This window comes from Manis javanica, chromosome 3 (genome assembly GCF_040802235.1).
Source record: "Manis javanica isolate MJ-LG chromosome 3, MJ_LKY, whole genome shotgun sequence".
Classification (NCBI taxonomy): Eukaryota; Metazoa; Chordata; class Mammalia; order Pholidota; family Manidae; genus Manis; species Manis javanica.
The window spans coordinates 194833623-194951350 of record NC_133158.1 but is presented as its reverse complement, the minus strand read 5'-3'; the positions used below and the strand labels follow the sequence as shown (position 1 = coordinate 194951350).

The 117728-nt window shown below is 41.5% G+C and overlaps 1 protein-coding gene, 1 long non-coding RNA gene, 1 other non-coding gene and 1 pseudogene across 7 annotated transcripts; all 4 read right to left on the bottom strand.

Moving 5' to 3' along the window:
• Window positions 1–2268: 2268 nt before the first annotated feature.
• On the bottom strand, window positions 2269–21824 carry LOC140848541 (dynein axonemal assembly factor 4-like; annotated as a pseudogene).
• A 27367-nt stretch (window positions 21825–49191) lies between these two features.
• TMEM154 (transmembrane protein 154) lies at window positions 49192–95495 on the bottom strand. Of its 3 annotated transcripts, XR_012129613.1 has the most exons (8): window positions 95295–95495; window positions 76753–77010; window positions 76626–76664; window positions 71454–71481; window positions 70263–70348; window positions 68336–68393; window positions 51276–51524; window positions 49192–49273 (listed from the first exon to the last, which is right to left on the bottom strand). XR_012129613.1 is itself a non-coding variant. In XM_036998667.2 (7 exons), the coding sequence occupies exons 1-7, from the start codon at window positions 95398–95400 to the stop codon at window positions 51482–51484; spliced, it is 618 nt and encodes a 205-aa protein (XP_036854562.2). In that variant the 5' UTR covers window positions 95401–95495; the 3' UTR covers window positions 51240–51481. The 3 variants fall into 3 exon arrangements, 2 of the variants coding, with proteins under 2 accessions (XP_036854562.2, XP_017529294.2); XM_036998667.2 differs by lacking the exon at window positions 49192–49273 and having other exon boundaries at window positions 51240–51524; XM_017673805.3 differs by lacking the exons at window positions 49192–49273; window positions 51276–51524 and adding an exon at window positions 54470–58733 and having other exon boundaries at window positions 95295–95494.
• On the bottom strand, window positions 53974–54137 carry LOC118968554 (U1 spliceosomal RNA). Its single transcript, XR_005056285.1, has one exon. It is a non-coding gene; the product is annotated as a U1 spliceosomal RNA (small nuclear RNA).
• Window positions 95496–99876: 4381 nt separating the features above from the next.
• LOC118968440 (uncharacterized) lies at window positions 99877–117218 on the bottom strand. 3 transcript variants are annotated; one of them, XR_012129610.1, is made up of 4 exons: window positions 117030–117218; window positions 116330–116435; window positions 115829–115909; window positions 99877–100358 (listed from the first exon to the last, which is right to left on the bottom strand). It is a non-coding gene; the product is annotated as an uncharacterized lncRNA (long non-coding RNA). The 3 variants fall into 3 exon arrangements; XR_005056094.2 differs by having other exon boundaries at window positions 117133–117188; XR_012129611.1 differs by lacking the exon at window positions 99877–100358 and adding an exon at window positions 112232–114005.
• Between the last annotated feature and the right edge of the window lie 510 nt (window positions 117219–117728).

Genomic DNA, 117728 nt, shown 5'->3' with positions numbered 1-117728 from the left:
CCTGCCCCAGTGTTGGAAGTGGACATTTCTCCAAGGAATAAAGTTACCAAATAAAATATAAGTTAATCAATTAAATTTGGATTTCAGGTAATTAATATGTAGTGTAGTCAAGCCCCCCTTCATAATTTATTTGCTAAATTTTTTCTATATTTTTATATGCCTAATATGGCCCCCTACCAAGGATCCCTGGTTCCTTTAAGTGGCAAATGGTATTTAGATGACAAAATCTGGTAGGTTACCTGGCTGCAATTTGACTTCACAGCTCTCAAGCTCTCTTGATGATTAGAGCTAGGGAACATGTACACACACACACACACACATTTACATATATATTTACATATGTCAATATCAATGTCATATAGATACAGATAGGTTGCAATTTATGAGTTCACACTGATGACTTCTAATCCCACACCTGAGAGTTTATTATCATTTTCTCCCTCTCCATATTTGTGACTTCATTCTCCTAGAGTGAGAAATCTAGCTGATCTTACCTTAATATATTTACTTACTGAACATTCCCTTGGTATATAACTAAACTTGCATTACTGCCACTGCCCCCTTGCCCACCAGGATGCCCTCCTCAGTATGATGTGCTTGGCCCCCTGTGCCAGGTCATTTCCACAGGTAGATACCCCCTTCACCCAACTTGGGCTCTGACACCTCACCACGGGCCACCTCACAGCATGGACACCCTCTTCCCCTTGCCTGGGGTCTGGCCCCTTGTAGCGCGTGACCCGTCTGCATGGATCCTCTCCTTTCCTTTCTCAGGCTTTGCCATCACACACCAGGCTCTCCTCTGTATGCAAGGCCTCCTCAGCCTGCTCAGACTCCGACCACACACCAGTCCTTCCCCTGTGTATACACCCTCCTCAACTTGCTCTGAGCATGAAAGTCTTCGGACAAAAATGATACTTCAGTATGAAATATTAAATTACTCATTGCTCATAACACAAGCTTGAGGTTATCAATGTAAAAGAGGTTTTGATGGAGGCAACTGGAAAAAACGTTAGGAATATTTTTACTCATTTACATTGACTTGATACTAATCATTACTTAGAGACTAATAATAAAAACCCAAGAAAAGTCAAAATTAGAAATGTAGACTATTATTTAAAAGTCTGTGTTTGTCTCTACTTCCTCTCCAAACCCCCTAAGATGAACAGAAAGACATAAAAAGCACAAAGAACAGGAGATGAAATGACAGCAGGGAAGGAATGTCAGGACATACTAGAAGGCAGAAAGTAGAAGGATAAGGAATAACTACCTTAAAGAAAAGGGAGTCAACCTAAGTTCCTACAGCAGAGGGTCCAACAAAATCCAGCCAACCTGTAACGTGGAACTCTAGAAAAATGCCAAAAATTGAAGTTACTAGTTGCCTCTGAAGGCATTAAGTGCAGGGCCAAGCAGGAAACAGGCTTTTTCTGAAATATGAATGGACAGCCAAAGATCACCAGACATTTGAGAAAAGCCTAATATAAAAGCAAAAAAATAAAATTAGCTTGGAAAAAACTGAGGCAACACAGAATAAGAAAAGTATCAGAGACTGCAATAAAATTTATGAAGATGAAGGGTATGGGACAGTGCGTGTGCACGTGTGTGTGAAAGACTTATCTTTAATAATAAGAACTTAACAGATGATGTCTTGGTTTGAAAAATCATGACATATCTCTGTCAGCATGTTCTTTAGGTGCACATACTAAGTAGAAAAAATACCTGAAGAGTTGAAAGTGATTGCCTCTGAGGAAGCCACATTAGATGAGAGGAAGGACAGGTGACACTTGTTTTTGTTTTTTTACAAGCCTATATATTACTTTGATAAAAATAAGGATTTAATTTTAAAATAAAAGTTTGTTCAGATTGAAACATCTGAATATAGCACAATGTGAGAAGAAGCAGGCTACAGCAGAAAGAACCAGAATTTGACAATGTGCATTCAATTCAACACGCAGTTCTGCCCTTTCATTGCTTATGTAAGTCTGTACAAGTCTTTACCTTTGAGACTCAGCTTACACATTCATAATCTAAGGATAATAATACTTGCCCTACCGTAATTCGCTAAGGCTACAATAACCAAAGACCCCAGACCAAGTGGCTTAAACAACAGAAATTTATTTCTCACAGATCTGGAGACTGGAAGTCCAAGGTCCAGGTGTTGACAGGGTTTGTTTCTCTTGAGGTTGCTCTCCTTGTCTGACAGCTGTATTCTCACTTTGTCTTCAAATGGTCTTTCCTCTATAGGCATTCATCTGCAGGGTCTCTGCCTCTTCATCTAAGAACACTAGCCTTATTGGATTAGGGCCTCATTTTAACTTAATCACCTCCTTAAGGACCTTATCCCCAAATACAATTACATTCTGAGGTACTAGAGATGGGGATTTTAACAAATGAATTTGGGAAGGACACAATTCAGCCCATTATGCCTGCCTACGACATTCATTCATTTGTTAAGATTTTAGGGGCTTTTTCCATGTTCCAACCTGTGCTAGGCACTGCAGATTGGAAGAAAGGTAGGGTAATAAGATAATGGTGTTTTGAAACTAATTTGAAGTATTAAAAAGGATTAAGGCATAACCCATCCAACATAATGCTTTGCTTGCAGGAAATAATTAAGTTGAATGAAGTCAAATAAGAAAGATAGAAAATTTTTAAAAGAGGGAAAAAAGGGGAACCATGGACAAATTAATGGAATAACAACTAATTCCAACACCTCCATCTCATTGTATTCAGATTTCAAGGACCCATTTCTACAATGTACTCGGTATAGTTCTAGGCATTCCACCATGGTATTAAAAGCCTTGAGTCACTGAATAATGCACCCATGTTAATAAACTCTCTCCTGTCAGCCTTAGAGTCTGTCCTCCCTGATCCAGCACCTTTAAGATCCATTTCCAAATTCATTCTCCAAGTTCTGGCAGTGCTTTTAATGGCTAATCCTTTTCTTCACATAACAGTATTTCTCTGCTTGGCTCATCATAAAACTTCTAATTATTGGTCTAGAAGCAGTTAACAGGGACAAGGGAAGATCTATAGATGAACATCATCTTGCAAGGCATCTGCCCTTGGTAAGGCCTTTATACAATGACCAGAAGATTGAAGCCTGGTTTCCTAGAAAGAAGGGCTCAGATAATTCTGGCTCAGTATATTTGGAGGAATCTGGGGAGTTAAGTCCTCAATTCCATCCACTCAAACATCCCCATTAGAGGTCTCAGGGCTCCTGTCTTTCCTTTTCAGGTCCCTGTCTTTAGCAGAAGAAACATTTTGAGCAGTAAATTCAACTCTTTTTAGCTCTACTACCCAGTTAGTCCATAGTAGATCAGACTCCCTTTAAAAGTTGCCATGGAAGATGTCTGACTTTCTTTCAAACCATGTTCTAATTTAATGGTTACCTGTGCTGCCTCTGTTATTTTCTTCCCTCATGTCTCCTCTAGCAGTTAACAAAAACAAACCAATTCCAAAATTCTATTAATTACCATTGGCCCCCATATCTTTCAGTCCTATAGGAGTAAAAATGCCAGGGCATTTTCCTATACTTGTACCCCATCCCATTTCAACACAGGTAAGACTTTTAGAAATCGTGAGGCTACAACATGCCTGAGATTCTCGCAGCCCCACTTACCAACAGGATCTGGGTCTTTGTTGCCATCTGACCAGCATGTGATCTGCTTTTAGAATCCCATTTTGAGGGGCTCCTTCCTTATATCACTTTCAGGACCTACTAACCTAGGTTCAGTTCTTCCAAAACTAAGGATCTGAGTGTGAGTGGTATGTTGGAAATGTAGAATGGAATACCAGGAAGTACTAACAAAGGAGCAGAGAGGTAAAACAGCCAAGGAAAGGAAACAAGACAGAGCGCTCTAACAAGCAGGGCACTCCTGGGGGCAGCTGGGCCCTTTGGGAAGCATGTGAACACACACCACAGTTGTCTTACCCAAGAAGGCAGGGAAGCTGGGGTGTTAGTCCTTGAATTCCCATTTGCTACTGGCTGAGAGGGGCATTCCCCAAGCATGGGCTTCACCACAGACCAAGCCCTCAGGCCACAGGCAGGGGGTCAAAGTGCTTCCAGTAAGGTTGACTTGTACTGGATCATTCCCAAGTGTCTAGAGAAGGGGGGCAGGCACCAATGACTGTCAGCTATACCTTCCTTGACTTCCTATCTAAAATAATACACACTTCCCCAAGGATATTACTCAGTCATAAAAAAGAAGGAAATCCTGCCATTTGAGACAACATGGATGGACCTAGAGGGTACTATGCTGACTGAAATAAGTCAGAGAAACACAAATATGGTATGATTTCACTTAAATGTGGAATCTAAAATCAAAACAAAGAAACAAAACAGAAACAAAGACTAGTAGATACAGAGAACAATCTGGCAGCTGCCAGAGGGGAGCAGGCTGGGGAGGTAGGTAGAACAGGGGAAAGGATTAAAAGGTACAAACATCCAGTTATAAAATAAAAGTCACAGGGATATAATGTACAGCATAGGGAACATAATAAATAATATTGTAATAACATTATATGGTATCTTGGCGCTCACTTCATAATGTGCACAAATGTTGCAGCGCTGTTGTACACCCAAACCCAAATATATTTCATGTCAACCGCACTTCAAATAAATAAAGTGATATACATTCTGTCAACACCCTTTCCTCTTCCATTACTTTCTTCTTCTTCACAGTAGTATTTCTACTTGGAATTCTATTATATTTATATTTAGTCACTTATTTATAGTCGCCTCTCTACACATATACTAAAATATAGACCAGAGATTTCATTTGATTGGTTAGTTACTATGTGCCCCATGCTTTAAACATGGCATGGACATAATAAATATTTTTGAATGAGTGAGTGAATGGAAAATACTATTTGCAATATGGCTTGAAAACATTTAGCCTCTAGCTAGGAAGGACAAGGAGATTGGGTTTCAGCAGTTGGGCTTGCTGAGCAGAAACACGAAGGATGAGAGTAATTTGTCAAGGGAAACAAACATGGGAGAGTTGTTTTTTGCAAAAACTTTTCAGTCTCAGCTAAGAAGAAAGCCAGCTAATACACTGAGAAAGAATGATAGAATTAAAAAGTCAATGCTTTTAAAAACCTAGTGACACAATCAATTCAGGCAAGGATTATCAATAGACCCTAAAACTGTTAAGAGTATGTTAATGGCAGGCAAGCAACATGTTATACATGTTGCTAATGTATAGCCCACAGATCACTTGCTAATTGCAAAGGAAAAAATTATACCTTCATAGAGGACAAATCTGGCATTTACCCCCTTAACCCAATGATCAAATTTAGCATCACACAATGGAGCAGTCATATTTTCCTCCTGTTGTGATGTGTTATCTAGTACACAGCATGACCTATGAAGTATTTTTGCCAAAAATAAATCAAGCCTCTAGACTTAACTTCCAAAACATTGAGCTGTAAGTTAAACACCACCACAAGGAAATAGAAGAGAAGTCCATTTTGTCTGGCTTCTTTCTACTTGGCAAAATTTTTTAATAGACTCTATTTTTAGAGCAGTTTTAGGTTCACAACAAAATTCAGAGGAAGGTACAGAAATTTCCCATATACCCCCGCCTCCACACATACACAGCCTCCCCCCGTTATCAACATCACCCACCAGAATGGTACATTTGTTTCAACTTGATGGATCTACATTGATTACATTAGGGTTCACTCTTGGTATTATATCTTCTATGGGTATGGACAAATTTGTAATGGCATGTATATACACCATTATAATATACACTCATTTCACTGCACAAAAAATCTTCTGTGCTCTATATATTCCTATCTTCTCACTAAACAATGGCAACCATGGATCTTGTTACTGTCTCTGTAGTTTGTGCCTTTCCCAGAATGTCATGTAAGTGGAATCATATGGTATGTAGCCTATTCAGGGTGGCTTCTTTCACTTGGTAATATGCATTTAAGATTCCTCCATCTGCTTTCATGGCTTGATAGCTCATTTCTTTTTAGCACTGAATAATATTCCATTGTCTGGATGTACTGCAGTTTATGTATCTATTCACCTACTGAAGGACATCTTGGTTATTTTCAGGTTTTAGCAATTATGAATAAAGCTGCTATAATTTTCTGTGTGCAGGTTATTGTGTGAACATATTTTCAACTTTGGGTAAATACCAAGGAACACAACTGCTAGACCATATGGTAAGAGATGGTTTCATTTTGTAAGAAGCCACCAAATTGTCTTCCAAAGTGACTGTACCATTTGCACTCCCACTAGCAATAAATGTGAGTTCCTGTTGCTCCATACCTCATCAGCATGTGTTGTTCTCAATGTTCCAGATTTTGGCCATTCCAATAAGTGTATAGTAGTATCTCTCTGTTGTTTTAATTTGCATTTTCCTGATGATATAAGGTGCAGTTGCCATCTGTACATCTTTTTGGTGAGGTGTCTATTAAGACCTTTGGACCATTTTTTAATCAGGTTGTTTTCTTATTGTTGAAATTTATGAGTTCTTTGTATATTTTGGGCAAGAGCCCTTTTTTCTTTTCTTTTCTACAGATTTACCTTTTACAGAAATAGAGACCTTAAAGAGAAAGGGATTCTGCAGTCTGCCATAATACGTACAAAGATTTATAATGTCTCCAATTACTTGTAAAAAACTTAAAATAATACCTAGTAGTCACTAAGATTTTAGTTCTTTTCCTTGAATTATATACCAAATCTTCTCAGTACCATTTTGTACAATTTTGTTGGATGGATCAATCTTAAGTGCAGCTTCATAATCTTGTAGATCTTCTATATACAATTCTAGTTGGCAGAATGCTGTTCCACATTCGTATATGTGCCTTCACTCTTGCAATAGCATTTTCTGCAACAGGTGGTGTCAGTAATTCTAGTGCCTTAGAAGAATCTTCGATGGCCTTGTGTAAGTTTTTTAGTTTTAGGTGGCAAGCAGCCCAATTCAAATACAATAGTGGCATCTTATTATTTAGTCTTATGGCTAAGTTGTATGCATTAATAGCTGCCAAATAGTTTTCTGTTGCAGACAAGTTGTTTCCTTTGTCCTTCAGCCATTCTGGATTCTTTTCTTCTTCTTTTAAATCAGAAAGTTCAGGAATATCAATATTCATTGCCTCTCATCCCTCTTCTTATTGGTGTAGCCACTCTTCTTCTGCTGCTACTTGTGATTCCTGGAGAGCAGTTGGGAATACTCGAGGTGTGAAGTTGATTTTATTACTACTAGCAGAACAAGGAGCAGGAATACTGTCTTCCTTTAACTTTTCAAAAAACATGTTTTCTGAATTTCTCCCTTTTGTGGCAAGATTTCTAGGTGCTGAATTTCTAGTATGACTTTTCTGTTTTAATTTTTTTTCTCTTCTTCAGTTAGCTTCTCTTGTTGATGTAATTTCTCATTTCTCTGAATTCTTTTTTGTTCTTCAGCTCTTCTTCGATGTTCTTTCCAGGCTTCCAATTCTTCAGTTGCTTTTGTCTGTTCACTTTCTCTCATATCTTCTATTTTTTTCCTCTCTTTTTCTTCAATCTTCATCATGACATTTAATGTGTATGATCTTCCTGCCTTGCTGCAACTTTTGCTTCCATAGCTTCCTTTGCTCTTTCTTGTGCTTATAAAATAGTTTCTCCCTTATTCTTTGCATCATTTCTTTGTCAACACCTGACACAGAAAGGGTCTCTCACACGGCCGCTTCTATTTTATGTAATGTGAAAACAATTACATAAACAATCTTGGCTTTGCTGTTCTCATCGTCTATGGGAGCATAGAGAAACACTTCAAATAGAAATGGAGGACAGTTGACCTCCAGAAGTATTTCTGTGCAGAAAACATTGGTGCTTCTGACACAGTTGCCACGGAGGGGCAGAGGTAAAGACCACAGCATCCGTCCGCTTCCAGCTGTAATCGCTAACCTGCAGAGGCATGGGCAAGAGTCCTTTGTCAGATGTACCTTTTGCAAATATTTACTCCCAGTCTGACTTCTTATTCTCTTGATGATGTCTTTTGCAGAGCAGTTTTCAATTTTGATGAAGTCCTGCTTATCATTTATTTCTTTTATCAGTTGTACCTTTGGTGTTATATCTAAAAAATCATCACCACACCCAAGGTTTTTCCTGCAAAATTATTTTGAGGATTTTTTTCTCCTCCTGTATCAATGATTTGTTCTTTTTCATTGCTAAGTTTTATTACGTGGGTATACCACAATTTATCTATTCACCTGTTGATGTGTATTTGAATTGTTTCCACTTTTAGGCCATTAAAAGTAAAGCTACTGTGAACATCTGTGGACAAGCTTTTGTTCAGACTTACAATTTCATTTATCTTGGGTCACTGTCTAAGGGTTGAATGGCTGGGCCACTTTGTGGTATATAGTTAACTTTTTAAGAAGTGGTTCAACTGTTTTCCAAAGTGGCAATATCATTTAGAATTCCCACTATTGGTACCTGAAAGTTCCAGTTGCTCCACATTCTCCAACACTTGGTATCATCAGTCTTTTTAATCTTATTCATTCTATCAGATGGTTAGTGGTATCATATTGTGGTTTTAATTTGTATTTTAATTTTTATGAAGCCCGATTGTTTGATATTTTTCTTTTATAGTTTATGCTTTTTGTATTTAAGAAATCTTTGCCAAACCCAAGGTCACTACAATTTTTTCTTCTATTTTCTTCTAGAAATATTATAGTTTTAGGTCTTACATTTAGGCCTATGATCAAATTTAAGTTAATTTTTACATATGATGTGAGGTCAAGTTCATGATTTGCTGTTGCTCTTAGTCAAGTGTATGCTTATTCTGAATTAGATGTGCAGTGATGAAGAAAAGATATCAGTTAGAGATTTAGAAGTCAGAAAAAAAGTTGGTTGTTGATTATGGCCTAGATTTTCCAGGACAGTCTGCAGTTTTAATTTTCTGTCATTTCCCCTCTGTCAACTTTTATTATAAAAAATATTTATAATTTCAGACATACAAAGAAGTTGAAAAGAAACTTTATGAACACCCATATAACAATCAGGTAGATTCAACAGTTTTCAAAGTGCTTCCACATTACTTACTTAATTATGTTTCTGAACCATTTAAATGTAAATTGCAGAAACCAGACATTTTACAATCAAATGCCTCGTGTTAGGATATTTTCCTACATAAATTACCATTTCACAGCCAAGATAATTAATAGTTATTCCCTATTCCCTCCCTTGTATTGTCTAATGTTTTCAAACTAGCATCCGGTCAAGTTTCAGCCATTGCATTTGGTTATCTCTTTGGTCTCTTTTAATCCAGAACATTCTTCTACATTTTTAGAAGGTGTCTCATAGAAAGTAGCCTATTCACTACAGATTGCATAATTCCATTTATATCAAATTGTGAAACATGTAAACAAATCTATGCTAATAGAGAACAGATCAGTGGTTACCTGGGAATGGGGATAGAGGGAGAAAGAATGGGTTACAAAGGGTCCTGAGAAAACTTTTGGGGTGATAAATGCATTACCTGATTGCGGTGATGGTTCTGCAGTTGTATACATATGTCAAAACTGATAAACAGTACATTTTAAATATGTGCTATTTATTGCACATCAATTACAATTTTACAAAGCTGTAAAAATTTGAAGGGGGAAATAATGTACTAAGAAAATAATAGGATGAAAAATTTTAAATTGGTACTGTCCTGGAAAATCCAGGCTGCATAGGAATTGTGCTTATTATCAATCACCAAGTCTTTATCCTACTTGTTCAAAATTTTTCTTTGATAGCCTATTTTTCACTCATATCCCTTTACAGTGGATTTAGAAAGGGCATATATCCTAAATAGCAAGCATACATTTTAAATTTTAAACTACTTCTATGAAAGTGCTTCAAAATAATTTAAGAAAACATTGAAAATGGGTTTCAATTTAAAAAACAAAATAAATAATTTTTCAGTAGCTCCCCATTGCCTCCTGAATGAAGCACAGAGGCAGTTCACAGAAGGATCTAAATGTCTGTCTTCAAGTCTTTCTCCCATCAGTTCCTTCTACATATCCCATCCCCAGATTAATTGGCCTGCCTGCTATTTGCAGCCCTCATGTCTGCATAGCTCACACCCTTGTCCTGTTATTTCTGCTTGAGGTGCCTGTTTTGCACATGTGTTCCCCTCTCTCTTCAACTGCCTCTGACAGGTACAAATCCTATTCATCCTGTCAAGCTTCTTCTGGAAACTTTACTGACTACTCTTGCCCTAACCAGATGTCTCTTCCTCCCCGTTAGAATTCTTAGCGCAGGATTTATACCACCCGGTTGTCCTTTCCAGTAGGGAAGGGGGTGAGACAAGGGAGACATGCATCTGAGCCAGATTTTAAGGAGCACCCAATAGCTCAGTAATCAGGTATTTTCAAATCTGTACCCAGTCAAGTGTTATCCTTTGCATTTGGTTGTTAACCCATTAGTCTTTTTTTAACCTAAAACATCCTACCATCTTTTAAAAAATATATTTTACAAACTAAGTGAAATAAGCCAGGCAGAGAAAGACAATTTCCATATGATTTCACTTATATGTGGAATCTAAAAAACAAACAAAAAAAGAAATACACCCACAAATGTAGACAATAGACTGTTGGTTACCATAGGAAAGGCAGTGGGGGGATGGGTGAAATAGGTGAAGGAGATAATGAGGTACAAGCTGCAAATTGTAAAATAAGTTAGACATAGGAATGAAAGTACAACATAGAGAATTCAACCAATAATACTATAATATCTTGGTATGATAATGGGGTAACTACACTTATTGTGGCAAGCATCTGGTAAGGTATACAATTATTGAGTCACTATGTTGTACATCTGAAACCAACATAATGTATACCCACTTTATTGCAAAAAAAAAAAAAGAACAATTACTTACATGAACCCTGGGAAAATTTAAAAATAAAAAATAAAAAAAATATATCTTTCAGAATGTATCATATCTAATACATATTGAAAGCTACATTTTGTATTTTATATAAACAATTTTTTTAATGTAAGTTAATACAAAATATAGATAATTATGTTTGATGATACCGAAATGTTACATAAAAAGAGGATCAATATGACTAATTTTTCCTGAACCTCTGGCTTCGATATGGCTCCAGGCAGCACTGGCTGATCCCCTCACTGCCTGAATGAAAGGACTCACTCACCCTGAGTCCCCCGCAGCACCTATCCTAGGGCCTGGCAAGCCCTGCATACCCATTCACCAGACCACAATTTTCCACTTCTTCCATATATTACTTCCCTCCTTGAAGAAAGGAAACAGCAGCCGTGATTAAGACATCTAAGGATAGAAGGCTCATGACAGGAAAAAATATGTAACGGGCTTGTAATCAAAGAGAGTACAGATTGTCTCTAAGACAAAAACTTCAGCTGCATTCTGCATTGTGCAGAAAGGCCACAAGGGAAAAAACAAGCTATTATCTTAAATAGTTCTCATTTTAAAATTCTCTTCTTTATACCAATAGTTATCATCCTGAATAATTGAAATCATCATGCCCCCTTCCTATCCTTGCTGTAGAAATTTTTTTTGTCATAAACAGATGCACATACTCGATATAAAATGAATATATTATATAAAGCCTTTTTCCAGATTTTCTTATCTTTCATTATAGATTTCTTTCTTGTAGTCGGGATGAAAAGAATTGTCTTTTTGTGAGTGTTCACATTCTTTGCAATTCAATAACTATTTTGACAGTCCTCTTTTGTGGGCCTAAGGCTTTAAAATAAAATCTATGGAAGTATTCAGTGACAAGTAGGGTATCCCAGTATTACCATTGTGTTCATGTATTTATCAAACTTAATTATCCAATTCATTTCTTAAGGCATCATGATATCATCATATGTAGTCTATAGACTCTTTTAATCTGGTTAAAACTGGTTTGGTTTTCATGACTCTGTAAATATACCTGTTAGTACAGAAAACCCAAAGGCTTAAAGATAAAAAAAACCCTTATGGAATTTATTGATCCAAAGTACATTTTCATGTTCTTTGCAGTATAGTTTCTAATTATATATATATATACTGCTTTGTTTGATAGTATATTTCTATTTTCAACATTATCCAATCTTATCAAAAGATAAGTACCTTAAATTAGGGTACATTATGTTCTACATTCACTGAAAACTTGAAACTACTACTACAATGGAGACCCATCTCTTTAGTTCCATCTTAAGAGTGAACAATAATAAGCAAACAAACAAAACTTTAAAATGTGAAATATTTTTAAGTGAAACAAGATGCATCTTACCTATCTTGAGGTAGAAACCAACTAATGACTTGGAGGATACCTTAATTTTTATTTACATCAATATTACTGGTGACTCATAAATTACCTTTTGAAATTTTAACTACAGTTTTAGATTTTATTACTAACTACAGGCAGAAATAAATTGATGTATGTTAGTCATTTAGTAGGAAGGAAGATCCAGTTCTGCTCCAGGCTGAGAGAAGAGGTAAAGACCACCTTTGGGGGCAGTTGCCTTTCTCTCGCTGCATCAGATTTTGCAGTCAAGAGTTAGATCAGGATCTACACTATCAACCAGACTGGCTAATTCCAGTTACAGTGAGAAGAGGGAACCGGTCAGTAGGGAATATGGTGTATCTTGTGGTTACCATTGATCTTCTCACAGTTGATGATATAAGCAAATGATTTCCTCAGGGAAAACAGAGAAGACCTTTAACATAACAGGTTCAGGACTTGTTGCCTTGGAACTTCTGTTGTTGCTGGATACTACATATCTGACTATGTCAAAGCTTAGGTCAAGGACAGATCTTGCTTGTCTTGTCTACTTCAGCGTACTCAGCACCTGCCACTCCACCTGGCCCATAGTAGGTGTTTAGTACACATTGTTGGTGAATTTTAAAAAGTCTATAGCCCTGAAAATACATGGAAGAAACTCAAATGCATATTGCTAGGTGAAAGGAACTGGTTTGAAAGAGTACATACTGTATGATAATCCATTCTGGAGTCATACATGACAATTGTAGATGACATTCTGGAAGAAGCAAAATTACAGAGACAGTAAAAGACGGGTAGTTGCCAGGGGGCTCAGCAGGGAAGGAAGAGGGAGGGATGAATAAGTGCAACACAGAGAATTTTTAGGGCAGTGAGACTGCCCAGTTTGATAATCAAATAGTGGACATATGTCATTACATATCTGCTAAAACCCATAGAATGTACAACAGAAAGACTGAACCCTAATATAGACTATGGCCTTTAGTTAATATTGGCTCATCAATTGTTAACACATGTGTCCCACTACAGCAAGCTGTTAATAATAAGAGGGACTGGGGAGAGTGAATGGGTATGTGGGGACTCTGTCCTTTCTGCTTATTTTTCTGTAAATCTAAAACTGCTCAAAGAATTAAATCTGTTAATTAAAAAAATCTCTATGTAGCTTTATTGTGCCCCTGCCCTCTACTTCAGCACAATATAAAAGTTGCTACCGGAAACTAGATAGATGAATGAATATAATATTTGAGGTACTGTTTCTTAGAATCTATATTATTTTTAGTAAATAAATATCTGTTGAGTGCCCACTAAAGCACTGGTAGACAGAGCACAACATAGAAAGAAAAGAAACTGCTCCTCATTCTGAGAACTACAAAGAAGAGCTTTTTTATTCTCTTGACCACAAGATTCTTCAGGAGAAAAAATGTTTACCTCCTAAAGGGAGAAAAAAGAAAACCTTTAGAGAGTGTCACAAGTAGGAATTGAAATAAAATTGATTGGGACAAAACAAAGGTTCAAAAACTAGGTAAACGTATGGAGACAGGGAAATCATCTCAATAAAAGTGAAGATAAAGCCACGCATGTTACATAGAAATGGATGCAAGAATTACAATCTCCTGAAGCAGTCAGAAAGCTTGTGTATAATTTTGAAAGTCATTGGAGAAATGCTATCATCACCCCTACACGGGCGTGCGCACACGCACACACACACACCAGCTTTGTTTTCTCTAAGGATCTCCAAGCTATAGATGATTGAATGCAGATGTGGGAGGTAGAGGAGTAGGAGGTGTCTCATTGATGCTTAACCAAAAACAAAGCAGAACAGGCTTATACAATTAGGATATCTTTCTCACCACAAAAAGGCAGAGGTCGTATTGCCCCTTGCTGCTTCCACACCTCCTCCTCTGGCTGACCTTTTGTGACTTCTTTACTCTGCCAATCTGGCCTATGTGTATAGTTTAAGCTGGTTTTATCTGTACACTAACTGCAATGCATCAAGTGGTAAAGACAGATGGCAAAAGTAGCGCAATATAATTTTCCCTAAGTCCTACCCCACATGAAGAGAGACCCCAAGCTTGAATATAGCAGTTGGGAGCTATAACCTACTCAACATAGATTTTTAAAAGAAAAACCTACACACAACTGCCCAAGATTCCAAGTATTGAAAAGAATCTTTAAGGGTTGGATGACAGCCGACTGGGGGCGTTCTTTGACTATACCTAAAGGGGAGAGGTGATGGGAAGACAAGGCTTTATGGTCAGAAGGCTCGGTCCCACTACTTACTAGCCTGGACGGTCATTTAGTCTGTCTGAACCTCATTTTCCACAGCTGTACTACAGGGGTTTAATAACAGTCATCCTTCACAACAGATAGTTAGAATGAAGCAAAAGTTATTGGTACCTATTGCCATCAACATCACTCTGGAAAAATAAAGGTTCTCCATGAGGAACCCAGGAAAGTGCCTAAATGATTTTAAGGTATAACTCAACACTTGGTGTGACCTTGCAAGACTGGAAATACATAGATAGGCTTTCAAGTGCAGCAGACCATTGTCACCAAGGCTGTAGCATAATAAATGATTAAGTAAGCCAGGTGGCTAGCTATCCAAACAAGTGGCACATAACCCTCATGTATTCAAATAAATCTGAGAAGTGCAATAAATCTAATGACTAAAAAGAATTCCATCCAAAGCTCCAAGTCTTTTCTTTCTTAAGTGCAAAAAAGATATACACAAATACTAAAACTGAAAGGGGGACAACACAGAGCGTAGGAATTTTAGTCAAAAAACCAACTGATTATATAAATCCTACCTTCAGTTCTGAGATCAGCCACAACAGAAGTGTCTACTAAAATACAAATTTTAAATAATAATTCCATGAGAATGGATGTTTCTTCCTCATACAAATGAATTTTGCTTCCAAAAAGAGAGTGAAGTAGACAGAGAACAAGGTACCACAACCCTGACCTACTTGGTGGCAGGGAATTCGGATCCTAGTCTGTGGATATTTTCCAGAAGTTTTCTCTCTTAAAGTTTATGCAGTTCCAATCAACTGCTCAAAAGGATATTTTTTTAATTTGGAAGTTATCCTAGCCTTCATCTGAAATAATGAACAAACAAAAGCAACATGGTTATTCTAAAAAGAAATTAGATAGAGAGCTAAGTATTTCTTTCAGTCTTAATGTAAATGGCACTGTGTTTTTAATTTCAAATTCATTGTATATACAAAAGCGATTGGCTTTTGCTTGCTAACCTTATATCATGTAATTTTGCTATCATCACTAATTAGTTTCAGGAATTTTTTTTAAAAACTATTCTTTGGGATTTTTTACCTAGAAAATCATTTGGTTTCCTTCAAAGTTTCTTAAAAAATGAATTTTTTAATGAATTATCACTATGAATTCATGGATTTAAGCACCTTAATCTGTTCCAATCTTTTACAATCATTATTTTTTTATCAATATTCCATAGGGCCAGTGAGAGTCTCTTCAAGTTGATTCTTGAGTCCTTTTGACATGACCCCAGTAGTCTTAGATTGCTGCATGTCTGTCTGGTATGGCAAGGGGTTCCAGGCTAGTCTTTTACATTTTTTGCCCCAGACCTGTAATCAACTTTTTCTCCAAAGATTCCTGGTTCCTTTTATTGGAAGTCCAGGTGAACTACCACACCACCACCTAACCATTTCCTCCAATTCCTATCAACTCACTTTTATTCCATTCTCCATATAAAAGCAAGGATAATTTTTAAATCACACCCATGATTGTGACTTCTAAATACCATTTTCTAATAAAAGGCTCCTTGGAGAAAAGAAAGACTCAAGAACAACCTCCAAGTCCTATTAGGGTGAAGACTGACAGGGAACACCAATATCAGAATAATGAATATTCTGGGAGAGATTTGAAGTGGGATATTAAACAACTATATCAGAATATCAGAATGCCAGTGAATCTAAGTTTTATGTTAAAGATATTATAAAAGCAATGTTTCCCCAAATTCCATACACTTAGTAACTGTTCCATTACTCTGTATACTCTTCCAGTCCTTATTGACTAAATCTACAATTTAAAAGTTGCAAGCAATATGTTGATTCTGCTTTACAGCCTGCAAGTTTCCATATAGACAGTTTGAAACCACCTCACTTTAAAAGATACTTAATTGCACTACCATGTCTGATTTATTTAATCATTTTCTTATTTTGGGTTGAGTTGCTTCTGATTTTTCATTATTGTGTCTCAGTTAAGACTCTAGTTATAAGCAACAAAAAATGATCAAGTTACTTTAAGTTAAAAGGGTAATTTATTATAAAGACAGATGGGTGTATCATGAAGTCAAAGGCTAGGAGTACAGTTTGGGCACCGGAAACAGACAGAAAGTTGTCAATTCATTATTGCTTATTTGTTTTCTTGGTAAATCTGCCCTATTCTTCTTTCCTCTGCCCTGTCTCTGCTTGTTGGGAATAAAGTTACCCCACAGCCTGAGTTTATTTTACCAACCTGACCATATACAGAGACTAACCTGCCATTCTCTGTCTCAGTTCCACATCCTAGCTTGCATTAGACCCATTCCTGGTTTAGTGGTGGATCAGGAGGTGGGATTATCCAATACAGACTTAGATGCCAAGGCCCCATCCCTGTGGACAGGGCTTGGGAGGGATTCCTAGAGAAGAGGGGAATGGCTCATGGGCTGGGCTGACCCCTAAAAAATGTCACCACATTTTGAATAATGCTATTATGAACAAGTTCATGGAAGTTGTTTCTTTTCTTTATCCTTGGAGTATGTTCTTCAAAGTGGGTCTCAGAGTGGGAACAGTTCATGACTTATCCTTAGACAATGTGAGCTGGGCCATGCTGACAACAGGAGAGGAAAGAAGGGTGTTGGGAGAATACCCAAGACACTCTTGCTCATTTCCTCTTTTGATAGAGGGGCTCGTAACTGTTCTGGGAACACTCTACCAGTGTGTTAGAGAGACGGTTGGCCATTTGTTTTGAAAAATCTGAAGAAGAGCGAAAGCCACTCTAGCAATTTTTAGGGGATGCTGTGGGCAAAAATTACAGAAGGAGCGGGGCGCATGAGAGCCATTAAGCATCTGTCTGTTGGAGAACATTTAATTTAAAATAAGATAAACATCCATTGTACAGTAGAACAAATATTTTTGCAACATTTCCATCCCTTCCTGTTACAATGCTGTTTTCAGACTTGGCTATAATATAGGATAGAAAACCAGTGTGAAATTCTGATAGAATATGGCTTGTCCCATGCATCAGAGTTAAGGAAAGTATTTGGTGTGTATTTTCAATACAATATAATTCCCCAAAATTGCCTCTTTTCTTCACTGTGTGTTGTAATCTTCCCCCATATTGCTTTATTTAAAACTGTACAATTCAGACAAGATTAAGGCTTGCTCCAAAGAAAATGCCCAAATTTCTCATTTGACATAGAATTGCATGTGCTTTTGTCTTTGTTAGTGCTCTGAGTACTTAATTCTTTATAAATATTAAGTGGTGTATTTGCTTTTATATTCTTGGCTGGAAATTACATGACCGGGCATACTCTCAAATTCTGACCCTTTTTCGATAAAGTGCTTTTTGTAAAAATGAATCCAAATAGATTTATATCCAAATGCTTCCTTGAATTCAAAATAGAAAGGGATTCTAGGATATTCAAAACGCATGGGAAATGTGACTCTGAAGTGGAATGTGTCAAATGAAACCTCCAGGATAAACTGAAGAATGTTCTTCTTACCATAAACTCCAGAAGTAGAGGGAGAACTTTGAGAGGAATACCTTAAAATATTGCAACAATCATTTCGATTATCAGGTTATACTTATTAACCTGAATCCATCAAAATGAACATAATGGGCTCTGACTTAACTAGGTGGGCCTACAATTTTTCAAAGCAGTGAATGCACCCTTGTGTTTAGTAGGATATTTTGACTAAGCTGCTAACCTACTTTCAGAAGTAGACTCACAAATCCCAGGCCCCTAGGAGAGTATAAAGAAAAGTTACTTGCTGATATTCTGCAATTTATTACACTAATTTATGGTCCTTCAAGTCTGGGCAGGGGATGGGCTGTTCTTGTTTTATAGAAGAACCTTTTTGTCCTTTGTTGGGGATGTTCCCAGCAATTTAACAATTGACTCTAATAGAATCTTATGAATAAAACGAATGAAAACATGAAGAAATGAACTCTGGAGACCAAACATACAGTAGCTTATTGTTCCCTCTCTGGAGACTAGAAATACCTTCTTTAACCAGGTACAATGGCGCAAACAGGAACTAACACTCGGATTTCACTGAACAAGGCACTCAGGGTCAGGAGAAGGCCAATATTGCTGACCTTAATCTGGTCAGTAAGAGTAAACTCCCAAAACGTATACGCAAATAAGTAACTATGTTTCAGCATTTAGCTGTGCTCAGATTATTATTCATTCTTAAAATTGTTTTAAGAATGAAACAAAAAAAAAATCTAGTTCCTTGTTCTTTGACCCTTTGCAATATTGTTTTAAGGGGTCATCTGTGATAAGTAGGGGTTTCTCCTTCACGAAGCTAATCCTTATTTTGCCTCTTCTCTTGGATCTTGGGGAGAACATGGGAAACATGGAAGGGAAGAGTTGGCACAATTGAAATACCTAGTGGTTTTTAATGATCAAATTCTTCAATATATCAAGGCTGTATGGGAGTTGCAATCAGAGAGAGACTCAGGGCAAATCACTTCATCTGTTTGGGTCTCTGTACTCAGCTATAAATGATGAGTGCGTGTGATCAGTGTGCACTCATGTGTGTTACCCATGCCACAGGTGGTGCATGAAAAGATTTTAGGTGGTATGTGGATAATTGCTTTAAGTTATGTATTATTTTATTAGCCTATCAAGCCTGTGATATTTATTAATATTACTGTGTGTTTTTTCTTAATCACAGCAATAGTACACACAGCAGTGTAACTCCCTCAGGTTCCCAGACCCAGTTCCAATGCCTGTGTGTGTGCGTGTGTGTGTGTGTGTGTGTGTGTGTGTGTGTGGTGGTGGTGGTGGTGGGAGGTCTTCCCACACACAACACCAAGGAATTCTGGAACACCAGCAGGGTGTCTGAGAACTCGACTCAGTTCTGATGCTGTTTTCCCAGAGACAGCACCAGATTCCCTAGGTTAAGGGCTCTGTCCTACAAGACTCTCTGTACCCACCACTCTACAGGCCAGTCGCCAGCCCCAGGCAGTTCCCAGTGCTTCTGATCAATGAGCTACAGATTGGAGATTCCCACAACCTCCCCTCTAGGTTCCTTCAATTAATTTGCTAGAGCAGCTCACCGAACTCAGGAAAACACTTATATTTGCCAGTTTAATAAAGGATATCATGAAAAATACAAGCTAACAGCCAGGAGAAGAGACACAGAGGGCAAGGTCCCAAGTAAAGGAGTTTCTCTCCTCATGGAGCTGGGGGCCTGGCTCTGTGGCACGTGGACACATTCTGGTTTCCCAAACATGGAAGTTGTCCCCAACAGAGAAGCAGGATGCTAGAGAGAGAGGCTCTTCTCAGGGGTTTCTGTGAGGGCTTCATTGCATAGTTAGGATTGACTAAATCACCGGCCATTGTCTGATTCAACCTCCAGCCCCCCACCATGGGTGGGGTCCAAAGGTCTCTCAGTAACATGACAAGATACCCATTTCACCTTTAAGGCTCTGCAGTGTTTTCAGGAACTGTGGATGAAGACCTAATATACCTGGGAAATAGATATTTGGTCATCTGGATGACCAAATATGTATTTCTTAAGACTCAGTATATGACATACTGCTTACAAGTAAAATGGGTATTAAGTTTTTTTTAAGCCAGTCAACATAAAGAAAAATATTAAATGATGAGGATATGATAAAATTATTTATGTCAAAACACATTATTTCTGAACAAGTAACATCTGGAAAACACTAGACTGGATAATCCCTAAGGCATACTTTAGCTGTAAGTCTAGAATGTCAGTAATTTTTAAGCCTTTGTTCCAAACCTTGCTCACATTAACCAGAATAAGATGCCAAAATTAAATAAAACAGCAGAAGTGGAGAGGAAGAAAACTAACATGCTTGGTTAATTCTTAGATCTGATAACCAGCTAAAATCTCTTAAAACTGGATGTATTTCCATTAATTCAGATGAAGAGTTTTCACACAGCTGTCAAAGCAACATCATGCACACTTTCATAAAAGCCTTTAAAAAGACCCCATCTTCAATTATAAATCCCCTAAATGTGCCCCAAACGTTTATATTGTTCCACATTGCTGTTCAAAGAGTTGCAAATTCTGTTGTGCCGGTCTTTTAACTGCTTGTTGGAAGGGATCAATAGTAACATACATACTACCTTCATTTATTGAGTGCCCAGCAATGGTCTTGCACTTTATAAACCTGATCTTATGTAATCCTCACAACAGCCCTACAAAAGAGGTATTATTTCCCCTACTTCCAGGTTTAGAAACTGCAGCTCTTTGAGTTTCCTAACTTGTTGACTATCTTACCCAAGGGCTCACAGCTAGTCTGTGGTGAGCATTTTAAAAAGTGTTTCCCAAGTCTTTCTCATGTCTAAGCACAAGCTTTTTCTAAAACAGAGTAAGTTTCATGTAAGAGTTTCAAACAAAGATCTCTCTCTCTCTCTCTCTCTCTCTCTCTCTCTCTCTCTCTCTCTCTCTCTCTCTCTCTCTCTCTCCCTCTCTCTCTGCCTCTCCATTTGAAATGAAGACGACTTTGAACTTGATCAAAAGAAGCTTTTGGAAGAACTCAAATTTTGGAAGAGTAGGTCAGAGACTTAGACTGAAGTTGTAACTACAGGGTGGGTCCTTCCAAAGAAATAAGTGGTTATCCCAGATCTGCCATCTCTGTCTTGACGATTTACACCACACTCTGGGGTTCCTGGAGGGAGACTTCCTCCAGTCTCTGCAGATGATCACCCCTTTCCCTCACCACACATGCCCAGAGTAAAAACTGGCCTCTTTTTTTCATTATTGCAGTAGTTTTTCTTCCCCTACAGCTCATCTGTTCATATTCCTGGCTACGAGCCTATTATTTTCCTTGCTCCCTCCACCAACTGTTGACTTCCAGCAAAAAGTGACCATGCAGTATGCCGAACTTGTACAAAGTCACCCTTGACCTTCCCTCCCCTTTTATCATCAAGGTGTCCTCTTGGGAATGCTCTAAGAACGGCAGGGAAGACCACCTAGCCATTCCTTTTCCCTTGACAATTCTCTCTGGCATCCAGAAACAATGTGTGAGGATCTGAAGTTAGAAACTACATCTGCAAATAAAATCATCACCCCCTTGATCCCTCTGAAAGAAGTTCTTATATAAATTAATTTTTTAAAACTCCAGTAAAAGAAATGTCTTATCAAGTGGGGAAATAAAACTGAAATCATTGACAGTACTTGGAAAGCAAAATCATAAAGGTGCTATGGAAAGAAGGAAGCAACCTCTAAGCATTCCTTGTTTAAAACACGACGGCTTCAGTTACAGACAGCTGACAGGTGCCAGAGCAGCGGCGCAAGGGCAAAGAGCCCAGCAAAGAAAACAGGGATGTAAGCCTTTGGTTTAATCCCACCCGCAACTGTCTCTGTTATCAGTGCCTTTCCCACTCACAGGTAAAATCCTAAAGGAGGCCGCATCCTCAGGAGACCTGTCCGAGACTGGGCCAACCCATCTATTAGTGTCAACATATGAGAAGGCCATTTTTGCAGGTAAAAAATAGCCAAATATCAACAATTCCAGCCTATCCACCTGCTTCCCATTGAAGGTGACACCTCTGCCCTTGGTCTCTCCCTTATTCTTGGTCTCCACCATCATTAGCTCTGACTGGTCCCTGAACTTCAGCTTGGGTAGGAGCTCTGCTCTGTGGCCCCTGCCCTTGCCCAGCTTCTTGAGAGAGGATTTTAACTTTAGAAGGACCAAATCCTGAGAAAAGTAAAAGACAGGATAGTCCTCAGGAAATTCCCACCCCTGAACAGGTTCTGGGCTCCAGAGCCACTTAGTACACACCTACACCCTGAAACACAGTCAACCTCACCCCTACTGCACATGCACACAGACATTTTATATTTTAATTTTTTCTATTTCATTAAAAATAAATGTCATTGGGTACCCACGAACTTTAGTTTGTGACCCACAGATGGGTCATGAGCTACTGTTTGATAAATACTTCTCAGAGAAGGCCTTCTGATAAATTCTTTGAATAGAGATGAATACAACTTTAAAAACAGTCCCCCCCAGACGCTTGTTTTCCTGGGTGCCCTGACCTAGTTCTTCTGGCCTGCCTCACTCCTTTTGTCCTGAATTGGGATTTGGTGGCTTACGGGACTCAGCATCTGCTTTGGGAACCTTGTCCCTGCCTTCCTCAGGCCTCCAACCCCAGCTCCACCTCCGGCCTCCGGCCCAGGCACTTTTGCCCCTTGAAAACGTGTGCGTGGCTGGGATAGGAAGTTGCAACTTGGGACATTCATCAGTTTGCCAGCTGAATGATTCCATGTTTTAATCCAATTGTGAAAATTTCAGGATATGTGTGGTACAGTTTATCTTAACAAATAACACCGTACACAAGCAAGTGAGCCCAAGTACTAACATTGTAAATACCAATTAGGAAAGAGATTGACATGGAAAAATAGCAAAATTACATTTCCCAAGTATATTTTCCAACGTCTATTTTATTCTCCAAGATTTTTAAAAAGTCAGAGTTTTCCTTCATAGCTTTTACTATAGATTGTATCAACTATTTGTGGTTATTTGACGAATCACAGCCTCCTGCATCAGATCCAAGTTCAGTGAGATCAGAACTGTATAGCTCACTCCCCAGCATCTAGCACAGTGCTTAGTATATATTTCAGTAAATATTTGCTGAGGGATAATCAATGATTGTTCTTTAAGAAGTCTTCAGTGAGATTTCTTTTTTCCATAAAGGCTTTGAGCCTTCTCTCTTGTTTTATAAACTAGAATACTGAATGTAAATTTGTCACTGAATCAAAAAAAAAAAGGAAAAAACACATGTATGACCCTTTGGGTTTGAATTATCTTCATAATTGGGATGCAATTCTCCCAAAACAAAGACATCTGCAACCAATCCCAAATGCAGTTTTCTAATAAAAATAGCTACCATCTATTGCATACCTTACAATAACTCTCAGAGATGGCCCCCTTTATATAGAAGAAGAAATCAGGGCTCAGAAAGTAATCGAAGTCTCTAGATCCTATGCCATTTTGTCTTTATGCTAACCTTTTAGAACATCTTGTTATCTTTTTAAAAAAAACAAGTGTTTTTTCTCTCCATCCTTCAGAGAATCTTTTGTGCAAAGAGAACATTAAAAATTGTCATGGAAGGGGTGCTTTAAAATCAGGTTATTCCAAATAGAATGTGTAATGTCATACGGAGTGGCTCCTTAAAGATGTTTACACACATTTTGAACGTGCCTTTTAAAAATTTTGCCTTTCCTCAATGCAAATAAATAACCAACCTTTCAAATGACATCACTACTGCCTGATCTTGGATTATATTCTTCCAAATATAAATGGAGGTCACAGTGACTGAGAGGAGAAGCAGCTGGTTCTAGTAAAACAAATTTTAAAATGAGAAATAAGAAATTACAATGTGACTATAGGGAAAAAAAACAGTATTGTAAACAGTTTTTCAAGTTAAAAGAATGAGATTTTGTTCATCTATAGTTCTATGAGTAATTTCTACCTTGGAGCATGGAAAGGGTGGTTGAGGTATATTTTGTTCTGAAAGCTCTATGCCTCTCATCTTGTGAATTTCCTCTAATTGAGTGGGTAGAGTGTACAAAAGGTGTTAAATGGGGCCCAGGTGAGCATGGTCTGAGTTTTTCAGATTTTACAAAAGCAGTGGCCATTTTTATTACTTTCCTCAGAGTTCTTTGCATTTCAAAAGGACACATGCCGTGATACTGTTTTGTCTCTCATAATTAACATAAATAGCAAGCGCATTTAAGAATCTGACCAGCAACAAACACAGTAACTGCCCAAAGCACTTAATAAATGCTTACTAAGTAAACACTGATGTTAAGACTGATCTCAGTAGGCACCCGGCTGAGATGAGAGTTCAGAGACTGATCCACATTCCTTCTGCCCCTTCTCTTCCATTGCTTAATCCGTCCTTTGACCTCAGGAACTGAGGTTTTTTCTGCTGGCTCATGGTGGGAAGGTGCCAATAATTAAGTAACAAAGTATTAGCTGATAACATTAAGGCAACTGCCCCCTTTGATTTCCTCCTGCAGCCAGTACAGCTGGGGCTTGAACAGCTGACGGGGAAGCCATGGTGGTCCACCACGTAGAGAAACAAACCTAAGGAATCATGTTTAGGTGTGAAATTGGAAGTGGGAAATTATGCAGATAAATAATGGTTGCTTTGACAGCCATCTCTGACCTTGTCACAGAGAAAAAGTGAGTAAGAGGAGAAATAGATACTAGAGTTATGGGCATTGATTATTGTCTAATTGTATAAAAACAGAATTATACAGAATTTTGTTCTATAGAAAAAGATTAAAATTAGTCGATATAAAAAGAATTATACACACTAATGAGGAAGCCCTAATATTGGCCCCACCTCACTATGTGGCCTGGGGTAATTTCACACTTATCTGCTCTGCGAATTCTCATCTACAAAAATGTATACCTGTTGAGCAGAAACTACAGACACCTAGGTTTCTTTCTTTCTTTCTTTCTTTGAAGCAGAAAAAACATTGGTACACTCAGAGAAAGATTTCAGTGTAAATAAATTTTTCTCATTATTTTCAAAAGAGTATAGCATTAATATAAACATTATAATTTTTGAAAACCACGTAAATATCATAAGTCTAGCAGAACTTCACTTCTCTGTGTTACCTCCCACATGCATGGTTCAAATATAGTTGTACTCACAGTGTACATACATTTTATGCAGAAATACTTAACAGTAAACAAATCCACCCACTTGAACAAAAACTTGTTCTTTGATCTGTTTACTGAAATGTACTCTATTACTCTGCCAAATCCTTTATGTTACCAGTTCTGCATAAATTCTTTTATTCCTCTTTCCTCCCAGGAATGAGGGATTTTGCAGGACATTTGACATTTTGCTTGACTTTTGGATCCATGCTGTCAGAGGGATATTAGTTTGTAAACTAAACTTTATACACAGCTGGACTAAACAGAGCCTTTAAAACCACCATGACCTTGGGGTTCTCCCAAGTTTCCATCTGGCTTCAGCTTCTATCACTCGATTGAAATTTTTCCTCTTGAAATGAATGACCATCTCCGCGTTCTTTAACACTCACCTGTCTGCTTTCCTGACTTCACATTCTGCTGGTGGACACCTACTTCTTCAGCCACTCATTCTCAGGCTTTGCTGATTTCTCCTCCGTAGCACAGCCTTTAAAAGTTAGAGTTGTCCAGGGTTTAGTCTGGAGCCACAATTTCTTCTCTTACAATATCCTCTCTAGGGCAGTTCATCTATTCCCATGGTTTTAAATATTCCCCCAAGCCCTCCATTTAGTTCATATATTCACCTTACTTGTCAAACTGTCTCCTTGCCATTTACCCCAAGTGAAGATTGAAGAGACTGGTGGAAATACTCATTGAAGAGTGTCAGAATATGACCATCGTTAAAATTTCATAACTTTTCTAACAGGTACCTCAAACTCAGTATCTCCAAAATAAAGCTCTTGATCCAACCCGATGCCCACCTGAGAATTCCCTCTCCAGGTTTCCTCCATCTCACTGAGTAGTACCATCCTCTCTCCCGTTGCTAAATCTAAAAGACTCTATCATACTTCATTCCTCCCTCCTCCCTCTTTTCTCTCACTTTCAGTGAATCCTGCCATTTCTACTTCCTCAATATTTCTCATCTTCAGCATTTCCTCTCCAGCTGCGAGCCATACTCCACTGTTTCCTGGATCACTGCAGTCATGGCCTGACTTCTCTTCCCATTCTTGCTTCCTGCAAAAGACAGCCAGAGTGATTTTTTTTAAATGCAAATTGTACTGTGACACACAACTGTTTGACAACTGTACGTGGATTATACTCCCAATAAAATCTTAACTTGGTTCGTTTCGTTCATGATCCGGCTTCCCCTTTTGCCACCTTGTCCATCTGCTCTTTCATCTCATCCACACTGAAATCCTTTCTCTGAGTGTACCAATGTTTTTTCTGCTTCAAGACTCTTAATTACTATTTTTTCTGACTGGGACCCTCCTCCCCTTCCCTCTGCTTGCCTACCTTCTGTTCCTCCTTCAGGCTTCAGCTTCAATGTGTCTTCCTTTGAGGGGTTTCCCTCTACCTAACTGCACACAGGTACACATACACACACACATGAACACATGCACATGCACACACACCGTTAATATCCCACTGCATCCTTTCATTTATAGCATTTGTCACATATTTAATTGTGCATATTTTCTTCATCTGTTTACTGACCATCAACTGCTTCTGCCACTTATCTTTTCACTAGTTAACAGTATATTAAAATTTGCTGAATAAATAATTTACAAAATGTGAACACAAGATAACTGGCTTGAAACTTAGGAGACAACTATTTAAACTTTGAAGAATTTAAAAACCTTTCCTTTACTTGGAAGTCACTAGATTTATAATCATTTGAGACTATAAACCAATAAAATAACTTTAAGTAACAACTGCTCTCCACAAGAGAGGTGTTAATTTGTATATTTTGGGGGAATGTTTAACTAAAGATTGAAGATGCTGGTGGGAATAATTACAGAAGAGTCACAGAACATGACCATCTTTAAGAATTCAGAACTTTACTGTTGTTAATAGAAAGAGATCATGTCAATAATGGTGTTAGCCAAGACTGTTCTTACAATAAAGAATTCATTTGATCTGACAAAATGAGTGACAAGAGGGTTTTATGAAACTAGGTCAGATAAATTTTTGTTCAAACATCCAGGATTCTCTCAGAGTCTGGGATCCTTCTCTGGTTTATGGAGAGTGTGCATTTTTTAAAACACATCTAGTTTGAATTCCTTTCATTTTCTTAATTTGGTAAGAAGTTTAAAACATAGTTTGCATTAGCTAGTCTCACATATTTTGAAGGAAAGAGTCTTCAGTGAGTGACATTATAGATAGAAAAATAGCCCTATTGAATATAGAAAGCAACTTAATTTTATGCTTTTTAATAAGTGTACAAAGTTTTGATTACCCACCATGATGGTAGAGATGGACTAGCTTGAATTAATTAGGTGTCTATGCTTAGCATTAGCATGTATCTATTGATCAAGTAAAGTAGTTCAGATGCAAAATCAGAGCTAAGGAGAGCTGGACTGAGATGTCAAGTGGGCCTTCCCAGGGCCTGTCAGTTTTTCCTTTAAATGGAATAATCCCCTCAGCAGAAGTGGCTTTTGTGCCTGCATGGACATGTGCATGTAAGGCTACCACCCCAGGGAGCCAAGATGCCTGTACTAAGAACAAAAGCTGAGCAGAGCATGCACAGAGAAGGCTGAACAACAAAACCAGGTTGTTTATATCAGCCAATGACTTCCCAGTGGGATGGATTTTTTTTAAAGGTGGTACTAAAACTGGAAGTTATAAACACCCTCTCTACTCGTCTGAGAGCTTACAGGGACAGTCCAACACAGAGCAAAGAAGCCACTGAGAGAGAGGAGGCGGAGGAAGAATTTCCTGGACAACAGGTGGTCACAGTGCGTGTGCTGAGGAAACCCTTGCCTTCTGCTCTGCATGCGTATATTAACTGGCCCGTAACAGCAGAAACACAGTTGATGAAAATTCTGTTCTTAAGGAGAGCATTTTGGGTAACTGCAGATTGAGAAAGAAAATTAATGCAAAGCCTTTGTGGAAGAAAATAACCATTTTGATGACAACAAGCATGGATGAGAAACAGCATGAGGAATAGCAGGGGATGACTTACTGAAAATATCCAGGGAAAGAAAAAGAGAAGATCCTGATAGACCAGCACAGACACAGTGACCCTCAGGTCTGGCTAAGGATCCCATTAAAATGCTCTGTGAGGAGGGTAGAAAAGTTAACATGTTCTGCATGTTTTACCATGTGTAGTACATTTTGATTGGGTTAACTATTTGGTTAACTCTCTATTGTTAGTTGCCAGGCTATGGATTCAATCAATCTCAACTTATTTATGAAGACCTAAATCTTTTTAATAATCTAGGAGCTTCATTACAGAAAGAAAGCTGTTGTCCATGAATCCAACTGCAGATGGCACTTGCGTTTCCTGAGTGGGCAGACCTGGTCAGCAGCATCCCTTGGAGAGCAGGAGTGAGGAGTTCATTCCTGCAAAGGTGACTTTATTCTACACTATGGACTATGAGTGATTCTGATCCTATAGTGAGAGGTTGAAGAAATAAGGAAAAGGACTAAATGTAGGTTCTTACTTTATCATCTCTCTGACTTTTACCTTTCATCCTTCCAAAGACTGTTTTGTCCACCAGGCCGCTGTCTCCCAAGACCACTGGCGGCTGTGGCTGGGATGGCACAGAACGCTTTGTGACATCCATTCTTGAGGAGCGATACCTGAGCTGAGAACTAGGAAAACTGGATGAGAGCAACAAGCTGAGAGGCCCTGTCCAAGTCTCCTGGTCCTTCCGCATCGCTTCATGGCCTAGTCCTGCTAACACTCCCCACGTCAGATCCAGAGCCTTGTCTGGCTGGACTCCACCTGCCCTCACTCTCTGTGGCTCATCAGTTCCTAAACTCTGCCCTCAGTGGCGTGGCCCCATAAACTCACCTGGACTGGGCACGCTTTCCAAGAAAGCTTCTCTCAGCTTGCAAGTGATTCAAGATATTTATTCCACTTATATCCCTTCTCCCTTGCCCCAATGCCTACCTACCAAAATCCAGTGCCTCCAAGGCCACATCATATCCTGAGTTCACTGGGAAACATCCTCACAGCCTCTCAGAACATTTCCTCTGTCCTCCAGTTATTCACATACATGCCTCTCTTTCCTGCTCTCCAGGATTGTGTGTTCCTCAAAGGAGGGATCAACTCTTTTGCCATAGCCCCTAGCATCTTGCTTTGTTGAGTCTGTTGAATTCTTTGAACAAAGTAATTGTAAGTTTTTAGTAAATAAATATCACTGGGGTAAGCATGAAAGAACTTCTGTTTAGGTTTCTCAATACATACACCACACATTCTTAGTTTTCTAAAAACTCCTTTGTTGAGATATAATACACATGCTACCCAATTTGCTCATTTAAAGCATACACGTCAATATTTTTCGTATATTCACAGGGTTGTGCAATGATCACAACAGTCTAATCTTAGAACAGTTTCGTCTCTCCAAAAAGCAACCTCATCCCCGTACCAGTCACTGCCACTCCCCCTCCCTTCAGCCCCTGGCAGCTACTAATCTACTTTCTATCTCTATACATCTACCTAGTCTGGGCATTTTATGTGAATAGAATCATGCCATACATGGCTTTTTGTGATTTAAGCTTTATACTATTGAAACTTTCAGAGATTGTTCTTTTTGAAAGCCTGGCTCCTTTAAATAAACCTCTGGCAAAATACACTCTAAAAGAGAAATCATTCATTAGGAATAAGGAACACTGAGTGACCTTTTAAGGGTATTTGTATTTTAACAGCAAATAACAATGCCATCACACAAATAAATGACTCTTATTTTAGGGGAGGACACTTTGGGCGAATGTAAAACCCCACAGGAGCAGCTGTCCTCGCCCAAAGCTGGCTCTCCTCACTGGCACTGTCTGGTGCTCCTGCATGCCTGACTGGAGGGATTGTCAGGTTCTAAGGAAAAGCCAAAAAATCCCTGAGTATCTTCCCATGGATACGATGAGATGCAGTTCTCCAATAATCTTTGAAAAGTTTCCTGAGAATTAAACCCATTCTCTTAAAGAAACAAATGTAGACTCTTATGATCAATTTCATAGATACTAAGGGGCACGGTTTTTTCCACATTGTTGCCTCAGATAGGATGCATCTTACACTTGCTGCTGGCCTGGTGGCAGCCCTGAAGGTACTGTCGTTCTTCTACCTGCTGTAGTGGTCCATGGGGGCTTTCGATTTACACATGTGCATGAAGGGCACCACCTGAGCTGAGTCCCCAGGCCATTTACAATGTCTTCAGAAATTTACATTATGACTTGACCTTGACATCCTACATACCCATAGCTCCTGACGGCATAAAGGATGCTATTATGTGAAGAAACAGATACTACTGACTGAGGGTTAAAAAGTGATTCAGAAGGCTCAGACTGCATGCATAAACATTTTAGGGATACCCTAACCTGATATTTTCTTTTTAATGCATGCACAAGATATGTGATTTTTAAAAATCTGTGTCCAAGTATGAAGGAGAATTTTCAAACTGATTTTTTAAAGAAGCTTGCGGTAGAGTTTAATTACCAGGTATTTCTTTCTTTCTTAGTGGTACATAAAAAAGGTGTATTTTACCATTTCAACCATCTTAAACCTGGTATGTCCCTGGTGTGATATCTCACTCAACGTCCTTTATGAATTAAAGAAAAGGTTGAGAAATGGGGCTGAATTCTTAGATTCAAGCCAGCGTGTAAGGAAGTCATTCCCCAGTGCTTGCACAGCATCCACCACCAAAATCATAACAGAGAGAAGCAGGTTGGGATACACAATATTCAAGTAGGATTCAGTTTTCAGAGTGCTGGCCAGCAGCCTGGAGATGCTCTATAAGCTTGAATCCTCAGGAGGGTTGCAGAACTCCATAAACTATATGCTGACATCATCCCTGTCTGGGCAAAGACAGGACCAGCAGCCACCCACGAATGGCCTTGCAGAATCCCTAATGAATTAATCACCATAAACCAGAGCAGGAGAGGGAGAACGTGTTCATACCGTCAGCCTGTCTTTGCCCAGGAGTTCCACCTCCCATTCACCAATTAACTTTACAGTCGCATCTGCCTTTCCTGCCAAGCTCTCCCATAAAGGAATTTATCACCTTCTGTTCTGCTTTTCTTCCCAAATGTGAATCAGAAAGCAACAGTACCATTTAAAAGGGCACTTTCAGCAAATCCAATTATGCTCGCAGGCACCTTTACATGGAATGAGTGAGCTCTTCTGTATGGCCTTTGTGGCTTAATTAATGATGCTGGCCCAGGAGCTTGCTGCTAGCTGTGGCCAATAATAATAAGAAACACTTGTTTATGTGCCAGGCACTGTTCTGAGGGCTTTGTATACGTTGTCGCATCTTTTCCTCACAAGAATCCTATGAGGCAAGTACTCTTATAGCACTCATGTTACAGATGAGGAAACTAAGGCATAGAGAAGTCAAGAAACTTGTCCGAGATTCACACAGCTCAAGGCATAGGAGATGGGGCCGAACCCTGAGGTGCCCTTGGGGAATCCTGGGATCCCCGGGGCTTCTGAAAGACTTCTACCTAAAATATCTCTTCTTACTGACAAGTCACCTGAGATCTCAAAGAAGCAATCATTTCCCCACGCTGCAGTTTGTCACTGGCAGACAGCAGCAAAGCCCAGCTCTCCGGGCCAGTTCCTGGCTCCCTGGCCCTGCTCCAGCACGCTGCCTCTACATGTTGGTTAGCGCTGCTACATTGCACTTCATGAAGACAAACAAATGTGCTCATCGCATTGAGTTCAAGTGTGAATGATGTGATCATTCTGCTCCTGCCTTAGCGATCTTTTCTCTGGAAAGATCTAGGGCAGATGCTGAAGAGCTTTAAACAAAAACTCCCAGATAACAGTGGCATGCTTAGCAGGAAGTCCTCAGAATCGGGAGCTGCAGGGTAGTTCTGTTCATGAATTAATCTCAATTAGTTTCATCTTCAAGGGAATTTCTTGTCCAGCTATTACTATCATTTCATCCCAGATATTGTTTGGAAGTCTGTCCTTCTAGCCTATCCTTAGTAAGATAGGAGACAGAAATCCTAAACCACCTGAGAAATTTTAAAAGGTTCATTCAGGTTGGCAATATCTCTTTTTCTGGGAATGTAAGTCCCCAACTTCTTCTGTATGGATCACTTTGTATTTGCAGATTGCCCACAAAGAGTCATTGTTTGGGTAAAGCGCTGCTGCTTGAAAATGAATCTGTGTCCTTTCCTTCACAGCAGACGCTATCAAGACCTTTTCTGAGGGCTCAAACCAGACAGATGGAATAATTGGCCATGAAGTAATAGTAACATACAATTACCACTCTGTATTTTTAAGTTAATAAAGAAATGATTCTTTGATTGCAACACTTTCCTTTGTGTTAACTGAATGTTTACTACCTGGCATGGTAGTTTAACAACTTTTTCAGAACTCCGGTCACATGCATAGAAATTCTAGGCAGCCTTACCTCTCTCTCTGGTTTTCCCTGACATGTTTTGTTCATTTCAACAGTGTGATACATTTATGTGGAAAAGAAGAGAAAAAAAAAGAAAGAGTTCACTTTTTGCCCAGTAGTAATTTTTTAAAAAATCTGTCTTCCTCTGTGTGAATAGATGCATCATACCTAGAGTCAAATGCAAACACAGTATTGTGTTCTGCATCCCTGGGCATCTTTAGAAATGTCCGCCTTCATCTTTGGTACATTTGGTCAATTTATTTATGCTCATACTTAATTTCTTTCAAGAAATAATGCCATGAGAGTCATGAAGAAGTATGAATTCCCTCTTGCTCTGGCGTGAGATCAGGGAGCTTTCAGCCATAACTTGGAAAATTGTGGGGTAGCTGAGCTGCTCAGTTATGAAAGATGCTATTAATATAGGAGGATAATCCTTCTGCTTTATGTTAAGGTGGCTGTGGTTTTCATACCTTTAAAATCAGTCTTACTTGGTATTCAATATTTCTGGATCTCATCCAGATCTTATATCAGTAGTCTGGGGCAAGAATAAGAAGCGGGTAAACAAACATCTTCTTGCCTGGATGCAATCAAGAATAAAAGAAAAAAGTATACCGTCCTTCAAAAGATACTCAAGTAAGAATAAGTGCTGTTAAAATTGCCTCCTTTCTTCTGGTAATTTTTCTAATACAATTACTCTTAAATGGAGTATTTTCAATATACAGATGTGCATTCTTCACCCAAGGCCTGTTAGGTCAGAATATTTTGGGATGTGACCCAAGCAGCATGTAGAAAAAGCTTCGCAAGTTTTTTGCTGTGTCTACCCTAGTTGGCTAAGAATGATTTCTCTCAATGGTTCATTTTCATACTCTAATTAACAGATTTAAAGAGCTCTTGTACCTTTTTGTAATGTTTTATTGATTTCACTGACATCAAAATTCATTTCCCCAGTTAAAATATCACAACTGCAGAAGATGATTTGAAAGGTAGAGTTGACAGCAAATGATATAGGAGGGAAGGCAGGCAGGATGAAAGATTTGGCAACTTCACCAAGTTTCAGTGTGAAGAAGGCACGGTCTTTGTGGGTTAAAAACTCCTACTGTCTACTAATTCTGTGCAATGACTTGGTGTCAAGCTAGCAACAGACAGGTGCCACCAAACACTGGCTTGGCCTTGTCACTAATAGGCAGCCTTAAGTGTAGAGGCCCAGCCCTGAGCAGACCCAACAGAGCCACTGACCTGTGTAGGTGTCCCGTCCCTGGGGAGGACCCTGAAGTCTTGGGGGAAACTGCCCCAAACATGCATGGAGTGGGCCTTCCAAAGCCATCACTCCCAAGCAGCACTGAGTTCCTTCTGGTAACATCCATCCTGCACACACCTGGCATGACTAAGGAGTAGGTCGCTGTTCCAGAGTATGAGTGTGCAAGGGGGAGAAGTGGTAAAATAAAGTATAAAAGGTAGGCTAGACTGGGCCAAGTTTAGGTTAAGATATTGTAGCTTCATAGGTCTATGAAATCATTTTACACAAAGCATTTTCTCTTGGGTAAAACAACACCCTTCCAAAATGGCAAAATATGAACTAAGAAGGAATCACAATAGGTTAAACCTACTTTGAGCCTTAGTTTTCTCTGTGCCGATGCCCATCGTGAGTAGCTTGTAAAATCAACCACTGTGACCATTCATGCATAGATAGGCTCTGCTGATTTTATAAATACATAGTAATGCAGCCGCCTCTCTAAGGGCAGGCTCCAGCCTGACGTTTGCACAGCCAGCAGAAATAATTTCTTACAGGAGATAGAATTTCATCGTTTAGCAATATTTCATCAAAGGAAGCTGCACCCTCAGCCACACACGCTGTCTATTTAGGAGGAGGTGGCTGCCCAGCCCTGACTGCTTTCCTTCAAATTCATAGGCAGCCAGCAGGTAATCAATGCCTTTTATGCAGGATGGCAGGGAAAATTCTGTAGGTCTTAACAGTGGGAATATTTATCTGTAAAGCAGACATGAGGTTTTAAAAAAATAACGTGTTGTTTTTTCTTAATTATCAAAGTAAATCATGTTTAACACAGAAATGTTGAAAAATAAGAAGGCTTGAAAATAAAAAAAAATCATTCTTACTTTAGTCATTCAAAGATCACCACTCTAATGTTTTAGTGTACTTTTCAGCCTCTTACACAAATGGCATATAAGCAGTTTGCAGCCTACCTTCTCACTTAGCATTATAGGTGAGATGTTTGCTTGCTTCTTTTCTGTGATTATAGTCATGTTTCAGTGAATCTCCTTGTAAATAATTTTTAGTCTCCATTTCTGATTATCTCCTTAAGGTAGATTCCTATAAGTAGGATTTCTAGATCAAAAGATGTAACCGAACATCATGGCATTTAAACAAAGATTTCCTAGGTTAACTGGAAAACACACTGCTGTGTTTACTGGTTGTGTAAGGCTGTTTCTGCATAAGGAAAAAAATACCTTCCACCAGCTTTTCTCATTCCAGCACTGATGTGATGTTGTTGTGGTAGGTTTGAGGCTTCCTCCAGAGAACAGATGATTGAATGATGCTGTTCAGCTTCCTTATGTCCTTTCAGATCTTCTCTTCTCCCACACTGTTCTGTGCCCTGCATGGCTGGTCTTCATGAACTACATCAATGTGCTGCCTTGCTCTGGGCATTCCAGTTGGGTTCAACCAATGACAGACTCTGGCCAAAACAAAGATTGGAGGGTGGAAGAACAAAGCAGTTGGACCTGCTCCCTGAAGAATTGCTGTGGGTTGGCTGCATCTGGTTTTTTGTTCTTATCTGCATTTTTCTTCATTATGGTGAAATATACATAACATTTACCATTTTAATCACTTTAAAGTGTGCAATTCAGTGGTGTTAAGTGCATTTACAGTATTGTGCAACCATCACTACTAGTCCATTTCAAGAACTTTTTATCATCCCAATAGAAATTCTATATATCTATACCCATAAAGAATAACTCTTCATTACTTCCTCCCCTACCCTTGGTAATCTTTATTCCGCTTTCTGCTTCTATGAATTTGCCTATTCCAGGGGCCTCATATGAGGGGAATCATACCAAATTTGTCTTTCTGTGTCTGGCTTGTTTTACTTAGCATAATGTCTGCAAGTTCATCCATGCTGTAACATGTCTGAATTTCCTTCCTTTTTAATGCTGACTAATATACTATTGTACATATATCCTGCATTTTGTTTATCCATTCATCTGTTGATACATATTTGGGTTGTTACCATTTTTCGGTTATTGTGAATAATGCTTCTGTGAACATTGGCATACAATGGCTACATCCTTTTACAAGGCCATAAATCTTGTCAGGTGGCCCTTTCCATGTGGCTACCCTCTGTTTGTTCTAATAATCATCCCCTCTCCTTAGCCCTTTAGACTTAGTGTGGTAGTAGCTCCCTACTGTTGCTACTCCTGCAGTACTGCACCATCCCCTGTGGGTTTCCTACATCTACCCATGCCTTTGAATTCTTCTCTTTAGTCATCTTTCTTCAAATTACCCAGCTTGAGTGTGCCATCTACTCCCTTCCAGGTTTCTGACTTTCACCAAAATTTTGCTATAAACCCTCTCCACTTTAGGCCTGAAATAACTGAGTATCTCTCAAAGAGTGCTTAGGCATATGGCCAATGCATCCCACCAGTAGATACTGACAGATACCTGGAAATTTAAAATAATCTGTATGCTCAGGCCCCATTCCACTTCAACTGATTCAACATCTAGTGCTAGGACCTGAAAGATGTTCATTTTAAAAAAGTTTCCAGGGACTCTAATGCTATTAGTCTAAGGTCTACCATGAGCCCCTGGCCCTGGGACGTTTGTTTATAGCCCTGAACTAAAGTGTGGCTCTTGGTCTGCTTTAAGAATTTAAGCCAACATTTTAAACTAAACTAGCCAAAGTATTCTGAAATGAAGATACTGAAAATTAATCACATGTCATTCACATGCTCTTTCCAAGTTAACTTTGTTTCATATTGAGTTGCCTTCCAAATGGTGGAGCTTTTAGCAAGGAAGAGAAGAGCATGGTTTTCATAGCTGGAGATTATCTTCTAAACTGCCAACATCTTGTCCATTTTCCTGCAGACACTGTCTCATTGCATGTTAACCTTATGTTCAAGATTCAGTAGTACTAGTAAAAGACTGAGTTTGAGAAGCTAGCAGCATACAAACTTCATACTTCTCAAAGGTGTTTAATTACCCATACTTCTTGTAGTATAATTCCTAACATATATGAACACAGCTATCCTTAAGTGAAATGTCAAAAGCCACACTAGACATGCTATGGTTGTATTACCTACCAGTCTCTCTGGCAAACAATGGCTACAAATTTAAATGGTGCTCAGAGGCTGAAAGGCAAAATGATATAAGAGGCTGCATCTACCTTAATAGTTTGCTGAAGACAACAATGAATTTAGAGTATTAAGTAAGTTATTATAATGCCCTTTGCTAATTACCTCATTTTTATTCTCAATCCTGTGAGGTGGCAGTTTCAGGCAATTCATATAACTTCCCTGATCTTCAATTTCTTTACCTGCAAAAAAAAAGGGGAGAGAGAAAGTATTTTGCTATGCTAAAAAGCATCTAAGGGCTAATCAGATTAAAAATTCTTTGGTTCATAAATTCCATATTACAAATGAGGAAATGAATACAGAGACATTTAAATGACAACTCTGTGTTCAAACCACTTTATCATAGCAGGATTAAACTTTAAACTCAAAAAATAAAAAATAAGAAAATAAAATTCCTGAGTAGCACAAAAATAAATAAGTAAATAAGTAAGTAAGCTTGAAATTCAGCCCTGCTGGTTCTTAGCTTAGTAGATAGGCCAAAACAAAGCCAGTCAGAAGGGAGAGAGCAATTTAATTAGCAATAAAACAAAACAGAAACAAAGAGAGAAAGTAAGCAAACAAGAATGGATGCTGTGAGTAAATGCTAGACCTTCCCATCACTGGCAAGAGGGAGTGGGAGTGTGGCCGCTGTGGCTAATGCAACCAGTCAGCCTGAGGTTTAAAAAACATGACAAAAAATGTGAAATATCTTCAGCCCGAAGTGAGCTGGATGGCAGCTAAGTGCAAAGGAAGTGTTAAAAATGACGAAGAGGCCCTTGTCTGGTTCACTGTGACATGCATTCAGGTCAGGTTAACCACTAGAAATAAGCTGTGGTTCTGCATACAGCATGGGCAGCTCAGAGGCCACATGTGAACACTTTACCAAGTTAAAAAGTGTCCCTTCTTGGGGCTGATACATTTGTCCAAAGTTAACCACAAATCTCTTTGTCCCCCTCATCTTTCAGATAAGAAGTTGAAGCACTGTTTCCTTCCTGCTCCCTAACTCAAAAAAAAATCAATAATCTTCATTTTCTAGGCATCTTTCTAGATTCTCCGGGAGGCTGCCCTAGACTTGACTCAATTACTTTCATAATAGCCCAGACTCTGAACTGAATTAAATTGAGCTTTTAATGTTTAATATTTCAACATAACAACATTTGGGACTATCTTATTTGTCTTTTGAAGAACTTGGCCCTAAAACACTATCATAATCATTACAGCAAGTTGCTGGTTTGAACCAGAAACAGTTTTAAAAAATAGGTAATTTCATTTTCAGCACATAGCATACAACTTGTTTACTTCAAAATCAAAAATTGGGTTCTACTAGAGGGAAAAAACAACCACCACCACCACTCATCAGGCAGTGGTTTAAGAAAGCATGCTTGCAGATTGTCCCAAAAGCAAAAATGACACTTTCACTTCTGCAGTGTGTGCTGCCTTTGACCAGCACTGAAATAGTCACTAACTTTAAAATAATGTTCTCACACACCACACCCTAGCCTTAGGTTAACTGTGGGAGCCATTGGCACAGGCAGAAATCAGAAGCCAGGGCCTGCAAATCCCTAACGTTATTGGCAGTAGGCACCAGATGAAATGAAGCATGTGGGCTCAGCAGAGCTTCCCGGAAGCCAGGTGTTACCTTGTATTGCAGTGTTACTGTCAGGCTCCCTGTCCAAGTGTGGGCCCGCTGGGTAACACCATGAACCCACTGGGGCCACCACACCTCCACCTCACGATGAGTACATAACACAAGAAACAAATGTGCCTTATACTCCTCAGCAAATGCAGTTCCTTTTTTCTTATTCCCTTCTTTGGTGGAATGGCTTCTTGATAGCAGCAGTGAGCTACTAGAGATAAAAATGCATCAAGTCGTGTTGACAAATCACAGGACAAGACAAGTGCAGTCAATGTTGAACTGGCCCCTGACTGCAGAGATAGGACAGAAGGGGTGTTACCTTCTTTGGCTCCTGGACCTGGAGGTCTCAGGCTGTGATACCAGGTTTACTATGTTGTGTTAGGGTATGGGGTCCTGTTGAGATCACCCATGGGGATGGAGGGAAGAACTTCCACGGTGGGGTGCGTGTGAGTGTGTGTGTGTGTGTGTGTGTGTGTGTGTGTGTGTGGTCATTCCCCGGGGAAGGAAGCTGGCCCTCAGCAGGAGGCTGAAGGGGGAAAGCGGGGCAGGCAGCCAGGAAGGGCAACCCTCCTCAGGGCCTCAGCCTGCCCTTGGGCCAGGCTTTAGACATAATTTTCCAACCCCATTCCTCTGGGGAAGGGAATAAGATGGCCTGCCCGGTAGAGATGGCCTGGGGGCAAGGTGGTGAGGCCAGTGGATGTCCCATGTTGCTCCTCCCTGCATTTTCCTTTAGGCTTGCTGGAACACCTCAGCTCAGCCTGGTAGTGCTGTGAGGAATTGAAGGGAAGGTTCTGAGTCTTTGTCCAGCAGTTGTGACATGGTGGGGAATGCAATAGTCTTGAGTGGAACAGTCGCAAAGGGATGTGAACAATGGGAAGCAGATGACAGGTGGGTGGGTGAAATAGGGGAAGGGGATAAAGAGACACCAGATCTCAATCACAGTGTAAAATAGTCACATGGATGAAAGTACAATATAGCAAATATAGTCAATAGTTCTGTAAAATGTTTCTGTGTTGACAAATAGTAACTATACTAGTTTGGGTGAGCATTTAATAATGTAGATGACTGTCAAATCACTATGCTGTATACTTGAAGCCAACTGTATATTAACTACACTTCAATTTAAAAAAATCAAAAAAGAGTTGTATATCAACTATATTCAATAAAAAAATCAAAAACAAAGAAAGGGAGAAAGTAACAGATTGCTCATGAGGATTAAGCAAGTTCATTGGGTAACATGTAAATGCTATACAAGCGTTAGCTTTTATTTTAAGATTAAGGATGCTGTTGGATTTTCTTAAAACACGATGCCTGGACCACTGGTGAGAGGGTGAGCAGCTGTACAAGCAAGGGCAAGGAGAAAAGGAAGGATGGAAAGATCAGAGACAAAGACACCATGGCCACTGTTTCAATGAATGTAAAATGCTTAAAAAGGACACCCTGATCTGTCACCTCCACAGGAACCATCACGGCATCCTTGTTTCTGCCCAGAGGGGTAAAGGTAACTGAGCTTTCAGCTTGGACTCAGGCCTCCTTGATGGTAACAAAAGCAGTGGATTCAAATAAATTGATCATTCCATGAAATGAAAACCTATGTTTTACAATATAGTGACTGTCAGCACAGAAACCATGGATATTAAGTGTGGCGACTCACGAAAGAGCTGATAAAAACCTTTAGTCATAAGGAAACTGGCTCTTGTCTGGAGTCTTCCTATGACACATGAAGTCTTCTGGTCTCCCACTAAGTAAATTTCCTAGGGCTGCTGTAACAAACTGCCACAGATTGAGAGGCAGAAAACAAAAGAAATTTATTCTCTCACAGTTCTGAAGGCTGGGAGTCCAAAATCAAGGGTTTGTCTGAGTTGGTTCCCTCTGGAGGCAACAGTTAAGGTTCAGGATGAACTGGTGACCCCCTCGGAGGAGCCAGCTGCTGACGGGAACTTCCACGGGGGTCAGCTGTGACAGTAGTGGGGAGCCTGTGGTGGGGTTAGGGTTTGCATGGGATAGCTCCAGAGCTAATGCCAGAGGGAGGAGGCTGCTTATAAAACCATATCCATATCTGTTTGTGCCGCCTTCTCCACACCAAACTGCTAAGCCGGGATCAGAGAACTGCCCAGCCTCCTCAGGGCACAGCTGGCCACAGAGAGGAAGGCACAGGTCCTCTCTCCGTGGAAACAGCCAGCACTTCTCAAGGCTGGTCTGAGATGCCGGCTCTTAACATGAACAATGGCCTGATATTAGATGGAACCAAGGGTGACATTCCAAGCCACTCGATTTTCAAACAGGCAAAAACAAATCAACAGCCCTTGCTTTTCATCTGGCAGAGTGTTTTCTTCATGCAGCAGCACTTAGCAACGGCTTCATCCCTCCTGATTAGTGCTGCCATTAGAGAAATGATTCCCCAGCACAGTGAGTCATCGCAGATCCTGACAACTGTAACCATTCCAGATGGTGAGAACATCAGCCACCATAATGGCCCTTCCTGTCAGTGTTTGCTGCGGATTGTTCTCGGAACCGCTGGGGACCGACAGAAGCTTGTAGCCTGGAGAGATTTATGAGGTATGGCTGCTGAGCAATGACACCGATTCCACAAGCCACGTGTAGAAATCAGTCACTTTTCTTCAGAGTCACAACTTATACAAGGGGCCAGAGAACAATACCAGTTGGTATTGTCTTTTGGGGGAAGAACAAAAAAGACTCCTGTGCCCCAGCAACACACCAAGCTAGAAATGAGAAACAGGTGCTCAGAATGTCCCTGAAACAAGTGCTGTCAACATGCAGGCTCTCCGTGGGCTTCGTTCACACTGTCACCTAGATAGACTTGCAGGCTTCAGAGGAAAAGGCAGGCATCCAGTGTGTATGTCTTTCAGTGAAGAAGCCATCTGTAATTGCTCATGCAGACAGCAAAAAGCCCAACATCTTGGCATTTTAGATTTTCAGGGAAAGATATGCTAAGTGAAAGAAAAATAGTCAGTGTTCAGAATCTGTGCAAATGATTTCATGAAACCGGTTGAGCTCAGCAGTTCCCCACCCCCACCCACCGCCCAGCCTGAATATCTGCTCGCTTTGGAGAGCTCTTGAGAGTGTACTATGCACAGCTGAATTTATTTTTACCAATATTCAAGCTTACATTATAAAAAATAGTACCAGGCGAAGCCTCATCATCATTATGGCAAAGCGAAGCGCTCATTTCACAATTGGTTGTTTAAAGTTAATAGTAGATCAACTGAGCAACCACTAAAAAGATGATGTATTGGCTTAATTCTGTGTTGTTACAGAGCTCAGCAGCTGAGTTAATATATACATGGAGATGTTGGCAGACGGCTCCTTTTGGTGATAATATTCATTTTTATGAATGGCTCATTTATTTTTTGTATGTTCCTCTTTAGCCCTGCCCTCATTTCTTCCCTCTGTACGGAGCCTGGCTCCCGGGACTCTGAAGGTAGCAGAGGGAGGAGAGCTTTGCATTTTAATGGAGACAATGGGCAGGCTGCTGCTCAGGACAGCTCCAAAGCAGTGAAAAATGAAGAGGAGAAGAAATCAGGAGAACGCATCCGTGGCAGAAATTGGTTTGAGAAGTGCCAGTCGGCTGATTATTTACTGGGTCTACAACCTGTGTATCTTTGTAGGTGTGTTTGTTTCAAATCCAGGCAGTGACTCCACATGACAGTGAATCTCTCCCATTCGCTCACCTCCTGCAGGAGGAAACTATATGCACAAGGCGTTTTATCTGTCTCTCATTAATCACCTGAAGAATAAGAGGAACATACTTACTCGGGCAAAAAAAAGAGAAAGAAAAAAAGTACAGCCCTCAAAGGCAAATGCACTAGACCTTTGTCTTCAAATGTCCTGGGCCCGGTGGGGAGGGCCTTGCAGTTGTTCCAGCTTCTCATGCAATCATGTGCATGTTTGTGGCAGGGCCCAAAAGGGTCTGGTCATCACTGCTGAGCCATTCCTGCATTTTCTCTGCCCACCAAGCTATCTGCTTTCTCCAGATTTCTGAATGTTTTCCATGAAGGGGGGCATCAGGGTTGCCCTCTGTTATTCCCCAGAGTATTTACTCCTCTTTGCTTGGCTTTCCTCTGCACTGCCCTCCTGCAGATCAAAGAGGCAAATGGAAACTTTGGAAAAGGGATGGCTAAGGAGCTCGTTGGGGCTGCAGGCCACAGCCAAGGGAGAGCTGAGACTTCTTAAAACATACGAGAGGCAGGCGAGCCAAGTGGTTTAGAACTTTGGCGGCTGAGTCAGACTGTCCTGCCTGGAATCTGGGTCTCCTGTTTAAGAGATGTGTGACCCTCAACAAGTTGTTTAATCTCTTTGTTCATCAGTTTCTGGAAAACGGATACAATCATAACACCTCTCTCAAAGGTTTGTTGAGAGGTTTAACTGAATTTGTGCAGGTAAATAATTTAGAACCTACGTTGCCTGGCACAAGTTTTAGCCACTAGTGCTATCTCAACTTCCTGTACGAAGCAGTCCCTGATTTAAATGCTAAAAAATGCCCAGTCATGCCCATGACCCTAAACTAGCAATAAGAAGACTTCATCAAGGGAAATTAAGCCTCTCTTCATCTCCCTCTCAGATCCATAATGAAGGGAGCAGGTCTTTGAAAGTTATTACATCTGGGTGTTGAGGGAGGCACACAGGCATGTTCCCACTGGGGGGAAAAAGAAAAGCCTCACTCTTGCAGGACTCAAAGCTGATGGTCCTGCCTCACTTGTACTGGTACCTCATGATGTCTTGGGGGGCTCACTTGGCAGTGAGCAGGAGCTGCTAAAAATGTCCTGTAAGTCAAAGTGGACCCTGCTGCTAGTGGGCTCACACTTGAAACATTCATTCATTCATGGGGAACAGTTAGGTAATATGAAGGCAGCCTGTGATTATGCCTCCCCACTGTGTGGCAAAAATGAAGTGCTTGGGAGCTCAGGGTAGAAAGAGGTCAATGCCAACAGTTCACAGCGCTTATCCTTCAGACCACTTTTCACAGAGACCATAAGGTTCTCTCTCACTCTTTTTCTTCCTCCATCTCTTCCTCCTTCTTTAAGAATTTATCTGTAGTACGTTTCAGAAGAAGACTCAGCATATCGAGGTTGGCTAAGAACTTGCAATGAACATCTCAGTGGGGTCCTCCACTTCCCTGCTTGAGAATTACCAGGGGTGCTCATTAAAACTGCTGATTTCTGGGCCAAATCTCTCTGGGGTAATGACCAACGATTTTGAATTTTAAAGAAGTTGCTCAGGCGCATTTAATGCACATTTGATGTGAGAATTGTTGACTTGGAAATGATTTAATTTAGCTTCCTTATCTTACAGATGGGAAAACTGAGGCCCAGGAAAGTGAAACAACTTCTCCAAAGTCTACCCAGGTAGTTAGCAGTAGAAACACAACCTGGTAGCAGAGGGAATGCATGAGTGTTCTTACTGCAGAGAAGGTTCCAGGCTTTCTGGATGCAAAACTTTCCCAGATGAGCAAATACTGAGTTCTGTTTCCTCTCTGACTGGCATACAGTCCTGGCCAGAGCAATATGGGCCTTATTGCCATATTATATAAAAGACATAAATTCTACATTTCCAAGTAAAACTAGAATCCAGTATATGCTCAATAAAACAAATTAATTTAATAAGACTCTCACAGTGTTTATGGGTTTTGCATGTTTCATTTGGTAACTTAATGTTATTTTACCTTGAGTGTTGATACTGAATTAATGAAGGTGGTTTTTTTTAAGGTATGAAAGAGAAGACCATAAATATAACTATTTCACAGCCTTTTAAGAATTACTAATAATAACACAAAACTATGTAAAATAGCAAAGAGTAGATAATGACAGTTGGGAGAATGTCAGCAATAAAGGGGGGAGGTGGGAAAAATACAGCTGTAACACAGATATCTTTTCTTTTTAATAAAGGTATCACAGACATACAATCTCATGAAGGTTTCGCATGAGCACACTGTGGTTACAACATTCACCCATATTATCAAGACCCCCACACACACACCCCATTGCAGTCACTGTCCATCAGTGTAGTAAGATGCTATAGCGTCACTACTTGTCTTCTCTGTGCTAATCATAATGTTCCTCAATCCCCTTCTCCCTCCCTTCCCACCCCCTTCTCTTTGGTACCCACTAGTCCTTTCTTGGAGTTTGTCACACAGATATCTTAACTCTAATAATGATGTCTTAGAAAACGTCACTATGACTCCTGTATTTGTAGTCGTGGTGAAAGTAATTCAAGGCTGGAGTCTGTGACTCTTCTTTAAACTGTCACACGACACTAACCTCAGTCTTATGTTATCAAAGTGTGTTTGTTGCCTGATGAATGGGAGAGGAGGTGGAGGAGGTGAACTAGTGGAAGAGGGGGTCTGTGAGGGGAGGAGAGGAAAATGAAATCAAGGAGCAGAGGGAGCCTGCATCTAGCTAGCCCCTTGTGGGAGTGGTATGTTTGAAAGGGATCCGGTGTCATAGAGGCAAGTGGCCTGGTTTGACAGGCCACCCACCGTGAGTCCAAAGAAGCAAAGATGATGGCAGGACAAGTGTGGAAAGCTGGAGTGAGAGACTTTAAAGCTAGGACATATAATAAGCCACCTACCCAGCCTTTTATATCTCTCAGCAAACAGCTAAACCATAGAAGATGGCGAGCTGTCTGTTCTGACTTCATTCATTCCTGTTTCATTTGTTTACTGATTCATTCAGTGGTTCCAAAAAGATTTACTGCTTTCTAATGATAACGTTAATAATGACTACCAGTTATGGAGGGTCTACTGTGTGCCATTACCCTGTAACACAGATCAGAGAAGCCAGGTAACACGCCAGGTCCCACAGTGCAGATTTAAATCCAAGCCTGCTCTGTGCCAGCCTCTCCAAATCAGCATAATGTTGCCTAAAGTGAGCCCTTATTCAGGCATGTTCGGATGGAGCTGCTACAAACCCTCCCCACAGTCTGTTCCATCCCCTCATCCAGAGAAGCCACTTCTGGCCCCAGCTCGGCCACCCACTTGCTGTGCCATGTTGGCCAAACCTCTTTGTTTCTGTGCGTCAAGCTCTTCACCAGCCAAATGCAGGGACTGACTGGATTAGGTGATGACTGGAATTCTTTGCTGCTCTTAAATTCCATGTGTCTTTGCTGGATACTTGTTCCTTTCAGCTGGGGGAACATTTATGAAAACTCACTTTTCTCTCATGATCTCTACTGTCTCATTTTAGGCTGTTGCCACCTGTGGTAGAATAAACTATTGCCCACCCGAAAGACACTATTCTTAGTAGAAGAATCCTTGACTTTCTTCAAGGTGGCGATGCACCCATCTAAAAGGCTACATTTTCCAGCTTTACTTTCTTTGCTTTACATCTAAAGCAAGATGCACCCTATTTCTAAGTTGTGGCCAACGAGATGTAAGTAGATCAGGCTTTCAGAAGAGTCCATTTCTCTTTCCTTCTTTTTTCCAGCTGCCAGGAAGGCAGGTTTGATGACTCGAGCTCCAGCAGCCCTCTGGGGCCACATGTGCTGTCTGAGGCTAGAACCTACATGCAGAGAGAGCCGTGGCACATAAAGCCAGAGAAAGCATGGTCTCAGATGTCCACGGAGCCACCAGACCAGCCCTGGACTTCCTACCTCCAAACTTCTTTTAGGCGAGAGAAAAATAAACCCTTACAGATGTAAGCCTCTGTTCTTTCGGACTTTTTGCTATATGCAGGCAAACTAATCCTCACTGATGGACCGACGTACTCTTCACTTTCTTTCTTTAGCTGTAACATTTCTCTTAAACTGCAGTGTTAAATTCACTACATCCTGCTAGACAAATTGATGACCTGCTGGCACCTCTGAATCAAATATGTACAATGCTGGATTCATAGTCCAGAAAACATAACCTGAAAAACGGTTTCTGCTGTGTTCCCTGTTGCAGTCAATGGCAACACCACTTTTCCTGTCACTAGTATTCAAAAGCCTCTTATCCAGTTCTCCATTCATCAGCCTAACATTTTGAGGGCGAATTATCTCAACAGATGATTGGTGCTGAGGGTACAAGGATAAGCCACACAGCTATCTGTTCTCACGATGCTAACAATCAGGACAGGCATGTGTCTGTTCTCATGAAGCTTATAATCGAGACAGGCATTAGGTGAATAATCACACAAACCAACGTGAAGCTGGAACAGCAGCAAATGCTGTAGAGTCAAGGTTCTGAGGCAAACGACAGGGACCGGGGAGAGCTTCCACTGATCTGAAGCCCAAAGGATGAATGGGACCTAAGGTGGCGAGGAGCAGGGGGTGCTGCGGGGCGGCAGGGGCGCGTTTCAGGCAGAGGAAACAGCGCATGAGGAGGCCTGAGGAAGGAAGGGGCAGTGTCTGTTCTGTGCGTTGAAACAAGGCTGAAGCACTAGGGCCCCCAAGGGGTCCCAGAGGCAAGAGCAGGGGTCAGACCTTGGAAAGGGGCTTGGAGCTTCATTCTATGATCAATGGGAAGCCAACTGCAGGGTTGTAAGTGGCCAAGGGCGGGCGGGCAGTGACCTAATCATATTTGCTGTGTCCTTCAATTTCTTTTCTCCTTTTTTCTTAATTCTCTCTGCTACTGCTGCTTAATTCTCATCCCCAGTTACCCTCTTCTCTTTCTGAAACTCTGAGGGTCATTCTTCCAAACCCCACCGCTCATCATTTTGCTCCTATCCCCAAAAGTCTTCAAGAGCTCCTCATTCCTTCTGTATGAAATTCAACTTCCCAAGCCAGAGTTCCAGGCCCTGACCTCCCCGTGCAGCTTCCACCACCTGCCACTGTCCCTCACTGACCACGTGTTCCAGCCGAGCTCTACTGTACTGCGCTTCCCGTCTCCATGTTCCTCGTGTTCTTTCCTCATGTTCTTCCTTAACGAACTGCAATGCCATTTTCATGAATGACCATTCGTCAAACTTTCTGACCTTTGAGACCCTGCTCCAACTCACCTCTCATGCTGAGGGTTTTCCCGGCTCTCCCCAGCCCAGTCATCCTTCCCCCTCTGTGTCTCTGAGCCCCATAGCTGCGCCTCATCGGCAACTTGTCCCTCCCTGCATCTGGGCATGAGCCTTATCTCCTCCAAAAGCTTGACAGGAGGATCCTGGCTTCTTTGCTGCTCCCGACAAGCCCCACTGTGCCCTACTCAGAGCCAGGGGCTCAGGAAATGACAGTTGAAGGAACAAATGAATGATACTCAAATAGGTGGGCAGACAGTACCCAGGATCACACTTTAAACAATTCCTTTGTAGTCAATAAAGATGGCACAGCTGCACAGTGACCCTGGTACCACGCAGGCTGATTTTGGAAACAGACTCTCTGCGTTCAAATCCCAGCTCTACCACATACTGCCTGTGTGTCCGTGAACAAGTTACCCCATCTCTGTGTGCCTGTTTCCTCCTCTGTGTTGGGGGGTGCTACTGCACCAACCTGGGGAGTTGAGTGAGTGCGTTCACATGCAGTACACAGCCCAGTGTCAGCCACAGAGCGTGGACCTTCATCACCATCCTGTCACTCCCACTTTGAGTGACTATCACTATGTGAGACTGCTTTCTGTGACCCAACGACCTACAAAGTGGTACGTGGGCCAGAGTTCTGGGCAGCCAGATTTCCTACAAGCTGTTGGGCTGGGGAGCTTCCCTGCAGGTCGGTGTCTTTACAAAATGAACCTGGCAAGTCCTTCACCATGTTCCGCAGACTTCCAGCCTGTGCTGTTGCAGCCTCTGGACTCTGAACTCCTTCAGGGCGGGGACCATAGGACTAACAGCCAGCGCTACACAGTCCTTAGCGCACACTAGGCACTCACTGCTGAGAGCATTCACATCAGTCACCTCACGTGGTTTTCTACAAATCTTATGAGACAATGAGGGCCCAGAGGGATTAGCTAACCTGCTCAGAGGCACAGAGCCAGCATTAAAACCTTGCCAGTCTGGCTCCAGAGATGTGGGCTTTTCTGCCCCATCCCACCTCCCATCTGCATCTCTAATACCTACATGTCCTAGGCACTCACTAAATGTCTGGTGAATGAATGAACTCCACTGGCATCTTCAGAGAAGACTTCCAGTATTTTGTCTATCCAGGATTTCTGACTGCTCCCGCTCTTCCTGACACTTCTAAACCCCTCAATAGCAGCTGGTAAACTGCTCCTCCCTTTTACAGGAAACCATGCCTCCCACCCCCTGGCTGCTTGAGGAAGTTGCCGTGTGTGACCGCACACTGTGGCCTGCTCCCGGCCCTTTTCTCACTTTCCTTTTCTCAGAGAAAGACAGACTTTATTTTCAATGGTTTTTTACTCTATGGAAGGTGTATGTATGAACTGTAGAAACTTTGGCAACTGCAGAATTGTACAAGGAAGAGAATTTTAAATGGAGGACATTTTTTCTCTTTACTCAAAATATTCTTTAGTGTTTGATGATCCTCACAGAGAAAAAATCCTCACAGTGAAAAAAAGGATTAGACATTTTGCAGTGTGGGGAGAGAGATTGTCCCAGTTCTGGCTTGTTCTCATTTAGTTCCTCGTGGTCTTGACAACTGCCTTAACACCTTCAGACCCTGTTCTATTTGACTTGATTCACAAGGTAAATACAGAGCTCCAAAACTGCCTTGATTCTCCCTTAGTCCCTGAAGAGCGATGGGCAAACTGTGCCCAGATCAGCCAGGGTCACAGGCAAGCATGTGGAAAAAGCTACTGATTCCACACTAAGGAGCAAGTCTTTAAGGGCTTCTTACCTCTCCTTTCGGAACTGTTTCTCCTTCCTGTGGAAATGGTCCTGGTCCCGTACACCTAAATATATCCAATGCAGCTCTGCAACTAAGATTCAAAAGACAGTGATGCTGTAAGAATATCAGACCTAAAATTAGGATTTTTTTTTACTTGGTTCTAAATACTTCTGCCTTGGTTAATGAAATCTTACCCACTCTATTCTTTTTTTTAATATACCTTAGAGAGGTAAAACTTAAAAATGCACAAAGGAAATGAAAAGCATCAGTAAATTCACAGTCCTGAACATTTCAGCCATTCTGGAGTTCTGACTCTGAATGTGGATAAGTAAGAGAAACAGAAAAGAAGAATGGGTGTAGTGGTAGGCATCCGTGGACTGGGCTGGTCCCCAGCGTCCTGCATCTGGTCCTAGCCCTCTGATTCCCTTTAGGAACTGCTTCCCCTGCATCCTCTTCCACACAACCAACCAACCGCCCACCTGCCCACCCACCTCACCAGCCAACACACACAAGCATGCACATGCACCACACATGTGCGCACACACGCATGCACGCACACACACATGCATGCACGCACTTCAGTATCTGGTAGTAGAGGGATGTGTTAATCCCAATACCCATTTTCACAGGGTTAGGCATAAAAACCAGACCATCTAATTCCTTCTGGGATACTTTTCTTAACTGGATGTAGGGAAAGATATTCCCTTCTACTCTGGTGGCAAGATGGGAAAACTGAGCTGCCTGGAGCTACTAGCGGCAATAATTACAGCCCCATGGAGACAAGTTGTCTCAGAGAATGAAGACAGACTAAACTAAAGAAGCCTGTTTGTGCTGGAGTCCCTGGTCTGGCTGTCCCTCATTCTAGCTGGTCCTGGTTCTGATTGTCTCCAAAGCAGACACTTTCTGCCCTTGGCCAGTTTGGTTACTGGAGCCTGTAAGTTTCTTTCAACCTGTGTTAGTTTGAGTTGGACATTCTGGAATCAAGAGTCTCATTTAAACAAACACACCAATATTACAGTTAAGGAGAGAAATTGGGAGAAGTGTATTTTTTTAGGATACATGTATATATACATTTTTTAAATTTATTCAAAGAAAAGTATTGGGCCTTGCCCTGCCCATGCCTCATGTTGCCTGGATCTGGCCAGAGATCTAGGTGATCTGCCCCCCTCCCTCGGGTGGCCCACTTAGCTCCCGCCCCTCCCAGAGCTCCGCTAGAAGTCAGGGTGTGTACCCCATGCTGTGCTGGTGTGAGTCCTAGCCTCAGGTCTGTTATTCATGCTCTCTCTCTGGAACTGGAGAGAGTTAACTAACTCTTTCCAAATTAACAGGAAGGACAAGCAGCTCTGATAAAGAGAAGGAACTTGTTATCTAATGTTCTTTCCACCCTTCCACCATTAGGCCGGGCTGACCACCATCCATGCGCATCCAGGGGCCAATAAAGGCACCTTGAGAGTCCCCCTCCATTGTGGAAATCATCTGGAACCCTCCTCACCTCACTCCTGACCCCTTCTAATCTGCCCCTACCTCCTCTAATTTGTGTTCCAGGTTTTGACTCCTCTCCTTTAGCCCCTGTAGTATTTACAACTAACCTTGATTTCTCTGGTTAGGGGAGCTCCCTAAGAACTTCTCACATTCTCCCTGACTCCACCCCCACCCACTGGGCTCTTGCTCCTGCCCCAGCCCTGCTCAGAACATAGACCTCGACATTAGTTCGTTTGGCTGCTTCCCGGGATTTATCTATCCCAGCTCCCTAAAGGCAGAGGTCAGGCAGTATGAACGAAGAGGGGGCTGGCAGTCATTCTGGAATGGGACAGGGGTGGGTTATGAACAGAAAGGCACATTCACACTTGGTTAAAAAGTCACCAGCCACCAGTGTCACAAGATGGAGTGATTTCTGCATAGATTCAAGGAGGTGAGAAATAAATGAGTCTCATAATTTACTCTGTTGCCCAATTAACTAGCTTGTTTGGCTTCATCTACATTCAGCACTGGTTGGAGAACATTTCAAGAAGAATTTACAGTACTTGTTATTTTGTTAATCTGTCTTGCAGCACAGAGAAGAAACAATACATATCTTATGCTTGTATCATTACCTAAAGAAGTTATTTAGTCTTTTTATTAATAAAACTTTTATTTCTTTTCTCCATGGACCTTCCAGAGGGCAAAGAAGAAAAGCCCAGAGGTGAGGTGAGAGCTCCTGGGAGGGTTTTCACGATCTGCAGGCTCCTCCCCTGCTTTTCTTTCACCTCCAAATTGGGACCATTTTATCTCCTCCACCGCCACTTGCTTGCAAGTTCAATTACGATTGCTCTCTGCCTCCTCTGAGACTGGATTTAAGGTAGCTAAAAAGAAAATACACATACAATAGGAAAATTTCAAATAAAGATAAAAATGATATCAGATCTATTAGATGGAAGATGAGGAAAATATAATTAAAACAGGAAAGTTAGGGAGAAAATGGTGGTGAAAAATGAACGATTCTCTATTTGAGTCCTGATTTTGCTGATGATAAAGACTGGTTAGGTAATGAGTAAGGGTAGTAGAGTGGTTCTTAGGTCAGTAGGTGATTGGTTTTTCTATGATTGTTGAGCACCTACTAGTGTCAAGCACTGTTAGAATACAGATAGGCCTAAGACTTTTTAACCCTATCCTCGAGGCACTCACAATCTAATCTTGTCCCACTATAATCTCACGTACTGAGAGCAGACATAAATTTCTATTTGACCCACCCACAACCTGTTCTGTACCATGGTTTATGCCTCATGTAGTGGGTGAAACCAGTTCTATTACCTACCAAAAATTACTGGACCAGGGATGTGTGTACAAGCTAAAGAGAGCCGCACAGGCACTGGGCTCAAGGGAGGTCAAGTGTCCCTGAGGACACTTGATGTGAGATTGCTTCATTTATTTCCTCTGCGCTGCATGAGGCCACACCAATTTTGGCAGATTGTATTTTCTAAAAATACCTGCAACATCTCACCTACCCAACTTGCTCTTCTCATGATGTGACCTTGATACCCTTCCCATTGAGTGGTGAAGTGTATGTCCTCTCTCCCTTGACCTTGGTGACTGCCTCAAACAACAGAGTATGGCAATAGTGATGGTATGAGATTTGAGTCTAGCGCATCAAAATGCCAGGAACCTCCACTTTGTTCTCTTGGGATACCTCTTTTGGAGCCCACCACCATTCTGTGTGGAGGCCCAAGAAGTCCAGGGAGAGGCCCGTGTCATAGGAATTAAGATCCCTGGCCACATTTCTGATCAGGCTGCAATCCAGCAGCCAGCACCAGCCTGCCAGCTGCATGAGTGAGCCATCCGAAAATGGATCCCCCGGCCCCAGTGAGCCGCCCAGCTGACACCCTGTGGAATGGAGAGGAGCCATTCCCACTGAAACCCACCCAAATTGCAGACTCATAAGCAAAGTAAATGATTGTTGCTGTTTTAAGCTACTAAGCTTTGAGGTGGTTTGTTAGGCAGCAATAGATGGCCAAAACATCGATCCAAGCAGGTTTTCCCTTGGAGAAGTATGAATGCATCCAGAGGAGGGCCTCTCAAAATCAGGCAGAACCTCAAACAATGTTGTTTCCTAATCTACACAAGACCTAGGTTCATGCTGGGCTTGGCTATTCTGCAGGTCAGAATGACTACGGCTGTGAGAGAGGTGATAGCTCAAGCTGCTTTAAATTTTTCCAAATTCTAGCGCTAAGCATCTGTTCTTGAGAAATTCTGAGCATGCTTCTCCAATGCAACCTTATAGGGCACACCTACTATCCTGTTGACTTCAGCTCCAGTAAGTGGAACTCTTATTTTTTCACTCAGTGACTAGTACCTGTGTCCAGAAACAAGATGTTTTCCTTATCACTCCTATTCCAAGCCCTGCCTTTTGCAGGAAATGAAACACCATTTCCACTGGCCCTGGGGTCCTTCCTTCACTGCCATCCTGCAGCTTCTGATATTTCTCACCTTAGGCCGCTTCCACTTTGAGGCCTCCTTGCCCTTTCAAACATTTTCCTGTCACTTATTATAGGGGAGGCAGTTCTGGGTAGTGGCTCAGCACACACGCTGCGGGAGTTGGGGAGAGTTCTCCAAACCTAGCTTGAGAATGTATTATAAGGGTTACAACGAAATGATATGTGTTAAGTTCTTATCCAGGATTGTTTCCTCATTGGGTACCCAGTATTCTTTCACTGCTTTGTGAAACAGAAGCTGTTCTGGTTAAAACCAGAAGGAAATACATACTGCAGCAGACTCTGATGCCATAATTGATCAGGTTTGACTTCAGCTGGGACCTTGAGGAGGAATCGTTCTGCTCTTTGTTTGTCTATGTACTGACTAGTGTTTATGACCTGCGAGAATACATCTTTTTCAAGAAAGTCTTCACACCATCTACATGTTATGAACCCGCCCATCAGCCTTGCTCTAACTGTTATAATGTGAAGGCAAGATTAGAATTAAAAGCAAGAAGAAAAGTAAGTAATCAGGAAAAAGAGAAGGTTTTATCTCCAAGATTTTTCCACAATTACTACAAACATTCTTAAAAATTCTATTACATAGACAATTACAATTTCATTCTTCAGTTTAAAAATATTTTGTAAGGAAGAAAAAAAAATAATGTGTTAGAATATCTTTTAGATACGCAGACAATGCAATTCAGTTTTAGGCTAGACAATTTTGTATAAAGCAGGTTCAGTTCTGTAAGAACTTTTATAATTGGTATTTTTCATTTTTTTAAATAGGTATATGGATCAAAAGAGTACAATTACGCAGGTAACGATCCTTGTTCTTTTTTGGGGGGGGGAAGCAGAAACACAGTGCCCCACCACCGCAAATCATGCAGTTGAGTTCCCCACATTTGAGGAAATAGCAGGGGTCAGCACAATCGGAGGGAAACAGACAAGCCTCCCCTTGAGAAAACCACCTTCGCGATCGTGAGTTCTCTCCTGCCAGATAAGTATAAAATCCTTCCTTTTCATAGTCACAGAAATGAAGATAAAAGAATTCTCCTTTGGAAAGATGCATAATTCACCCCTTTATTCTTAGTCAATAACATTTTAGTAAACAAATATCTTACCTTCAAATAAATATTTATTCTAAATATTGATATATATACTAATTACATAGAAAACTAATGTGGGGAATATTCTTGCCTCCCATTTTATAGTGCTTCATTTTTCAATGAAACTTAGGAATACTTTTCAGTCTATCACTGCTTAGTGAGCAACAGCATGTAAACATGAACTTATTTTTATAAAAAACCTTGGGGCTGGTAATATAATTTATACATATACACATGTATACCTGACATTTATTAAGCCATAAGTTATGAAGGAAAAATACTACATATATATTATTTTCAGCAGGCAAGGTAGGAGAAAAAAACTAAAACCTTCAATCAGTCTTAAAGCTTTGGTAATGTTGCAAATCAGTTCTAATCAGTAGCAATGGTGTCATTTCTTATATGAAGCTTACAGGTCAGAATTTATACACTGAACCCAAGTGATAAATAAATATGACATATGATGATCTCACCAACCTCCTCAGGAAATACTTAAATTGCTTGTAAAATGAGACAAGCTAACACAGTATTTTTTTTAACATAATTTTTACTTAACTTTAAAAACAAGAGACACACATACTAAATTATAACTGATCTATCAGATTATTTTTTCACTTAATTGAATAACTAGAATTCCCACTTTTTTTTGAAAGCTGGCATTTATTAAACATGCCGAGTTTTAATGTGGTCCTGCTATTACTTATAATTTCAGGGGTTTCACCTAAGTCAAGCTAATAGAGTGATTACTCTCAACTATCTTTATACTGGAAAAAAATGTTCCTTACTGCTTGTAGTATCTATGCATCATTCATTTAGTCCTGTCCATGCAGACCAAAGAAGTGAAAAATGCCAAGAATATGCTTTTTGTAAAAAGTCCAATTATTTATTTATAAAGTGCTAAAGGCCAGTGATGATAATGTGATGTGAACTGGGAGGTATGATTAACTGAGCTCCATGCACCTGAAGTCCAACTGTAAAAAGAACCCGTTCACCTTTGGTGGTCATCAATAGCTCAATGTTGTTTTTCCAATCTTGCTTAGCACTGAGATCAAAGTTTTCATGTTATCGTAAGTGCTTCGGTTTAGGAATTTCAGTTAAAATATCAAGAAGAGCTTAGAGTGTCTATAGAGTTGGTGAAAAAGTTTTACTTTACATAATTCTACAGACTGCTATCTCATGAGCATGACATGTTGTTTTGAAAAGGTAATGGAGCAAAAAAAACCAAACCCCTATGACGTAATTATAAATAACCACCCTCAAAAGGCTAAGAGGAAAATAAAATTTTGGTGCCAGACAAGACAGTAAGTATAAAGGCAATGTCAAAGAGCTTCTCAAAAAAAAAAGTCAAGCAACTGGTTGGTTGGGTGTAATTGTTACTAATCAATTTGACTAATTCCACTCCATTCCAATATACAGTGACTAGTCGGTTATTGCAAAACCAAAGAAAGGTAACGTATGTGTGAAGCTACTCTAGACTGCCTATTGTACCTATTAAATGAAAACCCAGAGTTAATCCTGAGTATCTCTTGAGTGTGAGAAAGTAGTGTGTATAAATTTAATTGGGTATAAAATTCCGATGTTTTCCCCACAATGAGAATTTCAGCAGTGTCATCCCTGCATGAAACCATGTCTTATCACTCCACTATATTCAGAATTTGTATTAATTCTGAAAGAAGTTGAAACTAAAGTCTACATTTCATGTGTATGCAACATAAGACCCTTCCAGAGATGGTGCAAACTGATAGCTTAACCAACCAAAAGAATAGACAAAAGTATCTTTTAAAGCATCCATTTCCATTGCTAGAGCTACAGGGTGTTCAGCAGAAGCGTCTATCATCCCCTGCATATCAAAGTTGATCCACATTGAATGCTTGTGTTTGGATAACAATGACCTTCCCAGAGAGAGGACTCACGTCACTGAGTTAAGAATAACAGACTGATGCTTTTACATATTTATTAAAAAGTTTCCTGAGGAGCCTGACAAGGCATTGTTGTTACCCTAGTTTGTGTGAAATGTACAAAAATGCAGTGAAACTTATGGATCTTTAAAATATCCTAAAGTCAGACTTTGCTCTGATTGGCTTCCCAATTAGGGTACATTAATGAAGAACTAACAATAACCTGAAACATAAAATTAAGCTTGGGTTAATTAAAAAGCAACTATTGAAATTATCATAAATATCTGATGTCTATTGACTGAATAGTAATAAGAGATAATAGGGTGCTAGGATTGACCCTTGGCTGTGTTGGCCCATACTAACTTTACCTTGCCAGAATAAATTATCTTTTAAAAAAGTGCCTTGTATACTGTGCAATTACAGAGGTTAGGACATTTTCCAGATATAAATTCAATGACATGCTGCTGAAGCTTGTGTCTTCTGGAATCTGAAGTTATTTTAAATAGTAAATGAGAATATTTTTATCATACCATAAAATATTGCTTCATCAAGACAAGTAGTGACTCTGTAGCATCTTACTATGCTGATGGGCAGTGACTGCAAGGGGGTATGGGAAGAGACTTGATAATATGGGTGAATGTAGTAACCACAATGTTGCTCATGTGTAACCCTCATAAGATTGTATATCAATGATACCTTAATAAAAATATATTGCTTCATCAAAGTACATTTACAAGAACCCTTACTCATTTTTGAACTTCTGAAGTCCGTTATTTGATAGGGTAGAAGTTTACAGGCCTAAATATTTACAGCAAAAATCTGAGATACGTAGAAAGAAGCAGAGACTCTTCTGAGAGTCAAAATGTTGAGAGCAAAAAAACCAAATACAAAATAGAAATCATGCTGCAGGAAATGGCAATTTTGGCGTAAATATCCGAGAGTCACCATGGAACACAAGTTGAACATGAATTTGCAAAACAGCAGTGAAAGCAGAGGTGCCACATTAGGATGTGCTAACGAGACTACGGCAGGCAAATCTGTTGAAGTCATATGCCATGAAGACTGTCTTTTGCCAAAGCTCTATGAAGGTCCCAGATAGCAGAAGAGCAATGGTTAAACAGAACCAAATAGTTCTCTTCCGTTGTGTGTAAAGACCTCCCTAGCTTCAAACACTGCCTGTAAAATTATGGGCATAATTCAAAAGGCAAATACTAATAAAAAGGATTCTGAAAGGGAAAAGAGGGGCAGTTTTTGTTAGGCATTAAGGCACTCTTTCAAACACAAGACCCCAAATTCAGCAGCTAATGTCTGGGAAACCTCATATTCCCTCGGTTTATACGTGGGGAGTAAACTTATCATTCTTTGTTTCTTTCCTGGAATAGAATATCAGGTTTCCGTAGAATACCTGAGGACTTCCAATTTGCTAGATGGCTTTAAAGGTCAGAATTTTAAAATTAAGGATTAAGTGGAGATTGACCTAAAGTGAGTAGGTGTGATAAACAGGCCCTTCTGCATTTTGCACCATTGCTTCTAGCATGAGGGTGTCACCAGATATCATGTAGAATGTCATCCCTGATGGACTGATAGGGACCCCCTGGAGAGCTGTGTTGAGGATGTTGAGGCCTGTCCTGACTGGGCAGGAAAGAACACTGAGTGTGATGAGTAATATCTGCCACCGGGACTGGTAATTCCTACTCCTATTCTGTTTGTAATAACCTTAAAGATCTCAGAGAGGTAGAAGGGTGACAGATGACCCCCTCCCACCCCGCCCTGCACATACTCCCTATCTGCCTGCCTGTCACACACAACCCTGTGTGGTGAGAATGGGCTTTGGGAAAATGTGAACAAGTAAGTGATTTTAGTTGAGAAAAAATATGGTTTGCTTTTTCATCCTAAGATTCCTACTCCTCAGAGAAGTTCCCAAGGGTGACTGGATCTGGCCAATTCAGTCACCAAATGGCATCCCCTCTGGACTGCGGACTCTCTCACTGTGCCCTCTTGGCAGGTAGAAATGAGTTTTCCAACCCCCTGGGATAGTGTATGCTGTGAAACACCTTTGTTCACGGTCTTTTCCATGACATAAGTTGCCTTGAGAAAGTTCCTGCTGAACGCAGTTCACCTATCAGAGGAGCTGACTAATCAGAGGAATTGAAATTATCCAGAGCTAATTAGGTAATAAGGTGACCCCAAAGCAACCATAGATAAAACAGCTTCTGATTTATACCCTGAGGAATGAGGCAGAAAGGTAACGAGGATTTAGCAAGGCCCGAGTGAATACGGTCAGCTAGACCGGCTGAGTGGGGGGAACCGCCACTGATCAGAGGCGGACGCATCCTACGGCTCCTCGCCCTCAAATGGACGTCAGCCAGGCCTTTTCCCAGGACTTTGCAACTGCGCATTCTTCCAAGGACAGGAGATGCCATCGTTAGAAGAGTGGGTGTTGGAAGAAACAGCAAAAAGGTTTCTGTGTCTATGGTGATTTGAAATTAATTAAATTTGAATCCTCTTCATCCTCTGTTGGCAAGCCCAGCAGGCTCCCTCCGGGGCTGCTTCTCTTGGAAAACATTAGCACCATTCAGCTTTAGGATTCATTGTCACTGTAAAAAACAGAACAATAGTGTATTTCCAAGAAGCTACGGAGAGCTGGTCACTCCACCGTGGAGGTGACTCAAGCAGAAACAGTCAGGAAGTTAATGGTGTCCAGCTTATAATTTTTGAAACAAAGGTCAGTTTGGATTTTTCTATTTGATCCCTGAGGAGGAAATCCTTGAAAGCTGAGAAATACTCCCCTGCCCTGGCTCTAATACCCACCCCGGGGCTGAGGTGCAGAGAACCAGATAGACTTGGGGGTTCCCCACTCTAATTAGACCCAGTAAATGCCAAATTGCCTTGTCTTTTCCCCCTTTAAAAAAAATTCCATGTGTTGTTTTCCCTCAAGAGTTTGTAGTCCTGGCTTGTTTTCAAAAGCCCATTTTGTCCATATCCACAAAGGATCTGGAGGTGCCTTCTCAGTGCCTTTTAGAACTCAATTATCAGGTATCTTAGGGTGCGAGTACACGTAAATTATGGACATGGTGTTTGGACATGACAGTGCTGGCTGATTAATTTGTGCCTTTGTTTCTAACTTGGCTATCTCGGCCACGTGTCTGGCTCTACGGCTTTTGCCCAGTGAGACCACATCTCCACCCAAGTCTCCTGGAAAGTAGGCCACTCAATCTCTCAGCTCCACCCCCGCCCCACCCCTGATTCTTTTTTTTAGTTTTGTGCCCCTTCACCCGAATTCTAGCAGGACTCTACTTGAAATGACCTCTGTCCCCAAGAAAGTGCCTGAATGACAACGTTCAATATGACTTCGCATCTCAGCTCGGAGGTGTGTATAGCTTGCCCTAGATTTGCTTCTGATCCTCCTTCAGGGCTCCCCTGCTAAGCCAAACACCCTGCGCTTCCAGGAGGACTTTGAAGCAATTTGACCAAGTCAAACAGACAGATCTATCCCTGAGAGGGGAGGTGAGACACGGGGGTGTGTGCGTGCGTCTGCGTTGTGAAGACAGGGTAAGAGGCTGTGATAAGGAGGAACCGTCGGTAGGAAAGGAGGAGGAGGGAAGACATTAACAAAACTTTTGTAGTAAAGCTTATTTAAAATGGAAACACGATGGAAAAATAAGAAATATTCTATCTGAACAATAGATGTTAACAACCCCCTTCAACTCTTGAACAACTCTTAAACTGGGCAAGGAGGTTTCATTTCTTGGAAATTGGGTGGTAGCAAGATAGTATTTCTAAGATCCTGGAGTTCATCTCTCCAGAACACAAGTTGCTGAATTGCGTGTTTTCCTATTATGGCCTTACTTTGAAATTTCAGCCACTTTAAGCAGAGTTTAATAGAAAGACGAATAGCAATGAGCACAAGCCCTCCTCTGTCTACAACCCTGATCTGTATCCCACTGTTATAACAAAAGTGATTTTTTTAAATTAATTATTATAAAACCAATCCATATTCTTTGTTGAAAAAATAGAAAATGCAAATAAGCAAAACAAAAATACTGACAGTCTTACTACAGTTAACATTTTGGTATTTCTTCTAAGCTTTTTCGGTGATAATGACATACATTCTTTTTGTATAAAAGGGGAATCATATTATACATATTGTGCTATAAACTGCTTTTCTCACTCTCATTCACATATAGACATTGTCCCCTTGCTAATATACAATATCTTTTTAGTGGCTGCTGAGCATTCCATTGTCTCTCTAGGGCAAAAAAAAAAAAAAAATGTTTTTTAGCTGTATCCTTATTGTTAAGCATTTAGGCAATTTCTGATTTTTAGTTTTTATTTTTTGTAAAAATTGCACACTTCCAGTTGTTACCTTTGCATAAATGCCTAGAAGAGGAATTGCTAGGTTAGAAGGTATGAAATTTTAAAGCTCAACTAGTCCATTGTCAAATTAGCCCCCTTCCTAGAAATTCTATTCAATTTACCTTCTCCTGACACTTTCCTTTAGGGAAATATCCTTTTCCCCACATCCTTTTCAGTATTGGACATTATTATTTTTGTTTTTCATAGATCCAATAAGCGAAAATAGTATGATTATTTACCTTCACTTTTTTTGTTGTTGATTACTAGGAAGAAAACATGTTTTTTCCAAGGCTTTATTGGTCATTCTAATTTCTTTTGCTAAGTTTTTATTGATAACCTTTACTCATATTTAAAATGGGACAATTATCTTTTTTACCAGTTTGTCTATTGAGAATAATTTTTGTTCATCTTTTATATATAACAATTACTTTTTCCCAGTGCCATTTTCCTATTTATTTATTTATTTGGTGTAGAGAATTTCTAGGGTTTTTTTTGATGTCATCAAATCTGTACTCTTCTGACATGGTTTCTGATTTGCGTGTCATGTTTACAAACTAATCCCCACCTTAGAGTGATGATAATATTTACCTATACTTTATCTGAAATTTTTTTCTTTCTTTTTACATTTAAACTTAACGCGGAGTCTATTTAAATCTGAAGTGTGGGGTAGGGTTCTAAATTTTCCTTCCAAGTATTAAGTCAGTTGTCCCAAGACTGTTTGGTGAGGAACCTATTTGCCATGTCATGCTATTTTATTGTACGTGATATGGCTTCGCATGCTTCAGGCTGTTTCTGAAGATTCTGTTATAGTCCGTTAATAAATCTCCTTTGGCTCTGGGTGTCCACAGTGTTAATTATTGTCACATGTTCCCTGCACCCCCTCCCTCCTCTTGACTCACAAGAGTTTTTTTTCCTTCTTTAGAGTTGTCCTGGCTGTTTGTGCCAGTTATTCTCCCAGATGAAATGTTCATTGGGATCTTTAAGTGACTGGGTTTAACTTAAAGTGACAATTTTTACATTGTTGAGTGGTTCACCCAGGAACACAGTATGTCTTTCTCTATTTGTTTAAATCTTTTATGTCTCTCAATAAAAAATTGAGCAATTTCTTTCTATATTACCCATGCATTTTTAAGTTTATTCCTGGGTATTTCACACCTTGTGTTGCCTTTGTGGCAATACCAGTGCTGCACAGTGGCTTTTTTTAGCACACTAGATAAGAGCACCAGGTCAGATGGTCACGCTTGAATCAGGGCTCAGCCACTTCCTTGTTGTGGAACGATGGGCAAGTTAGTCTTTCTTAACCTGTTTTCTATTCTCATCTTATGTGCAAAACATACATAATACTATCATGTGCCTTCCAGGCTTGTTGTAAAGAATAAATGAGAAAATGTAGGTAAAGCACTATGCTATAGGCCTGACAGACTATGTATGTTCCTCTTATTTTGTAGATTCCACCTGAGCAAGTGTCTGCCAGTTAAATATAAGCTTAAACATTGCTTCAAATATCCAAAGGCTTTAAGAAATCATTTTCCAAAAGAAACTTTTAATTTCTGAGGAGAAGCTATTTTAAATGGTTTGTTTAGGACACTCGACAAGCAATTTGAAGACTGAGCATGTTACACTGTCCCTGACCAGAACTCATTTACTTAAAGCGCCAGAGAGAGCACAGGAGCTCGAGCATGGCACTATGGTGATAGCTCTGTGGCCTGTGAGCGACGTGACAGGCCCTACCACCCAAAACAGGCCCAGGGTGGGTACAAGTTGCTTCAGCTGTGGGACATGGGTCATTCTTGTGTTGCAACTCTACATGCAAATTGTCCCCGCGGGGTGACGGCCACCAGGCCTGTGAGTATTCAGCAGCCTGAGTGTGGGCCACCCGGGGGCCTGGAGGCATTCTCCCTCTCACTCTCATTCCTGTATTTAGTTAGACGCATTCCCTGCTGTCTCTGTGGCTATTGATCATCTCTGTGACGTGATCAAATAAGCCCAGACGTTTTTTAACTCTGGCAAATTTCCTGTTAAAATATCTTGGCAAACTGCCACATAATTGCAACAAGTAAAGTAAGCGATCCCACTTCAAACCTTTGTTGCTTGCCTCTATGTTAATTCCTGTCGTTTTTGTAACTTTACGACAGTGGCATTAGTGAGTCATTTTTCTCAGGGTGTTATATAGATATTTTAAGAATGTGGGATGGCTCTCTCAAAAGCCTGTATAGTAACAGGCCTGCAAACTGTAAAAACAAACTGAGTTGAGTAAAAAGCATCGTCTTCCTATTTTTAAGAGAGCATTTAATTGGAATGCCACCAGTTAAATGAGGACAGATGCAACTCTGACACCTGGTTTCCTAACAGCGGCTTTGTTGCAGTCAGGGACAGATAAGCCCTCTTTGTTCTCCTGACTAGTTTATCTTGTAACAATCTCTCTTTATGACCACAGCTAATGTTCTCTATCTCTGGAGATGGCAATAAACCCAAGCTAAGCCTTTCTTGAGTTAGGATGCTCTCTACCTCGGTTTTTGGGGAGTGTAGAGTTCATCTCAGCACAAAGGCTTTTAACAATTAGCTCACGCTCACACTCCCATTCTCTTCATCAAAGTGACATACCTTCTTCTTCCCGAAAGACGCCCGGGTGGAATTATAGAGGTCACGCATCTGGCCACCATCAGAGCCAGGCCTCGAACTAGTCCAAGATGCATACATCATGCCCGTAATGTAGACATAATCTGGGCCACGAATCAAGCAATGGTGTGGGTTCTTAGATTTAATGCATGTTCCCGCCCCTCCATTCACCCCCCCAACACCTGCGTTTTAACAATATTATTTTAGGTTATTATCCTGCAGGATTAGAAATTGTTATGTAGCTCAGATTTGATAGAACCTATCTGGCACTTCATACACTTAATACTTAATATTTGTTGACTTTTAAATGACTTGTAAGGGACTAGAGAGGAAAAGGGGGAAGAAACTCATAAAGAACGAACGTTAAGTAGAAGTGGCCACAGAGAATTACTTGAGCAGAGAGGCTAAGAAGTCACACAAAACTGCTGCTTTCTTGCAATTAATGGCTCAGTCTCATCAGTGGCGGCACTCGATGATGGACCTACCACCCAGCAAACACTTTCACACGTTAGCCTCACGGTGGCTGACTTTCTTACAGCTAAGGGTTCTTTTAAAAAAATACCCACATCTGTCTTTTAATTTAAGGAACAGCCCTCTTATTTAACTAATAAAAGAAAATGAAAAATGCTGTTTTCAAAGAAACTCTCCTCTCCACTGAGCTTTGTCATAAACTTGTGTGAACCTGGACAAGTCACTTAATCTCTTCGACTTCCAGGTCTACTCTTATGGGTTATTCCATTTTTAACTGGTTGTCTTGGCATGATGTACACAATATAGTAGGTGTTCAATAAATGTTATAAAAAACCACACTGACGATTGAACTTTCTCCAAAAAAGGGACAAAGAGAAGGGAAGGAACAACAAGAGATTCACAAACTTCTCTCTTAAACTAGCCTGGATTTTCCTGAGAAATATTGAGGTATCCATTTTTATAATGACATTGAGCTCAGGCATAAATCATAAGATAAACTATAGAATTATGACAGAGACAGAATACACATACTGTTACCCTCTCTGACTTTGTTCATGTCCTAGGTAATAGTACCCAAGCATCTGGCACCTAGAAAATGCTATATAAACGTCTTACTGTTCTTGCTATTACTGTACTTGCAAAATTATAAATTTGCTTGGATGGAACCCAATCTAATTTTTTCCCTAATCTTTCCCAATGATGTTGCTTAATGTAAAATCATCACTGTGGCTGGCCAATAGGCATAAAGGGAAAGAAGATGGACACTTAGCTAATATTTGCCATTCCTTTTCTGGGATTATTCACCTAAACTTGCAGAGAGAGAAACACCAAGCTTTCAGGAAAGTGTCTAATTCATCTTTCAATTTATGGAATATCCATTTTATTTTAACTGATTAATAAAACAAAAAATGCAGTTCTAAAAGAAATGCTTCTCTAGAGTGAGCTATGCCATAAACTTATTGTGCGAATTTGGGCAAATCCCTTAACCTCTTTGAATTCCAGGTTTACTCAGATGAATTATTTCATTTTTAAGTGGTTGTCTTGGCATAATGTACACAATGCCATGCACATATTAGGTATTCAGTGAACATTATTTTTAAAACTACATTTACCATTGCCTAAGGAAAAAAGAAGAGGCTGGCTAGACTTTAAGCCGCATGATAAAAGGCACTCTATCTCTCTTGCACTTGCCACTACCTAGCAGCATTCAGGAAGGTGTCGTGAGGGTAGGTGGAGACAATAAGGGAGTACATTCTTTACAGCGAATTTAAACAATAATAAACCAATTCAGTGGATGCTTTTTTGTTATCACCACATGCTGGCAATGCTTAACAACGTCAGTGACTCCAAGGCAGACCTCTCCCACTGCCCTTCCCCACCCCCAGGACACTATTCCCAGTACCTCATTCAATGCCTGGCACTTTAACAGGTATGAATTCTAGGGAAAAATGCTCAGGTGGGAAATGAGAATATAGAACTCCCCTCCCCCACAATTCCTTTGCTGTCTTTTCCAACTGATTTTTTAAAGACATGTAAACTATACTATAAACTTGCTATAGTCCTTTGTACATCTCTGGTCCTAATTAAAATCCTGTGCTAAATTTTAGATTCCACAGCTCAAGAAAAATGTCCATTTAATGAAGACAGCACAAAGGACTGAACAATGGCTGGCCCCTGAGGTATGTGGAAAAAGTTCTGGAAGACCTGAGATCGTGGACCCTAACCAGTGAAGGCTGAAGGACTGAAGTCTTCGCACACAGTGTGGTGCGTGAAGTGGGTAGGACAGTGACGGAGCTGACTCTTCTTTCACAGAAGCACAGTGGACTTTATGTATAACAGAGGTTCTGTGTCAGGGTGTCTATCTATCATAAGGAAGAGGGGAACCCTGTAAATGGATTCCACAAGTCATAGTTTAGCAGGAGGACAGAAAAGTATGTTTTCAACTAAGCTCAATCTTCAGCAACTGCTACATACTTCCTGAAGCATTAGAGTCACCTGTATTCTGCTTAAGTGGTAAAGGAAGGTAAAAGTCAATGGGGAATTTTGGTGGGGGTAATAATGTGTCAAAGCAGGTGAAATGATGACAAGAAATGTACCACTCTGGCAGATGTCAGTACTGGGGGAGGCTGTGCATCTGTAGGGGCAGGCAGCATAAGGGAAAACTCTGTACTTTCCACTCAGTTTTGCTGTGAACCTAAAACTGCTCTAAAATATAATTTAAAAAGGGAGAGGGGAGGAGAACTATTGCCAGAGCAGAAAGGAATTAGTTTCATTTGCATGGTGCTGTAAATCTTACAAAGTGGCCTTTTTCTCTCTTAGGATCCTGGGAAACTAGGACAGATGTCATTATTTCCATTTTTCAAGATTGAGAAACTGAAGCTCTGTGAGTTAGAGTGATTTGTCTGAGTATGAAGAACAAATGACCATCTAGGTCAGGTCTTAAAACTAAGTTTAATGACCAATGCACTCTCCACTCATATCTCTAATGACTCACAAGCTTTTAAAGAAAAAAACAAATCTTATTTCTGTCCTGGATTAGATATTCAATTAGGACAATAGGAGAAAGAAATGTAAATGAAATCATGACAGAAAAGAAAGATTATCCAAACTATATATCCTTTTAAGAACTTCAGACTGCTAAGAGGACTATTCTGAAAGCAACCTTAATGGGCCTATGCTGTTAATGAAGAGGAATCAAAAGTCTCCAGATCATTCCTAGGAGATCAAACAAATTCCTGATTTCTGGATTGGTGAGGTCAGTAAAGAAGTCAATGGGGAAAACGGGCAAAAATAATGCTCACCCACCCATATAAATGTGCCTGGGCCTTGGGATGCAGGCTCATGAGCCCCAAAAGCAATGAGCTTATGCATATCGATTTTAATTCATTATTAATCATAATAACGAATACTTGTTGAGAGTTTACTTTGTGCCAGGCTTTGTTCTGAGGGCTTTGCACTTTGCTGAGATTTTAGTGAATAAAAATCAAATTTGCTTTGCAATTCATGATCCCCTTTGAAGTCCTCAGAAAGTGCCTGTGGGACTTGTCACTCTTGGTTCTGGAGGGCTGGTGCTGGCTTTACAGGTGTCCTGTGAATTAAGGCCAGATAGTTCTGGACCAACAGAGGGATGTAGACATACCCTTTAAAATCAATGACTTAGCATAAAGGCTTTTTGTCTCACAGGCAGAAATGAGATAGAGCTCATTTGAAAGTCCAGCCTCTCAATATTTCAAAAATATGATTTCTAAGAAGCTTTTAGCACCATGCAATTCACTAACATTAGGCTTCTATGCTGCCAGTAATGTCTAAGAACCAGAGGCAGGTAGATAAAAACCACTGACATTTCACATCATTTGAAGATGTCCTCGAGAGATACAATAATAAGATATGTATAGGGTTTTGGTGGTGATCTGAGCCCTATACGGGATATACACAGTGGCTCATTTTCAGGGAAGGTAAACACGGGGCAGGGGGAATTCATTTGTAATGTCTGTTATTATATTCCCCCTAGCATTTCTTTTTCTTTTCTCTGCTTGTTAATATCTGGCATTTCACTTAAATAGGATAGAATCTTTTCTGAACCAGCAATGAGTTTTATCACGCCGATACCTAGAGAGGAAACAATGACTGACATCTACGACAAGATTAGACATCTCCGTCAGAGCTGAGGCTTGTCTTGGCAAGACTGTGGTGGTGCAGTGTGGGGAGAGGTGTAGGATGGCGACTTCTTAGGTAAGGCTTAGGGAGAAGATGAAGAATAAGGCCCAGAGGACAAACATCTAATGCCAATCCCTGTCTGATCTCATCTCTCCCTGCAATGCTCTGGCCTCAGTGACAGCCCAGGGACAAGTGACTGCTCTCTGGAAGCATGTAAGATTGGCACAGGACCTTGGTTAACATGGAGGGGAGACAAGGTGGCTGGGATATATCCGGCCCTGAAAGCTAATTTTATTTATTCTAACCGAAGTATAATATCTCAGTCATGGACTCAGTCAAGTCCTGTGCTTGTTGATCACCTCTGAGTGACCCCTGCCAGCAACCCACTGCCCCCAAAATCACAGCGGTGCTCAGTGAAGCAGGTCACCCACCTGCTGAATCATCAATCCTATTTCCTGCAATGTATCCCATGTCCTGACCAAAGAATTACCTGATCAAAAACACCCCAAAACGGGGTAACTTCTATCCTCGCAAAAGGTGATAAATTTCAATGAGATTGTGGCAGGCCCGGATTCTCTAAAATTTTCTATCAAGCAGAGCCACCTAGTGGTAGAATGAAATGTTTTTTAAAATTCTCATTTGATTTAATCTCGTAACAATCCAATTCAGTGGGGTTTTCTTCTGTTTTGTTTTGTTTTTATAGTCATCTTATGTTATGTTCATCTTACTCTTATTTACAGTCACCCTCTTTGGGACTGTTGCTCCATCTGTTTTTCTTACCAAACATCTATTCCTCCAAGGTAAACAAACCTACAGTAGTTATCATCAGTTTTGCGACTAAAACAACTGACTCAATGGTGTCTCTTTAGCAGGGCAAGAAAATGTCAGTATGAATTTATTTCTAAAGACAAAGAAGATATTTATTTTGTACCTTTCTATTTCCCATTACTCACACTTCCTTTAAGTGTGAGTTTATACTCCCAAGTAAACTGTCACATAAAATTTACAGGCACAGAAAAGCGGAACAAAAGTACACTTCTGTGGTCTCCAATCCCCTCTCCTTACTCGTATAATCTATGGAAAAAATTCAAAGTACCTTGGGTTGTGGTTTGACTCCTTTTCTTCCTTTAAAGTAGGTAAACATTCACTGTCAGCTAGGACAGAGTAAAGCAAACTCATGGTTAGTCACTGAGCTTCCATTTTCTATCTCCAAGATCATACAGCTGAGCTTAGCTTCACATTTCCCTGGTCTGTATGGTACTCGTGCAGCAGTGGCCCCACCAGGGAGTTCCAGAGGTTAACAGATTAATGATGGCAAGGCTTTTGAAATGGAAAAAGCACTAATAGCACAGATACAAGACTTCAGCAAGCTCCTGGCCCTGTAGGAAAGGGCACAATTCATCGCTGCTCAGTTTTTCAGTCCCTGAAGAACCCCACTGTTGCTCCAAAAGCTAAAATCTGCATGTTGCAGGGTAGATCCTGGAATAAAATGGCTTCACCTGAGGACCTGCAGAATGATTCCAGCAGGACACACAATCGGGAAGAAGCAGATAAAGTAGGGAACAGCTAACCTTAGAGTCACAGTTCTCTCCTCTTATCATTATTTTTAAGGAAAACAGAAACCATTGGATCTACCACCTATGTGTCAAAATAACTCTGCTTCAGTGGTCAAGCAGAAGTAACTTTTCCCAGTTTTCTGGTTTTAGTGAGTGTAATACAATCATGATTTTGTACTGGAGTTATCTCAGGCATAAAAGGAATATTAAGTTAATAATATAATATGTTAATATTATCTATAAGTATAATATACTAAAATTTATATTACTATAATAATAAACCAGAATATTGAGAGCTTATCTTTCAGTGGTGGAATTTTTTCTTTTTTCTACTTTTCCTTTTTGTATTTTCCAGTTCTACTGTATATATATATATCGCCTTTATAAACTTAAAACAACAAAATGAAACTAATTTAAGGATTATCTCTAAGACCCACCCCTATTCTCAAATGCTTTACAGAGCCATTACTGCCTCAATATTGGACTATGAGAAACTGTTCAAAATTGTACACATTCACTAAGTGTTTCTAATCCTTCAGAAAGCTCATCTTGATAAGTGTCTGGTTTATTCTAATTATTCAAATAATAGATCTCTGCTTTTGAGAACTTCCATTGCAGATTACTAAAACAGACAGATCTCAGGATATTTTTTAAAGATAAATGTTGAAAGTACAAATGATAGAATAATATAAATAGTGGATTTTGTTAATTTAATCTGAACATTAAAAATAACTTACTGATTGTTAAAGGAATTTAAAAAAAATAGCTGTCATCAGTTTTAAAGGCCAATGTTGACTTAATGAAAAGTAACATATTGCTACCTGATACCAGTTGGAAATCAAGTTATACAGGAATATTTATATTATTATCTATATTAGTGCTGCCCACTAGAACTTTCTACAGTGACAAAAAAATTCTAGATTTGCACTGTATAATATAGTAGCCACAAGTAGTTACTAACACTCAAAATGTGGCCACAGTGACTAATGAACAAAATTTTGTATTTAATCAAAAATGTTTTAATATAAACAGTCACATTATCACAAATGGCTATTGTACTGGACAGTACCAATCTATATCAACTATATTTGATGAAGGTTTATATCCATGTACAGATTAAAAACATGGATCTCTCAATTCTATTATATATAAGGTATTGACAGATCCTCACATTTTCCAGATAATTTGGACTCAGAGATTTCCTTGCCTGAAAAAAGACCATTTTTTCTTCTTGAAAAAGACCATTCGAAAAACTTGTGCAAAAATGAAAACAAGTGGCCACAAGTGATGCAATCATTAAACCAAATATTTAAGGATTGTCAGATCCAAGTTTATTATCTGCATCTATCAGATCTAATGTGGATTGAGCTCACACAGTCATACTCCAGGATTTATGGGGAATTTATGAAACTGAGCCTTCTCTACTACAGAGGATGGAAAAAACAACTTTAGGTTATTATCACATACCATTTCTATTCATGCTGTTCATCCACTTGTCCAGCTCTTCCATTTCTATTTCCATAACAGAAGGTGTGTCTTCCTCAAAAATAGGGCTAGAGAGAGAGCAAAAAGTTTGTTGGGGGGGGGAAAAGTGTGGTGTGCTGAATTCACTCGGGGAGAGCCTAGAACGTTGAGTGTGAGAAAGATAAACTTGACTCAGTGTCTGACACTCCAGGGTAGCCTGGGGGTCTGCCCTGTTCAAGTGAATCAAACTCTAAAGAGGGAAGGAGAGAATCAACAGAAACCTTCCCCTTTCACGGATCCAGAGATGCAGGGCCGAAGGGGACCCAGGGGCGCTGAATGCTTCCCCGAAGGTGTGAGGCGGAGCCCGCAAGGTCTCGACCGTGAGGCTCCCGGGGTGGGTGGGTGGGGTTGCCACATGCAGTATTTTAGCCTTGCTTAATTTCGCTTCCCTTTCTTTGGGGTTCTTGACCAGTGCCCCAGGTCTGGAGGCCACACTGTCAACAGGGCACTTTCATCCCCACTCCCTTCCATTTCCAGACTTTTCTGTCGTGGAGAAACGGAGTCTCGGCTTCCAGGACTCCCCTGCCGCCGCTGGTCAGGGCTCGGGCGCGCCCCCAGGGGAAGGCAGCGCCCCGCGAGCCGAGCTGGGGCGCGGGAGGGCCGCGGAGGCGGCGCCCCAGGTCACTCCCTGGGGAAACCCCTGCTCTCCAGCTCCGGCTCTCGCCCCGGCTCCCCCGCTCCGCCGCCCCTCCGTCCCCACTTCCTCTTCTCCCGCGCCCCTTCTCCCACCCGCTGGGGTTCTGCCTCGAAAACTTTACGCCTGTACCAAGGCTCGCCTCCCCTGATATCCACGGAAGTATCCTTCCTGATAAAAAATTTTTAATCAGAATAAATAAACCGATGTCTTTGAAATACAGCCAGAGTCAGAATAACTACTAGGCAGCAGTCAGAAAAATAATTCTTTTCTGGACAAAGGACCCTGTCATCCTCCCAGCTCCCCCTCCGGATCGAGGTTTGGGGGCCTGGGGACCTCCTCTCAGGGGCCACCAGGGCCATCTAGGGGGGCAGGCGGGAAGCAGGAGGTCCCCGAGAGGGGCGTCAAAACAAAAACCCTAGAAAAGGCAGGCTTTGTGGGCTCCTCTCCCTAACATCCTCGCCCACACTGAGCCGGTTTGGAGGCAATGGGGAACTTACACCTTCACGTTTTCACTTCCCATTTCATCTAAAAGAGAATAAATAGAAAGGTCACGTTAGCTTTTATTGTCTGTACCAGCTTTTTATTTCAACGACAGCTACAATCTCCTTTACAAAAAGAAATGACTTTAAGTAAATTACATTTTTAAAGAAGTAATTAACATTTAAACCAAACAAGTGCAGATTGCCCCCATCCCTGTGAAAATTTTCCTTTAGATAAGATGTTCCTCGGAGAGCACGCACCTCAGCTCAGATGTTTATCCCTCTTTTTACCCATATGCAGGGGAAACAGTGGTAAGGTGAGGAAAGGAAGAGTCAGACACCAAGAGGGAATGTTCCTTCGGCCCCCTGCCCCAAAATGTCCCAGTTCAAAACATGGACACAACAGGCCCAACCCTGTGGCACTGTCCCTTTGTCCTGGAGGCAGATGTGGGATTCTCCAGCAAGGGCTCCTCTCCTCTAACCCCTGCTCTTTGCATGGCTGCATCCCTCTCACCTTCTGGTCTCAGTTTATATACTCTTCCCTCAGGGAGTCCTCCCCCACCTCCTCTACCTAAAGTAGGGCCCATCTTTCCTATTGAACCCCAGCTCAACAGCTTGCTTGCTCCTTCATAGTATTAGCCACAGTTTGTCATTGCTGAAGTCACCCATTTATTCTCTTGTCTGTCTTTCCCCCTAGACCATAGCTCCACAGGGGCAGGGATCATGTCTGTCTTGGTCATGGCATCCCCTGGCCTCCCATCCAGCTAGCTCAGTATCTGGGAACACCCAGTAAACAATGAACAAATTAATTGGTCTTAACCTGGATTGCCAAGCACTGGTTAAATTAATGCCCAATGTTGTGAATTTAGCATTTTCATAATATGGAAACTGAAAAAGCCTGCTTTTTATTACTGTTGGTTGAGGTGAGAGTCAGGTAACAGTTTGTAAAATGGCTCTAATTCAGATCAGACTCCAAATGAACATGTGGCAAGAATTAGAGCCCAATGCCCCAGCTCAGGCTCTGTTTTGTTTGGCAGGCAGACCAATGCACCCAGAGAAATGAGGCAGTGATGTCAAGTATGGGGAGAGCATAGGCCCACTGTACTTTTATGATGTGGAAGCCATTGAGATGCAAACTGCTTTGCAGACATCCACCAAACGGTCAGCTATTCCTGATCCTTGGCAATCAGAGGCCTGCAGAAAGGCAGGTCCCCAAGCGAGGGAACACGACCCGCAGGCACCTGGAGCTGAGCTCCTGGCAGCCCCGAGCGGCTGTAATTTCCTGAGTTGGCAAGCTTTAATGGCATTGCTCATCTGGGAAAGCTGGGCAGATGTCAGCTTCATACCATCCCTGCTTACCTTTGAGGGGCTTCTCCCCGCTAACAGAAATCTGAAACTTCCTCAAATGCCTGACTCCTCAGACACTTAGATTGGGGAAAGGAAAGTATCTTCATTTTATATTTTACATATATACATTTTCATCTAAAATTTACATGCTATTTCCTTAAGGGATTTCACTGTAAATGAAGGCCCTCCACCATTGAACCTCCCCTCTGAGTGACCCATAAAGATCCCACTGTTTTGTCATTCCTTCCTCCTCCCTCCCCTCCTTGTCCTGTTTAATAACCCCCTACTAATTTCTCAGAGCAAGCAGCCCCAGAGCTCCACAGTCCAGGGCATGGATTTATCTTTATAAGCTGAGTGCCTGCAGGCTTCACCGTGAGCAAAAGCTAGCCCTGCATGCAGATGATGGAAAAGTTTAAAACCCATTACGAAAGTGCTCCAGATGCACCAAATATGAAGCTCCTGCAATCAGTATTCAAACAGAGCAAAAAGCCTTTTGTGGCCTCATCTCCCCTGCTCCAGAATCATTACCCCTGCCCCAGCCACCATGGCAACAGAAAAACATCTGGGAGAGCTCACCAGAGGAGAGCATTAAACCCGGAAGGAGACCAATTACTGTTCACAGCAATGGGGCCCTGCCCTCCACTCCACCTGCCCTGTATCTCTTTATTAATAGCCACCTACTCCCTTTGCAACCGAGAGGCAAATGCAGCTCTTACACAGCACCCCACCTGCATTTGATTCCATTTCCCTCCTCTAGTCCCTCCATTTCATACCCTCCCACCCACTCTGTCCTCCTTCTGCCGTTCCTGCATTGCACCCACAAAGCTTGACAGTGCCCCACTCCTGGCTACTCTGTGCACTTGGTGGTGGGATCGCCTTGGGGAGGGCGGGTAGTGGGGGGCAGGATCCCAGCAGGGGACCGGCTTGCTTATCTGGTTTCCCTGCTGAACAAGGAGCACCAGAGTGTCTTTCCGGAGCTTCACTGAGCAGAGCCAGGTGTCATGAAACCGCAGCCTATTTAAAGTGATGGTTTTCTGCCAGCTGTTTTCCCCGCAGCTCTTCCAGAGACCCACAGCGCATAAAGGCACTTAACAAATGTTAAATAATAACAATGGCAAATTTAATGCCTGGAGGTCTAGGAGGAATGACAGTAGAACATGAAGTTAGTACACAGCGCTTCCCTCTTACTGGACACGAACCAGAAAGGGCCAGAGAAAAAAGGTAATGTTCAACCAGATAAATTGTTCTTCCTCAAAATGCTGGCAAGTCCTCCCCAGTTGTCGAATTTAAAGACTTACTTCCCAGTGTAGAGTATACCAGGCACAATTCATGTGAGCAAAGAAACAACGTGTCTATTATTAACTTTCTGAGGGGACATCATCCATACCCTCCCACAAAATGTTCCTTTGGGAACAGTCCAAGCAAACTGCTGGTCTGACCCAGTATGACAGTTTTATTTCTCCTGGGGAAAAAAAAAATTTAAATAGAATGATGTCAATTTAAATATTCTCCTTTTATTGACTTGCATAATAACATTAAATATGAACAGGTGGACTTCAGAGGACAGCGATGGTTGACTATCAGCATTCAGTTTGTCAAGCAGTTAACCACCTCTATAGTAAAGGAGTGGCTAGTAAAAGAAAATATTCAAATAAAGCTCTCTTTATCAAAAGCTTTTGTGATAAACAATTGTTTTGAAATTCAATGTTTTCTATGTTGTTTTCTTAAAATGAGGAATATTCAAACCAAAAAGAATGTGCCAATTAGCATTAAGAATAATGTGCAAATTTGTTTTTATCTCTGAGAATAGGTGTTTTTAAAAAGTTCTAACAGTGTTTCATTAACTCATTCATGCAACAAACATTTATTGAGCAGCTAATACATGTGTTAGGCTAGGCTCTATGTCAGGTAAAGGGGATAAAAATTAGCTAACACAACAAGCCAGGTATTGTTTTTTTCTAATTCACAGAAATGAGTCCATTGAATTTCACAGCTCTACGAGGTAGGCATTGAATTGGTCCATTTCACAGATGAGGAAACTAAATCAGAGAGGTCATAAGCTAGGAACTATAAAAACCAATGAGGCAGTATGGTTCTAGAATCTGTACTTTCAACCTCCAAGGCACTATTAAACAAGATAAACAAGTTCTTGTCTCTCTGGGAACTTAAAGAGAACATGATCTAGCAAGGAGGAAAAATAAAAAAAAAAAACGACAAGTCACCAACTTAAGGCAATGTAAGTACTGTGCACAGTAAGTGTGACCACTGTCTGTGAATCTATGAGGGCACAAAGAAGGTGGTGATAAATTTTGCCTGGGGAGTGATTACTCAAGGCTTCATGAAAATTTTAGACCTGAACATTGAAGAGTGGGGTGACAGTTTGCAAAGAAAGCAACAAGGAAATTCCAGACAGAAAATAGAGCATCAAACCGGGCACAGAGGCACCCAGAAAGTGCAAACCACACTCCTTCAAGCGTGGCTACAGTGTAGGATGCAGGGGCCATAGCTGAGGATGAGGCAGGTTCTCGACTGTGAACTTTGAGATGGTCATAGTAAAGTTCAATGGAATATCTTTTTCTGGATTTAGACCCTAAGAGAATGACCGTTTGATCAGATACCCACAATGTCCCTCCAGCCCTGTAACTCCTTTAGATAAGACTGGCTATGGGACTATGGTTCAGGCAGGAAGTTCTTATATTCCTTGTGGTTAAGAAAATTGGGGTCCAGCCAGCTCTGTTTGCTTTATCTTTTCATTTAGCTTACAAAGGAGCACCAGCGTGACTGTTATTAGGTCACCCTGAAATTTCAAGCAGTGGAGAAACATGTATCTCCTAGTTCCTTGGAAGGTGTTAGCCCTTGTAATGCCCTTTAGTACCTCTTTCCTAGCTGACATTGGCTACACCTGCTGCATAACAGAAAATGACCATTTGAACAGCTCCTGCTGAGAGCTTAAAAGCTCTGCCAGTATAAGGTCAGTGAGAGAGGCCTGCAGGTCAAGGGCATGATCTCAAAGCCAGAGGTGTCCTGTTAGTGGGTGTGCAGGACATAGAAGGAGTTTTGTATGCACATATAAATATGTATTTTATTAGAGAAGGTCTCTAATATGTTTTAGGAATGACCTCTTAAAGGCTTCAACTTAAAAATCTAATTGGAGTCATTTGTACCAGTAGAAGCTTAAAGTACTCTAGTCTGCTTTGGACCTAGAACTACCCTGAAACCTAGTATTTGATGCTCCTCGAATTATAACTGAATACTCTGGGAGTATTTCTCTGACCTGGGGAATTTTCGATCAGATTGGTTTCAGATTGATGATAGTAATCTTTAGCTCATTAGAAATTTCATTATAAAAGTTAGCATAGCTTTAATAAGAATAAGAACACTACTTTGCTGAGGCCTTTTCGAGGTCAAATGGGGCAGTGGCATGGGGGAGAAAACTATACCTGTGACAGAAATATACAGGGAAGAATCCTCTTCTTTTGAGATGACCCCAAGGCCTCCAGCCTTCCCATCCTAATCCCAGTCTGACTCACTGTTTCACCAGTCTTACCTTTTCCTCCAAGAGCAGAGAAATGTTATATTGATCTGTTGGCCAATATTATTCAGGGCCCTCATCTGGATTAGGTACAGAGATGGCAGCTGTATATTTTAATTTTCAATTTAGGCTGACAACACCCTTTTTTTTTTAAAGAAAGAAATATGGCATTTTTAAACTCTGGAAAATTTCATCAAAATAAGTGATTCATCACTTATGATTGTATGTAGTCCTTATTGCTTAACTTGAGAACTTCTCAATTCCTTTTCCTATCCCACCCCAGTCTGGCCAGATGGTAAGATAATACTCACATGTCTGTAGAGCACTCTGGGATCCTTGGCTAGAAGGTTCTGTGTAGAAACAGAAGGTATTTTGTTTTGTTGATTGTTCATTAACACATGAAGCAATTGTCTGGAAATGGGAACATGAAATATTTACCTTCTTTAGTTCTTTTTCTTCTATAGTATATTACAAAGAATACCACTGATAAAAATAGGAAGGCCAGTAAAATCAATGGGATCATCACCATGAATACAAACTCTAACTGATTTGCATCCTCATCATTTGGGGTAGAACTTGTATTTGCAGTTAATGTTTCTGTGGTCACTGCAGCAAAGGTGCTAAGAGTAGTCCCTTCATCTGGGAGCTCTGCTTCCTGGGGCATGTCGGCTGACTGTTCTGGTTCCTCAAAAAAACCTGCAGGAACACACATAAAATTGAGATTGCCATGGAGACAAAGCTAGCATGTTATGTTTTCAATGATTTTTAAATTTATCCTGCACATGCATCCAGTGATAAACCTGATCCACTATATTTGGTCTTCCAGTTCAGTGGGACACAAAGTATTGATTTGACATAAATGGAACTCAACTTGGAAGTATATTAAACATGGAGTCAGAGCCCAGAGATAAGCCTTCCACAGATGCAGGCAGTGAGCTTTGACCAGATACTTTAGACACATTTAAGGCCATTATGAAACTTTGTTGTATTGAGGGTGATATTCCAGGACGTCTCCAACAGGGTATCAGGAGATTATAATAACATTTCTGAATAAATCTAAATTCACATTTACTGAAAGCTAAGTACTTGTCACATAACACTTTTAGGTAGAAAGGAATGTACTGTGTCCTAATTTTTAATCAAAGATTACCTATCAATGGAGCAACTTGGGGTGACTTGAAATTGGGGTGACTGCCCAGATTTCGCTGCCAGGTTTCACTTTCTGCAGAGAACTGAGTGTGTGAGATCATCTGAAGAAATTTTGGATTCCAAATAAAGACACAATGAGTATTTCATTTGTAAAGTGAATTTCTCAAGAGAGGCTCCCTTAGAGACTAAGGAAACTGCACCAATATTTAAATTTATTTAATAAAATGCATCTTTAGGACTTTCCCTATGAATAAGCAAGTTTTCTCTATACTTCAGATTGAGTTGGAAAACTACCCTGTGGCTCATCACAGCTGGATAATTATATGAAAAAATCTTTCTTCATCTGGCTATGTAGTGATTATGGTAAGGTAAGCTGAGAGTTTTCACCCTGTCATGGTATAATGTTACCTATTGCTCAGATGGGACCCACTGAGGAAAATATCATATGAATTTAGGCTATGAGAAATTTGTCAAATGAGATAATTTATGTGAAAGTTCTTTCTCAGGTGAAAGGTGCTATACAAAAGGAGAAGTCAGCTGCTTTAAACCACACCCTGTTACTACAGGTGAGGCCACCGCTCTATAGGATGAGCAAACCGGTCAGGCCGAGCCAAGTCCATACCCTGTCTGTCTTCATGACTATATGACAGTGAGTTCCTCCAACTGGATTTACAAAACTAATTCATTCAATCACAGTCTAATTTTTTTTCTTATACAGATAAACATTTCAGCTCTCCCCAACACTAGGGAATCCACTTGATGACCACCTTGGTAAATGCCACCCGAAACGATCAGAATCAACTACAAACTGCCGAGAATAACTAATTGGTGTTCCTCACGTGTGTATACCAAAGGCAGGGTCAAGAAAAAAAATCTACCATTTACTGACCTCTGTCTTCTAGATTAAATGGCTTTGTCCTATACTTAACATCTTTGAAATAACGTAGGTCAATAATGTATTCCCTCATATGTTAAAAATTTTGATATATTGTGTGCCACTCTGGATCAGGAAAAGATATTTGTTCCCCGAGACAATCTTATTAAAGTTACCCTGTATGCAGAACCACTGGGACTGAACAGCTCAGACTTCACTGGTAGCCCAGGCCAGCGAAAACTGGACATCCAGGGGCTGGGCAAACGTGGGGAGAGGCCTGTACACGGTGCACTTGGAGGTAGTGAACCGATTCCTTGAAGTCACTGTTTGTGCACCTTCGTTGAACACTCGGACCTCCCTTTAATTTTCTTTGCTTCCTCCCACTACCTCCGTGGCTGCTGCTACTATTTCAGGATAACCTTTGCAGAAGACTTACTAAGAGCCACGGCCGGTGCTCCGCCTTTTACTTAGATTATCTCACTTGGTCCTCACCATGCTTTTTAGGTGGTAACTGGAGCAAAGAGATTACACACTTTGCCCGCGATCACGGTGCTGTCATGCAGCAGTGAGGGTTTGAACCCGGGAGGGCGGATTGCAGTACCTGAACTTTGAAACACACCATATTCCTTCCAGTCAGGCAGGAATGTGACAATTACACCTTATGAAATGATGAACGAGAGAGGGAACCTCCTGCTCCTGTCCCTCAGCCTAGAAGGAGGTGGCTTTCCAGGACAGCGGGGAAGGAGGGGGTAGTTCCCCGAAACTCAGCTTTGCGTGAACTCCTGTTCAGCGCCTCAGCGCACATGCGCTGTGTGCAGAGCTGCCCAGCGCAGCAGGACTGTTTCAGGGACTCTCCCGGGAAGGTGAGAGTCTGAGTGTTCACGCTCCCAGAAGAACACTCAGTGCTCTGAGTCGCCACTTGACCTGGGGCCCCAGAAGAAGAGCAAATAGGAAAGGAAATAAGCTAGCAAGAGTAATGAAGGCATTTGGACAACCAGGAATGAAAGAGAAATGGAAAGCAGTACCCCAGGTGGTCCTGGGTTGCGTAACACTTATTTTCCAGCATAAGGGAAAATGCTGGTCACAGGTGGCCCTCAGTGGCATTTTGGAATAAAAAGGGCTGGACATTCTTCCCACAATGTCCCTCACACACACCCTAACATATGTTTTCTGCATTAGGCATCATTTACTTGGTGAGATTCTCTAATGACTATTTTAATAAATAAGAATCAAAGAGTCTGTCTTTCTCTCTATATATTTTATTTTTCTTTACCCTGCAAGCCTTCCTCTCTAGACACTCCTGTGACAACCTTCCTCGCCCCAACCAACTCCATGATAAACTCAAGGTAACAAATAACAGTAACTGGCATTATCAACTGCTTAGCATGCAGTAGGTACTATGTACACGTGCACCATCTACTTTAATCTTCACATGCCTTTATTGTTCACATTTTACAGTTGAGGAAACTGAGTCTCGAATGTCAAGGATAGCCGTCTCATGTATGTTGTTAGTTTCAATGGTAAGAAACTTTTTGAAGCTGCATTCCCTCGAGCATAGGTGCCAACTTGACAGTAGGGCTCTAGTTAGAGCTTTGTCACTTAGCAGTAGTGGAAATTTGGACAAATTATTTACCCCTTAGCGGCTTAATGTTCTCATCTGTACAGGTAAGGAGGGATCCCCAACGTCCCATCTATTTCCACATTTCTATGTTGATGCTACAGTGTTTATCTTGTTTTTAATTAGAATTTTTGAATAGGTACTATACACATACTACTAAACTCAGGAAGGAAATCTCATTTTCCCCCAGTTATTCATCTTCCCTCCCCACAGAGGTAACCAGTTTCACTGCCTTCCAGAGAAACTCTCCACATGTACAAGTAAACATATCATTTCCTGTTTTCTTTTATTAACACAAATGATAGCAAAATGTTTATGCTGTTCTGCCCCTTGCTTTTTTCACTCAAAATTTGATGCTGAAGCTTCTTCCACGTCTGCAGACAGAGAGCTGTCTTTTCCTCCCATTATTTGGACGTCTCATAAGCTATTTCTGGTTATGGAGAGTTAGGTTATTTCTTTTGTATTTCCAACAGTGCATCAGCCAGCACCCCCGTACATCCTTCATTCTGCGCATGGGCACACATAGTCTGCAGTGTGCCTCAGGGTGGGGGAGCTGGGAAGAAGGGGTTGAGTGTAGACCTCTTGGTGGTCTGCTGTCACCACTTCTCCAAGACAACTCTAGTCCACGCCTCACACACTGAGAATTGGCAGAAACTAAATCAGGGAAGGCCTGGGTATAAGGGGGTTTACAATGGGCAAGGGTGGGAGGTTGGAAACACTGGGGATAAGCCCCAAGAGTTTGTGCCAGGAACATCAGAAGTCATCAAAAGGGGGGCTAGGAAACTGGGGTGGGCCATACAATCAAGCCAGTAACCAGGAGTGGTCACCAAGGGAGCAGAGGTGAGAGTCAGGAAGCAAACCAGAGGTGAACAAAGCAATATAGCAGTTCCTCCCTTGGCCTGTAGGCTAACAGCAACCCAATGGATATGGGGCCCTCTAAAACCACTGTGCAGCCTCAGACACCCTTCTAGGCCCAAGCCTTTTCCAAGAAATACTTGTTAAGGCCCATGCTAGTCAACGGTGATTTCCTATAGGCACCCTCTATGCTGGTTGGTAAAAGCAACATTACACTGCTTTAAGGGTCCAGCACTGCTATGGTAGGACACAGAACTGTCTTTCAGGAAATGAATCTTGAGCAAGTACCATGCAGAACATGTAGGACCATTTGTTGCACTGTGTGCAGGTTTTGTGGACATCTCCATGGCATCGTGGAGGGAAGACTGGGTTTGGACTCAGAAGGGCAAGACTTGAGACTTGGTGCTGCCCTCTCCAGCTGTGGGGCCTGGGAAAGTCCACCCATTCTCCAAACCCCCTTCCTGAAGGCTAGAACGGAGACCTCTCTTCTGCCTATCCCACAGCACACAAAGAGCAAAGGAAACGTGCCGTCGAGCCGTAAAGGACGCACACGCGCCAGGTGTGAGGCATGTGCTGTTGCCTTTGCGCTCCACCGATTCTAGTCCCCACCTGTGACGGCTTCTTTTATTGTTGTATCTTCTTATCTAAATTTGGGTAGATTTCAGGGTATGAGGGAGGGTGGCTTGGAGGTAAAACTGAAGCAGCTGCAGAAGGTAAAGATAGAGGATCAAGGGTGAGAGTGAAGAGAGGCACCAGCCAGACACAGTACAGAAGAGAGAAGAGCAACGGAAGAGGAGAGTGTGTTGAAAGCAGCTGGGCTGTGTGCCGGCCTGGCATGGCTCTGTCCCCAGCCTGTGACCAGCCCGTGGCTCACCAGGCGTGCAGGCTCACGGGGGCAGGGCTGGCAGAAGCTCGCTCTTCCTTTCAAGTGGCCCTGCCACCGTCATCTCAAGCGGCCACACACTTACTGTCCCAGGAATTCTCCCTCTCTCTGCTCCGATAACAGAACATTATTAAGAGATAAGGGCAGTGGTCATGTGAATGTTGAAACTCAGCTGCCATAGCTCACTTTACTTTTAATCCTAAAGTCCTAAAATTACCAGATAATAACCTACATAATAACCAGATAATAAACTACCAGATGATTGTAAGTGTACAGAATCACTTACAAATGATTATTGGCAATATCCAGCAAACACATCTGGACACACATTTTGCACACCTGGCGAGGACCCCGGGGGAAGCCTGGTATGTGGGAAAACAGGAAAGTGCTGAAGGCAAGCCCAGGAGCCCCAGCAGCAAGTGAGCAGGCACCCCTTTGTCAGGGCTCCAAGCCTTGCCACCCCCTGGAAATGACTCTGCTTCTCACTGCAGCAAACTAGCTAACTTCTCTTTTTTTTGAAAGGAGAACAAATATGCAACCAAGCTCTAGTTTTAAAGTGAAAAAAAGTAAAGTATTCATACCAGCTGATCTTACAATGTAAAGTAAAACAATGAGAGAATGTTATTAAACTCAGGATATCATAAAGTATGGTAGACCTCAGTCAATGGTCCATGCTTTCATTTGTTAATCTTGTACACTCCACGCCCAAATTGCTCAAGCGGTTTTGTAATTCACCCAGTAAAATGAAAGAAAACCCAAGCCAGGTGCCTGGTGTTCAAACTGTCCTGCCCCGTGGAGTAACTGGAGTATATATGAATTTCAAGAAGTTCAAGAAACCCAAACCAGGAAGTCTGCCATCTTATCACTCCCTCCTGTAGCTCTGTACACAGCAGAGAGCCAGATTCGTTAGTAGGACCAGATAAACCGAACCAAGAAGTCCCCCAGCAGTTCTCAGCCTTGGCTGCACGTTAGGATCACCTGTCACCACTCCTGATGCCCAGACCACCCCCAAACTGTTGCGTCACACTGTCTGGGGTGAACCCAGGCCTCGGTATTTTTCAGTTCTCCAGGTGACTCTGGTGTGTGCCAAAGTTGAGAGCCACTGCTGCAGAACTTACCCTCTGCTGGTCTCCCCTGGGCCACCCCAAGTCACTCTACCCTCTGGTCCTCATGTTTGCCCTTATCAAACTGGAGAAGAGTAAGAGCTCAGGGAGTTGATGCCAGAGGCTTGCCTGGCAGCTGCCAGCTCTATCACCAGAACTCAGTAGCTTACAAATCATCCCTGAAGGCTTGAGCATCTAAAGACTCCAGGAGGGATAAACTCAGAGAACTGGGACAATCATGCCTCCTCAAATAAGTCCAAGTGAGAGAAATGCACGCTGGAGTTCAAAATTGACATCTCCAGTCAAGGTCACTCTAACCGCACCTGAGAGGTTTAACCCAGTGTTCCACAAACCCTAGTGTGCCTCAGAATCACCTGGAGGACTTCTTAAACACCCACACCCACTTAAACTCTGCTGCCAGAGTTTCTGGGTTAGCAGTCTGGGATAGGGCCCAAGAATTTTCATTTCTCACTAAATGCTGATGCGGCTGGTCTGGGAGCCGTACTTCGAGAGCCACTGGTTTATGTTGCCCAGACAATCTCACTTAGTTGTGTTTAATTATTAGTCACACATGTTGTTCTCAACATTTACTGTGCACCAACACCTAGTGGTTTATAAGGTCTACCCAAACCAGTTCCTCGAGGACATCTGAGGCATGGCCTGGGCAACGGTGTGTTTTTAAGCTCCTCAAATGATTGAGTAAGAACCATGCTGGCAAGAGAATTACTGAGTTAAATCATAACTCAGTTGAACTTATTTTAATTTGCTGAATTTAATGAAGACAGTCTTTATTAGCTTTAGAAATGATCAGCAGGCCCTACACTAAAGAAAGAAGCTTTAGGGAGAAAATTAATGGGTGTATGCATACATCATGTAGTCTATTTCTTCACCTCTAATGTCTTTTTAAAAATCAGTTGTTCAGCATCTGTGGAAACTGACGACGATGTAACCAGGGACAAAACGGGAACAAATGACATTCCCAACTCATCAGGCTCCAGCCTGGCTGTGGGAGGGTGACTGTGTTTGACGTGGGGAGATGCTAGCGCCACACAGAGGGACAACGCTCCTCAGTGTGGGCCACACATGTGCCATCCTTCCTGGACCATAGCTGGGGCTCGGAAGTGCTCTGCCCTTTGTCTAGCTTACTGGGTTCCAGAACAGCACTTCCTGTTTATTATCTGGAATTATTTCATCCACGTATATTATTATTGTCTGTCTCCTCCCCTGTTTGGCATTACATAGATCTCCACCCCTTGGAATTTTGTCTGCTGGGCAATAGTCATTTGATAAATGATTGTGTGGGAAATACAAAATCAGCCAGGTTCACCTCCGGTAAACTGTTTGTACACCTCTCGCCTTTTTATCACAAGTCTGATACCCTCCTTCTCTCTCTGTCAACCCCCTTCCAGGAATACACACACACACAGAGTATTCTTAGTCACAGAGAGAAACAGGCGGCTATGGCAGTCTTCTCAAAGAGTCACCTGAATTTTAAAGAAAACACTGGGAAACGAGAGGGATTATTTGACATAAAGCGAAGAACTCCTAATGATGAAATTTCATGTTTCAGCGAGTGTTTTGGTTTTGTTTGTTTTGGTTCTGTTTTGGTAGAGGGACTCTCAGGTGTTCACATGGCTCCCCACACAGGAAGGCCAGCTGACTCAGCTCCCCTGGGAGCAGGGCCCGGGAAGTGGACACATTGCCATTAACATCGTAAACTCTGTTGTACTATGTGTTTGGCAATTTTTATTAAGAGAAAATATTCACCTCATATGTCTTCCTGCCACAGTTACCTGAAGAAGATATGATCAGACTAAAGAGCCAGTTGAACAGATGCATGGCAGAAACCATTAAAGGTTCTGGCAGGTCTTAAGTATCAAAGGTCCTTTAGGTAAAGCAGCCAATGTTGTGCATACCCTTTCTTTTCAACCATCAGGTGACTAAAGGGAACAGTGCCTTACATCCAAAGAACTGGAAAAGCACTTTCATGCAGTGGTCTGCTCTGGGAATTTACTTGTGAAGCTGGGTTGTGTTTTTACCTCATTCTTTAAGAAGCACACCAAAATTGCAACCTACTATCAGATTAAACATGCCCCACAGTAGAGCCACATGTTTTGATGTCCCTTTTGCTTTAACCTTTTTATTTTGATGATTAGAGAAAGTTTGCTCATATTTAATCAGACTTGCCCAGACCCTAAGGCTGTCACTGGTTTGAAATTACTCATCTGGGAAGCTGCATTTCTTTACAATCTGATTGCCTTTTCGTACACTGGGATCCTATTCTGGCCTGTAGTACCTGGTAGTTTAAAGGAATGTGTGTATTTTTAGGGGACAGAATACATACACACTTGCAACATTTAAAAATTTTTCCTACCGTCAGTGGGATAATAGACACAAAAGTGCTTGAAAATGGTGAAAGAAAAGGATTTTAGTAAATGATACTTACTATCTTTATTAACCTGAATACTTTTCTGTTTCTATTACATTTCTAGCTCTCTTTTGAGTAGCCAATTTCAAAATTACAATTTAAAAGAATAACTTGAAAGCAAGCGTTCCCTGCTGAGCCCAAGCCCTATCCTGGGCCTGCTCTGAGAGGGGAAGGAGACCGGCCAGCCCCTGGCTCAAGGAGGGGGGCTCCGGCAGGGTCACACAGGCCCTCCTACCCGCATGGCGCTCCTTGCGTACATCAGCACAAGCCCAGTGTTGACAGAGAGAGCAGTTGCACAGCAGGGACAGACCAGTGAATATGCGGCAGGTGTATGTTTGTGATAAATCCGAGCACAGGAAGCAGGAAAGGGAGATGTGGGCTGCTGCCTCCATGGCTGTGTTGCTTCGCCATGAGCAGCAGGGGGAACGGGAGAGGGTAGCACAGACAGGTAACCAAAGTTCCCCATCACCAGCTTACGGGAGAACAGAGAGCAAGAGTCTGTTGATGCAAGCTTTCTTACAGGAGGATCAAGAAGGGAGCAAGTTCCTGGGGTCTCTGAAGTGTGCCTGAGGGGAGCAAAACAGTGGGTCAGATTTTCTAGGCTCAGCAAAACCCCCTAACAGCTCTTGAAGGCTGGCTTGCTTCTGATCCTATTTTACCTTAACAGTAACCCTGCCCTTCCCTCCCGGACAGTCTCACAGGCCTCAAGTGCTCAGGACTTTTGTACTGTTGCTTGAGCTGCTGATACTGTGCTATTCTGATTCCTTTGCCAACCTCTCTTCGCATTTATTAACATAACCCTATGATTTTTTTTCTCTTTTATGAAAATTTTTAATGTGATGAATCAAAAAAATTGATCCATTTTTGGATCCCTGGTTGTATTTTACTTGATTATTGGGTTTTGTTTTGTTTTTCCAGTGATGGTTCCTTTATTTGTTCTTTGAATGATTGACTCAGGACTCAGCCTAAATATTCTAATATTTGTTAGCTGGCTGCATAGCCACTGGCTGTGGCCTTAGTGATGAACCAATTTAGGGATGGTCTTTGCTTGACAAAAGATAATCATAACTATAAATAAAGTTAGTGGATAAAACATGGAATGCACACTTAAATTTGAATGTCAAATAAACAAATAATTTTTGTCATACATGTATCCCATGCAATATTTGTCTTATACTGAATTGCATGTGATATGCTAAACAAAACATGTTTATTTGAAATTGATATGTAATTGGCTATCCTATATTATTATTTGCTAAATCTGGCAATTTAACTGTAAACAAGCATAATTTTTAGAAAAGAATAAATTAATTTAAAAATTAATAAACAGTGTTGTCAGGGGCAAAAAACTGTCAGCAAATCCTGGAAACCACTGGGCTCCTGTTTCTAAAAATGACAATGGGGTGGGGAAATAGGAAATAATAAAGATGGTTTTAATTTATATAAAACAAAGACACACAGAAGAGACTTCAAAAGCAAACTAGATTAATTGGTTTTGTATTAAGGAAGAGAAACCAAAACACCAACCAGACCCTGATCTAGTAGATAGCTCTCCTTTTAAGCCACTTCTTCAATTTCTCAGGAAGTGACTCTGTGCTGTCCTCACCACCTGATGGAGATTTTTCCATTCATTTTATGTTATGCAAATTTTATTTCAGTTTCAAGTTTCCAAATCAGCTCTTACTGGCTTACAATTTAGGGTCTCTGGAACTTGTATTCCCTTAGTTTTCCTTTAAAGAGTCACTTCAAAATGCTTATAACTACCTAGCCCTTCTGCAAATCATCATGCTACTTAATGCATATTTTCTAGGTCTGAACTTCTATCCATACTTTGAGGGGAAGATGGAGAAGAATGCTTTCTCAGTGCAACTCATAGATGTAGCTACATCGTGTTCTCCACAGGAAGAAGGAATAGTAATCATTGCCTGTTTTGGTTTGAGGAGACAGAAGTGAGCTTCATACATAAAAAGATTTGGCATAGTTAGTTGACATTTTGGAATAAAATAAAACTGGATTAACAAAAAAATCACATTATCTAGACGTTACTATAGTTTCATTTCATTATTTAAATGAGCATAATCTTGTGAATACAAGTAAGTTTTGGGCTACAGAATAAATTGCATGTCATTCATTCAGTCAGTCATTAGTGAGCCTGCTATGTACCAGACAGTGTTCTAGGCCCTGGAATAGAAAGGCAGAGACCAGGCCCCTGCCTCCTGGGGACATGACTATTAAGTAGGGAGAATGGCACACAAATCAACAAGTGTAATACAGTTCAATGAAAGCCAAAACATTTTTGTACACAGAGAAAGGCATCCGTTGCATCTCGGGGAAGATTCAGGAAATCTTCTTGAGGAGGTGATCATGGAATTGAACCTCAGGAGTTCATCAGGCACAGATGGCAGGGCGGGCATTACAGCGAAGCATAGCTAAAGAAGGCTCAGTGGCCCAGAAGAGCTCAGCATATTCAAGTAGTTGTATCATAGAGCACATGGTGACAAGCATCGAGGGTTAAGTGGGAAAGGAACTCAAGACCTGCTCATCAGGGGCCTTATAACAATGCCAAGGGGTTTGGAATCTCTCCCAAGGAAATGAGAAACTACTGAAGGGATGAATACAGGTGGGAAAGGATTACATTTTTTTGTTCCAGAATGATTACCCTGATGGTTATGTGAAAACGGGCTGGCAAGGAGACTAGTTAAGAAGTTCATAGGATTGCCTACGTGAGGGCTAATGAGGGCCTAAACCAGCGGAGAGCAGAGAATGAGCCCTGTTGTGGATGTGCTGAGCCTAAGAGCCCCATGACGGTAGCTACAGTGAAGTGATGATGAAAATGCAGGTCCAGAGTTGGCCGGGTAGGTCTGGCTGGAGGCGATTCTTGGGGAATCATAGGCCAAGGAGTGAGAGGGAGGCCATGGAAGTGGGTGCCATGCCCAGGAATGATGTAAGGAGTGAGGTAAGGCAAGATAAACATGAATATGAAATCAGCAGGTGGAAGAGGAAGATTCATAAGCAAAAACTGGAAAGGAGCAGAGTCACAGGAGACCAAGAAGAAAACATCATTGCTAAGACCCAAGGAAGAGGATAGTTTCAATAATGATCAATTATGTTTAGTGCTACAGAGAAACACATAGAATAAGGACAGAAATGGGTCCTGTGGGTTTAGCTAATAAGCACTGGTAACTCGGATACAGCAAACTGAGTACCATTCCAGACACAGTAGCCAGATTGCAATGCATTGAGAAGTGAATGGAAAGTGAGAAAATGAGGGTGGGTTGACTGTCTTTCAAGAGATTGGGAATTATGAAAAGGAAAGGTTGTCCAAATAACCTAGGTGGGGCTCAGGAGAGCTGGAGAGGAACTCAAAGGCTCTTTCATTATTTTTCATTTTGAATGAATACCTACCGAAGAGAATAGAGAATCATGTAACAACTAACAGGGTACCCACCACTAATTATCTTAAATTCCTCCATATTGACTAGAGCAGGGGCAAACTTTCTCTTAAAGAGTTAGGGAATAAATATTTTAAATTTTGTGGACCAAGAGACAAAATACTGGCTATTTTATAAGTTCTTAACCATTGAAAATTATAAAAACCATTCTTAGCTCAAGGGTAGAAAAACACAGAAAGCTGGCTGAGTTTGAGCCATGGGTCTTATTTTACTAACCTGTTTTTTCCACAAGATCCACAACATTATAGATAGAATAACTGTTATCCTACTTAGTATGTGTCAGTCCCACACTTTTCAAAATAAGTGCCTATGTCCCTAAGCAATATAGGCATAATTTTTAGTGTCTTTAAAACTTGATAAATAAATGTAATTATTCTGTGCATGATAATCTTCAACTGGCTTTTTTGATCAACATTGCATTTGAGACTAATTCACTTTTTTTGAGTAATACATTTTTTTAAATTGAAATACAGTTAATAGAAACTGATTTACCTTGATACATACAGCTCTAACTCATTAATTTTACCTGCTCTACCATATCTCATTCTGTGACTATACTACATTTTGTGTACTTTTCTTCTGTTAATGGATATTTAGGTTATTACCATTTTTTCCATTTTTACAAACAATGCTATAAACAACATTCTTGGCCATGATTCTTTGCTGCACTTTGTGACTTTGTGAGTGATCTGGGGAATGTATCTAGGAGTAAATCACTGGGGTTGTAGAGTATGAACATGTCCAGTTGACTAATAATTTCCAAATGTGCTTCAGAATGAATGTAAAGAAGAATTTACTGTCCCAGTAATCTGGATTAGTTGGTAACCAGAAATGCAATACCTGGAAATACTGAATGAAATATAAGAAGCAACTTTTTAAATACATAAAGAAATCTCAAAAAAGCAAGGAAATCCTTAGGGCCCAGAAAATGTAAAAAAGAAGAAAAAAAAGATTGTAGAGGAAACTTAAATTCTGAGCCATATTTATATATGGGAATTTCCTAGAACAAAATTCTGGGCCTGTGGTGTTATGAGTCTATATAATGTTTTCTGGGGGCTCTGATCATCTGTTGGGTCAAGAGTTAAAGCTAAAACATCAGGCTATGGTTCAAAAAAAGAAAAAGAAAGGAAGGGAGGAAAAAAGAAAAGCAGCTGCAATGCTTTTGGCAAAAAGCAAAGTTCACAGTCAAAGTCAAGGTGCAGCAGCCCAGGCTGACCTCTCCATTACTGTGACGCTGTGGACCCTGGCCCCTCCTCTGATTTTGATCTGGTTTCCTCTGCTTCTACCTCCTTGGCAATCACTTTGGTCTCCTTGGTTACCTGCTTGCTTCTGACTTGCCTCTACTGCTGACTCAGGTGTGCTGGCTTGTACCTTTAATGAACTTCGGCACCTCCTCATTACACTCTGGGAGGCTCGCCCCTGAGGACTACTCTCTCCCCAACCGGAGACCGGGGTTTAAGCCTGAGGTTCAAGCACCAGCTCTTCTCAAGCCCAAAGTGTCCCTGTCTCCATTTCTTCCTATTTTGTGGTGACAGGATTGGGGTTGTAGTGGGAAAGCATTTATAGTAGCTTGGTGATGGAATCAGAAAACTGGGGGTGCTCTTAAATAGGGTGAGCCACCCTCTGAGTGCCAGGCTCTGTCCTCAGTGCCCCTGAGATTTCCATCATGAATGGGAGTTGACAGATATAATAAGCAATAAGATTAGGTCTACATAAACTTGATAATGGTTATCAAATAGATAATATGTTTAAAATGAAGACATAAAAGAAGGAATAAATAGCACAAGAAATAATAAAAACAAGAACTGTGTGTGTGTATGTGTGTGTGTGTGTGTGTGTATATATAAAGATTTTCTAGAAACAAAAAAATAAGATACTAAAATTAAAAGCCCACGGGATGGGTTAAACAGGAGGATAGACTGGGTGATTGCATGAAGCTGCCCTCCCACCAGTGGTGCAGTTCCTGTTTCTCCACATCTTTACCAACATTTGCCAGTGGTGCAAACTACACACCAATTTTTTTTTAACAGAATTGAGCCCATTCCAGCCAAGATCCTCCTCTCTCCTGGTTTCCTGGATCAACCTTTTAGACGTAGTCACTTTAAGCTTCAATAAATCCCTCTCTGCCTATTTGGTCCCTGAGGGGTGGTTGGCACTGGGGGTGGGGGGGGTCACTTCTCAGCAGGGTTCTCCCACAGTGACTCTGCCTGGCAGAGGGCTGTGCTTTCTCTGCCTGGGTCCCACCCCTGAAGCCTCTTAGTCAGTGACTTCATAGGTTTTTCCTGCTCCTCCTCTCAGGTATGCTAATCCCCAGATTCCCTGTCACTCACTCTGCACCTTTCAGCACCTCCCTTCCTCCGCAGCAGGCCAAAGCTTAACCCAACTCTCTCTCTCTCTCTCTATCCCTTTTCCTGTTAGCCAATCTCTGACCCAACCAAATACAGCCCCTTTATTAACATGTGGTAACCTTAGAGCCCACCAGAATTACGTGTTACATCTACAGTGGGGGAAGCACTGGAGACATATTTTTCCAAACCTGAAACTAGGCACGTAGCCTGGCAGAGCCTGAAATTCCGGAGGGGATAGAGTGTATGGTTAGAGCATGGACTCCTGTGGCTGACTCTCAGAGCTACTACTTAGCTGTGTGGCTTAGGAAGTCACTTAACCTCGCTCTGTCTCCGTTTTCTCATATGTAAAACAGGGATGATAGTACCCACTATATAAGGTTGTTATGAGAATTAAATAAATTAGATTATGTCAAGTATTCAGAACAGTGCCGGGCATATAGTGAGCACTGTGTATATTCACCATTATCATCCTTATTACTACTGGAAATTGGGACTGTCCCAGGAAAGCAGGTGGCAGTCCCATTCACTGGAATGGAACTGGTGTCAGAGGTGCCACGTCAGTTCTGCAACTGGTATTTTCTTCTACTCTTTCTGTCCTTCTCAAGGTTCATCCAGTAGTTAGATGGTTCTTGGTCTTCTGAAACAGTCCAGAAAATCCCCTGGTCCCCTCTGTCAAACCACTGGTTGACGGTGGCCGCCAGGACAGTTACAGCGTCCTTGTTTCTGCCTCATGCCCTTTAGCTCTCCTTGCTACAAACCATTCTGCTTGTAGCAGCAATAAATGCCATGCTCTTGGGATCTTGGAAGTGACTTTTAGCTTCCCAGTAGGGTTCCGCTGATACCGACAGGGCACAGAGTCGGGAAAGAAGTCAGGGATGCCTCCCTTTGCTCCATGGGCAGAATGCTGCCCTGTGGCCTAACTTCCTTACCATTCATTCTACACTAGATACCTAGATTGACAGTTTCTCTTTAACCACCCTCATCTGTCTGGCCAAAATCCCAGAAAAGCTGTTTTCTGATTTCTCTCCCGGTGACTTCTAAGTGCATTATTTCATATGGGATAGTAATCAATTCCGCATCAGGTTATCTCTATAAACAGAAAAGATGCTGACTCAGAGGTAATGATGCTGGTCCAGGTAACTGCCAGATAATGTTGTCTGTTTATAGTTAATAAAGGGATGATTTGAGATATACCCTGGAATATGCTTACAAGGGGAGAAGTCAGGCTGCTCAAGTAGAATGGATTCTTCTAAACATCTCCAAGCTGTTTCTTGAAAAATTCACAGAAATACAAGTGTGACACCTAAAAACTAAATCATATCCTGAAGTTTTAGGCACTGTTAGCTCAAAAGGATATATGTTAACTAAAAAAATATATATTCAGTCTTTAATTTAGAATAGCCTTTCCCTTGACTAGTCTCAAAACAATGTTTCATTAATATAGCTCTTCCCAAATGGCCATTTTTGCATTTTTCAGATATTGGGAATCCAGGCAGGGCCCAGTAAGTGTGTTGGGTTATCTATGTAATCTCTGCACCCTATTGAAATGTAGCTTTTCACCACTGACATAAATACAGCTTTTCGTCTTTGTCTTCTGACATTCTAACACTACTTGTTTTAGAGCTCAGTTTTTAGTGATCAACCTCATATCCATTCTAGAACGATTTTATTAGTGATCAGTAATTATTGAGTTCCTAATTTATGCTGACCCCTTACAGGTTTTGGGGAAGTCAAAGATGAAATAAAGAGGATTTCTCCCCAGAAATGCTCACAGCCTGGTGGGAGACAGGACATACACACAATTATGATTCAAAGTGATTTAGGTTTCTAAACAGTTTACTTGTATGGGTTATAACACTGTAAAGGCAGAGCTCCGGGGAAGTGACAGTGAAGGAGATGTCAAGGAGGAGGTGACATTCAGTCTGAGCCCTCAAGGTTATATGGGGCTGCACTTAGACAAAAGACAATTTATCATTCACCTTCATCAAGAGCCCCAGAGAACTGGAGTACAAGCTCCATTCAGTGCGCCTGGCAGGGCTGCAGCTGGGGGGAAGGTGGGCACGTGGAAGGAGATGCCACTGGGAAGGAGGCTGAGGTGAGAGTCTGAGGACCATAAATGTGGAGCAGCCACAGGTCTTCAGGGGCAGAGTCACGTGATCAGATGTGCATCAGAAAAACTTTTACTGAGTCTCTTCCTATTATCCTGTTGTATCTTGTGAATTGCAGGCACTTCCATTCAATCATTTTCAGAAGCTCAAGAAAATACTCAGGCACGATTAAATACTATTCTCAGGCGTGTCTGAGGTACCTGCGGTAGCACTGAGAGTTAAAAGAACTGGACATCTGAAGACGGGAATCCCCTCTCTGGGTGCTGGGGGATGCCTGGCAGGGAAAGGAATTTATCTGGTCCAGAGGGCTTCGCAGGGGGAGTGGTTGGTCCCTGGGGGAAGTGGGGAGACCCCCAGGGTCCAGGCCAGAAGAGCTGACTAGAAGTGGGAACCAGACGTGTCACGTTCCTCCACCCCAGCTTCCTCTCCTGTACCCCCAACACAGCCTGGGCTGCATCACCTTTAAGCTCCCTTCCAGCTCCAAAACGTGCACGAAACAACACATTTCCCCCCACCAAACTCATTTTGAATGCTACCCTCAATTTCAACTGAACATTTTCCCATTTTCCCAGTTCCTGGTTCGCCTTTCCACCTCAGATGCCTGGAGAGACCCCCAGGAGAGCGCCCAGAGAAGAAGAAAGGAGGTGACTGGGGACTCACTACTGACCCCCAGGAAGCTGCCACAACTGTTAAGTCAGTGCCTGGGGCCCGCCTACTCAAAGAGCTGTAGCGTGAGAACTTTCTTTTGCTTGACATACCGCCCTACGCTAGTTAGCAGGTAGTATCCATGGACAAAAACCAGCCAGTGAGTTTATTTACCCAGGGGCAAGTCAACAAACCGTAAGAGAAGTGTGAGGGTAACTGTGCTCGTGGCAGCAACTGTTAAGGGTATAAATCAATCGCTACTCTTTGCTCAGAATAATGAGGTTTAATATTTTGTCTTTTCCAATACCTTTCTTTGATTTGCTACCATCACATTACTTTTTTTTTAAATTCCAACGAATTTTCAACTATATTGAAAGTCATCCAAAATGTCTTCTTGTTCCAACACCTATGGCTTAAACATGCCTTATATGTATTAACCCACTTTCCTGCTGTAGACAGAGCAGACAAAAAGCACAGCTTTTTTTGTTTTTTTTTTTTGAGAGGGCATCTCTCATATTTATTGATCATATGGTTGTTAACAACAATAAAATTCTGTATAGGGGACTCAATGCACAATCATTAATCAACCCCAAGCCTAATTCTCAACAGTCTCCAATCTTCTGAACCATCACATTACTTTTAAAAACAGTTTCATTACTGTTTTTAAGCCATAGGTGTTGGAACAAGAAGACATTTTGGATGACTTTCAATATAGTTGAAAATTCGTTGGAATTTAAAAAAAAAGTAATGTGATGGTAGCAAATCAAAGAAAGGTATTGGAAAAGACAAAATATTAAACCTCATTATTCTGAGCAAAGAGTAGCGATTGATTTATACCCTTGACAGTTGCTGCTACGAGCACAGTTACCCTCACACTCCTCTTACGGTTTGTTGACTTCATTAGTAACATCAATGCAAAGAAAATATTCCCCAGAGTAACAAGATCAAAGAAAAACAGAAAGACCTTTCTTGGTAAGTTAGAGTGGATGTCTGGTAACTCCTCAGATGATTTCCTGTTAACATTTTTTTTAATTTTAACTTAATTGTTTTTCTTTAGTATATACTCTCCAGTAGTAAATTTCCATACCCCCCATTATTCCAGAAGTTTTTTGCAACTAGCAGACTTCTCAGCCCATGCTATTAAAAGCAAATTCATTATTTCTCTGTTTCAGCTGATTGAAATGTTCTTTTACACCAACTGCCAAAGTGTTTATGGTTTTCTTAATATGCCATTAAAGTTGGTAAATTACAGGGACCCACACATCTTAGAAGACAACGATTGCAGGAGGTTAAATGAAGCCAGCAAGCTGGAGCGCGATTAGCCAGCTGCAGGGAAAGCCAAGTCCCCCTCCCATCTCCAGCTCCCAGAAAAGACACTTCTAATTTCTCCACTTCTTTCACGGAAAGGATTAGAACTCCTGGGTGTTACCCTCCCGGGCAGAGTTCTGCAGCCTCGGGCACCAAACAAGCCTTTATTATCCTCCTACCCTGGGGTGGGAAGCCTGGAGGGAGCTTACCTTGAGCCTGGCCAGTGTGAAGGAGCGCAATTATCAGCAGGGCAAAGACAGGGGCCGCGCGGGGAGCCTTCATGTCCGCTGGCCTCGGTTCTTGCTCCGCCGGCATGATGCTGCGCTAGGCTTCAGCCTCCCTGAAACCTGAACATTTCCTGTTTCCTGCTTGTTTGGGTCGGTGTTAACTTGAAGGAGAGGTGTTTGCCTGTTTTTTAGGAAGTGATGTAATTCTGCAGGAGCCTGTCAGACCAGCAAGAATTGCAAGAGAGAAGTTGCTCTTCAAGCACTGATTCAGTCAGCACGCCTCTCAAGCCCTTGTCAGTCCCTGCCCTGCTCCGGGTCTCCGTCTTTGAAACGATCCCTGTAGACCATTTCCCAGTGTTCTTGCTCAGATGTCATTCAGGATCTGGGACAGGGGGTCCTAGACCACAGTGTTGATTTGTGATTTTAGTCAAGCCCAGGTGAGTCTCTGGGGCTTCCTAGAGTCTAGAACAGTGCTATCCCGTGGAACTTTCTGAGATGACGGAAATGTTCTCAATCTGCACTGTTCAGTACAATGCCATGAGCCACATAGGCTAGTGAGCACTTGAGTTGAGGCTAGTACAAACTGAACTTTTTGTTTTTGTTTTATTAATTTAAATTTAAGTAACTCCAGATGACTAGTAGCTGCTGTGTTGGATAATGCAGACCCAGAAATTAGGGACACCTGTACCATCTGAAAATAGCCAGGCCATTTCTCTCCAGCCATGCCCATCCTCCTTGCTGGGCCCTGAATGCCACCTCACTCTGCAGCTCACAGGGAAGTAAAGGACAATGCTACCCACACGCCTGAACATGTGCTCTGCTTTCCCAGAGAGAAATTATTTTAATTGTTCACTTTTGCTTTTGTTTGTTTTGCTTTTTGTTTCTTTATAAAGACTTAAATTTTTAGAGCAGTTTTTGGCTTACAGTAAAATTAAGAGGAAGGTATAGAGATGTCCCATATGAACCTGTCCCCCTACATACACAGCTTCCCCCATTATCAACACCGTCCACAGAACAGTACATTTGTTAGAACAGGTGGACCTACACTGACATATAATCACCCAGAGCCCATCGTTTACATTCATTCATGTGCTCTCTTGTGGCACACATTCTATGGGTTTAGCCAAATGTATAGTAGCATCTACTGTGAAGTATCTTACAGCCATTTCACTGCCCTCAAAATCCTCAGTGCTCCACCTAGTCATCTTTCTCCCACCCCCGGCCCCTGGAAACCACTGATCTTTTTACTGTCTCCATAGTTTTGCCTTTTCCAGAAAGGTGAATAGTTAAAACCCCAGAGTATATAGCCTTTTCCAACTGGTTTCTTTCACTTCATTATATGTATTTAATGTTCCTCCATGTGTTTTCATGGCTTGATAGCTCATTTCTTTTTAGCACTGAATAATATTCCATTGTCTGATGCACCACAGTTTATATTCCCCCCTTCATCTACTGAAGGACATCTTGGCAGGTTTCGGGTTTTGGCAATTCTGATTAAAGCTGCTTGTGAACATCTGTGTGCAGGTATTCATATGGACATAACGTTTTCAACTCCTGTGAGAAAATACCAAACAGCTCTCTCGCTTGCTGGGTCTTATAGAAATTATCTTTTAAGGGGTCCATTTCTGAAAGAGAATATGCTCTGGGGGTTGGGGAATCTACATTTTACCTTTCTTCCTTCTTACATGACAATAAATTTCTCCAAAGTTGGTAACAACAAACAAAATAGGACTGAATTGAATTTTAAATGACAGGGAGGAATCCTACCCAGTCGAAACAATTCAGGAAGGAGGTGTCTGTTTAGACCAGTATGCCAGGGAGATGAAGTGCAATAGTTTTGGGGTTCCAACTGAAGTCCTCTCCTAGGCTTGGGCTTACATCCTAACGCTACAAAATGAAACTTCATCATCATGCCTGTGGTGGTGCCAAAAGAGACGGACAGATAAAGAGGGGTGTCAGTCACCCACATCCTCTCTAATCCCTTGTCTGCAGGTCCCCATGAGTCACCACTTTCTGGGAGGTTCCATCTTCAGGGATCTGGTTGGTGTAAACACTCAAGGTGACTGGCATTCCTCACTCCCTGGCATAGCCATTAATTTTTTGTTTAGTGTATGGCTACTCTTCAATGTCATTAGTCACTGTTTATCTCAGTTCTTATCCACAAGAAATAAGTTGGTGATTCATGTAATGATCAGTTTGTTAATGAATTTAGAGTAGGCATTTTAATGTTTTAAACTGCCATAGGCCAGCTCCTAATAAAATACACTTCTGCACTGTGGACGACAGTACAAAATAGATAGCAGAGGAAAACGGGAATTCAAAACTGGGTGATTGACTGGAAAACAAGGAGAGAACTATTAAACTTGTGCAGGGCAAGTGAACAGACCACTGGCTCTGAGACCATCCAGCACCGAGTTGGGCAGGCAGTTATTCCCGGAGCAGCACATCTCCCTCCGCGACACATGTGCAACAGAAGGTCCAGGGCCCCGGAGCTCACTTCGGTTTGCCATTTTCGCCTTATCCGAGCCATTGCCAGACCGCAGGGCTGGGGCATGTGTTTGGCAAAGGCAAGGTGTCAGCCTTGGTTTCTTCAATTGTAAAATGACAGCTTGCTGGAGGCTTTGCGGAGTCAGGTCCATGGCTGGACCACAGACCGTAGTCTGCAGTCTTCCAGGGAGCCCCATGGCATGAGCAGGGACAGTCCCTCCAGATTTCTACAGGAGTGCCGAGCACTGCTTCTGAGCAGTGCCACTCTGTGAGAGCCACTTGCAAAATAAACAGAGGCCCGGGAGAAATCCCAGCACAACCCTGTAATTTCCTTCTGACTCCTGCGCTCTCTGAGGCCTGTAGAGTAAGCTGATCTTAAGGGGAAGAAAATCACCATCACTGATCAGAAAATTGTAGCACCTTACTGATCTCTTTGCTGCAGTTACAATCAGAGAGAGACTGTGTACTAGATAAAGGGCTATTTACCTCTGTTTGTTCTAATTTTACCAACCATTAATTTAGGCATGTGGCAGCCTGGCCTCAAATGAAATTCTGGTATGGGGCATGAAGTCAGGCCCCAGACACCACCCTGAGGCACCGGGAGCCTCTGGGGTGAAGGTGGGCACCCAGGCAGGGTGACCTCAGCGTGGCGCCTGCCACTGAGTTCCGCACTGAAAAGAGGAGAGGAGGTACTGAATACGGGCCATGCGAGGAAATGCCCGAGGCCAGGCCGTGCCACGCCCAAGAGGGCAGGAGGACAAACGCCTTACCTAGGGGTCTAGGGGCTCTCCATTACCTTAACAAAAGAGTCGGCTTTTACAGTCAACTCTGTATAAAAGAAGTGCCTCTCAGTCACCTCCTCCGGCCCTCCCTCCTCCTCGCCCCGACCCAGCCGGCCTGAAATGGGGACTCTGAGGGGGCAAACCCAGAAGGGGCAAGATCTCACGGGGAGCGCAGGCTCCCTCTATATTCTTCCTTACGCCCCGACCTTGACACTCTCAAACTCACACACACACACTAAGACACACTCAGCCACGTACACAAACACACAGCTCCCTCCCACATGCACAGGCTCATATACAAACGGTTACACACACTCAGGCACCTTGTGGAAATGCAAGAAGAGCATGAAGACCAATGAAATAAGAACAAGCACGGGTTATACATTCCGAGCTTGCTTCAGCAGGGGAGTCAGTCCCCAGCGCTTGGGCTCTGGCAGAGACTCAAAGCAGGCAAAGGACTGGGACGGTTCTGCAGGGAAGAAAAGGGAAGGCTTCAGGTGCGCTGCGATAGGAGGCAGTTGGCCTGGGGAACGAGCAGCGAGTTCTAGTGCTTAGCTCCAGCCATTGGTGAGGGGTGTTACTTGGCTTCCCCTACACTGGCAGTGAGGAGAATAAAAGCAGAGCGAGGGACTATTGTTTGGCTTCAGGGACCAGTTCCTAGAGATAGGGCCTCACTTCCTGCTCCTTTGCTTTATAAGAGGCGGGCTTCCTGAGCTGTGTGCTGCAGAACGGGGGCAGAGCTCTGCATGTCTGTACATATCTATATCTATATCTATATCTATATCTATATCTATATCTATATCTATATCTATATCTATATCTATATCTATATCTATCTATATATATATATAGAGAGAGAGAGATGTAGATGTATGGATATATGGTCTGACCATTGTCCCTTTTGTATATCCAGTCTCTCAACACATACCCACATGCATACTCACACACACACCCACTCTGACACACACACACGCTTTCTGAGGCTTCTCTCTGTCTAAATACTAGCTGGTAGTAGTTATGGCTCTGCAGTGTTTGCTTAACAAGGTGGCCCTCCCACAGACAAGGCAATAGTAACAAGTGGACCTGAAACCACTTTGAAGCAGGCGAGGAGGGTGTAGAGAGCAGGCTGAAGAAGTCCCAGGTTCTGAAGGAAGGCACGAAGAAGGGCTGGGACACAAGGATTAAACGGGACCCCAGAGTGTGCAGAGAAGCCACACCTGGGAAAGGGGTTGGCCACAATTCTGTGTCTTATCTCAGGCTACCATGCAAAATACCACAGAATGCACAGCTTAAGCACAGACATTTATTTCTCACAGTTCTAGAGGCTGGAATCTGAGATCAGACCAGGAAGTCTGAGAGCCCTCCTTCTGTTTCATAGGCCATCACCTTCCTGTGTCCTCCTATGACAGCGATGGAGAGCAGATGCTCTCTTCTTATGAGTGCACTAATCCCATCGTGAGGACACAACTCAGTGTCCTCAGTACCTGCCAAAGACCCCATCTCCAAATGCCATCATATTGGGAGTTAGCACTTCAAGGTCTGAATTTGGGAGAACACAAACATTTAGACCATAGGATTATGTCTTCAAAGCTGGGTGCCTGCATGCCCAGGCTCACCTTGACCAGCCCTCTGCATTTTTCAGAAGCCTCAGTGGTCTCTGTCCCCATATCCTGGCTGCTGACCCTGGTCACACGCCACTGAGCTGGTCATTCGGAGGAGCTACTTCAGGGTTTGAAGACTTCTAGGGCCTCCATCACAGGCCTCGGCCAGACTGCCCCTATGACAGACAGACAGACTCTCAAGGGCCTACATGGACAGCTTGGTCACCAAAAAATGAAAAAGAGAAAGATGAGGTTAGGAGCTGGAGTGGCGATTTCTGTGGGCCCAGGTGCGGAGCCCAAGCCTGGAGGGCCCTCTGGGAGATGGCAGATTCCTCCTCTGACTGCCCAGCCTCCCTGAGGGCAGGGGCTTTCCAGGCTTGCTCCCCCGTCTCTCTCCAGCATTTAGGACAATGCTTAATACTTTTTGGAAAGAACACATAAATGAATAAGCAAATTAATTCATCTTACAGCAGAATTTTTTTGAAGTGGGCTGGAGGGGGCACCTACATGTAATTACTTGGGGAGGCTTGTTAAAATTCAGAGCCCTGGAACTCCACTCAGAACTCTTGGTCAGAATCACTGGAGCTGAGGTCCAGAGCTCTGCATTTCTAAGGAAATTTGGAGGGATGTTTATACATGATAAAACTTGACAATCACTCTTCGAGAGCTTCATTTTTCACTCCTGAAAAGCACTTCCGTTTTCTCAAATAGTAAGAAATAAATAGCACATCATATTTGTCCTTTCTGCCCCGTTTGCCAGTAAGTGTGGAACTAAAAGTAAAGCTTGGTTGTATAATTTTCTTCGACCCAGGTTTCCTTACTCCTTCTAGGAACATTTCTTTCCCTGGCTAACTTGAACTCATCTTTCAGGACTTAGTTCGGGAGCCATCTCCACCAGGGAGCCTTCCCTGAAGAGTCCCCCTGCCCGAAGCTGGGCTAAGGGCCCTTCCTCCACCCGCACCCCAACAACACCCATCAGAAAATACCCAGAAGATCTGACAGCTTCGCCCCCACCTGACTGCCCCCTGTCTTAGTCATCTGGGCCTCCCACGCCTGCTAAAAGGAACTAAACTTCCTTCCACTGCTGTTTAGATTTTTATCAGATCATATCTTGGTAATTTTTTTTTTCTGAAGTCCCTTCAAGTATTTTTGAAGTAGGACATAATTCATTAATAAACCCACAGTCTCTGTACCAAAGTCCACTTCAGAATGATAAATGCACATCTGTAGTCCCAGGGCTTTTTCTTTTTCTTTGTCTTTCTTTCTAACTGGACTTTCCAGATTCACAGTTGCTAATAGCCTGGCCAGCTATCCTCAGACCTCAACACCAGTGAAACTAGAAAACACAAAGGCACAAAGGTTTGGGGGAAATAGCAAATTATAACAGAATTAGGAAAGATGCTGGCAGGAGAAACTCCCAGTGCCACAGTACACGGCTAGTGCCTGAAATAAGTGAGAGTTGAAAAGATCTGTATCAGGTAAGAAAGAGTGGTGAAGGGTGGGAGGTGATTATTTTTAAATTAAAATAACATATTTTTTTTATTATGGAAACAGTACATGTTTATTGTGAAAAAATTAAAAATACATATAAGCAAAACAAAATTACTCCATGGTTAAGTCCTTCCCAATCTTTTTGGTAAATTTGACTATAGACATAAAATTCACAGTTTGCACACTCAGGTATGGAAAAATGGTAACATAGCATCAGTGTTGAATTTCAGTCCTGGTAGTGGTAAACTGAATACGGTCACTTACACATACAACCAGTCAGGTGAGTGATTTCTCAGTTATTCAGGATTAACTTCAGTTATTTCAGGGTTCTCCCTTTCCACTCCCTCCATACCCCATTCTTCTCTGAGATTGCCTTGGGAATGAATGCCAGAGCTGGTAGGGAGGACTTTCTCTAAAATGCAACTCTGGTCCTTGGGCCCTTAGAAGATCAAAAGCCAAAAATTAATTCTGTATTTGTCTTTGCATTTTAGCTGAGACCTCTTTCCTAGACCAAATAGTTTTATCTGTTAGTAGTGGGGTCTTTACATGGCTTTAGAGAGAGTTCAGGGCCCCCAAATCCATATATTTATAAAATTTCATCTAGTATCCTGTCACATATGTTCATAATAATTTCAATAACAATGCAACTAACTCCCCCTGGGAAAAGATGGATGTGATTAGACACTGTGGGTCCACTGGGTTAAGAACTGGAAGTCCAAGGCCCCAGGCTTTGTTCTTCCACTAATTAGATTCTTGGGCCTCATTTGCTTTCTCTGTAAACCCCTGGGGCTGCCTAGATGATCTCTAAAGCCCCTAGCACTCATATTCTATGAGTCTACAGGATTCTTTTGGAGCCAACTCATATAAACATTTTCAGAGAAAAGTGAGACCTTGGCTTCTAACAGGAACTGCTACAAACAACCCAGCCAGGTTCTTAAGCCTTTCCTTCCTCACTGAGATCCAGAAACACTGGATATATTTACAGCAATGTAGCAGCCCCGGGTTACATGGAAATGAAGGACAGGGGACTTGCAGAATGCTGAACAGCTGAGGATTATTGGGTTGAAATGGAGCAGCTGTAAACATGGTAGACTTGGGACATGGTGGAGAAGCACAACAGTTGTGGAGTTGGGGCAGGAGGAAGGAAATAAGCAGGCAAGTACCTGGGAAAGAAAGATGCAGTGTTCCTTCTCTGTTTGTGAAGCAGCAGGACACACAGCTTATCTGCAGCTAGGAGGGAAGGTCTCCCAGTCTGCAGTGATGGCGATTTCATCTCCAGCCACACAGGGCCCTGGGCCCTGAGGTCAGTAACCATGTTTCAATACCCAAAGGTCAGCCTCGACTCCACTGCATGGGGAGAGGTCACTTACTTATATATTTCATCATTAGGTTCTCTCTTTGTGAAAAAATGGTAATTCTTTACAGTAGGTTTGATCGTGTTCCCAGTTCTTTATGCTTTCTCTAAGTATATGAATTACGTACATGTCCTTGTGACTTGGAGGTTCCTTCCGCTCTCTTGGTACTGTTTACTTCCCTGCCTCACTGGTGCTGGGACAGGCCATGTTGGACTTGCTCTGACCAAAGAAATATGGGTGGAGAGGACAGTGTGCTCAGTGTCGGCCATCACATAATCTGGCTTGCCTTCTCATGTTACTGTGATCTTGCATTTCTGTGAGCTGAGATCATGAGCTCCATAATGTGAAGCAAACTTCAACAAGATCAGAAACCTGGATTCTAGCCTAGATCAGCCAAATCTCAGGCAACGGACATGAATGTGAAAATAAATGTTTATGATCATAAGCTATGGAGAGATTTAGGATTTTTTTCTTTTTTACATAGCAATAGTGCAACAATAGCTGGCTGATATATCTCTTGAGATTCTTCATTCACAACTTGCAAACCCAAAAGAGAAAGTCAGAGAAGAAAATAAGCACTGCTTTTGGCAAAGCAGGGAAGTTTTGAGGAATGTGCCTGTTACTCCATACTGCTCACAGTAAAGATAGCACTGTGCATACTTAAAACTCACCACTATCATCTTTTTTCCTCTTCCTGTAAGGACCACTGCTCAATCCATAGCCAGAAATATATAGAGCCGAGTCATGCTGTGTTATTACCCATGGCGTGCCTGGGTTTCTGAGTCCCTGGACAATTGTGCTAGAAACAGTGTTCATAGCATTGTTTATTGGGGAAGAAGTACACTGGTAACACCTGTAGCATTTTAGCTCTCCTCATGACTTTTATCATTTGATATTTGGATTCTGTAATATAAACAAGCTCTTTCCACCTTAATTGACCATGGGAAACAGGACTGATGTCTAACTTTATGACTTCATCCAATGCAAAGCTCTGCCACACAAGAGAGCCTAAAGCCAATCAATATATGTTGAATGAACCAAAGAATTAGAGAAAAATCTAAAAACAGTCCTTATTCAAATAGGAACTTTAAAAAAAGATCTCTTCTTCATACGTGGGTATCTGCCTTTTTAAATGGTCACAAGTTACCAAATCAGAAACAAATTAAGTCTGGTTCCCTGCCAGGAGTTTAACTGATGAACTCTGCAAGGGAGACTTCCCTGGAATGAGCCCCAGTGCACACCCTGCCTAAATTTTCCTCCTCTGGTATAAAAGTATTTTTTTTTCCATAGCCTAAACCTGTCCATCTTCTCTTCTCAGGGTCCTTTGCAAAACACATAGTCTCTTTTCTCTTAAAAAAAAAAAATCAAACACAATAGAATGGAGATTTTGACATGTGTGTGTGTCAGTGCCTGAAGGAGTTTGCTTGTCAACATCTGGAGGCTCATTTCGGCTGTCAGGCAATTCTGGCACTCGTGGCTCTCCTGTGGGCTGTGGCAGGAAGGGAGTCTGTGTTTATACCTTTAGAACACTAATAAAACCTCCTCTTTGACCGTATTTAGGAAGTGAGAATTATTCTGGCCAGGGACAGAGTAAGAGAAAAAGCACAAACAAGAGAAAGCTGTGAGAAATAAAACATGCTTGCATATGGACAGAAAACTGGAAGGATGGGCTCGAGGGACTAGCAGTGTTATCTCTGCAGAGGAACGTTGAAAGCTGGGTGAGAGGGAGTTGAGGGGCAGGGGAGGGGAAATGAAGGGGACAGACTTCCTCTGAGGACACACTTCAGTACAATTTGAAAAAAAGATATAATGCCATGTATTATTTTCATAATATTAAAAAAAACACTAAAAATAATGTGTGAGGAGAAAAGGAGATTTACAATTACGGAATGACTGTTAGGCCCGGGTAGGTCTGTGATCCAATGCGGAAAAGGAGAGAGAACGCGATGAAAAACCTTGAACTTTTTTAGAGAAATTTCATGTCCAAGTTGGAGTGTCCAATAAATAAAAATAGAAGGGCTAATTAGAGAAGAGGAAGTGTTTTTGAGTCCGGTGCCCAAAAAATGAAGTTCTGCTCCAGGAGACTCTGTGAACAGAATCTGGAGAAGCTACTAAGTCCACACAAGGACAGCTGCAAAAACATCTTTATGAAGTTTGGTGGGGAGACAGCGAAGACATCCCAACATGAAATCCAACGTGGAATTTTTAAAGACCATGTTTATTTGAAAAAAAAAGACCACAGCTGGAGCTAGAAGGAGACCAGAATACAACTCTAAAAGCTCAGACGAAACCAGTGGTTTTTTACTAGGGGCAATTTTCTCCCCAGGAGACATTAGGCAACGTCTGGAGACATTCTTGGTGGCACTTGGTGGCAGCACTGGCATCTAGTGGGTAGACTTCGCCCAACAAACAGGCCAGCACCCTCCACCCAAAAGAAGACTTGTTCAGCCGTCCAAACTGTCGAGAGTGCAGAGGCTGAGAAACCTGTGCTAAACTAACATGAAACTGAGGTTTAGTGAGATGTTAACACCTCACGCTGTGCAGGCCTTAGAGTTTACCCATTTGCCCCTCACCCTAAACCTTGAAGGAGGCAAGTTTATTTGCCTATAGGAGTTGAGGAAGTGGAAGTCCAGGGACTGCCCCAAGGTCACACAGCTGAAAATCTTTGGCCCTCGCTTCATGCTCTGTCACTGTGACAGACTCCATGTGACACACTGCAGTCAACTTCACACTGAATGGGTGAGTGACTATGTTCTATACTCCAGAAGGTGACTTGGGGAAGGGGGCAGCTGTTGAAGCAAAAAGTAGAAAGGTCTCAATTCCAGCTAAACAATTAGAAGAAACTGATGGAAAATTATTCAAATGTTATGAAATAGCTATAGTGCTTTTCTTTGGTAATGGTTCCTGGTCACATTTTGTTGTTGACCACAGGAGGACTTTTTGATATTACAAAGGTCTGGAAGTGCTTGGCTTGCTCAGGAAAGGGCGATCTCACGTGGTTAGGGAGTGCAGTGTGTAAGAGATGTGGTGGGCAACCCAGTTGGAAAGGAAGGCTGGGACAAGGTCCTGGAGATCAAGTGAGGACCAGAACTGGATTCTGTCGGCAATAAGGAACCCTGGGCATTTTTAAGGGCAGTAGTAACATGTCTTGACTGTTATTTTATATAAGTCTGCTCCATGAAGAACATTTTCTTTTAAATAACATTTATTCCTCCTGTCCTAGCATTGCCCTTGATGTTAGTGAGTTTTCACTGACAACTGGGTGCTTTGCTACAGTTTGGGTGAAATAGCTCACTGGGAAATGGGGGCCAATGAAAATATCACCCTGCTCAGCTCTGCTTTTGGGTGCCTGTTCAGTACATAGTAAGTGAAGTCATAGCACAAATTACTCATATGAGTGGCCTCATCTGACACTAACCCAAATAGTTATATTACCACAATTCTAAATTCAAATGAATCAAAATAGGCTACAGTGTGTTCAAAGGGTATCTAGTGTCATTTACACCTGCTAACTCCGGAACAGAGATCATCACCCTCAAAGGCATCAGAAAGGAAAGCATGTATTATTTATAGCACAATGTTGGTACCACACCAAATAAATTGCTGTCTTTTCCTTTTAATTACTTACAGTTCACACATTAATAGAAGATTTTTACTATTTCTCAGGTGATACATGCTCACCATAAAAACACTAAAAGATACAAATAAGTAGATGGCAGAAAAATAAGTGTCACCCACTCTATCTTTCCAGAGTCACTCTTTTGCAAGTTAATGAAGATAAGTTACAATTTTTTCCAGAGAATGATTCCAAAATCACAACTGTGTTTTCCTGTTTAAAAATGTAAAATTTCCATTTAAGTAAGTATAGGAACCTAATCTATCTTCCCAGTAACTGTTCATTCTTGGTGAAGTTTATGCCAATGCGATAACCTCTTGCTCTGGGAATATAATTGCCTCTACAGTAATATTTGGCCTTATGAAGAAAAAAAGAACACAACATTACTTCAAAAATTGTTTTTATCTTAACTAGTTAATTTAATGTTTCTAAATATTATCAGTCCCCAGGAAATTATGACATTGTGGATTATTTGTTCCCATAGAGCACACTTTTGTTTTAGCCCTGATAACTTCATTTCCATTTTTTTCCCCCCAAACAGGTTTAAGAGTCATTGCTGATTCTAAAAGAGAGACTTTGATCCTATGTTACTTCATGATTTAAATCTGGTAGAAATCATTAACAGCTTGCCGAGGCATGGAAACCCGGCAGGACAGTGATATTACAGCAGGGACTGAGATAGCACTTCTGGAGTTATTTCCCTTTTAAACATGCTAGTCATGGCATTTTTCACTCCTAAATTCCTCCTGTGGCTTCAAGGGAGATGCATCAGGATATTTTATTGTATTGAGATAACCACTGGCTGACCAAAGGTGGCTCTTGACCCAAAGCAATCCAGTGACCCACAATGTAGTGGGTCTGAGGGCTTTTGCCCTATACAGATGATAATGAATGAATCTAAATGTGTCTCTCTGAAATCTGGACTAAAGGACTCTTGGCTCTTTGGCCAGGTGGTGGGAGAAAGGAGAAGGACAGAACTCACAATCCTGGAGGTAGGCGAGGCCTGTGAGACAGACCATGCGGGTCAGTAAGTGCAGACAAGGAGAGAATGGGCCCTTAGCTGTGAGGTCCAACCATGTGTATTCTCATAATAACCCCCCTTTCTCTTAACATGGTCAGATGTCTTGTTTTTATTTTGAACAATCAGAACTGTTACATGCTTATTTTCATTTTAGTGTTCCCAGTGATTAGCATATACTTCACAGAAAGTAAGTCAATGTTTATGGAAATGAAATAGTTTTTCCTCTCAAACAATGATGTATTCAAGATCCTGGGAAAACTCCACATAAAATGTCATCATTTCAAAAGGCAATTTCAAGAGAATTAGAAGACAAAAACCTAGACTGGGAGAACATACTTATGAAAGATACAACTGATTAAAGACTGTTATCCAAGATACATAAAGAACTCATAAAACTCAACAATAAGAAATCAAACAACTCAATTAAAAAATAGGCCAAAGACCTTAACAGTCACCTCACCAAAGTAGATATACTGAATGGCACAAATCTGGAACATTGGTAATACCAAATGCTGGTGAGGATATAGATCAAAAAGAATATTTATTTATTGCTAGTAGGAATGCAAAGTGGTATAGCCACTTCTGAAGATAGCTTGGCAGTTTCTTACAAAATGAAACAAACTCTTACCATGTAAGATAAGAATCATGCTCCTTGCTATTTACCCAAAAGAGTTGAAAATGGATGTGCACACAAAAACCTCTGCACACAGATGTTTATAGCAGCTTTACTCATAATGGCCAACATTTGGAAGCAACCAAGATGTCCTTCAGTAGGTGAGTTAATCAACTATGACATATCCAGACTATGGAATATTATTCAGCACTAAAAAAAAAGGCTATCAAGCCCTAAAAAGACATGGAGGAAACTTAAATGCTTAATTCTATATGATTCCAATCATACGCCATTCTGTAAAAGGCAAAACTATGGAGACAGTAAAAGGATTGCAAGTTGCCAGGGTTTGGTGGCAGAACACTGAGTACTTCCAGGGCAGTGAAAGCACTGTCTTTGATACTCTCATAGCGGATTTATGTCACTGTACATTTGTCCAAACTCTAAAATGTACAACACCAAAAGTGAGCCCTGATGTAAACTATGGACTCTGGGTAATAATGATGTATCAATGTAGGTTGTTCAATCATAACAAATGTATCCCTCTGGTGGGGGATGTTTCCATGGGGAAACTATGCATGTGTGGGGACAGGGGTATACAGGAAATCTCTGCATCTCCTTAATTTTGCTGTGAATCTAAAACTTCTTAAAAAAATAAAGTGTTTTTTTAAATACAAAAAAATCATGATTCCTGATCTTAAGGGATTTATTATGAGATATACACACAATATCAACAAGTAAAATAGTAATAATTTTAAGATGGTTAAGATAACATCTGTCATTTAGGATGCTTTGGCTTCAAGAAGCAGAAGACTTAACTTTCAACCGCTTAAGCAAAGAGCATCTCACATAACAAGAAGTCTAGAGGGAAGGCAGGTCCAGTGGTTCAGTAGCTCAAAGCCAGCATCAGTACCTGGGTCCTTCTATCTTTCTGCTCTGCCATCTTCCAAGTATTAACCTCTGTCCTGAGGTTTATTCCATCAGAGACGCTGATGGCTACCAAAGATCAAACTGTCACATAACAATCGAAATCTGATGCAGAGAATGCTTCTGAGTCCGTTATAAGGACAACTTCCCCAGAGACCCACCAGCTGACTTCCCTTCACATTTCATTGCCATTTTTATGTCACTCACTGGCAAGGGAAATGCAATTACCTTTATCAGTTTAGCCTAATCAAGAGTCACCCCTGCTAATACTGTATCATATAATTGAAATTTGCTTAGAGAGTAGGGCTTAAAAGTTCACACACATTCACGCAGTATAAATATAGGAAGTGGTGATAGATGCATTAATTAACTAGATGTGAAGAACCCTATGACAATGTGTACATATATCAAATCATCACAAGGTACGCTTTAAGTACCTTACAATTGTCAATTACACCTCAGTAAAGTTGAAAAAAAAGGAGAGTCACCCCTGAGACATTAGACAGGCTCATGAGGCACATGGCCACCCAATACCTCAACAAAACTGGGGTCTGGTTAACAGGAAAGGGAGAATAAAATGACTCTTGATGAGCAACTAACAGTGTCTGCATATTGGCCAAAAAGGCAAATAAAAAAATTACTAATAAAATAAAATAGAGTACACATCAGAATTAAAGGTGGTAAGAAAAATCTAAATAAAATATAAAAGAAGAAAAAATTAAAAACATCATAGTTCTATGAGAAGAGGAAACTAAAGTCTGAGGAAAATTAAGATCTAACCGAAACATTAAATCCAGAGAACTAAATAGTGAAAAGATGAAATGACAAATTAAGACCAGCAATTCTCAAAGTATGGTTCTTAGACCAGCAACGCCACCATGACCTGGGAAATTGTTAGAAATGCCCATGACTGGGGACCCCCAGGGCTGCCCAATCAGAAACCCTGGGTGTGGGGCCCAGCAATCTATTTAAAGTTCTCCACGTGATTCTGACTAAATTTGAGATTCCAAAATAAAAATAGACATTTTAAAACATTAAGAATTGTAAAACTGAAAAGAGCAATAGGCCAAAAGGGCAAAATAAAAACCAGCACTTGGACCAATTTCAGGTTTAATGTCCTTGTGCTGGGTAGACAAAGCCCTCTGATCCCTTTGCCACCCCCTCCCCTCACGCTCCAGTCTATTTCCAACTGACCACCTATTTGGTTACCCACCAAAGCTAAAATCAGTGGTTCTCATCCTGGCTACACTTTGGAAGCACCCAGAGAATATTTAAATAATTGACTATCTCCGATCCCACATCAAATCAGTTAAGTCAGAATCCCTGGGGATGCCGTCTTAAGAAATCCTTAGGTGACTGCATTGTAAGGCAGAGCTTTGAACCACTAGCTTAGAGCCTGTGGGCTGAGAGCTGAGGGTCAGAGAGATCTTGCTCTTGAGGGCTCCCTTTGCTGCCCAGCTGCTGCTCACACCTCCCACAGGCTGGCGAGAGCTTACGGGGAAAGATGAAGCAAACACGTGTGCAGCTCATTGCTTTTCTCCAGCCAGTCTGCATGTACCTGCCCTACCTACACACACCTGACCCTTAAGTAAATCCATCTGGATCCCAGACTGCCCCATGCGGGAAAGTACCGGCTGATGTTGAAATCCTTGACTGATGTCTCTTGTGTATTTAAACACCTGCTGGGAACACAATGTCCTAGCCCCCAGCCAGGCAGCAACTCCTCTGTGCAGCTGCTTTGGGTGGGCACAGCTTGGCGACCACAGATGCTGAGCACAACAGTTAAAAACAAACCACAGTGGTCAACACTCACTAAAGCACTCCCTCAAGGGTGACCGTGCCTCCCTGAACTGGTACTTTGCTCTCTCACCAAGAACGGAGCAACCCTTTTATTTCAATCTTGGTCGAGTATACTAGTCAGTGTTCCCTCCTGGTTTACCTTCATCCCCTCTGACATCTGTGCTTGCTTGATCCCTCAGCCTGATGCACTGGACTCCATGGCCCCATGGCCCGCATGGAATCCTCCACAACCTCTCATTAAATCAGCAACACCTACAAAAAACACTTCCTGTTCACTTGGAGAGAGATTTCTGGAGTTCTGAACATTAAAGGATCAGAATCCAGGCTTCTGGCCCATTCTTAAACCATGTCCTTGACCTTCATATCTCTACAATTTGTTTCTCCTCTGCACACCTTATTGCCTGCCACACTTATTCACTCTGTGGGAGGGACCTGTGGCTTCCTTGCCCCCACGTGTCCTTCAGTCAGCTCCATTATTGCACATAGTCAGTATCTGAATCAATGATTCTCAGCTGTCGCTAGACTTCCCTGAGAAGATTTTAGATAGATAGATAGATAGATAGATGATTGATAGATAGATAGATAGATAGATAGATAGATAGATAGATAGATAGATAGATGATAGATAGATAGATAGGTAGATAGATAAATAGATATAGCTAGACAGGTAGATAAATAGATGATAGATACTGCTTTGTGGTAATGCTTCTCAAGAGGGTGAGGGTGGAGAGGAAACAAGGAAGGTTCTAGGGAGGGAGCTAAGGAAACCAGAGAAATCTGTGTATACATGCATGTATTATTGTTATTACAAGCAATACATAATGTACAAGAAATTTACATATATTGTTATGTACAATATATAATCATATATAATATTAATCATGATCTATTATATATCATAAAAATTTCTTTAGATATTTATATATAATAATATAATTACATACTAGATATAATATATAAAGGAATTTTATAAATTAATATAATGTATATTATATATGTACATACAATTACATATTATATGTAATTGTGTAAAATTCTTTATATACATATGATATAAGTACCTATAATGTATATAAAGGGATTTGTATATAATATTGTAAATAATATAACATATATTATTACATATGATTACATATTATATGTACTTATTGTATGTAAAAATTCCTTTCTACATTATGTATTATGTGCAATTATAACATCACATATATATGTATATGTATATGTAAATTCCTTTGGTTCCCTGTTAGAGATTCTGAATTAAGTGGTCTAGGGTGAGCCCTTAACATTTCAGGAACTTCTCAGGTGATTTTCTTGTGCTGCCAGAAGTGAGTACCACTGATTTTGACTGAAACCTTTGTAAACTTAGATCTCTAGATAAGGTAAATAGAACATATTTAAAGTAAAAGGGAGAACAAATTTAAAGTAAAGTAAAGCTAACAGAAGTCCCTAAATAATTTACATCAAGGAGAAGAGGGCCTGGACTGTTAATTCCTCTCTGTCTGCCCTCCCTCCCTCCATCCCCAGAGAGAGACATTACCACAAATTTTTAAGAACAGGGAAAGGGGCACTCTCAGCAGCTCCCTTAGCGGCACTGCCTCTTTCCCTGAGCCTCCATCTTTTCCTGGCATCCGGAAGGCTCTGCTCTCATTGCCTCTTCTGGGCAGGGAGCTCTATTCCATGGCCTCTTCACATTTGTCCTCTACTGCTGAGCCTCACTTGAATCAACAGACTCAAAGGATGCTTCGGAAGCTTCTTCCTGTCCTCAAGGCCCAACTGAGCTGACCCTCCCCAGTCATGGCAAAGCAAGACACATATGAGAAGTACCATACAGAGACCAGAAGGTAGCTGGGGTGGTCCAACAGGAAAGAAGACAAAGAGATCTGAGGGGTAGGGAGAGGCAAACGGTCCTGGTTTGCCAACTTTGAGCACTAAAACTGAGACAGACTTAGACAAACCAGGTCAACTGGTCATCCTTCAACCAAGCACAGTTTGTATCCTTCTGGAATATAAACTTAGGTAGGGTAGTGAGACCTTACCTGGCACAAGCATTTCCTATTTTGGTTGTCCTGTGACCATACAGGGAGTCAGTTTTCCAATTTCCAATTTGCTTTTTCTTAAAGATTAAGGAATTAATGTGTCAATCATAGAAAAATTTAAGTATTCAGAGAAGCAAGAAGAGAATAAATGAAATCTCTTGTAATCTCATTTCCCAGAGAAAACTACTTCTAAGATTCTAGTGTTTCTCCTTCCAGTCTTTTTATGCTCATATATTCAAAATTTCTATGCATATACAAATATGTTAAATTTATTTTTCTATTAAAGAAATCAAAGAGGTTGGAAGAATAGAAAAGATCACTAGGCACACCAAGGGAAATGAAGAAAAGATGGCACACAAGGGAAATGGAAAATAACACACGAATGACTAGGTAAGAGAGAATAAGCCAGAAGCATCTGAGCTTTCCCAGGGACCACAGCCTCGCGCCTAAGCGTCAGGGGGGTGCTTTGTTTGTAGAGAGAGGCGGGCTAGGACCATGAGGCCATGTTCCAGCACCACACCCCCTCCATGGTAACGCGGGCTCTCTGCACATTTCTACGTTCCAGAACTCTAGAGGATTGGGCAGCACTTTCAGGAAAGGCTGTTGCTAAACAATGTGTAAAGGGCTCAGAGAAGAGAAACAGATGACAAAAGAGGAAACAACAGGGCCTTTAAGCAGATGGGAGAGACAGCAGAACTGGTCTGCCTGAAAAGAAGGGACATCTGAGGGACAACTTAATAACACTCTTCATGTAGATGAAGGGTTTGCACTTACAGGTGACCTGCTGTTCTCTGTTTTCCCTAAGAACTGGCAAAGGAGAACAAATAATAAATGTTACCTCTCATGTGTAAATGCTTCTAACTTTGCTGGAAATATTTCATTCCCATTGGTTGATATCGTCCTCAGAACATCTTTGAGATGCTGAAGGAGCTTGCACAGGGATTCAGGTTTTATGCAGGAGAAAATGCTGTGAGGGTTGTTAAAGCATTCAGTGAGATTTTTCACATAGGCCACAGACTCTGCCTTTAATGGTTAATAAAAACAGAATTATTTTTCATTATAGGGGTGTTTTCTACATTGCCCTGACTAAGGCCAGGGAATAATATGTCTGCCTTTTATTTATATGATTCATTATTTGAACATCTTTCACCATCTTAAGCTCATTCAGTCTATGAAACAATCATATGAGGTTGCAAGAAGATGTTATTTTCCCATTTTTCAGGTGAGAATGCTGGACCTTTAAAGAAGTAAAGGGCTTGCCCAAGGTCTTGTGGTGAACTGGGGAGCTAGAGTGTATCCTAGACCTAGATTCCTGGTTTCCAAGATTCTAGTCAAACTAGTTGTTCTACACCTTCAACACACATCAGAGAGTCACCTAGAGGGCTTGTTAAAACACAGCTTGCTGGATCCATCCCCAGAGTTTCTGATTCAGTAAGTCTGAGGTAAGGCCTGAAAATCTGCAATTCTAAAAAGTTCCCAAGTTCCCACATGCTGCTGCTGCTGTCTGGGAACCACACTCTGAGAACCACTGCATTGCATCATGCTTGCCAGCCCACTAGATCAGTGATGAAAAATATTTCATAAAGGCCTTAGACCCACAGAAGTTTAATTTAACCTGAAAATCATCTCCATGGAACTCACTGACTTCTGACCACTTCTACAAACAACCAGCCCTTGTGTTACCAGAGCAAAATAGTACATGTACCCATTCTCAGGGTTGGGGTCCAACTCTCCTTTCCCAACAGTTTCCCAGAACACTAGAACCCCAAATGGTAGACATGGGCAAGAAACTAAGAAGTTTTAGGGCTTATTCTATTCTATGATGGGCTCTCTTCAGGGTCTTCTATAATGCCTTATTTTATGTTTGCAGTTACTCTTTGATATAGAAACAATTATTCCCATTTCACAGATTAAGAAACTGAGGTTCAAAAAGGTTATGCAATCTACCTAAGAAAAGAATTAAAATATCCAGCTTCAAAACTGTATTTTTCCTTGATATCACATATTTAATTATTTTAGATCCATTACCTGATTTCCAGTATACTCAGCCTAACTTTTGTTAGTTCTTTGGCACATTAACCAGTGTTTCTTTCCCCCACTCTACACGGCAGTTATTTTCCCCCCAGCCTATGGCACTGTACTTAATTTCTTCCTAATTCCTGAAGCTCTCTTCTGGGCTTTGGAGCCAGAATCATTTAGGACTTGTTAGCTGGCTGATTATTTTGACACAGAAGACCTACCTAAGAGGGACTTATTCGGGTTAATTGTGGTACATCCCTATGATGATGTTTGAGTACATATTGACATTAAAGATTGCCATGATATATTTGATGTTTTAAAACAGTAAGTTATAAAGCACACACAATATACCTTTTCTGGGAAAATAAAATCATATGAAAACACATATATGCATATGCAAATGAACCTACATACATTTCAATACTCATGGGAAGGGCATATATCAAAATGTTAATAGTGATTAATTCAGAACGAGTGACTTTTTTATTTTCTCCAATTTGATTTTCTAAATTTTGTGCTTCTTCCATTGGTGCATATTATTTTGTATAAGAAGGCCTTCTTTGCCCATTCTTAAACTTTCTCTCTACACGTTAAGTTCTTTATAGGTTCCTGGTGTTTGTTCTCCTAGTTAAATATTTAGCTCTATGTTCCTCTCTCTACCAGAAAGGAAGAGTTCTTTGGGAGCAGAAAGAAAAAACTCTCGCCTCCCCCCTATATCCAGTTCGGGAAGAAAACAAGGCAGCTACTAAACCTCACCTCCCCTGAGCTCACCCTGTGTTTGTGCAGCAGAGCAGCGTCCAAGGGCATCTAAGAGCAGAACTTACATAATAATGACTTCAGGATTCTTGGGATCTGCAGGGTATGAAGACACCACCTCGTAAATCTAAATGATTTATAACAACAGCAAATATACTATAATAAATACTTAAAGAAATCAATGAACAAAACTTAAGTGTTGCAGCAGTGCCTAAAACAACATTGAAAAATGAATAGCCAGTGTTTGAAGCCCCCCATTGAATAGTAAATTCTCTAGCAATTCTCTGCCCAAGTGAGTCTGCTTGAGACTCCAGGACAGTGGGGACTCCAGCTGTGCACGTTGGGTGGGGGTAAGGGGGGTAAGATTTTACAGTGTAAAGCTAGGGCCCCTTGAGGTACAGACCTCTGGTCTGGGCCTCTTCCGGCAGAGTTCTTTCTCAAGTGAAACAGGAACCACCAGGTGATGCTCTGTGAACTGGCTCAGTCACACCCGATGCCCTGGGTCAAACCACCTACCTGGGTAAAGGGAGCCAGTGGTTACCCTGTATCTGCAACCACAGCACCACCTTTGACTGCGAACGCCATTAGTGCCAGAAAGGGAGGGAAGATGTCTTCTTCTTCCCTGTGAATGTAGGGAAAGCATAATCCGTGGTGGGGTGGGGGGATCATTCACTGAGCAAAAAGTAGAATTTGAAACTAGAACATCTCTAAGCCTGCAAATAAAAATTTATGAATCTTCAGAATAGGATCATTAAAGTGAAAGCAATTTCTAGCCCAAGTCCCACGTGCTTCACTCAGACAAGCCTCCTAAGGTAGACAAAGGGGCACCTCTCCTGGGGGCCCACTGGGTCTGGCCTGAAGACTGGTTGTTTGAACGGCTGACGGTTTTCTAAAGAGCTCTCAGAGAGAACAAAAGTAATGAAAGCAATTCATGTTTTCTATTTAAGAGAGTCAGCCGCTGGCATTCTCGGCCCTTCTGAGGCTTATCCATCACTGTCACCGTTAGGCACGGTGTGTGGGAGCCCGGTGTACAAAAGAGAATGAGCTTACAGCCCCTGCCCGGCAGGTTAGGGAGCATGGAAAGCATCTGCAGTTGGGCACCCGACGGCCGAGAGCGGGGCACACCTTGCTCCACTTCCACCGGAGGCTTGTGGAAAGTATTTCTCCCGAATTATAATTTGGCTCTATTACTGAAGTGGCTGTGTCCCAAACTCACTTCCTCTTGGAGGTGATCTTTTGGAACATGCGTGTGGCAGGTTTCTGCTCCCCGCACCAGCCTGCCTTCTTACTGCAAATTAAATCCACGTTTCGGGCCCCACCTCCAGCAGCGTGGCAGGGTGTCCTCCTCCCAGCACGGAGTGTCTGTGCAGACAGAAGCCCTGAAAGCTGAGCAGGGCAGGGCAGGACGGCGGGGAGGCGGCCAACTGGGTGGCGCCTCACATACCGAGCCCTTGGCATGAGCAGCACCGAGAAAATTCAGAACATTCGTGACCAATCCAAGAGGTGAATGCACAACCATCATCACAAACACCATGCTGTGTGGCACAGAAGCAAAGCCGTCACCTCACATACGCAAAAGGAAACATTCTTCAGGAAGCTTGACCAGCGCTGAAGACAATGAGGCACAGTCCCTCTCCAGCCCGTCTCATTGCGCAGCCCCACCTATGTATTTACAATGCCCGCCACCCCACAGTATCCCTCCCCTTCTGCTTCTCCAGAGAGGCCCGAGGAGACGGTATCTAGCCGAGCTGTCCTCTCCTGCACGCCTAAGCGAGCACACCTTCGCCCGTCCGGTGGTGTAAACAGAACCAGGGCTTTCTTCTCCCTGCCTGTCTTCCTCTGTCTTGTAGAGCCAGCTGAGAGAACATTCACTCTTTCTATATTCCGATTAAGCCTCCTTTCCTCTGGCAGCATT

Coding starts and splice junctions, on each gene's coding strand:
- TMEM154 (XM_036998667.2), bottom strand. CDS start 95,400: ATGCCGGCGGAGCAAGAACCGAGGCCAGCGGACATGAAGGCTCCCCGC. Junction 70,349..71,453: donor GGAAGTGAAAACGTGAAGGT/GTAAGTTCCCCA, acceptor CTCTCTCTCTAG/CCCTATTTTTGAGGAAGACA. Junction 68,394..70,262: donor GAACAGCATGAATAGAAATG/GTATGTGATAAT, acceptor ACTCTGTCCTAG/CTGACAGTGAATGTTTACCT.